At 46.3% G+C, this 144,179-nt stretch overlaps 1 protein-coding gene across 2 annotated transcripts; it reads right to left on the reverse strand.

The window, feature by feature from the left end:
• Positions 1–18,692: 18,692 nt before the first annotated feature.
• LOC143172094 (creatine kinase S-type, mitochondrial-like) lies at positions 18,693–81,487 on the reverse strand. Of its 2 annotated transcripts, none has more exons than XM_076361343.1 (10): positions 81,400–81,487; positions 52,297–52,470; positions 49,680–49,878; positions 48,117–48,212; positions 46,419–46,640; positions 32,097–32,182; positions 26,774–26,897; positions 24,240–24,374; positions 23,773–23,898; positions 18,693–18,927 (listed from the first exon to the last, which is right to left on the reverse strand). In XM_076361343.1, exons 2-10 carry the CDS (start codon positions 52,446–52,448, stop codon positions 18,808–18,810), a joined length of 1,260 nt encoding a protein of 419 aa, XP_076217458.1. In that variant the 5' UTR covers positions 52,449–52,470; positions 81,400–81,487; the 3' UTR covers positions 18,693–18,807. The 2 variants fall into 2 exon arrangements, with proteins under 2 accessions (XP_076217458.1, XP_076217459.1); XM_076361344.1 differs by lacking the exon at positions 81,400–81,487 and adding an exon at positions 56,810–56,825.
• Between the last annotated feature and the right edge of the window lie 62,692 nt (positions 81,488–144,179).

Here is a 144,179-nt window from a genome sequence, read left to right on the forward strand (position 1 = left end):
CTCGTGCCCAAGAGGCACCACCATATAATGAGTTATCAGAAGATGAAAGGCATTATGCTTTGTTTACTGATGGATGCTGTAATGCTGTAGGAAACCATCAGAAGTGGAAAGCTGCTGTGTGGAGTCCCACACGACAAGTCGTTGAAGCCATTGAAGGAGAAGGAGAGTCAAGTCAGTTTGCAGAAGTGAAAGGCATCCAACTAGCCCTAGAGATTGCTGACCGAGAAAAGTGGCCAGTACTCTATCTCTCTACTGACCCATGGATGGTGGCAAATGCCCTGTGGCTACAGCAATGGTAGCAGCGCAGAGGTAAACCCATCTGGGCTGCTACATTGCGGCAAGACATTGCTGCGCAAGTAGAAAACATTGCTGTAAAGGTACGTCATGTAGATGCTCACCTGCCCAAAAGCCACGCCACTGAAGAACATCGAAAGAACGAACAGGTAGACCAGGCTGTCAAAATTGAAGTGGCTCAGGTGGACCTGGACTGGGATTGTAAGTGTGAGCTATTTGTAGCTCGATGGGCCCACGAAACATCAGGACATCTAGAGAGAGATGCAACATACAGATGGGCTCGTGATCAAGGGGTGGACCTGACCATGGAGGCCACCACACAGGTCACCCATGAATGTGAAACATGTGCTGTAATCAAACGAGCCACATGAGTAAAATCTCCCTGGAAGAGAGGGTGGTGGCTGGGTTTTCGATATGGCGAAGCCTGGCAAATTGACTATATTGGACCACTGCCATGAACCCGCAAAGGCAAGCGCTACATACTCACCATGGTGGAAGCTACTACCGGGTGGCTAGAAACATACCCTGTAAACCATGTGTCCTGGTTTCAGCAGGAATAGAGTTAATTTCCTTCCTAGTAGCTGGTACAGTGCTGTGGTTTGGATTTAGGGTGAGAACAATGTTGATAACACACGGATGTTGTAGTTGTTGCTAGGTAGTGCTTACACTAGTCAAGGACTTTTTAGTTTCCCATGCTCTACCGCCTGAGAAGGCTGGAGGTGCACAAGAAGCTGGGAGGGGGCACAGCCAGGACAGCTGACCCAAACTGGCCAAAGGGATATCCCATACCATGTGACGTCATGCTCAGTATATAAAACTGGGGGAAGAAGAAGGAAGGGGGGGACGTTTGGAGTGATGGCGTTTGTCTTCCCAAGTAACCATTACGCGTGATGGAGCCCTGCTTTCCTGGAGATGGCTGAACACCTGCCTGCTCATGTTCACTACTTCCCATGGGATTGTCTTCGCTCAAGGACTTGGGTGTACTTGGTAGGTAATGCAGAAGGATGGGGAGACACGGTGTGTACCTCAAGGAGGTTTAACCTTGGGGGAAAAATAATCTGTGATGTGAGTTGTATGTTGTAGGAAGTAATGTAGCAGGAACTACGTGAACTGATGAAGAGTGAGCTTTGCAAGGAATCGGGCAAGTGCAGCGATGACTCAAACCAAGCTTGTGTCCTGGGAAAGAAGGAACCAGGCAATCTTTAGATCATGTCCTACTGTCTACCTGTATAAAATGGTGCATTTGTACACTTTTTGGATGTGTGCAACAGTTATACAGACCTTGGCAATTTCCAAATCGGACCTGCTGTACTTAAGTATTGTGGTAGTCATGGAAGAATGGATAAATGTGCAATTAGATGAACATTTTTTTTCTCTGAAGAGCAAGAGTGTAGATACTTCACTATCGATTTAAGAGAGAGTTTCATACAGAACATAAAAAGACTCTAAGAGAATCTATTAACAAGTTGTCCCTTAAGCAGCATAAGATGGGTCTCCTGCAGATTTATGTCCCTATGTCCTGTCTTTTCCTTTCCCAATGACATTAATTCCAGTGTCCATCCCTCCTCTCTGTTCCTTTATTGTTTTGTCACTGGGCAAGGACAAGTGCATTGCCTGACTAGTCTGAAACTATGCACATGCTGATTTGCCAGTCAGGTATTGCTAACCAGAATATTTTAAAAACTTAATTCTGCTGTAGAGAAACTGATTTGGGTCTTTCTCCTTTACCCAGATACTAACTTTCACAGAACTTCTAGGGATTTTATCATCTCTGGTATTTCAATCTCTGTTTCTAAATTAAATTTGAAATGCTAAAAGTATGTGTGAGGTGGCATGGTGATACCAACAGACACATGAACAGTGAAACAGCGTAAACTTTGTTTCTGTGGGAAATGAAGGTGAGAACATATATTCATTCCTAGACACACTGCATCAAATAGTACATGATTCTGGCTTGGACATGCTAGGCCATAGAATGTGCCTCTGTCATAAAATAAATAGTGATGAACCTGAACTTATTTGGATTTATATACACCCTAAATGTTGTTTCAATGTGGAATTTTTGTGGTTAAATTTTCATTGAAGTTAAGCTCTCAGTGGCTTTTAGACATTTTACTGCATCTTTTTCTATTACATCTAAAAGTATATAAATAATTGTTGGAGATTTATAATGCAGGAAGTGATTTGCTATTATGAGTGGCATCACCACGTGAACACAAAATGTCTTTTCTGCAAGACAATAAAAATAAATATGCATGTGTACTGGTTTTGGCTAGGGTAGAGTTAATTTTCTTCATAGTAGCTTGTATGAGGCTATGATTTGGATTTGTGACCAAAACAGTGTTGATAACACATCCATGTTTTAGCTATTGCTGAGCAGTGCTTACACAGCATCAAGGCCTTTCCTGCTCCTCAGACTGCCCCACCAGGCTGGGGGTGCACAAGAAGTTGGGAGGGGACACAGCCAGGACAGCTGACCCCAACTGACCAAAGGGATATTCCATACCATGTGACGTCATGCTCAGCAATAAAAACTAGGGGGAAGAAGAAGGAAGGGGGGGACATTCAGAGTGATGGCGTTTGTCTTCCCAAGTAACCATTATGCGTGATGGAGCCCTGCTTTCCTGGAGATGGCTGAACACCTGCCTGCCGATGGGAAGCAGTGAATTAATTCCTTGTTTTGCTTTGCTTGCACGCGCGGCTTTTGCTTTCCCTATTAAACTGTCTTTATCTCAACCCACGAGTTTTCTCACTTGTACCCTTCCAATTCTCTTCCCATCCTTCTGGGGGGGAAATGAGCGAGCAGCTGTGTGGTGCTTAGCTGCTGGCTTGGAATTAAACCATGACAGCACCCAATATTAAAAATGGATTACTTTATTTAATATTAAATTGAAATGTGTTATTAAAGACTTCTTAAACTGTATATTTTTTGTACAACTTTTAAATGAGAACTCCATCCACTGTAGTCAAGCATAAATAATAGGCATGTTTGCACTTTCTCTGCTCTGAGCCTTCTGTGTAAAGCAACTGCTATGATAGTCTGCAGCTTGATAGCAATGAAGAGGTTAATTTTCTAGTTGATTTTAATTAGTTATGAGGAAAATGGAAAAAGACATTAATTTAGTGGCCTCAGAGGTTACCTGTAGTGTCTCTCTGATGATCACAGTTTTCCTGCTCTGCTTTATAATCAGGGAAACCCAAATTAATAATTTGCTGTTATTTAATTAGGGTTGTTCTGCGATCAGTCATGTAAGCACATAATCTAGCTATTGAAAGCATTTAATTCAGAAACTACTGGACTGTGTTTACTAGAAGGGAAATACTTATGGAAAAATACACATTTGTTTGTGATTCAGGGGTAATGATAGAAAAAGAGATTCTCATTTCTGGGAAGTTTAGTAAAATGTATCTCTACCTCTTTGTTTTCAGCAATATATTTTATGTTTTAGGCATATTTGAGCTACAGCAATATAGCCACACTGACACACCCTGCAGCAAAACTTGGATGGGAAATAAACAGTACACTGGATGATTTAAGTGCATAATTGTGGAATAGTTGCATGGACATTTTAGTTATGTTTCACCATAAGAGCTGAGTGGAGGAAAACGGTGTTTTACATAAATACATTGTATTGGCAATGTTTTGGTTTTACTGTGGCTAGGACTGAAAAACAAAACTCCCAGAATTTCCCTGAGAGGTTGTAAAGTTCTTAGTCCAGAGTACTGTGCAACCATGAAGCCATGGAGACTTCTGAGACAGTTCAAACGGCTGGTGAATATAGGACCTGGGATCCCAGAAGAGCAGACTTCCTAGCAACTCGTTAGTTGGGCTTGTTGAGCAGGAGAGTTTAAAACACAAACAAACAAAAATTTTGCCTCATTTCTGTGAGGTGTTTTCTTTTGCAAAATTAAAATGCTTTTGTGTTTTTGCCAGATTGTTTTATTCCAATGAAACACCAAACTTGGACGTCTTTGCTTAGGCAGCCCTGTTGAGATCTGATGGGCTTTTCATGTCACTGTGCTAAGCAAAATGTGTGTGGCAGTCTGTAACATACTGCCTTTACCAGCTTTATAGCATGGGAGATGTTTCTAAGTACTAGGCATTATTTTGTGACAGTTCTGTGTGGATACTGCCAGTTGGCAGGTACCAGCAGTTCAAATACCATCTTTTTCAGTCTCTCTCTTCTCAAAAGATCATTTGGCTCTTTTTCTATACACATTTTTCCTTTCAGTTATCTTGATCTTTCTGTCCTTTTTGTATTTAAAAATTACAAAAACCTGCAAGCAAAACACCTCTCTATTCATAGATCAATGTTACAAGCTCAAAATCCCTGAGAAATTTTGCATGAGCCTGTTTTAAGAAATGAAGATGCTGCTATGAAAAACAGTAGCAAGAAAATTTTAACAGAAAAATAGATTTTAACCTAGTTTCAGTACATGTTTTCCAAACTTCAGGGAGAAACTGTACTGGGTCTTTCTGGGATGGAGTTAACTTTCTTCATAGCAGCCCCTATGGTGCTGTGTTTTAGATTCGTGACTAAAACAGTGTTGATAACACACCAGTGTTTTAGCTATTGCTGAACAGTGCTTGCACAGCATCAAAGCTTTCTCTTTTTCTCATGCTGCCCCCCCGCAAGCGAATAGGCTGGGGAGGTTAGGAGGGGACACAGCCAGGACAGCTGAGCTGACTTGACCAAAGGGATATTCCATACCATATAACATCATGCTCAGCAATAAAACTGGGGTAGAGGAAGAAGGGGATGGTGGTTTTGTCTTCCAATTGGCTGTTGCTTGGAGAGTGGCTGGGCATCAGTTTGCTTGTGGAAGGTGTGAATGACTGCTTTTGCATATTTTTTTTTTCCCTCTTTCCTTCACCTATTAAACTGTCTTTATATCAACCCATGAGTTTTCTCACTTTTGCTCTTCCTATTCTTGCCCCTGCTGTGCTGGCAGGGAGGAGGGATGGTGGGGAGCGAGCAAGTGGCTGTGTAGGTGTTTGTGTGACGGATGCACTTGACCCCTTAACCAAACTAGTGGTAGTTTGGTACAGGCTCCAAAGGACGTAAAGGCCTGAGCCATAGCCGGGCCAAGAACTCCTCTAGTTCCAATTTGTTCTCTGAAAACCCACAAAGGAGCAGAGTGACCCAGTGAGCATTGATGCATATGAGCTTGGAACACCAATCACGTGATTGACACAATGAATAGCGGGTGGCTTTTCCAAGACTCATTTATCAAGGAACAAAGAATGTTGTGGGTACAAGGAGTCTCATGCATACCTTTTCCATTACATGCAATTTGACTACGAGCCAACCACTTTATCCCATAAATATGACAGCCTAAGTGAGCCTTCTTTGAGCTCTCCCTGCTAGGCAGTATGGCTGCATGGCGGTGATCTCCCCTTGAGCTGGGACACCTCTCAAGGTTGCTCCTCAAGGCAGAGAGACCTTTTACAAACGACATATCTCTGGTAAGCAACCGATATCGCGCATAACCTTGTAGTATGGTAACTTTGATTTTGTCTCGGTAACTTTGATTGCATGCTGAAATGATGCTAATGAAACATTACATAAATTTTTGCATACATAATCCCTTAGACATAAACTGTTGACCAAGTCTGAGACTAGATTTGGACCTAACCGCACCTAGACTCCTCTCTGAGGAGGAGTTTAGAAAGCAAGGGGGACCACTCTGAACCTCGTCACTCAACAGGAGGGTCCTCCTTACCCTTTTGTGTCCCCGGTCTCTGTGAATCATTCTAACTCCAGTGTAACTCAATATTCCTTTGTATGTTTCTTCCATGTAGTAATTGAGTGAACCTTGCCATCGAACTTTGTTAAGTCGAACTTTTACAGCATCATATTAAAACCACTTTTGCTAGTACCTTTGACGGTGATTCTTTAAGCGATCTAAATTACTCATTTTGTGACAGGCTGTTGGCCAGGGTCAACCTACAAAAGAAATCTATTAAGGTTTGGGTTCTGAAATACATTTAGTGACTGGCAGATTACTTTAAGATCACACAGATTCAGAGATGTTTTGAGATGAGAAAAGGCTATTATGACCTTTTATTCTGACCTCCATGGCTGTAAAACTTCATCTGCTGATTCTTGCATCTAGTCAAACTATTTGAGTTAGAGCATATATAAATGTCCTGGTTTCGGCAGGGACAGAGTTAATTTCCTTCCTAGTAGCAGGTACAGTGCTGTGTTTTGGATTTAGGATGAGAACAAAGTTGATAACGCACCGATGTTTTAGTTGTTGCTAGGTAATGCTTACACTAGCCAGGGACTTTTTAGTTTTCCATGCTCTACCGACTGAGAAGGCTGGAGGTGCCCAAGAAGCTGGGAGGGGGCACAGCCAAACTGGCCAAAGGGACATTCCATACCGTGTGACGTCATGCTCAGTACATAAACTGGGGAAAGCTGGCCGGGGGGGCCGCTGCTCGGGGACTGGCTGGGCATCGGTCGGCGGGTGGTGAGCAAGTGCACTGTGCATCACTTGTTTTGTGTATTATTACTATTATATTATTATTATTATTTTATTCCAATTATTAAACTGTTTTTATCTCAACCCACGAGTTTTTCTAACTTGTGCTCTTCCAATTCTCTCCCCCATCCCACCGGGGGAGGGGGGGAGTGAGCGAGCGGCTGCGTGGTGCTCAGTTGCCGACTGAGGTTAAACCACGACAGTCCTTTTTGGCGCCCAACGTGGGGCACGAAGGGTTTGAGATAATAACAGATTAACCGGAGTGTATTAAGGAATTTATATCTGTTAATAGTTGTGGGTCACAATGTTGGTTTCTCTGTTCTCGATATTGATTTGTCTAATCTGCATCATGCTCTTTTTTTTGCTGTACATGTTAAAGATTGGTGTTGGGTTTTGCAGTTTGCTGTGGTCTGCAGTGATTAGTGATGTTTCGCTTGTGAGGTTTGTTTTTAGAACATTGACCTTGACCTTAGTGTGGTATGTAAGTTTCGCAATGAAGCCGTTACTGTACCACGGATACCATTTCGTGGAGACAACTAGCAATTACAGTAACTTTTCTGAGAGTTTTTTTACGGAGGAAATACAGCATGGCAGTGTCACTACCTTCTTCTATGATGTTTCCTCCTTCATTACAGTAACTTTCCAGTATTTTGAACATCCTTGGGCAGTTAAGATACTTCTATTAATACTTCTTGGGAATATTGTTTTGGTTTTGTCTAAAGTTGGTAAGCAATTTAAGAATATCATCCAGAGATCTGCCCCAAGGCTGGATAGTCATGAGTGGCAGGGTGTGTGGGATAGGATGGGCAAGTACCTAGGCCAATGGGCACCCCCAGTGTTTTGGAACTTCACCCCTGAGCAAGTGCAGAATCCTGAAAAGTTAGTAGAATATTTGGACAAAGTATGCTGTCACCCTGGCAACTCCACAGAGATGCAGATCATTGCAACGTGCTGGGGCCTGGCCCATGCCTACCGAGCCCTGTTCAACGCCATTCAGTACCCTCAAAGGGAAGAGAAGGTCTCTGGATCTGACGGTAAAACGACACGCACTGCGGCCACTCAGACCCCGGCGACAGGCCCTGCAGCCACTCCGACCCCGGCGACAGGCCCTGAAGCCACTCAGACCCCGGTGACATGCTCTGCGGCTATTCAGACTCCGGCAACAGGCCCTGTGGCCACTCAGACCCCGGCGACATGCCCTGTGGCTGAACCAAAGAACCAGCCTGTGCCGGTATCAGTCGCCCATGTACACAAGAAGAAATCTTGGAAGTGGAAGTCGGCTCGTTTAGTAAGGGAGGAAGAAGCTTCTTCTAAAAGGGAGCCGGAGGAAGAAGTGGATGAGGCAGACTACCCTGGAGAAGGGCCATCACGAGAATAGGAGGAGGAGGGCTGGCAACTGCTCGGGGAGGAAGAAGAGGAAGAACTCATAAACGAGGCAGTGACCACCCGATCTCTATCCCTGAGTGAGCTGTGAGATATACGAAAAGATTTCAGCCGCCGTCCAGGCGAGCATGTTGTCACCTGGCTGCTCCGATGCTGGGAGAATGGGGCCAGTAGCCTGGAATTAGAGGGTAGGGAAGCCAAGCAGCTGGGATCCCTTTCTAGGGAAGGGGGCATTGACAAAGCGATTGGAAAAGGGACACGAGTCCTCAGCCTTTGGAGGCGACTCTTGTCAAGCGTGAAGGAAAGGTATCCCTTCAAGGAAGATGTCATATGTCGTCCAAGCAAGTGGGCCACCATGGAGAAGGGTATCCAGTTCCTGAGGGTATTAGCTGTGCTGGAGGTGATTTATGGTGACCTGAGAAATGAACAACTATCCAAAGATCCAGATGAAGTCAAGTGCACACGACCAATGTGGCGGAAGATTATAAGGAGCTCACCATCGTCATATGCCAACTCATTGGCAGTGATGACCTGGAAAGACGGAGAGGAACAAACAGTGGATGAATTGGCTGGTCAACTCCGGCAATACGAGGAAAGTCACTCTTCCTCCCTCGTCTCGGCTGTGGAGAAACTGTCCCGGGAGATCCAGCAACTCAGAGAGGATAGGTCCTACTCCTCACCTGTACGGACCAGTATCTCGGCTATTAGGAGTCAGCGTTCTTTTGCTCAAGAGAGAGAATATAAAGGGTACACACCACGGGGCACCCTATGGTTTTATCTGCGTGACCACGGAGAGGACATGAGGAAGTGGGATGGGAAACCTACCTCAGCCCTAGGGGCACGGGTACGTGAGTTGCAAGGGAAAACAATCACAGAAAGAGGTTCTTCCAGGAAAATTGCTGCTCCAGTTTCCAGCGGGCAGTTCCCTAGAGAGAGTAGAAGGGCCGATCTTACTCCTGATCTTAACGAAGAAACTTCTGACTCGTACGTACAAGAAATGAGAAATGAGTACTGTGATGAGGACTAGAGGGGCCCTGCCTCCAGCCAGGGGGAGGAAAGGGACAACCGGGTTTACTGGACTGTGTGGATTCGATGGTCTGGCACATCAGACCCACAGGAGTATAAGGCTCTAGTGGACGCCGGTGCACAGTGTGCCCTAATGCCATCAAGCTATATAGGGGCAGAACCCATCTGTATTTCTGGGGTGACGGGGGGATCCCAACAGCTAACTGTATTGGAAGCCGAAGTGAGTCTAACTGGGAATGGGTGGCAGAAGCACCCCATTGTGACTGGCCCAGAGGCTCCGTGCATCCTTGGCATAGACTACCTCAGGAGAGGGTATTTCAAGGACCCAAAAGGGTACCGGTGGGCTTTTGGTATAGCTGCCTTGGAGATGGAAGAAATTAAACAGCTGTCCACCTTGCCTGGTCTCTCGGAGGACCCCTCTGTTGTGGGGTTGCTGAAGGTCGAAGACCAACAGGTGCCAATCGCCACCACCACAGTGCACCGGCGACAATATCGCACCAACCGAGACTCCTTGATTCCCATTCATGAGCTGATTCGTCGACTGGAGAGCCAAGGAGTGATCAGCAAGACTCGCTCACCCTTTAACAGTCCCATATGGCCAGTGCGGAAGTCTAATGGAGAGTGGAGACTGACAGTAGACTATCGTGGCCTGAATGAAGTCATGCCGCCGCTGAGTGCTGCTGTGCCGGACATGCTAGAACTTCAATACGAACTGGAGTCAAAGGCAGCCAAGTGGTATGCCACAACTGATATCGCTAATGTGTTTTTCTCAATCCCTTTGGCAGCGGACTGCAGGCCACAGTTTGCTTTCACTTGGAGGGGCGTCCAGTACACCTGGAACCGACTGCCCCAGGGGTGGAAACACAGCCCCACCATTTGCCATGGACTGATCCAGACTGCGCTGGAACAGGGTGAGGCTCCAGAACATCTGCAATGCATTGACGACATCATCGTGTGGGGCAACACAGCAGGAGAAGTTTTTGAAAAAGGGAAGGAAATAGTCCAAATCCTGCTGAAGGCTGGTTTTGCCATAAAACAAAGTAAGGTCAAGGGACCTGCACAGGAGATCCAATTTTTAGGAATAAAATGGCAAGATGGACGTCGTCAGATCCCAATGGATGTGATCAACAAAATAACAGCCATGTCTCCACCAACCAGCAAAAAGGAAACACAAGCTTTCTTAGGCGTCGTGGGTTTTTGGAGAATGCATATTCCAAATTACAGTCTGATCGGAAACCCTCTCTATCAAGTGACCCGGAAGAAGAACGATTTCAAATGGGGCCCTGAGCAACAACAAGCTTTTGAACAAATTAAGGAGGAGACAGTTCACGCAGTAGCCCTGGGGCCAGTCCAGGCAGGACAAGATGTAAAAATGTGTTCTACACCGCCGCCGGGGAGAACGGCCCTACCTGGAGCCTCTGGCAGAAAGCACCAGGGGAGACTCGAGGTCGACCCCTAGCGTTTTGGAGTCGGGGATACAGAGGGTCCGAGGCCCGCTATACTCCAACTGAAAGAGAGATGTTGGCAGCATATGAAGGGGTTCGAGCTGCTTCGGAAGTGATCAGCACTGAAGCACAGCTCCTCCTGGCACCCCGACTGCCGGTGCTGGGCTGGATGTTCAGAGGGAGGGTCCCCTGTACACATCATGCAACTGATGCTACGTGGAGTAAGTGGGTCGCACTGATCGCACAACGGGCTCGAATAGGAAACCTCAGTCGCCCAGGAATCCTGGAAGTGATCATGGATTGGCCAGAGGGCAAAGATTTTGGAATATCGCCAGAGGAGGAGGTGACGCGTGCTGAGGAGGCCCCGATGTATAATGAACTATCAGAAAATGAGAAGCAATATGCCCTGTTCACTGATGGGTCCTGTCGCCTTGTGGGAAAGCATCGGAGGTGGAAAGCTGCTGTATGGAGTCCTATGCAACAAGTTGTAGAAACTGCTGCAGGAGAAGGTGAATCGAGCCAATTTGCAGAAGTAAAGGCCATCCAGCTGGCTTTAGGCATTGCTGACCGAGAAAAGTAGCCAGTGCTCTATCTCTATACTGACTCCTGGATGGTGGCAAATGCCCCGTGGGGGTGGTTGCAGCAATGGAAGCAGAGCAATTGGCAGCGCAGAGGCAAACCCATCTGGGCTGCCACATTGTGGCAAGATGTTGCTGCCCGGGTGGAGAACCTGGTTGTAAAAGTCTGTCACGTAGATGCTCACGTACCCAAGAGTCGGGCCACTGAAGAACATCAAAACAACCAGCAGGTGGATCAGGCTGCTAAGATTGAAGTGGCTCAGGGGGATCTGGACTGGCAACATAAAGGTGAGTTAGTTATAGCTCGGTGGGCCCATGACACCTCAGGCCACCAAGGAAGAGATGCAACATACAGATGGGCTCGTGATCGAGGGGTGGACTTGACCATGGACACTATTGCGCAGGTTACCCATGAATGCGAAACATGCGCTGCGATCAAGCAAGCCAAGCGGTTAAAGCCTCTCTGGTATGGAGGACGATGGCTGAAATATAAATATGGGGAGGCCTGGCAGATCGATTATATCACACTCCCACAAACCCGCCAAGGCAAGCGGTGGGTGGAGGCAACCACCGGATGGCTGGAAACATATCCCATGCCCCATTCCACTGCCCGGAACACTATCCTGGGCCTTGAAAAGCAAGTCCTATGGCGACATGGCACCCCAGAAAGAATTGAGTCAGACAACGGGACTCATTTCCGAAACAACCTCATAGACACCTGGGCCAAAGAGCACAGCATTGAGTGGGTATATCACATCCCCTGTCATGCACCAGCCTCCGGGAAAAAATGAACGATACAATGGACTGTTAAAGACTACACTGAGAGCAATGGGTGGCGGGACATTCAAACATTGGGGGACACATTTAGCAAAGGCCACCTGGTTAATCAACACGAGGGGATCTGCCAATCGAGCAGGCCCTGCCCAGTCAGAACTTTTATGTACTGTAGATGGGAATAAAGTCCCTGTAGTGCACATAAAAAATATGTTGGGGAAAACAGTTTGGGTTATTCCTGCCTCGGGCAAAGGCAAACCCATCCATGGGATTGCTTTTGCTCAAGGACCTGGGTGCGCTTGGTGGATAATGCGGAAGGATGGGGAAGTCCGATGTGTACCTCAAGGGGATTGGATTTTGGGTGAGAATAGCCAATGATCTGAATTATGTGCTGTTATTTGCTACATAATATTATATGCCATACTAATGATATTACAGTAAGAATCACCCAGACTAATGAAGAATAACTTCAATGAAACCAAGCAAAGCACAGTGATGATGGTACCAGAACTGACTTCAACATGAAACAATCCAACCCCACATACCACCTCCATCTTTCCTGCCCTGGAAGATTATTACGACAGATGGAGCCCGAAGTCATGGACTAAATGAACTCACTGAACATTTTAGAGGGATGGCACATAGACTAAGGGAATTATATCTGTGTGTGTATATATATATATATTAAAAAAAAAAGGGGGTGGTGATTAATGAAAATGTACTGGAAAATATGAGACAAGCATGACGCAGATGGTATAGAATAAGGGGTGGATATTGCCCAGGATTTGGCAGGGACAGAGTTAATTTCCTTCCTAGTAGCTGGTACAGTGTTTTGGATTTAGGATGAGAACAAAGTTGATAACGCACCGATGTTTTAGTTGTTGCTAAGTAGTGCTTACACTAGCCAAGGACTTTTCAGCTTCCCATGCTCTACCGACTGAGAAGGCTGGAGGTGCCCAAGAAGCTGGGAGGGGGCACAGCCAAACTGGCCAAAGGGATATTCCATACCATGTGACGTCATGCTCAGTACATAAACTGGGGAAAGCTGGCCGGGGGGGCCGCTGCTCGGGGACTGGCTGGGCATCGGTCGGCAGGTGGTGAGCAATTGCACTGTGCATCACTTGCTTTGTGTATTATTATTATTATATTTTTATTATTATTTTATTTCAATTATTAAACTGTTTTTATCTCAACCCACGAGTTTTTCTCACTTGTGCTCTTCCAATTCTCTCCCCCATCCCACTGGGGCAGGGGGGAGTGAGCGAGTGGCTGCGTGGTGCTCAGTTGCCGACTGAGGTTAAACCACGACAATAAATCACTAAGGATTTTCGATGATGGTAAATATGCCAGTTCCATCTTTAGTTTTTTCCATTGGTTAATAACTTTCAGTAAACATTCTTTTGCCAAATAAATGACAGAGAGCACTTATGGTGGAAAAATGAAGCTTAAACAGTTGGACTGAAACATTAAATGCTTTCTTTAAGCCCCTGCTAAGGCTTTGTTATTGTCCATGTGAAACTTCCTTTCTATTTTCACTGAATTGCCATAATCACAATTTCTTTCTTAATCTTAAATGCTTGAAACCTGTAATAGAACCAGCACCAAATGTTGTGAGTAAATTGCTTCATAAAAAAAAAAAGCACATTCTGGATGACTTTCTAAACAGCATGATGCAATTTCTCTCTCTCAGGAAGCCACCAGTTATCTTCTTCCATTACTAGAGTGTCCTGGTTTCGGCTGGGATAGAGTTAATTTTCTTCCTAGTACCTAGCATAGTGCTGTGTTTTGGATTTAAGATGAGAATAATGTTGATAACACACCGATGTTTGAGTTGTCGCTAAGTAGTGCTTACACTAGTCAAGGACTGTTCAGCTTCTCACACTGCCCTGCCAGTGAGAAGGCTGGAGGTGCACAAGAAGCTGTGAGGGGGCACAGCCAGGACAGCTGACCCAAACTGGCCAAAGGGCTATTACATACCATGTGGCGTCATACTCAATATATAAACTGGGGAAAGCTGTCTGGGGGAGGGGTGACTGCTGCTCGGGGACTGGCTGGGCCTCGGTCAGCAGGTGGTAAGCGATTGCATTGTACATCACTTATTTTGTATATTCTTTTATCATTTTTATTATTATTATTATTTTCCTTTCCTTTTCTGTCCTATTAAACTGTCTTTATCTCAACTGATGAATTTTACTTTTTTTTTTTTTTTCCTTTTCTTTCCCCCATCCCACTGTGGGGCGGGGGGAGTGAGCAAACGGCCCCTGGTAATATGGTTAGCATTACTAACGCCATTTGACCCTAGCTTTCTCAGGAGCTGACTAGAAATGGGAGATGTTTTTCAAAAGACTTAGTAATAAGACCATTTCTCTGGCATGATCTGACATTCACCCCTAAGGGCAAAATGTCACCATGACTGCTAGAGAACTGTGGACAACTTGGTATGTTTTAGTTCAAATTAATGATGGAAGAACCCAGGGATAGGGGAGAGTAGGATTTTTAATGGACAAAAGCATGTCTGAATGCTGTATATGGCACTTCAGGTATATATACACAGTGAAACCCTGCCATGTTAGAGATCTCTGAATAAATATGTGCGTAGCCGTGCACACTAAGCTGAGGTTCCGAAAGCAGTATGAACACATTAGCTCAGGGCTGCACGTGGTCTGCTTAGCCCAGCTACTCAGTCCTGGTGCATGGCTATAGTGATGAAGTTACATTGCATGAGGTGTGGGAATGAGCTCCAAGTACTAGTTTGGGGATTATTGGACTGCATGCCCTAGACATATCCGTACCTACAGTAGCAATGGGCACCTTGGTAGTGTCCTTTGTCTGCCCTTGTAGATGTGAAACGTGTTCTGCTGATACTGTTGAGATGTTTTAAGTGGCTGCTGCCTCCAGCAGCTCTGGGCCAAGAAATTCCTCCTGCCCAGATGCTGGAGCCCAGCACGGTGCACCCGGGGGCCTCCATCCCGGGCTGATGGATGTAGCTGCTGCTTTCCTGTTTGCAGGTTCAACCAATAGCGAAGCTGAGCACGTATCCCAGAGACACACACACACAGAGACATACAAACACACAGAGGACACTGACACAGCCGGCTGCACAGCCTGCCATGGACAAGGCACTGCATTCAACAGCACCTACATATAGAACTCACATAAAACCTAAACATAGACAGCCAAGTCCCCTTCCTCCTCTTGGGCTGGTAAGGATTGAAGTTCACTAGTGAAAGCACACACGCCCCTACTCTCTAGATTTACAAACACATGCACAACCCTCAAGTACCAGCATGGCCCCTCTGTCCGTCTGATACCCCTGCCCAGATCCTGAGCCCTCTTACCTGCTCCATGGGTCTCCTACTCACTGGCTAGTCCAGTTTGGTGCTTGCTAGCAAACAGACACATGCATTCACACAGTTGTCTCGCAGGCACTCCACACTCACAGATCCCCCTGAATATCAGCACAGACCCTCTGCCCGCCTGATACCTCGGCCCAGACCTGGGGCCTCCTACTTGCCAGCTAGTCCAGCTTGAAGCTTGCTAGTGAATTAGAAATGCACACACCCATGCACACCTGGTTTGGGGAAAATAAAAGCACTCACCCCACCCCCGCCCCAGCAGCCAGCACCAGGCACACAGGCTGTAACCTGTGGTCCCACTCCAGCCACACATGCTGAGCCCCTCACTCTCCTCACTCACACCGGTCCCCCCAGTAGCTGCACCCAGGACACACACTGGTCCTGCCTCAGTGACTGGAACTGAGACCCCCACTCATTCCAGTTAATGGCACCACAGGCCCGGGGCACCTACACCCCCAATCTGACTCCAGTTGCTGGCCCCATATCCACCCACACAGGTCTCGCCACTAGCTGGCACTTAGTTCTTACAGCACTCACACATGGGACAGAGAGTGAGATTACACAGATAGTCAAGAGAAGATTTAATGAGAAGATAGGACAGACTGCGGTGATCAGGCGCAGGGCTGGGTCAGACAAGCAGACGTTTTGCACACAACTGGCCCCTTTTATACCCCTTTCTATCTGATCCCCCCTTTGTTCCTCCCTGATCCCGTTCCCCTGCACATTCCTTCATCATTTTATATAGTTCCACCTTCCCACCCCTTCCCCCATCCCCTGCAATATCCTGGACCCTCAGGTTTGCATCCTTATCAGTTGCAAAGTCCCCATTTGCCTGCAGTTTCTTGATAGCCCCTCAATTAGTGTGACTTCTGGCCATTGTCTCTGTTATTGTTTGTTTGTCACGTCTGTGCCTCTGGATGTTTTGTTTATTGCCTCCCCCTTTTTGTTATCCCATTTTGACAAGGTCCTTGATCAGATAATCTTACTGAAATAAATGTTCTCACCTTCCACATACCCTTATCTATTAGTGTGACTGACCAGGTTTGGTTCTTGCTACTGCCTCCTTTATCATCTGTTGGTCAAGTTTGTATCTCTATGTTTTGTTCCTTGCTTCCCTCCTTTCTTTTTATCCCCTTTCGCATTGAAAAAGTCCTTTACCAGATGCCCTTAAGGGAGCTATGGTGGGTTGACCTTGGCTGGATGCCAGGTGCCTACCAAGCCGCTCTATCACTCCCCCTCCTCAAATGGACAGGGGGAGAAAAAAAAAAATGACAAAAGGCTCGTGGGTCGAGATAAGGACAGGGAGATCACTCAGCAATTACCGTCATGGGCAAAACAGACTCAACTCAGGGAAATTAATTTAAATTTATTGCCAATCAAAGGTCAGAGTAGGATAATGAGAAATAGAAACAAATCTTAAAACACTTTCCCCCCACCCCTCCCTTCTTCCTGGGCTTAACTTCACTCTGGATTTCTCTACCTCCTCCCCCCAAGTGGCTCAGGGGGACATGGAATGGGGGTTGTGATCAGTTCATCACACGTTGTCTCTGCTGCTTCTTGCTCCTCACACTCTTCCCCTGCTCCAGCGTGGGGTCCCTCCCACGGGAGACAGTCCTCCACAAACTTCTCCAATGTGAGTCTTCCCCCAGGCTGCAGTTCTTCATGAACTGTTCCAGCATGGGTCCTTTCCACGGGGTGCAGTCCTTCAGGAATAGACTGCTCCAGCGTGGGTCCCCTGTGGGGTCACAGGTCCTGCCAGAAGACCTGCTCCAGCGTGGGCTCCTCTCTCTCCATGGGGTCACAGGTCCTGCCAGGAGCCTGTTCCAGCACGGGCTCTCCACGGGGTCACAGCTTGCTTCAGGACACATCCACCTGCTCCGGTGTGGGGTCCTCCATGGGCTGCAGGTGGATATCTGCTCCACTGTGGACCTCTATGGGCTGCAGGGGGACAGCCTGCCTCACCATGGTCTTTACCACGGGCTGCAGGGGAATCTCTGCTCCGGTGCCTGGAGCACCTCCTCCCCCTCCTTCCCCGACCTTGGTGTCTGCAGAGTTGTTTCTCTCACATATTCTCTCACTCCTCTCTTCCGGCTGCTGTTGTGCAGCAGTTTTTCCCCCTTCTTAAATACGTTATCACAGAGGTGCTACCACCATCGCTGATTGGCTCAGCCTTGGCCAGCAGCGGGTCCGTCTTGGAGCTGGCTAGAACTGGCTCTGTGCAACATGGGGGCAGCTTCTGGGATCTTCTCACAGAAGCCACCCCTGTACCCCCCCCCACTAACAAAACCTTGCCACGCAAACCCAATACATGAGCAGATACTCTCTTCTTTTACATACCCTTACAGATACTACTCCCAGCTCAACAGCAACACAGACAGCACATTCACCAGAGCCTGTTTTGTTTTTTTTCTTTGGAGAAAAACTGGTGTTTTGAAAGGTTACTGTGAAACACTGAATATGTTTCAATATGCAAAAGAGAAGCAAAGGGACCGTAACTGTCTGCTATTTTTCCAAGCTGCTCAACACATGGAATAGCGGTGAGCACTGAGAAGATTTTACTCAGGGTGGCAATACATCCTAGACACTTGGATGACTAGTGCTGGAGCCTGGTCCCCATTACCTGGGACCTGAAAGCTGCAGGAAAAGACTGGAATAGGCCATGCTGGGCAGGTTTCTGTTGGATACAGAATATCAGCAAACATATTTGTTACTGCTGATTTTTGGTCCAGCTTGCTGCAGCCTAAGGCAACAGGCCAGAGGTGGTGCCTGAGGAAAACACCTGAGAAGTGACCTGGTGAACTCTCCAGGGCTAAGAAAGTCTGAGGTTTGGGATGACATAGTAAAGAAGTTTGCAAACCAGTCCTGGACAGAGAAGAGACAGCTCCCATACAGAGACACCAATGAGTTCCAGATGACAGGTCAAGTGGTGGACTTCAGAGACTGAAGCCATTTGCAGCTGCCTACTCTAGTTAACTATTGAACTTACCATGGTGTTGAATGCTGAAAAAGTAATGAGCACTTTGCAGCACCTGCCCTTCAGACTGACAGATTTTGGCTGTCTGGAAAGTCACTTGAGAGAAGTGCTTCTGTAAATAAAAATCAGGTGCTCATAGAAGACTGCGTAAATATGGCCATAAGTGTACATACAGGCTAGAATTAAGGATTTGTGCTTTTTGCATTATTCAAGTAATACTTTCCTTATGACCAGCCAAGAAAGAAAGGTTCAAAGCCTGGGTAAAGCTTGATGAGATGACAAAGGGAAAAGGGAAGCAGTCCCCACAAAGTGGTTGTCCTACTAAAGCTGCACTAAGACTAGATTCTGTCAGTGCAACCAGGCATCTAGAGAGACATTAGGTATCAGGCAGTGTTTTATTACACAAGGTATTTATACAGAGACATACAGAGGCGCCTTTCTGTCAAAATGGCAGCCATATTTACCATCATTAACAGTCATCAGCTGCAAGATCACTTCCTGCCAAACTGAGGTAACGGTGGTGGTACTTTAATGTCTTGACCTCTTTCCAGTTTCTTCTCACAGTCAACTAGATAGTTGACTCCATCAATGACAATCTGAACTAGTTCTACCTACAACAACAAGAAAAACAATAATAATAAAAGATTTAGGTAATGCTGTTAATAGAGGAAGGAAAAAAATGGTTTGTATGGCAAAGACAGCAAGTAAAGCCAGACCCAAGGATGGCCATAGAGACCTTGGCATAGAGATCACATATGCTGTGGCACAGGGAGTATGGGTCATGCACTGGTCCAGTGGAAGCCCATAGTAATTCCCTTCTCCCTACCCCTTCTCCTGTTCGTGCTGAGTTTGGCCTTCTGACAATAGAAATTTTCAAATAGGCCCCTAAAGGTATTTCCACCAAATTCTGCTCCTACACATATCCCTATATAAACAAACAGAAGTGCTTAAACAAAATGTTTAGGCATGAGTTGAGAGACCTATTTCAAATGTGACAACTCTGAGGGTACAAGATCCTCCCCAGACATTTGCTGAGAATTACAGCCTGGCACAGCCATGGGTTCCTATCTGCTGCGTTCTCAGCATTCACATATTAGGACAAAGAAACTGAAAAGGCGGTGCCATGGATGTTCAGAATCACCAGGCAGTTCTCTGAAGCAACAAATGCCAGTGTAAGTAAAGAGACTCTGGTATTTTGCCAACAGTATCTTGTGAGGTTTGGATTAATGCCTTTATCCAAATGCCTTTGGGCTTAAAAGCTATTGAACATTGGTCTGACATTTGGCAAATGACTGCAGAGACTATGTTTTGTCTTTGTCTTTCTTCTGGAGAAAGGAGGGGAGTTGTATTTTCTTGATGAATAGGAATGAGAGATATGAGTAGTACTAAAATGATTTGAAGAATCATGCAGAGCCCTCCCTTACTGTTTAGCATGCCTAAAGCATCTGTACATATGTGCTTACTTCTTGATGTTTTAGATTGTTGTTTTCCTATATTCTGTGAAACACAACAGCTTTATTCAATATACAGTCAGTACTGTAGAAGAAAGAATGCACTGCATCCAAATGGACACCAGTGAATCGCAGAGGATAATCCATTCTTACGTGTTCTGTACATCATCAACTGTAGAAACTAAAACTTATTCTATGATATTAAGATACTAGTGTAGTTTTGTGCTATTTAAGTTTAAAGCCATATAGTTATTTGTGTGTTTCTGAAAAAGCAAAAATTATGTTCTCCTATGAGAAAACAATGTTTTCTTAACAGGGACCATCAAAATTAACAAGAGGGAAAATTCTTTTGCTAGCGTGATAGTGTGTCTAATAATCCTACTTCACCTGAACCATGTTTTTCAGATTTTCATTTTGATACAGAAATATTAAAGAGCATTGTTTGCTCACTATGTAAAGTAACTAATAAAATAGGCAACCATGGGCTAACCTTTAAAGGCCTCAGTTCATCCAGGCATTTAAACACTTGCCAAAATATAAACCTTTAAATATGTGAGTTGATCTAGCAACACATTTAAGCACTTGTTTAAATATCTTGAAGAATCAGAGCCACAGGCAACATAGCCTCATGAAAGTAATACAGGGATATGGTCAGCTGAGCAGGCTTACTGAAGACTGTGCATCCTTAGGCATAACAATTAAAACCCATGAATATTTGAGATTAGATATAGAATATGTAAGCATTTACTACAAAAAGACAAGGAAGCCAAAAAGAAAAGGGTCAGTAATCTGTTCAGTTTATGGTTAAAAAACCAAAATAGCCCCCTGTACAGGAACCCTCAGAATGCTACATATACAAAAGAATTTAAGCAAAAGCAGGCCTGCCTTGTTCCTTTCTCTCCCCAGGCTTAAATCAAAATTATAACAACCAGAAAAATGTCATCCTGACTCTCTGGCAATTAATATTAACCATCTGAAGATCATAGGCAAAAAAAGAGTGAACAAAGGTACCATCAATCATGCATAAGTACAACTAAAGACTCTGACACTTCTTCAGCAGACAAAACTTCTCTTTTGGGGGTTTGAGGATTATAAATATTATCAGCCAGAACAAAAACAAAGTGACTTTTCGAACTTTCTAAAGAACTTGACACTGTGACACATTCAGCTGCATGGTCTTGCCTGTATCAAATACCTGACTACATGGAATGTCTTTATATTCCTTTTCCAGTTTACTACAGTCTTTGTTTGGGCTCCACATATGCACCTACCTAATCTACCTCTTGTAAAGGAGTTGCAGCATATCTGTGAATCCCAGGGTTCTGATACAGAAGTTTCTCCCTCAGCATTCCTTCACAATTTCTTACTACTGCATCTTTTTTGCCCTTCTGCATTTTTATTATGCTGCCCTGTGCTCACTGAACCTAAACCATAGGCCCTGTTTGGCATTTAACCCCTCTCATTTTCTGTACCAGTCTTTCCAGATTGCCAGCACACCTCTCAATGGCCCTAGAGCACAAACTGGCCCTTGCTCTGCTTGCTGACATTCCACTGTCACCAGGAAGGCATATGCTCCTCTCCTGGCAAATACTGGAAGGAATCCCCCAAGAGCCGTGTTTCCAGCTGCAGCTTCAGGAATAGTCATTATTGTAACATTATTGTAACACCCTCAAACAAAAATAATTTCATATTAAGTTTGCATTGACCAGTAACTGAAACAAAGGAAAAATGCAAACAATTTTATCCTGCGCCTTTAGGAATACAGTTCAGTTCTGTAAACACATTTATCACATAATGGAATTTATTTTATTATATATGGAAAAAATAAATACAATAATAAACATTTCTATCCCTTTGAGTTTATCTTGTCCTATTTAGAATTTAAAAACTACAAGGTAGGGATTATATCTTATCTAATGGCTTAATTCTTTGAATCCTCACTATATGAGGCACCACTGTCTTCAGTGGAGGTCTTCATATAAGCAAAATTTATAGGTTCAAGTCATCTGTCAGTAGAACTCATTAATTAATCATGCCATGTAATCCTTTTTATATTATTAGTGTTATTTTAGTATAAAGCACACATGGTGATGTTTCAGATATTAATAAATGCCTATATATTTAGGGCTAGATACAAAGGAAGTTAGCTACCTACTTGCCAGCATAAGCATCAAAATCCAAAATTTAAATTCTCCAAACCCCTGTCCAAATACACCTTGGCTATGAAGACATTTAAGAGGATGTCCAAATAAGAAAGGACAAAAGACCTGAATTTGCTCTGTCCTATAGGCAGAAAATGCAAGGTGAGCAAAAAAGGGAATCCAACTGGATGGATGTGAACCAGTTTTAATCTAGTTGCAGTCTAAGTGCATTAACCCAGGGTTCTATTTGTGTTATGAAATCCTGGCAAGAATCAGTCTGAACTCAGGTGCTGTGCTGCAGTAATAGGATGAAACTGCATACATACCTAAGCTGCTAAAGCCTCTCAGTGCTATGCTGGTCTGTATAAATATACCTTGACAATACACTCTATTTTGCAATAGAGTTTTAACTTGCAGCAGTCCCCAAGGTAATTAAAATTTTGCTGCTATGCAGGCAGGCAGCCTTTCAAATCCTGACCTATACAAGCAGGTTGGCATCTGAGACCAAACCCTGTTTTGTGTTGTTAGTAGAGTCCAGTGGTGTAAGAGTCCTCAGGAGACATCTATCCCACTAGGGCCTGACCAATTGACCATAACTGAGAGGTTAGAGCACTCACGTGGGAAGTGAAAGACATGTTTGACAGAAGATTTGAACCTATATTTCCTATCTACTAGAAAAGTGCTCGAATCACTGGGCTTACAGGGTCTTGCAAGTTTAATTTTTATCTCAGTTGTTCTTGACATGTCCAAGGATGAATACAGCCCTGATCTCAGTGAGGAAAGGGAAGCTGTATAGCTGTGCTACAGGATTTAGCATATGACTTGGAGTAAGGATTTGGCTCAGGTAGAGCTAATGGAAGTGGGCTACAACTATTTCACACTGCTGTTTTTTTCCCCATTCACCTGTAGATTTGCTCTTTGGAGCTGTTCTGCTTTATAAAATACTTAAATATTATACTGGAAAGAGGTCTGGGACCTGAGTCTTCCAGGAGAGCAACTTCACCATCTGTCACCCAACACTAAGGGGACACTACCAGACTGTAGGGTCATTTCCACTCTCTTTCTGGCTCAGCGAATATGCATTCAAACTGAAATAGCTTCAAAAGAAGCGTCTTAGCCTACAGCCCAACAGGGAGGGCTCAGACATGACAATTCAAATCTCTGCTCTGCAGAATGCAGAGGACTGATTTAAACCCAGTTCTCTTGCATCCTGTGCTTAGTGTGACATTGGACATGGTAAGATGGCACCAACTCATCCTCCTCCATTATTTTGGTGTGAAAGTCTTGATTTCAGTGCCTGATTCCCTGTGTGGGTTAGTCCTCAAATTCTGCTTCTTTCCTCAGCGTTTTGCACTGGGTACAGCAGGTACTTGCCCAATGTACAGTACCTAGCTCTGTTCCCAGTGTACAACTTCAGTGAACCCCATTCTTAGATACCTAACTCACGTCCAGCACTGTAGAGAGAACCTGGACACCTAGCTCATAGCTGTGTAGTCTAGCAGGTATTCAGGTATAAGAGTTCGTGCTGTGATGCTGAGAAACATCGTCCCAAAGGAATTCTGTTACCACAGCCAAATGTTCCCAGTACCTGCACACTTTCAACAAAAAGCCTCAGCACATGGTGTAAACAAGTCACATTTATGGAACTTGCTTTTTTTTTCATTGTCATATTTGGCAAACACTGCATGTACAGTAGTAATTTTTCATTGTGTAAGCCTTTCCATTAGATCAAATTCACCATGAGAAAAAACTGCCATAGCTCTAAAAAGTGACTCTAAAATCAGAGTGAACCCAAATGGAGGGAAAATTACTTATATCAGTGCAGATCTGAGTTTAAAAGCAAGGAAAAAATGAAACAGGTTACCTCTGATCGACCCATGCGGTCCAGGTTGGAGATATCATACACATCTGCTACAGCTGCTGTATCCACTCCACCAGTGCCACGCTTCTGCAGCCTCAGGTTCTCCAGGATTTTTGGAAACCTGGGATCCTAACAGAAGAAATAGGTTTGTGCATATTGCCTTTTGCCTTGCTTATTGTTATTATCCATTATTTAATAGCATCTCCAGAAAGACAGGCAGACACAGTTTCCTCTGTCTTTGGATTATAGCCTGTCTTGATGGCTGTCTGCTGAGTAGATTAATTTCCATAACAAATACAATAATTTGCAGAATAAAAGTATGCTCAATTAGTCATGCATTATGCCTGGGACCTAGTTGTTGCACATCATGCAAACATCCAATTGCTGTAAACTGTCATTTTTTATTTGTTCCTTTATAAATCAGATGAAGACCTGATTTATATCACTGGCCTTTTAAACAACTTACGTACCTTGCTAAGCTTTGGCAGCTTAACATGGACTCCAGCACGTAAACCAGTTCCCAGGTTGGAAGGACAAGTCAGAACGTATCCAAGACGTTCATTCCACATGAACTCCCAGCCTCGTTCTTTAATTAATCTTTCAACCTATGAAGGCAAAAAAAAGAGAAAGGAAAAAGAAAGAGCTGCATACAAATGTCTCATCTTCTGACACTTGTTTATAGCTGAAATTCTTTTCACCTTGTATCTATGTTGATGATGAACTTCGCTATTCACCAATGGAGGTGCATAAATATATACACAAGTAGAGTCTGGTTTGGCTCTGGTGTGAACCTTTGCATTCATCAGGCACCAAGTTCCCCAGTGAATATTACAAGGATTTCTTCATCATTTTCTCACTACCACTAACTTGAAGGCTCTTTGGCACTTTATCACATGGCCTTAGCCCATGAAGCCATATGTTTACATAATAATTATGGCTTTTACCTAGAATATAAATGATTTTCTAGCCTTGGTGCTTTTAGAGCAAGGTTGCAAAGCACAAGCCCAAATATCTCAAACACTGTGGAGCAAACAAAAGGACCCAAAGCCTAGTTTTATATAATTTTCAAGGTGATTCCATGATGCTAGGTGAAGGACACTTGATTTCTAAATGCTTAAATTTCACAGCCCTGCTTCCACTATAAAAAGACTACATAGCTTCTATATAATGCTTTTCATTAGTAGTTCTAAAACCCAATTACAAAGGAGACTGAAATCATTATCCTCAGAAATATCACAAAGGTCTATTGACCTTTGAATAAGCCACTATTCTGCCCACTCAGCTACACTTCCAAAACTTATTTCTGTGATCCTAATACAATTTCAGTTCAGTAAATTCACTGCCAGAAGAGAATCAGATACATATGCCAGCTCAGGTTCACAAGACCTCTGCAATATAGGCAAATAATTCCATTCTGCAGAGGGATACAAAATAATGGACTCTCCTGACATCATTTCTATATTGTATGAGGACACCAAAATTGCTGGTAAGAAACTAGACCTGATTTCCTGCCTCAGACACCTGCTCTGGTCACAGTTCCCAAAGCTATCTGATCACTTATCATGGCAAGGTCCATAGGTCCACTTCTGTTGAACAAGAGCTAAGCACAGTAGCAGAGGCAAACCTGGAAACATCCACAAGCTATGTCACTTACGCCACAATCCTGTACATTATTCAATCTCATGGGTATGCCCGAGAAGCATACCAGATCCCAGTGAACCACCCAGATGCCAAAGAAGCATCCATTAGGCGCTTTTGTTTTTCCATGTTCCCAAACTCACTACATATTCAAAATTTCTTAGAGATGCTCTGAACTTACCTTCTTCTGGTTTTCAGGGACCACTTCCACAATCAGAGATTATAGTTCCCTGCTCTCCCTACTTTGCCTTGTTTTTTTTTTTCAGGCCAGGGCCTGTGCTGGTGGCTTTGAAGTGATATGGGAGTGCACAGTTGTATGAGCTCTACAGCAGTTGGGGATTCCCTGAGACAGGGGAGTCTCTAGAAAGCCAGAGAAGCTGGAGTGAAAGCTGTTTTGCCAGAGTGAGAGGAATGAAGCAAGTGGTCCAAGGAACAAAAGCAGTATGATGGATATAAATACTGTTCCTCTACAGTGCAGATGAATTGAGCATGTTAAGGACCCCAATGGGGAGAAATAATTGTTTTATGCAGCCTGAGTATTCTTATAGTCTTGGAGACAATTTGAACCCAGTTTCAACCTTACATAACTTATCCTCTGGGATATTGTGTACCATGGCAATCCATCCAGGAATGATGTGGACAAGAATAGTGGAGAATAAGAGTTCTGACACATCACCTATCCCGCTCTGCCTTTTTTGCTAGTATTGCTTGTGGGAATCCTTTTTTCTCTGTTAAAGCAACTTTTTCTTTGCCTGTACTGCTCTGTACGCAGGCCTGCATTGGGCCCAGAGCCAACTTGCCGTCATACCTGGATTGTCTAGACAAAACTGTTTTAACCCACATATCATTCTGAGGGCTTTTTTTTCTTTATGAATAGCTAGACCAGAATAAAATCCAGGAGCCCTGGCTATCAGTCCTTAGTATTCTAGTCACAAAACTCAGTATGTCCCCAAAGTTGGCAGTGAGCTCAGGAGTCCTATGTCCTGTGTACAACCTCAGCAACATCCAGTCCACTCCCAGAATCAGGGATGAGAACCAGTAAGCTAGTCTTCCAAAATAAAATGCTTTATTTATGAACTCCTACAGCCTGCAGACATGAAGTGGCAAAGAAGAAATATTTCTTTAGCCAGCCAGTGCTGAAGATTGTAATATAAAAGCTAAAATGACATTTTATCTATTTTCCCCTACAACTCAGCTAACAATTTGTTTCCTTTTTTAACTGCCATTAATGTGGGTTGCTATTTGAACTGGTGTTACTTTATTTTGTTGCTTCTGGAGATGTCAGTTCAGTGTTAATCACACTAAGTAGTGCTGACAACAGCCCAACAATAAACAAACAGGCATAATAAATTCATTGAGCTACTACCTCTTTCAAACCACGGCAAAATCTTTCAAACACCCGTTTCATGTTGCCACCCTTTTCCATGGAGATCACCCTGGTGTGGTCCTCTTCATTAATCCAGATAAGAAATGTCTTGTCATTGTTATGCCTGGTTGAGAGAAAAATGAGTAGCTTTAAAGCACAAGATAAGCCCTGAAAAATAACTCTGAGTATCCTTAGTTTTATCACAATCTTTCAGGACTTTCAGCCTATCAGTACTTAAAGGGGGCTTATAAAAAAGATGGCGGCAGACTTTTTAGCAGGGCCTGTTGCGACAGGACAAGGGGGAATGACTTTAAACTGAAAGAGGGTAGGTTTAGATTGGACATAAGGAAGAAATTTTTTACGCTGAGGGTGGTGAAACACTGGCACAGGTTGCCCAGAGAGGTGGTGGATGCCCCATCCCTGGAAACATTCCAGGTCAGGTTGGATGGGGCTCTGAGCAACCTGATCTAGTTGCAGATGTCCCTGCCCACGGCAGGGGGGTTGGACTAGATGACCTTTAGAGGTCCCTTCCAACCCAAACTATTCTATGATTCTATGATTCTATGACTGTGAAGAGGTTAAGCACTGCAAAATAACATTGCTCTGCACAGTTAAGGACATGAGCTACTTTCACAGCTTGATCCCCCATGCCAGTGGAATTATGCAGGTTTCTCAGGTCACAGTGAGAAGAGCATTTTTCTCTGATCACATCATGCTGCCCCGAAGCTGAGCTATGAAGAACATGTCTTCAAACATGAACACAGTTGGGAGGTACAGCTGCTAAGGGAACAGGCAAAGGGAGAAGCCAAATTCTGCATCTTCACTCCTCGGAGATGATTTTTATTGTTCTTAGAAAATTGTGCAGTTAGAAAAAAACTAACTGGGGGGCCCAGCCATATGACCTTACTTAATTGTATTGTCTTCTAAATCAAATCCCAGTGCCCTTCATATCACTTAGTAACACTGGATTGCCACATCAGTCAAATTATATGTCTGAGGAAAACAGCTACATGTTGCTTCCAGACACTGCATTAAAGATGCTGGCTTGTCAATCAAGAGAAAAATGCCTAAAGAGAAGTTATCTATTCTTGCTTCAGACAGATCAGTCATGACTAGATTTATAAAGTGCTAGGTCAAACCTGAGGTCACTTTTCCTTGCTTTTCTCCATTTTTTCTGTCTTTTACAACAGTCTTTCTACAGAATGTAGAAGGTGATTGATAAGATTAGACTTGTTCATACAAATAATGGAATATTACCAAGTTTGAAACACATGAAATTTGAAACTTCACTGAGAGCCTAACTTGCAGCTTGTCTTTTACTGCAACTCATTTTTCACACTTGGAGTTTGCCAATGCAAAACCAAACAGGTGCAGACATCCTGTGGCCTGACATTAGAGTTGCAGAGAGGTCAGGTTATCTCATTTTCAGTCACGTACAAATATTCAGGGTAGGATTTTCCAAAGAGATTGATGTTGGCCTGACTCAGCTCTCCCTTTAATTAAATGAGTCTTCCCATTGCTTTAAGGAATGCAGAGTGAGACAACACTGAGGAAAAAAATCTGTTCTATGGCAATACTGGATCGTGTTCAGAAGTATATCCAGTATTATTCTGATAAGTTAAACCTGCTTTGTCAGGGAGCAGGCACTGTGAAACCTGATCAAAAGCCTGTTGGAAATCTGTGAGGATTTTTTATTTCAGTGATCTTCCGATTAGTTCCCCAGTGCCTATTTAAATCTGAGGAAGAGATTTGTTCTAGGAAAATGAAAAATCTGAGGCATTCTGTTCATTGTCTCTACAACCAAACAGAAAAAGCACCAACAATGTAAATACTATCCAGGGATCTCCTGAATAAAACAGATCTGATTTTGGCTTGTCTTACATGTGAAATATCAGGCAGAAAGAAAAAAAAAGAGTTAGTGTGATTGGAAAATATTTCAGTGAGCCAGATTTGGAAAACCTACCCTTTTTTTACAAGAAATTGTTGTCTAAAAGAGTACAAATTATGACATCGTCTCTGAAAGACTGGAACCTGCCTAGGGCAAGGAGATAGGATAGAAGGCTTCTCAGAATCCCTTTTAGCCTAATTTTCCGGAATTATAACATCTGCTAATCCCTAGAAATATACCAGGATAGATGCAGATGCTAGGCACTGCACAGTTGCCTCCATCATGTGATAGGGGGTGTGTGCACTGTACTGGGGGCTATTATCCCTTTCTCTAAAAATATTCTATTTGAGCACAAAAAATATCAAGGTTATAAAAGAAGAAACAGACCTAAAACAAAAAGGAAATTCAACTGTTTCTGTATCTACTCTTTGTCCAGTTTATTTGGAAAGAAAGGATTACTTTCAGCTTGGGGAATTAAAATAACATTCTGTGTATCAAAAGTGTGTGTGGGGGAATTTACAGTGCAATATCTTGCAACTGTATTGCCAATGGTTCCTAGCTGATAGTGTTGCTATAACCCAGTTTTAGGCTGTATTTGTAACCTCACTCTGCTGATTTCATGGTGATTCACTGACTCTTTCTCAAATCAAATTTTTGTCTTGAAATAGGAAAAACAGATATAAAAAACCCATAGAAGGAGCCATGCTTATGATGCTACGTTGTGTTGATGATATTAATGACTGTTTATATAGAATCAGAGAATCACAGAATCATTTAAGTTGGAAAAGACCCTTAAGATCATCAAGTCATCCATTAACCTAACACTGCCAAGTCCACCACTAAACCATGTCCCTAAGCACCACATCTACACGTCTTCTAAATACCTCCAGGGATGGTGACTCAACCACTTCCCTGGGCAGCCTGTTCCAGTGCTTGATAACCCTTTCCGTGAAGACATTTTTCCTAATATCCAATCTAAACCTCCCCCGCCGCAACTTGAGGCCGTTTCCTCTCGTCCTATCGCTTGTTACTTGGGAGAAGAGACCGACACCCACCTCGCTACAGCCTCCTTTCAGGTAGTTGTAGAGCGCGATAAGGTCTCCCCTCAGCCTCCTGTTCTCCAGGCTAAACAACCCCAGTTCCCTCAGCCGCTCCTCATGAGACTTGTTCTCTAGACCCTTCACCAGCCTCGTTGCTCTTCTTTGGCTGCGCCCCAGCACCTCAATGTCTTTCCTGTAGTGCGGGGCCCAAAACTGAACACAGTAGTCGAGGTGCAGCCTCACCAGGGCCGAATACAAGGGGACGATCACTTCCCTAGTCCTGCTGGCCACAGGAGGACAATCAGAAATACTGATACAAGCCAGGATGCTATTGGCCTTCTTGGCCGCCCGGGCGCACTGCCGGCTCATGTTCAGCCGGCTGTCGACCAACACCCCCAGGTCCTTCTCTGCTGGGCAGCTTTCCAGCCACTCTTCCCCAAGCCTGTAGCGCTGCATGGGGTTGTTGTGGTCCAAGTGCAGGACCCGGCACTTGGCCTTGTTGAATCTCATACAGTTGGCCTCGGCCCATCGATCCAGCCTGTCCAGGTCCCTCTGCAGAGCCTTCCTACCCTCGAGCAGATCAACACTCCCACCCAACTTGGTGTCGTCTGCAAACTTACTGAGGGTGCACTCGATCCCCTCGTCCAGGTCATTGATAAAGATATTGAACAGAACTGGCCCCAAAACTGAGCCCTGGGGAACACCACTTGTGACCGGCCACCAAATGGATTTAACTCCATTCACCACAACTCTCTGGGCCCGGCCATCCAGCCAGTTTTTTACCCAGCGAAGAGTACGCCCATCCAAGCCATGAGCCGCCAGCTTCTCCAGGAGAATGCTGTGGGAAACGGTGTCAAAGGCTTTACTAAAGTCCAGGTAAACAACATCCACAGCCTTTCCCTCATCCACTAAGCAGGTCACCTGGTCATAGAAGGAGATCAGGTTGGTCAAGCAGGTCCTGCCTTTCATAAACCCATGCTGACTGGGCCTGATCACTCCTTAGCCCTTCTTTTATTGTTAATGTATTTATAGAAACATTTTTAATTGTCTTTTACGGCAGTAGCCAAATTAAGTTCTAGTTGGGCTTTGGCCCTTCTAATTTTCTCCCTGCATAACCTCACAACATCCTTGTAGTCCTCCTGAGTTGCCTGCCCCTTCTTCCAAAGGTCATAAATCCTCTTTTCTTTCCTGAGTTCCAGCCAAAGCTCTCTGTTCAGCCAGGCCAGTCTTCTTCCCCGCCGGCTCATCTTTCAGCACATGGGGATGGCCTGCTCCTGCGCCTTTAAGATTTCCTTCTTGAAGAATGTCTAGCCTTCCTGGACTCCTTTGCCCTTCAGGACTGCCTCCCAAGGGACTCTGTCAACCAGGCCCCTAAACAGACCAATGTCTGCCCTCCGGAAGTCCAAGGGAGCAGTTCTGCTGACCCCCCTCCTTACTTCTCCAAGAATCGAAAACTCTATCATTTCATAGTCGCTAAGCCCAAGACGGCCATCACATCACCCACAAGTCCTCTGTTTGCAAACAACAGGTCCAGCAGGGCGCCTTCCCTAGTTGGCTCCCTCACCAGCTGTGTCAGGAAGTTGTCTTCCACACACTCCAGGAACCTCCTAGACTGTTTCTTCTCCGCTGTATTGTATTTCCAGCAGACATCTGGGAAGTTGAAGTCCCCCACGAGAACAAGGGCTAGCGATCGTGAGACTTCTCCCAGCTGTTTATAAGAATACTTCGCCTGCCTCTTCATCCTGGTTGGGTGGTCTACAACAGACTCCCAGCAGGATATCTGCCTTGTTGGCCTTTCCCCTGATTCTTACCCATAAACACTCAACCCTATTGTCACCATCATTAAGGGCTAGCCAGTCAAAACACTCCCTAACATACAGGGCTACCCCACCGCCTCTCCTTCCTTGCCTATCCCTTCTGAAGTGTTTATAGCCATCCATTGCAGCACTCCAGTTGTGTGAGTCATCCCACCATGTTTCTGTGATGGCAACTATACCATAGTTTTCCAGCTGCACAATGGCTTCCAGCTCCTCCTGTTTCTTGCCCATGCTGCGTGCATTGGTGTAGATGCACCTGAGTTGGGCTATTGATCCTGCCACCTTTTTTGGGGGAGAAGCCTTAATTCCTATGTGACTGTTTTCAAGCGCTTCCATGGTTTCTAACACTTCAACAACCCTTGCATCTTTGCTGCGTCTTTGCCTATATGAATATAAAGGTCTTAAATTTTTTAAATTTTTTTTTTAATTAATCATTTAAAACTGAAAAAAAAATTAGAAAACAAACTGAACATGCTGTGAGTATCACTGCAGAATGACTGTGGGGTTAGGACAAGCAAGGAGACTTGTAATACAGTCTTTTAAACATGACACAAGCTTCTACGTGTCACACAACATACCAGATTCCTCTGGCATCTGGCCAGTCACGTGCCATCCCAGCACATGTTAGCAAAGGGGATACCGGCTTATCAAAGAGAAAATGATCCTGGATACCAAAATGGGACCACAGAGAGAGAGACAAACAGAGAAAGAGAAAAAACAAAACAAAATTGAAGTTTATTCAGGGAAGCAGTATAACACTGTCTTATGCATTTAATATGGAGGTAATCTATACAAGTAAATCACATAGCATGGCTTGTGAACCTGGTTCCTTCCTGACTGAAAACTAAAAGCACTTTACCCAGGTGAATTTCTTAGAGGGCAGGTTCTTGTAGATTCTCACTGACACTGGTAATATGACTTAAGTTTTGCCAAAAAACTTTTTTGAATTGTAGAGAGGAAGTGGAGGTGGGGACTTAAAAAAACATACACACAACAGAGGGGATTGTGGAGGGACTTAACCACTATAACCAGAGATGTGCATCTGCGTACAGACACATTTCAGGGTAGGAGAAGGCAATGAGTCCTTAAAGATAGCAAAATATCCAATGCTAGATCTGAAAAGAGATTTCTCCAGCATAGAGATTTAGCAGTTTGAGTATGAATCAAGGTAGGAATTAAATCGGTGCTAAGCTTGATCTTTTGGAATCACAGACTTGTTCTATTCCTCAATTCAGTGAGGAATCAGAGATTCAATTTCTGATTTAATAAATGTATCACTTGGTGTGCCACAGACTTGCCACATTCCAAATAATTTTGTTTTCACTTGGCTGTTTTTTTCCCAAGCAAATAAGTATTGATTTTCATGTGTGTGCTGAAAAAGTATTAGTTCTTAATTCTTTAAATGCTTTCATATCAAATGTTGTGGGTTTTTTCTTAGGATTTAATTGAGAATAGGGAGGCAAGCTATCCAGAATAAATATGACAAGGTAGACAAGTTGATAAGCTTTACCTTTTTTCCCCCTCAATTGAGAAATTTAAGCCTTCATCTTTGAATGCCCTGTGATGGGCATGATGCAGCCCGAACACCAACCATACAGAAAAAAAATGAGAGAGTTCTCTCTGCTCATCATAGGGACACAACATTTATTTCCTCAATTTGCTCCACTCTACATTTTTGTTTCAGAGAAAAAATCCTCCTTTTGCAAGAAATCAGCCAAGCACTATTAGTTTCCCTTACATGCCTATGGCCCAAATATGCAAAGTACTGAATGCCTCCTGTATTGAATGCTATTCAACTCTCACTGATTTGAGTTTACAGAAATCAAATGGTGCTTATTAATGGTTGGCAGAAAGCCTGACACCTTAGAGGTTCAAGATCCTAAAATACTGAAGGAAGTAAGCAATGATATGTTAAAGATGGAATCTGAGGTTGCAACATTCAATGCCCTGATTTTCGTAAATTTGCATTACTGTGAAAACAAACAAAACAAGGCAAAATGCTGAATCAGTGAAGCCTATTCCACTTCCCAAAGAACTTAACCGGTAAGCCATGAAGGAATTATGTTCTCAGTGCTCGTATTTTGACCTGTGCTTCATGAAGAGCTCTCTACTGCTGAAGAAGGCAATGAAATAAAACCTAAGATAGGTAATCAATACCTTGTCAATAATCATATTGCCAAGGACATTCAATGAAAAAAGTTACTGACCTTACATAAATTCTTAACTCCTGGTTAATCCAGAGTGTGACACCTAGTTGCAAGGTTATAAATAGTTATGTGGCGAAGCCACCGAGGCGAAGGGCTCCGGAGCGGAGGATCGCGACGGGGGACCCTTCCTGAAGCGGCAAAAAACCGCGGCCAAACCCGCGAAAGGCAAAAGCGCTGGGAGCGAGAGGGAGCCCCAGCCCCGCCATTCCCCGAGCCGGAGGAGGGCGTTCCTGACGAGCGGCAGCTCTGACTCAGCGTGGGCGGGGACAAGAGGGGCGGCAGCCAAACCCCCTCACTTACAAGAGCAGCTCCAGGGAGCACGAGCGACCCGGAGCGCGGCGAACAGGGCGGGCAAACAGGACGTGGCGCGTCAGAAGGGCGTGGCGCGGCAGTTTGCGCGGCAGTTTGTGCAGGCAGGGCGTGCAGGGAAGGCGAGCGGACAGGGCACAGCCCCGCTCCCGGCTCCAGAGGCCAACTCAACTGGTAATCGTCGGCTTCCGAGAAGAGGACCGGCTATGGTTTCCACTCGGCCGAAAGCCGTCGCCAGAAGGAATGTGGCGACCCAGACGGAGCTCACACGCAAGCATACAGCTGTCCAGGTCTCTGGCTGCAGGGAGTGCATGAGCCTGTCAGCTGTGCCGGAGGGCGGCAGAGACACCACCTGTGTGCGGTGTGACCAGGTGGATGATCTGCTCGGCCTGGTGGCAGAGCTGAAGGAGGAGGTGGAAAGGTTGAGGAGTATCCGGGAGTGTGAGAGGGAGATAGATTGGTGGAGCTGCACCCTACCGTCCCTGAGGCAGAGGCAGCAGAAGGAGGCTCCGCGAGAAGCAGAGGATCCCCTGCCTTCTTGCCACCAGGTAGAAAGAGGGGACCTAAGCGACGGGGGGGGATGGAAACGGGTCCCTGATCGGCGTGCCAGGCGAACCCCTGCCCGGCCTCCCTCACCTTCCCGGTTGCCTTTACACAACAGATATGGGGCCCTGGAACTTGAGGGCGAGGCAAGCGAGGATGTAGACGAAGGTCCATCCGGGGGGTCGCCTAGGGTGAGGCAGTCAGCCCCACGCATTACGACTGCCTCTGCTAAGAAAAAAAGGAGGGTAATTGTCATAGGCGATTCCCTTCTGAGGGGAACAGAGGGCCCGATATGCCGACCGGACCCGTCCCACAGGGAAGTCTGCTGCCTCCCTGGGGCCCGGGTCAGAGACATCACTAGGAAGCTCCCTGGTTTGGTACGGCCTTCTGATTACTACCCGCTGCTGGTTATACAGGCTGGCAGTGATGAGGTTGCGGAGAGAAGTCCTGCAGCGATCAAAAGGGACTTCAGGGCACTGGGGCGACTGGTTCAAGGATCGGGAGCACAGGTAGTGTTTTCCTCTATCCCTACAGTGGCAGGGAAGGATACTGAAAGGAGCAGGAAAACACACCTGATCAACGCGTGGCTCAGGGGCTGGTGCCGTCGGAGGAATTTTGGCTTTTTTGATCATGGGGAGGTTTACATGGCACCGGGCCTGCTGGTGACAGACGGAGTCCAGCTGTCTCACAGGGGAAAAAGGATCATGGCTCATGAATTGGCAGGGCTCATTGAGAGGGCTTTAAACTAGGTTCGAAGGGGGAAGGGGATAAAACCAGGCTCGCTAGAGATGAGCCGAGGGGTGGCGTGCCGATGCCGGGGGCGAAATCGATAGCCCAGCTCAAGTGCATATACACCAATGCACGCAGCATGGGCGGCAAGCAGGAGGAGCTGGAAGCCATTGTGCAGCGGGAGAGATATGACTTAGTCGCCCTCACAGAAACATGGTGGGGTGACTCTCACGACTGGAGTGCTGCAATGGATGGCTACAGACTCTTCAGAAGGGACAGGCAAGGAAGGAGAGGCGGTGGGGTGGCCCTGTATGTTAGGGAGTGTTTTGATTGTATAGAGCTCAACGATTGTGATGATGGTACGGTTGAGTGTCTATGGGTAAGGATGAGGGGGAAGGCCAACGAGGCAGATATCCTGCTGGGAGTCTGTTATAGACCACCCAACCAGGATGAAGAGGCAGATGAAGCGTTCTACAAGCGGCTGGCAGAAGTTTCTCAATCGCTAGCCCTTGTTCTCGTGGGGGATTTCAACTTCCCGGATGTCTGCTGGAAATACAACACGGCAGAGAGGAAGCAGTCTAGGAGATTCCTGGAGTGTGTGGAAGACAACTTCCTGACACAGCTGGTAAGTGAGCCTACCAGGGGAGGTGCCTCGCTCGACCTGCTGTTTACAAACAGAGAAGGACTGGTGGGAGATGTGGTGGTCGGAGGCCGTCTTGGGCTTAGCGACCATGAAATGATAGGATTCTCGCTTCTTGGTGAAGTAAGGAGGGGGGCCAGCAAAACCGCAACCATGGACTTCCGGAGGGCGGACATTGGCCTGTTCAGGACGCTGGTTGAGAGAGTTCCGTGGGAGACAGTCCTGAAGGGCAAAGGGGTCCAGGAAGGCTGGACGATCTTCAAGAAGGAAGTCTTAAAGGCGCAGGAGCAGGCTGTCCCTGTACGCCGTAAGAAGAACGGGCGGGGAAGACGACCGGCCTGGCTGAACGGGGAGCTCTTGCTGGGACTCAGGAAAAAAAGGAGAGTTTACCGCTTGTGGAAGAAGGGGCAGGCGACTCAAGAAGAGTACAGGGATCTTGTTAGGTCGTGCAGAGAAGAAATGAGAAAGGCAAAAGCCCAGCTAGAACGCAATCTGGCCGCTGTCGTTAAAGACAACAAAAAAAGTTTTTACAAATATATTAATGACAAGAAGAGAGCCAAGGAGAATCTCCATCCTTTAATGGATGCAGGGGGGAACATTGTCACCGAGGATGAGGAAAAGGCTGAGGTACTCAATGCCTTCTTTGCCTCAGTCTTTAACAGGCAGACCAGTTATCCTCAGGGTACTCGGCCCCCCGAGCTGGAAGACGGGGACGGCGAGCAGGATGAACCCCCCGTAATCCAGGAGGAAGCAGTCAATGACCTGCTACGCCACCTGGACACTCACAAGTCTATGGGGCCGGATGGGATCCACCCGAGAGTGCTGAGGGAGCTGGCGGAGGTGCTCGCCAAGCCGCTCTCCATCATTTATCAGCAGTCCTGGTTAACGGGGGAGGTCCCAGATGACTGGAGGCTTGCCAATGTGACGCCCATCCACAAGAAGGGCTGGAAGGAGGATCCGGGGAACTCCAGGCCTGTCAGCCTGACCTCGGTGCCGGGGAAGATGATGGAGCGGTTCATCTTGAGGGCGCTCACAAGGCATGAGCGGGACAACCAGGGGATCCGGCCTAGCCAGCACGGGTTCATGAGAGGCAGGTCCTGCTTGACCAACCTGATCTCCTTCTATGACCAGGTGACCCGCCTAGTGGATGAGGGAAAGGCTGTGGATGTGGTCTACCTGGACTTCAGCAAGGCCTTTGACACTGTCTCCCACAGCATTCTCCTCGAGAAGCTGGCGGCTCACGGCTTAGACAGGTGGACTCTGCGCTGGGTCAAAAACTGGCTGGATGGCCGGGCCCAGAGAGTTGTGGTGAATGGAGTTCAATCCAGTTGGCGGCCGGTCACGAGCGGTGTTCCCCAGGGCTCAGTACTGGGGCCGGTCTTGTTTAATATCTTTATTGATGATCTGGATGAGGGGATTGAGTGCACCCTCAGTAAGTTTGCAGACGACACCAAGTTGGGTGGGAGTGTTGATCTGCTCGAGGGTAGGAAGGCTCTGCAGAGGGACCTGGACAGGCTGGATCGATGGGCCCAGGCCAACTGTATGAGGTTCAACAAGGCCAAGTGCCGGGTCCTGCACTTCGGCCACAACAACCCCATGCAGCGCTACAGGCTTGGGGAAGAGTGGCTGGAAAGCTGCCTGGCGGAAAAGGACCTGGGGGTGTTGGTCGACAGCCGGCTGAACATGAGCCGGCAGTGTGCCCAGGTGGCCAAGAAGGCCAATGGCATCCTGGCCTGTATCAGAAATAGTGTGGCCAGTAGGAGTAGGGAAGTGATCGTGCCCCTGTACTCGGCCCTGGTGAGGCCGCACCTCGAATACTGTGTTCAGTTTTGGGCCCCTCACTACAAGAAGGACGTTGAGGTGCTGGAGCGTGTCCAGAGAAGGGCAACGAGGCTGGTGAGGGGTCTGGAGAACAAGTCTTATGAGGAGCGGCTGAGGGAACTGGGACTGTTCAGACTGGAGAAAAGGAGGCTGAGGGGAGACCTCATTGCTCTCTACAACTACCTGAAAGGAAGTTGTAGTGAGGTGGGTGTTGGTCTTTTCTCCGAAGTAACAAGCGATAGGACGAGAGGAAATGGCCTCAAGTTGCGGCAGGGGAGGTTTAGATTGGATGTAAGGAAAAATTTCTTTACTGAAAGAGTGGTGAAACATTGGAACAGGCTGCCCAGGGAAGTGGTGGAGTCCCCATCCCTGGAGGTTTTTAAAAGACGTGTAGATGAGGCGCTTAGGGACATGGTTTAGTGGGCCTGGTGGTGTTGGGTTGACGGTTGGACTCGATGATCTTAGAGGTCTTTTCCAACCTCAATGATTCTATGATTCTATGATTCTATGATTCATCAGCTCCCTTTTAGTTGATGTTATGGATTAATGCGTATGAATATAGCTAACGAGGTACAGCCATTCCTGTGGATATTTAAAATGCACACTCAAGCTTTGCTTTTTTTTAAACAATCTTCTAGATTTTTGCATTTTTAAAAGTCTCAATATGAATCCCTATTATGGATTTTCAAAATAATTGACTGTTGTCCAGTTTTGCCATGAAAACACTTGGAAACGTTGATCCTCTCAAACATGTCTCTGCAGGAACTGAATAATGAGATGATGCAACAAAATCCATGATGAAAATCCTTGTGTTCCTATCTGTGTGACAATGAAAACTATTGTTATGGACCCAATCCTTCAAGTCCTTAAACACAGTTACAGGACTGGGAAAAGTTGACCTGGATGCACTTTGCTACAACCATTTTGGAGAAATTAAAATTAGTGTAGTTTTGACATAAAAAAATTATAGCAAAAAAACCCCCACCCTGACAGTCTAGAATACAGAAAATATGTAATATTTATCTCAATGTAATATGTAATACTACTAGTTTAAATTGTTATTAATGTAGAAAATATGAATCTTTTCTCAAGGAAATAACCAAAAAAGAGTCCTGAATTTACTTTATAATTTGGCCAAAGAGGTGGCAATAGCCACATATATTTCATTTGATGGAGACCTTCCTATGTGGAACATAAATGAATTTTTTGGATCTGCACAGTATGATTTAGCCAAAATATAGACTCTGGACAATTTGCCATCATGCTAAAAATATCAACAGGCCATTAACTACTGGGCTTATGCTGTGATTATCTTCCTTAGATACACAGAAAAGCATGTACACCAAAGAAAGCCAAAGTTAAAAATAAATGAGAGCAAACGGAGATGGTGTCAGTACTGGATGTATCGCAGAGCTCCCAGCTTGCATCCAGGCAATCCATCAAGTCAGAGCCATGCTGGCTGAAGCAGAGGGTAATATCTGAAGCTGCAAGAGTAAAACAGTAAAGCTTGCCCAGCCATACCTAAGGGGGAGTCAGGCAGGAGCCGTTATCAATAAAGAAGAGTAAATTTCTGTTACCAATAAAGAGGCAAGGAAGACATGGAGGGGGGCCTGGGATGATGTGACAGAAAAGGATCACAAAACCAAAAAATGGGGCTTAAGCATGGTCACATCCAGCATTTGCATGTAAGCAAGGAAGTGTCTACAAGGCACTGTTATGGAGAAATCCCGAAAATCCTTTCTTTCATAGAACCTGATAATGTTCTATGATGAAATGACTGGCCTGGTAGATGAGGGGAGAGCAGTGGATATTGTCTGCCTAGCCTTCAGGAAGGCCTTTGGCACTGTCTCCCATAAGATCCTCATAGAGAAGCTGTTGAAGTACGGGCTGGATGAGCAGACAGTGAGGTGGGGTGAAAACTGGCTGAACGGCTGGGCACAGAGGGTGATGGTCAGTGGAACAAAGTCTAGTTGGAGGCCAGTAACTAGCGAGGTACCCCAGGGGCCAATACTGGGTCCAGGCCTGTTCAAAATCTTCATTAATGATCTGGATGATGGGGCAGAGTGTACCCTCAGCAAGTTTGCAGATGACACAAAACATGCTGCTGGCCGCCCAGCTGGAAAGCAGCTTGGCAGAAAAGGACCTGGTGGACACCAAGTTGAACATGAGCCAGCAGTGTGCCCTTGCCGCAAAGAAAGCTAATGGTATCCTGGGCTGCATTAGGCAAAGTATTGCCAGCAGGTCAAGGGAGGTGATCCTTCCCCTCTACTCAGCACTGGTAAGACCACAACTGGAGTCCTGTGGCCAGTTCCTGGGCTCCCCAGTACAAGAGAGACATGGACATGCTGGAGAGAGCCCAGCGAACAGCCACGAAGATGATGAAGGGACTGGAGCATCTCTCTCCCATCTCTCGGGGGCCCAACTTCAATGCCTCTATGCAAACGCACGTAGCACGGGGAATAAACAAGAGGAGTTCGAGATGTGCGCACGCCTGCAGGGCTACGACCTTATTGGCATCACAGAGACGTGGTGGGATGGCTCCTATGATTGGAGTGTTGGGATGGAGGGATACAGGCTCTTTAGGAAGGACAGGCAGGGGAGATGAGGAGGGGGTGTCGCCCTCTATGTCAATGACCAGCTGCAGTGCATGGAGCTCTGCCTGGGGATGGATGAGGAGCCAACCAAGAACTTGTGGGTCAGGATTAAAGGGAAGGCGGGGACAGGTGACATTACAGTGGGGGTCTGCTACAGGCCACCCGACCAGGAAGACCGAGCGGATGAGGCCCTCTATAGACAGATAGGAGCAGCCTCACGCTCACAAGCCCCAGTCCTCATGGGGGACTTCAGCCACCCCGACATCTCTTGGAGGGACAACACGGCAGGGCATAAGCAATCCAGAAGGTTCCTGGAATGCGTCGATGATAACTTCCTTCTCCAAGTGGTAGAGGAGCCAACGAGGAGAGGTGCTACGCTGGACCTTGTTCTCACCAACAAGGAGGGGCTGGTGGGGAATGTAAAGCTCAAGGGCAGCCTGGGCTGCAGTGACCACGAAATGGTGGAGTTCAAGATCCTTAGGGCACCGAGGAGGGCGCAGAGCAAGCTCACTACCCTGGACTTCAGGAGAGCGGACTTTGGCCTCTTCAGGGATCTGCTTGGTAGAGTGCCATGGGACAAAGCCCTGGAGGGAAGAGGGGTCCAAGAAAGCTGGGTAATAGTCAAGGATCACCTCCTCCAAGCTCAGGAGCGATGCATCCCAACAAAGAGGAAGTCAGGCAAAAACGCCAGGAGGCCTGCAGGGATGAACAAGGAGCTCCTGGACAAACTCCAACACAAAAAGGAAGCCTACAGAGGGTGGAAGCAAGGACAGGTAGCCTGGGAGGAAGACAGAGAAATTGTCCGAGCAGCCAGGGATCAGGTTAGGAAAGCTAAAGCCCCGATAGAATCACATATGGCCAGGGACGTCAAGGGCAACAAGAAAAGATTCTATAGGTACGTCGGGGATAAAAGGAAGACAAAGGAATATGTGGGCCCTCTCCGGAACGAAACGGGAGACCTGGTTACCCGGGATACGGAGAAGGCGGAGGTACTCAATGACTTTTTTGCCTCGGTCTTCACCGGCAAGTGCTCGAGCCTCACCGCCCAAGCCGCAGAAGGCAAAGGCGGGGACTGGGAGAATGAAGAGCCGCCCACTGTGGGAGAACATCAGGTTCGAGACCATCTAAGGCACCTGAAGGTGCACAAGTCCATGGGACCTGATGAGGTCCATCCGTGGGTCCTGAAGGACCTGGCGGATGAAGTTGCTAAGCCACCATCCATCGTATTTGAGAAGTTGTGGCAGTCTGGAGAAGTTCCCACTGACTGGAAAAGGGGAAACATATCCCCCATTTTTAAAAAGGGAAAAAAGGAAGACCCGGGGAACTACAGGCCAGTCAGTCTCACCTCTGTGCCTGGGAAGATCATGGAACAGATCCTCCTGGAAGCTCTGCTAAGGCCCATGGAGGACAGGGAGGTGATTCGAGACAGCCAGCATGGCTTTGCCAAGGGCAAGTCCTGCCTGACCAACATAGTGGCCTTCTATGATGGAGGGACTACATCAGTGGACACGGGAAGGGCTACAGATGTCGTCTGTCTGGACCTCTGTGAGGCCTTTGACACGGTCCCCCACAACATCCTTCTGTCTAAACTGGAGTGGTATGGATTTGATGGGTGGACTGTCCGGAGGGTGAGGAATTGGTTAGATGGTCGCATCCAGAGGGTAGTGGTCAACGGCTCAATGTCCAGATGGAGACTGGTGACGAGTGGCGTCCCGCAGGGGTCCGTATTGGGACCGGTACTGTTTAATATCTTCATCAATGACATAGACAGTGGGATCGAGTGCACCCTCAGCAAGTTTGCAGGTGACACCAAGCTGAGTGGTGCGGTCGACATGCCAGAGGGACGGGATGCCATCCAGAGGGACCTGGACAAGCTCGAGAAGTGGGCCCATGTGAACCTCATGAGGTTCAACAAGGCCAAGTGCAAGGTCCTGCCCCTGGGTCGGGGCAACCCCCGGTATCAATACAGGCTGGGGGATGAAGGGATTGAGAGCAGCCCTGCCGGAAGGACTTGGGGGTTCTGGTGGATGAGAAGCTGGACATGAGCCGGCAATGTGCGCTTGCAGCCCAGAAGGCCAATCATATCCTGGGCTGCATCAAAAGAAGCGCGGCCAGCAGGTCGAGGGAGGGGATTCTGCCCCTCTACTCTGCTCTGGGGAGACCCCACCTGGAGTCCTGCATCCAGCTGTGGAGCCCTCAGCATAAGAAAGACACGGACCTGTTGGAGCGGGTCCAGAAGAGGGCCACAAAAATGATCAGGGGGATGGAACCCCTCTCCTATGAAGAAAGGCTGAGAGAGTTGGGGTTGTTCAGCCTAGAGAAGAGAAGGCTTTGGGGAGACCTTATTGCAGCCTATCAGTACTTAAAGGGGGCTTATAAAAAAGATGGCGGCAGACTTTTTAGCAGGGCCTGTTGCGACAGGACAAGGGGGAATGACTTTAAATTGAAGGGGGGTAGGTTTAGATTGGACTTAAGGAAGAAATTTTTTACGCTGAGGGTGGTGAAACACTGGCACAGGTTGCCCAGAGAGGTGGTGGATGCCCCATCCCTGGAAACATTCCAGGTCAGGTTGGACGGGGCTCTGAGCAACCTGATCTGGTTGAAGATGTCCCTGCTCATTGCAGGGGGGTTGGACTAGATGACCTTTAGAGATCCCTTCCAACCCAAACTATTCTATGATTCTATGATTCCTATGCGGAAAGGCTGAGCGAGCAGGCACTGTTTAGTCTGGAGAAGAGAAGGCTCAGGGGGGATCTCATCAATGTGTATAAGTACCTGAAGGGAGGGTGTAAAGAAGACTGAGCCAGGCTCTTTTCAGTGGTGCCCAGTGACAGGACAAGAGGCAATGGGCACAAAATGAAACACAGGAGGTTCCGCCTGAACATCAGGAAACACTTTTTGACTGTGAGGGTGACTGAGCACTGGAACAGGTTGCCCAGGGACATTGTGGAATCTCCATCCTTGGAGATATTCAAAAAACATCCGGTCACGGTCCTGGGCAACTGGCTCTAGGTGGCCCTGCTTGAGCAGGGGGCTTGGACCAGATGACCTCCAGATGTCCCTTCCCACCTCAACCATTCTGTGATTCTGTGATTCTTTGATTCTGTACATGGGCTTGATCAGTAGTCCATCTCAAATGCTTCTGAATCAATTTCGCACTCTCCCGTGATAGCTCAGGCATCGCAATACCAATAACGGGCATGGGATGGGAATGCAGGATCATGTAATTCTCTTTAGCCAAGGAGAATCTCCATCCTTTATTGGATGCAAGGGGGAACATTGTCACCGAGGATGAGGAAAAGGCTGAGGTACTCAATGCCTTCTTTGCCTCAGTCTTTAACAGGCAGACCAGTTATCCTCAGGGTACTCGGCCCCCCGAGCTGGAAGACGGGGACGGCGAGCAGGATGAACCCCCCGTAATCCAGGAGGAAGCAGTCAATGACCTGCTACGCCACCTGGACGCTCACAAGTCTATGGGGCCGGATGGGATCCACCCGAGAGTGCTGAGGGAGCTGGCGGAGGTGCTCGCCAAGCCATTCTCCATCATTTATCAGCAGTCCTGGTTAACGGGGGAGGTCCCGGAAGACTGGAGGCTTGCCAATGTGACGCCCATCCACAAGAAGGGCCGGAAGAGGATCCGGGGAACTACAGGCCTGTCAGCCTGACCTCGGTGCCGGGGAAGATTATGGAGCGGCTCATCTTGAGGGCGCTCACAAGGCATGAGCGGGACAACCAGGGGATCCGGCCTAGCCAGCACGGGTTCATGAGAGGCAGGTCCTGCTTGACCAACCTGATCTTCTTCTATGACCAGGTGACCCGCCTAGTGGATGAGGGAAAGGCTGTGGATGTGGTCTACCTGGACTTCAGCAAGGCCTTTGACACTGTCTCCCACAGCATTCTCCTAGAGAAGCTGGCGGCTCACGGCTTAGACAGGTGGACTCTGCGCTGGGTCAAAAACTGGCTGGATGGCCGGGCCCAGAGAGTTGTGGTGAATGGAGTTCAATCCAGTTGGCGGCCAGTCACGAGCGGTGTTCCCCAGGGCTCAGTACTGGGGCCGGTCTTGTTTAATATCTTTATTGATGATCTGGATGAGGGGATTGAGTGCACCCTCAGTAAGTTTGCAGACGACACCAAGTTGGGTGGGAGTGTTGATCTGCTCGAGGGTAGGAAGGCTCTGCAGAGGGACCTGGACAGGCTGGATCGATGGGCCCAGGCCAACTGTATGAGCTTCAACAAGGCCAAGTGCCGGGTCCTGCACTTCGGCCACAACAACCCCATGCAGCGCTACAGGCTTGGGGAAGAGTGGCTGGAAAGCTGCCCAGCAGAGAAGGACCTGGGGGTGTTGGTTGACAGCCGGCTGAACATGAGCCGGCAGTGTGCCCAGGCGGCCAAGAAGGCCAATGGCATCCTGGCCTGTATCAGAAATAGTGTGGCCAGTAGGAGTAGGGAAGTGATCGTGCCCCTGTACTCGGCCCTGGTGAGGCCGCACCTCGAATACTGTGTTCAGTTTTGGGCCCCTCACTACAAGAAGGACGTTGAGGTGCTGGAGCGTGTCCAGAGAAGGGCAACGAGGCTGGTGAGGGGTCTGGAGAACAAGTCTTATGAGGAGCGGCTGAGGGAACTGGGACTGTTCAGCCTGGAGAAAAGGAGGCTGAGGGGAGACCTCATCGCTCTCTACAACTACCTGAAAGGAGGTTGTAGCGAGGTGGGTGTCGGTCTCTTCTCCCAAGTAACAAGCGATAGGACAAGAGGAAATGGCCTCAAGTTGCGGCAGGGGAGGTTTAGATTGGATGTAAGGAAAAATTTCTTTACTGAAAGAGTGGTGAAACATTGGAACAGGCTGCCCAGGGAAGTGGTGGAGTCCCCATCCCTGGAGGTTTTTAAAAGACGTGTAGATGAGGCGCTTAGGGACATGGTTTAGTGGGCATGGTGGTGTTGGGTTGACGGTTGGACTCGATGATCTTAGAGGTCTTTTCCAACCTCAATGATTCTATGATTCTATGATTCTATGATTCGAGGCATGATAATAGAGTCTCCTCCTGTGGACAACTCCCCGTACCTAGAGAGAGCTAGGAAGAGCTGTTAGCTCTTGATGGTCCTGCTTTGAGTGGGATTTCCAAGGTAATGGCTTTCTGGAACCTTCATTTTGTTCCCAGGAGAAGCAGCCATCTACTACTCCCCTGACTCAGCCCAGGATTAACAGCTATCTTTTATTTTGTGCCAGTACCACCCCCCAAGCAGACCTTCTAAGTTAAGAGCCCCTTTTTGTTAGCACATGTAAATCTAAAATGACTCCATAAGAATCATTTTCATATAAATATGGGGTCTAGACATAGCAAAACAGAGTAGAAGAAAAGAAGAAAGGAAGGCAAGCAAGGAAGTCCAAACTTAACACCAGGGACCTTATCTCCACTCACCGCAAAACTTAAGGAGAGGTATAAATCTCCCCACTTTACTCATACGAGAAGATGAAACTTTCTCTCTTTTACACATACACATGCTCTCTCACTCTTTCTTTCTCTTTTCCTAATGCTTTCAGAGACTTCTATCTTCAGTTAGTCATCCTTGCTGTAAGTTTCTTTAAATTGTAATTGGATAGTCTTCCAGATTCTGGAGGGCCCTTTTGTGAGAAGAATTTCTGGGGATATAGCCCCTATTTGATGAAATTGAGAGTTGCTAAATTAACAAAGGACTGACTAAAGATATGATTCCTTGCTTGTAGTAGAAATCCCGTTTTACCAGCAACTGTTTTTAAGGAACCCTAAAACAAAATACTTATGCTTGTACATTGATGTTCCCATGTTCCTGTATTTTATTTTCTGTCAAATTTTCTGTCAAATTCTGAATTTATGAATATCGTGATCTCTGTGTGTGTCGCATTGAGAATTTGGATCTTAGCCTGCACGCTTGCTACCCTCGACCTTAGAGATCCCAAATGTGTAGGCACCATTTGAACTAATTTCCCCAAATCAGTTTCATTTTTGCATTTTCTCTGAGTGTACATGTGGCTCTTATTCACATGCAAAAGCCCTACACGTAACATGGAGTTATACTTACATCAATAAGCTGCTGCTGATCCTTCTCAGACATATTGGTCAAACTATAGTACTTTCCAGAAAGGTCTCCTGTCAGCCCAGCTAGAGCAGTGACCACAACATTTTCCACTTCTCTTCTCTCTGCCCTGGTACAAGCTGGAGGAAGGCTGAGGCCCCGGATGCTACGACCAGTACGTACACGTGATGAGAGGACATAGTGCTCATCAAATTGACCATGGGTGATCTGAAGGAAGAATGTTTTTTAATTTACACACAGTCCCCCATTTTGTACATTACCATTTAAAAAACCCATCATACAAAAATGGGTCATCTTTCTGCCCAGGGATCATGACCTCTCCTAGATATCACAGAACATTAGGAACCCCTCAGTGTTTCAGATACTAAGGGTTTTTTAGGAACTCCAAAGTTCTTTTGCTGACTGAATGTGGCAAAGTAACCAGCTGATCTTTTTTAGCTCCAGAATGGAATATAAAAGGATCTGAGTGGCTTTTGGAAATATGGATATGAACATAGAAAGAAGGCCAGGTATGGAAGATCTTTTGAAAGAGGAAAGCCCAAGATGATGCTAATCTACACCGTTATTGACCTATGAAAGAAATACTAAGCAATGGGTAAGATTTGATTCGGGGGGGGGGGGGGGCGGGGAGAAATGCTTTCACTCTAATCCTTAAATACATGGTTATCTTTATCTTATTAACAGACTCACAGTGCCATTAGGCAGAGGCCCAAATGCTTAGTACCAGCTGGGATTGATCCTTCTGTTAAGAACAAGGTAGGGATGCAACTAGCTTGCTGTTAGGGCCATGAGTGCACCAAGGAGCTCTGCAAACCTCTTTCACCCTCGCTCCACTGGGTTTTAGCCAGCTCTGATATTGCATAGCTGTGTAACCATGGATCAGACAACTTTGAAAAGAGCTGTCTGGAAAAGATCTGTGAGAAGTTTCATCTGGGGTCTTTACACCTTGGTTTGAGCTGCATTTAATCTAAGGCCCTCACCCTCAGTCCTTGACTGAGCTACTTTGTAGGTATGCCTGTGCCTGGCCTTGTACCTTGTTTATCCTGACCCTGCCTCACTGACCTGACCTCAGACCTGCCTTGTCATTATGGGCTTCTCTGTCAATCACTGGGCTGTTGGCTGAACCTGGTTACTGTAACTAGACCTATTCTCTTCTTGCTTGGGTACTGTGGAACTGTGCCCTTGGTGAGCCCACTGCTCTGCCTGTCTTGCTATCACTCTTGGCTCCTGGCTTGCTCCTCTTGTAGAGCAGCACAGTCTCGCGCCTCTGACACTTCTGCATGATGTCAGGGTGTAATTGAATAGAGTAGTCAGGTGAACACTAGAGTAGTCAGGTGAAAGAGGTCCAGTAAAAAGAGGAAATTAGAAGAGAAGAATAAGGAAAAGAAAGAAAGGCCATGTAGATGCTAGCCTGGTTTGTCCTTTGTCAGATGCTGAAAACCCCAGAAAACCTAAGCTGTAAACTAACAGCCTTGCAAAAAGAAAGGACAGAACAAGGCCTCACTTCATTTAGACATACTCCCTGTGGGATGTGCCATTTCAGTCATTTGTGGCATTCTTTAGCCCTAAAATCATTTTCTTTGGAGTTGGATCAGGGGGAAAAAAGTACTATTACATACAATATCATCATTGTAAGAAGCAGCATTCAATCTTTATTTCCTCATTATTTTATTTAAATCCTACCTTGGATGCATCCAGGTCTGTGTGATGCTTCATTGTGCATGGATCATAGCCATTATGTCTCACTTTAATGACAGGGTCAAAAATCTCAGCAAATACCTATAGAGTCAAGAGAATCTACAAAGAGTCTTCAGAATCATAGAAACACTTTAATGCACTAACTTTAGTCACAAGGGAAATCCCTTGGTACAGGCTCCTGGATGGCAGCCGTAAAGGGGACTTTGCAAGTGCTGACAGGGGTAATTATGAAGGGAAGGGTCATATGTGGGATGTATCTTTGAAAATTGGTCTCTGAAAAAATTATCTCTCAAAATCTGATCTATTTTCAATAGATCTCTCTTTTATGTAGCAGAGGGTAACTGCCAGTAGTTTGCCATGAGTTTCTCAGTTGCTTTGAGTTTCTGCTGTACCTCTTAGAAGCAGAACATGGAATTTCACCCTCTGTCTCCTAACAATAAATTGGGAGATTATTGGTGGTGGATTTCAGTCATTTTGACCTAAACAGTGCTCTGTAGTGGTTGCTCATCTTCTCAACAAAAATTGCACCTTACCTTACAATTGCACCTTACTTTAGTTACAAGCTTATTCTAGTTACTACAGATAGGTACTGGATGTGGTGGCAACCAGATTAGATTTCAGGATTTATTAGCAACTAGAATACACGTTCAGTCCCCAGGCAGCTTGTGTCCTGTTCTTAGGTCATATGAGAATACCTATGTCTTCACTGCCATTGGATACTGGTGCTAGTTAGAGCCATTTAGCACAGGTATGTCAACACTAATCACAATCACACCTTCATTCTGTTGTGCAGCAATAACTCTGGCAGAGCTTTTCAAGGCAGTCACCATGTCTAATGAGTAAAACAAATCACAGAAGCTGGTAGTTCCAGAATATCAGATGTCTTCTTCCATCCTGAGCAGCCTAGTATTTGGGATATTATTAAGAGGTTGTATAATAATAGATACTGTTGTATGGTAGACTGAAGGAAGCAGACCACAGAGGTCAATAAAAATAAGGATTTTCTTCTTTTTCTATTCTCCTTGTTTCAGAATTACATAAACCTGTCTATCCTAATACTATCTTTGGCTTTTGTCGTGGTCCAATAGCTATGGCTTAAAGATGCCCAGCACTTCAAAGAAGCCATTTTCTTTTCAGTTCTGCCTCAACTGTTTTACAATGTAATTTCCATATTACCTTTATTTTGATGTGTCTCATTCTTTTTCCATAAACTATGTTTAGTAGTAGGAAAGAGAGCAGCTGTTAGAGGCAAATAGAGTATTACTCCCAAGCAGCCATATTTTATTAACTTTGACTGCAGTAGAGAGGGGTCCTTTAGCAATGCCTCATATTCACTGCATTTCCTAATGTAGAATAGCATTCAAATCCTCATAAAGAGTAGGGAAAAAACTGTCTTTATGCACATGGCCTGCCCTTTATATATTCTCTGGGATACAATTTCTCTTAGGAGTGCATATTCTACTAAGAATCTGTGTTCATATAACGAACTCTTGTGAACTATACCATACAAACTGAACCAAATATGATAGCATTGTGAAAATATTTTACCTCATAGGATTCTTCATCACCTGCAACCATGCCCACAGTTTTAATGAAAGGATGGCCAGGATTGTCCACCCCGGTTTGGATACACTGGTCTAGGGTGTAGCCATTGAGAGTCATCTTGTCCCTTAGCTTAGCATAAATTGCTGGTGTGAGGCATTCAGCCATGCAGTTGTTATGTTTGCGGAGATCAGGATAGTCTGCACTGAAGAGAAAAAAAATCACAAGCACTTAATGTGATATCTTTAAACAGTAATCTTTGCTAGTTTAAGAAACTACTTAAGCGATCGGGAGATATGGAGTACATAGCACAGTTGAAAAATATAATTAGTTCTTGGTTTATACATGTATTGGGTTTATGCGGCAAGGTTTTCGTAGTGGGGGGGGGGGCTGCAGGAGTGGCTTCTGTGAGAAGAGATCAGGGGTTGCCCCCATGTCGGACAGAGCCAGTTTCAGCTGGCTCCAAAATGGACCCACTGCTGGCCAAAGCTGAGCCAATCAGTGAAGCTGGTGGCGCCTCTGTGATAACATATTTAAGAAAGGGTAAAAAACACTACATAGCAGTTGTGAGAGAGAGAAATGAGAAAAAAATGTGATAAAAGCAATCCTGCAGACACCAAGGTCAGTGAAGAAGGAGGGGGAGGAGGTGCTCCAGGTGCTGGAGCAGAGATTCCCCTGCGGCCCATGGTAAAGACGATGGTGAGGCAGGCTGTCCCCCTGCAGCCTGTTGAGTACCCCACGCCAGAGGAGGTGGATATGCCCTGAAGTAAGCTGCAGCCCATGGCAAGCCCATGCTAGAGCAGGCTCCTGGCAGGAACTGTAGCCCATGGAGAAGACCCCATGCAGGAGTAGGTTTTCTGGCAGGAACTGTGGCCTGTGGAGGACCCATGCAGGAGCAGTCCATTCCTGAAGGACTGTACCCCATGGAAAGGACCCATGCTGGAGCAGTTCTTGAAGAACTGAAGCTTGTTCTTGGGTTCTTGGGAAGGATCCACATTGGAGAAGTTTGTGAAGGACTGTATCCCATGGGAGGAACCCCATGCTGGAACAGGGGAACAGTGTGAGAAGGAAGGAATGGCAGAGACAAAGCGTTATGGACTGACTGCAACCCCCATTCCCCATTCCCCCTGTGCCGCTCGGGGGGCAGGAGATAGAAGAGTTAGGAGTGAAGTTGAGCCTGGGAAGAAGGGGTGTGTGTGGGATAGGTGATTTTAGTTTTGTTTTTATTTCTCACTATCCTACTCTGTTACAATTAATTGGCAATAAATTAAATAAATCTTCCCCAAGTCGAGTCTGTTTTGCCCGTGACAGTAATTGGTGAGTGGTCTCCCTGTCCTTATCTCGACCCACGAGGTTTTTCATCTTTTTTTCTCCCCCTATCTTGCTGAGGAGGGTGAGTAAGAGAGATGCTGGGTGGGCATCTGGCAGCCAGCCAAGGATAACCCACCACAATACATTGCACTGAAATTTAGGAAGGGAAGAATACTGAAGTCACACAAAGTACTCCACACTGCACTGGTGGGCGACTACACTAACAGACAATAGTAGCTTTCTGTTACTTGGAGCAACCAGAAAAATGAATCCCAATGATCTTTGAAAGTGTATTAAACCCTATTAAATCTCTGCTGAGATTTCTCTTATTCAGAATTAAAAGAGCTCTAACATTGTTTTGTTCAAGTAGGAAATTAAATATATTTAACTGGATAAGAGCTCTCATCCTGAACCGTGATGTTCTTGCAGCTTTGTGGCCATCAGTGGAACTGTCTGATCTATATCAGCTGGGAATCTAACTCTTTTACAATATCTGGGGTTGTTTTAATGGTTTTATTTACAAAAAGCTGTACAGTATAATAAACCAGAGAAAATGAAGACATTATGTTTTAGTAAAGCATTTTTGCAAGTGAGTCAGATCACATTTACCTTGTTTTGATAACACTTTGCTTTATGCACAACCCCATTATTGTTATAAGAATTTATTTGAACTAAGATACTATTTGCCATGTAAAAAAAAAAGTCTGTCAAAGCCTGGTCCTTTTTTTTGGTGTTTTGTTTTTTCACAAATATGGCCAGCAAAGTCAACTTACATATCTGTAGTTAGTTTCTAATCATCAACCAACTAGTTTTAAAACAGAATTAGGAATATTTCAAGTACAGTAGTTATATAAGAGATTTTTTTACTACTTGTGTAATTAAAATTCTTTCATGGTTCATAATAGTAGAATCTATACAATCAGCCAGTCCCATAGGCGCTGAAAGCATTCAAGGGCTGATGAGATAAAATAAGGACTAATTTGGTGCTTTGCCTAAAAATTGAACCATTTTTCAGGTTTGTCATTGTTTGGCAATGTTTTTGTGAGTGTGTTGATATGATCTCACATCCCTATTTTCTGGTCTTGAAGGCCATTGTCAGTGCTATCTAAAACTGGGGTTATTAATAAAGGATGCTGGGTTTTAGGTTGTCAGTCAACAGCCCATATGCAGACACATAGATGGTGTGTTTGCATGAGGGAGTAGGTACTCTGCAGCTTTAATGGGGATCTTCCTCCCCAAAGAGTTAAATGCTATGCCTAGCCCAGTTAACTGGGCCCTATGCTCAGCTGACTACTTAACCCAAAGTGCTTACCTTGGAGGGAAGAGTTTTCGTTTTTCTTGAACAGCAGCCTTAACATTTTGCTTATTGAGGAGGTACCCAGTGGTTAGGACCCCTGTGCCTGTTGCTGCAAAGAGTGCAGCAGTTGCACGGCCAGCCAGGAGACGACAGAATGTGCTAGCCATTCGTCTTGGAAGGATACAATTTCTAGAAGATAAGACAATCTAAAATCAACCCATAAGACCTCATACAATGCAAATGAAAAATAAACCCTCACTTTTAACTGTAGTCCAATAAAAGAAGCAATTAATTTTTATTATTGGTTTGCATTGAAACAGTGTGTTAAGAAAAATGGTTAGCATTTACTGTATTTCTATATATGTACCTTTGGTAGACTTGGAAATCAATTGATTTTTAGTGCTGTATTGAGCGCACAATTCTAAACCCAACACCCAGAATATTTTAATTGTTTTAATGATTTAGGGCCATAATTGAATGCTTTAGCTTGCTTCATAGCAACAATGCATTACACAGAGACATCTTTCCACTGACCAAAAAGGTACAATATCAGAGTAAGAAACAGCAGACAAAAATATTTAAAGTGAAAGGAGTATTTTGGTATTTTGGTGAAAGGGGTAATAGGAAAGGAGGTTGAAATCTTGTGGAGGTTTTGAGTCTGAGGTTTTGAGTATTTCATGGTATAATCAATTATATAATGCTGACTGTAGATTGCAGGGATTTGTGGATAAGGTGGGATAAGGCATCTTGCAAAGTCAGAAGTGCGAGTTCTATATTTTTATTGAAAATGCTTCCAGGTGACTCTGCTGTAAGTGGCTTTCCAGTCAGAAAAGTCAAATGTGGCAGGATGTGGCATTAGGTAGGTCATTCCTTTCAGTGCTATCACCTATAGAAACTCATGTTCCTTTTCCATGCTAGCCTGACCTGTTAAACACTTTGTGCTTTTTTTCCATATGAATAAAGTTGAAGTATGCCAGAACTCATCAGCCTGAAAAAGAGACAGTTTGGAGGAGGAATATGGTAGAGACCTAAAAATCCTGAGTGGCATGGGAAACGTGGATTGAGATCAACTCTTTACTGCCTTTTCCAATATAAGAATACAGTCCATCAAATGCAACTAGTGGGAGCAACATTCAAAACAAACAAAGGTAGGTGAATCTTTACACAATCTGTCATAGACCTATGGAACTCCTTGTCAAAGGATGATGTAGGTGCAGGACATTTACATGGGTTCAACAGGAGACCGGACAAGTACATGGAAGCGATTCATTGTGGGCTTTAAGCAGACAAATGAAAACAGGCTAACAAAATTCCCTGATCTGAAAACAGCTGAAAGCTGTGAGAGTATCAAGGAGTATCACGTTTGTTCTGCTCTCTTCTCTGAGCATCAACTTATGGCCATTGTTGGACAGAGTACTGGTTTATGAAGACCCCGGTCTGGATCAGTACTGTTATTCTTGACATTTAGGATACTATGGAAGTATACAAACATCTTTCAGAACAAAAAATATGGCTAAAGAAAGCAAAGTAAAATGACTTCTTCAAGCCACAAGGTGTCACTTAGCAGAGGCACATTATAAGTAGCAGTTTCTGGCTCAGCCTTGAGGTACCAAACTAGGATTATGTTTGTCTCTCATGAAATTAAGACCTTTCCTTCTTCAAGACAAAGAGATAATCTCCTTTGCATTTATACCACGTGTACTGCACAAAACTTTAAAATAAGAATGAACATAATGGATACCAAATTTAGAGGCCTTGCTGCAATTCAAGAATGTTCTTACTGTGAGGAGCAGGGTGGGGGAGGGGGGGCTTTTTTAAAGATGAAAACGTGTAGAGCCTGCCTCATGACATGTTCCTATAAAATTCCTGTAGTATGGATTTTCAGAGAGCTAGGGAAGAAAAGAGCTAGGTGTTTGGAGAGAGGAAGTCATTGTGGGCAACATTGCTCCAGGAAGACAATCCAGGCTCTTTCCAGATTTGTGATGTGGAGGCATGGAGGCTCTGCTCTCTGCCAGCCAACCAGGCCAAGGTCAGGGACAGAAGGCAATGTATACTCTGCCCCTTCCCTTCTAACAGCAGCTACTCTGTGAGGGACAGGGATGAAGTCTGGGAAAGGATTTGGCCTCTAAAGTGAAGAGGCCTGTGGGACTCCTGAATAAAAGAGAAGAGTCAGTAGGATTGAAAAAGCCTCTACAACAGGGAAGAAATAAATATGTAGGGCTTTACAAAGCACAGGAACCTTATTTTTAATATTTCATCCTTAGCAAATATCACTATAATGAAAAAATGTGTCTTAGGACAATAGCATGTGAGGAAGTCCTCAACCCCCTTCCACATATCTACTAGGCTAGCTATATTTTGTGTGTGTTGGCCAATATATAATTGCTCTGTAATTTTGAGTCATATATATCATGCTTGCAGTCTCTTTGTGCATAGGAAATGATTCCTGAACAGTGGCCCAGAGAGAGACAGTAACACCAGCAAGATTATCCAGGCTTAAAATACTTCCCAGGAATTTGTGTGCTCTATTAATTATTCCCAGCAGTATGTTCAGAGTGCAGCTATGGTTTTGGGATTATGTCTAGAGTACAGGAGATCTCCGAGTCTAACAGAGAAAATGGCATGTTCTATGAAAGACTGAAGAAGAAAATGCATATTTTTTCTTCCTCAAAAGAGAATGCATTTTTTTCTTCCTCAGAATCAGAATTTGACTTGCAAAGCACGATCTACTTTGTACTTTAGTCACATGATATGTGAGATGAGAAACACAGATGTGTTTCAAATTTGAGTCATGTTTCATATCCTGTATCTTGTTTAAACAATTTTATACCTGAATTTTGTTATTCTTAACTGTGTCCTCCATGCCCTCAATATGCAATATACATCTGTCTAACTTTCTGTTCAGAGAAAAGTGTTGACTGATTAAAAGAAGTTTCAATATTCTTTCATTGAAAGAATTTCCCGAAAACAGAAATAGGGAGAGACCACACATAGAGGGCAATTTTTTTCTTTAGGAATACATTCTGACTTCCTCAGCTATTCCAAGTCCTTGAGAATTAGTTGCACAGCACTAGAATATAATGAAATATGTATTGATACATGAATGGGACAGGAGGCAGATCATTCCTTCTTGGCTCAGCAATATAGCCTTATCTTACCCTACGGGAATGGTTCCACTCCATTAATGAATTAGTTTAGGTAAGTGAGAGTTGCAGAACTGGCAACAGGATTTTTCCCTCCCAAAATGCAATGGGACAATGTTTGACTGTAAACCAAAACCAAGTATCAGGTTTGTGATAGAGGTTTTGTACTCCTTTCCTTTACTCCTTATTTAGAAGATGGTTCTTTTTTTGCTTTTTCACAATACAGCATCCCCATCCTACACTTTGGAAATATTTGCTTATGACTAATCTGTGGAAAACTACCATTATCATACCTAAGTGTCTCAGAAACAGTGGATGTATTTTCATAACAGCTCTATGTATTTATAGTTGTTTCACAGATCCTATTGTTACTGCAGGGAATTGGCTGACAGTCAAAATCCTGTTCTGAAAACCAGATTTGTCAAAATCCTCTTGCAGATGATGACATCATGATTTCAACCACCCCAGGCACTCATCAGTCTCCACCAGCTTGGATTCTTGGTAGCTTCTGAATCTGTGTCACTTTAAGGGACAAATCTGGTCCATATATCTGATTAAAGTAGAGGAATTGTGTGCAATATATGTTTAGAAAGCCATGTGAGGCACAATAGTATAATTATAATGCTTTAGAAATAACCAGAGCATTTTACATGTTGACCACAGAATGTACCACAGCATAACAGGTAGTTAGCAGCCTTAGGCCATTATATTTAATTATGTCATGTATCTGCTGGCAAGGTGTCCTGGTTTCGGACAGCGAGCGGCTGCGTGGTACTCAGTTGCCGACTGAGGTTAAACCACGACACAAGGATACACTTTGCTGATAGCTGTTTTTACATAACCTCCATTCCTTATATTAATGAGATGTGACATGGAAGTCCTATGCTTTGTAACAGCAGCTACTGATTGACTGCATATTTTTCTACCTTGGAGCCTTTTCCAATGATCAAATATGCACAACAGATAGAAGCGACATTCCAACAAGAAAATCACTATACATTTCAGTATGATGTTATGGTCTGTGACTGGAAGCTAATCACAGTGTGTTCTTAGCTATGTACTTGGAATTAATCTGTTCTTGAGGAGCTGAGAACTACACAGGAGTTCTGTGAGCGTGAAGTACGCTAGAAGTTGCTCTCTAATTTCGTTGGGGGACAAACTGTGCTCACTCAAGTTGTTAAAAGCTAAAGGCTCTATAGCTGCTGATTCAGTGCTTCTGTTCTTGTGTCTTTCATTTTATCCTTGTGACATTTATTAGATAAGAGAGCACCTGATCCCGAGAGCAGCAGAGCAGAGAGCAATTCTTTCACAGAATTTGATGTGCAAACAATATCCACTGTGGATAGCTGGCATCCTCAACTTTTATGTTGAACTACACTGTGTACCTGAGGTATATTGTAGTCACGGAAATCACAGTCTGTGAAAAGAAAGTAAAATAAACCACCTGGAAAAAGAAATGGATAAACCTGAGAGAAAAGAAGCTAGTTTAAAAAAGTAGAGAGACTTTTTCTGTAACTCAAATGGTGGAGGCTTTGTGCCATAGCTGATCTAGGAAATACAGAGAAGTTGTACCACTTGGTTGTACCTTACTTCTTCTGCAGAATGAGTATGAGGACCCCATCCTTGCTCTTCTTTATGCTTATGTTTGTCTAGATGTTCAATGCAAAGCTTTAACCCCTAAGGCAGACACTCTCAGTAGCGACAGTTCTTGTTCCCTTCCTCCCTTATTCAGGCAGCATTAGCAGTTTTCTTGCCTGTTGAGGGTTTGATGCATTAAATGGATCTGTAACTTTGGGAACAACATTTTGGACACCTGATCAAAGGCAGATTTTATACACATAAAATTATTTTCCTTTTTGAATTTAAAAAAAAGGTCAATAACCCAAGTATATTTCTTTTTGGCAATGTTCTCTTCCATTCTGGTTGCATGCCTTGTCCCCAGGATACTTTGCCTTCTTGAATCACAGAAAAGCCTTCCCTTACTGAAAGGCAGGCTCTACTTTACCTGACAGATCCTTGTCTAAGATCTCTTTAAAGCTTCCAACACTGGAGATTCCACAGCCTGTGTAGGTTAACTACCTTAAAAAAAATTCAGAGAGTAAGATGGGCTCCTTTTTTTAAAAAAAACTAATATCTAACTAAAGGTCTCTTGTTAGAACTTAAACCTAGCAGTCCTCATCCTAACATTTACTTCCCTAAACTTTATAGTTCTGTGAGCAGAAGTTCAGTTTCTGTCTTTACTAGTAAGTGCCTCAGCTTTTTAAACTAAATTGCTCCTGCAAAAAAGGTGAATCTGCTAAGAAAGTGATCTGACAAGCATCAATCATAGCATCACACAGTTGACACCTGCAGGAACTGGAAGATGGTAGCTGGCTTGATCTTGCACCTTAGGTAGGTAGGAACTTCTGACTGGAGCTTGGCATAGCAATTTTAGGAACAATCATTCTCAAAACTGTCAAATGCAAAGGGTCTAGGAGAACATGACAGATTTTTTTTATGGGAAGAAAAATATCATCTGGACTTCTGTGGAATGGAGTCTGTTATGTTTCTATCAAAATGGTGAAACTCCTAATTTAATTAACACCTTTTGCCACAAGGATGGGTTATAGTTCTGAATCTAAATGCATATAATACTGCAGCACAAACTAAGCCCATGTTATGCATTACACAGGTAGCCCACATACAATCAGAAAGTAGATTTGCACAAAAACATGACATTTTTAGTTCAGCAACCAAAACAAAGAACTTTTAAATAAATAGGGTGGGTAATGAACAAGACACGTTATTTAACAGGAAACAAGACTGTTTTGTTTTTCACATTTTTTTCTCCTTTAAAAAATAGATTGATTTCTAAACAACATATTGTATTGAAACAAAACTTCAAAAAGATTCATTCTGAAAGTGTCTAAACTGAATGTTTCTCCACCTATAAAGATTCTAATCAAAGCTATGTCAAATCTGACCACAAATCATGAACAGTTGGTAGGTTTTTTTTCCCACAGAACATGTCAATGTGCACTAACAATAAATTTGTACCATCACCACCAGTGTAAATTCAGAGAATGTTAATTATCCCAGTCAAAGGCATAGTTACAATATGCAAGGTTTTGTAAGAACACTTTACCAGAAATACCATGCTGTGGTTCATATTGCACTGCAGTATCACAGTATCACTAGGTCTTCACTAAAAGTATTTCACTTTCATCGGTGAACATTTACCACTGTACAGCCTTAAAAACAATAGAACATACTTTTTTTTTGGTATAGAAGTTTACTAAGGGTCTTCCCTAGTGCTCATGGTGATAGAAAAACCATTTTCTCATAGATGCTTATAATGCATCTATTGAAGGGGAAGGGGAAAGAGAAGATTTTTCAAGATCAGAACTTTCATGATTATCAGTTTTAGCCCTCTGAAAAATAATCCAGGGTTTTCCTAAACTAATCTGGTGTGTTGGAAGGAAAACACCTCCATTAGAAAAGCATCCATCTTGAATTGAAAGCTATCCAGAGAGAATATGGTCCTGAGAAGCTAAGGGACTTCCAAAGGTTAATCAATCTCTGAGTTAAAAATAAATAAAAATCATACCTTACTTCTTGTCTGCACTTGTTTGTCTTCAATTTTGAATCATTGGCCTTTGTTATGACTTTATCAGTTTATTGTTTAATGTCTACTAATTATCTGTTTTATATGTAGCTACTTAATTACTAGCGCTTTTTTTTAATGTCTCTCCATCAGTTCTTTTTCAAAAAATTATTTTTTCAAATATTTTCAAATTTCTTAATCACTCTTTGGCTCTTCCCTGAACTCTTTCCATTTTATTTTCATTCCCAACATCCTCCTGATACCAGAACAGTCACTGGATTCCAGTAATGGTTGTACTAAGTGTAGTGATCCGGACCGGGAGACCATTGTACATCGAGGAGTTAGTGATCCACATAACGGTTAACCTGGGTAGGCCCAGGCCTGTGCTGTGCTGTGCCGCACGTACAGAGTGGCCTTCAGGCCTGTGTTGGGCTGCACAAATCCTTGGCCGCAGGACAAACTCAGCCAGCTCACTGTACCAGAGGAGCCTGCAGGCAGCTCCCACTTGGTACCGGCGATTACGGCCACCTGCGTGGCCTTGCCTTTATCTACCAGTGCAGCAAGCAGTTCTCATGAGAACATCCTTTCTGTTTTGACGGTAAAAATGATGAATAGAGTTGTTTCCTTTTAAGAAAAGCCTATAATAGCTTGAATGACCAAAATGGGGAAACCCTTTCTATGGACAGGGTCTGCACGGCATGCTGTGTGTGGATCAGAGGCCCGTTAGATGCTGCATAACTCGGGGTTCCCAGCATCTAAAGGGATGTAAGATTATCTATATTATTCTTTCTTTCTTTATAGTGTTAGCTCTAATAAATAGCATTTTAAATGATACTTTACAGAGTGCTTTTCTTACTGGGATCATAACAAACCAGCACCACCTGGTGCAAAGCACCAAGTCCCCAAAGTAGAAGCAGCAGAACATCTCTACAGCTACTAAATAATTAATGCATTAAAATATCATATTAGCCCTTTGGGGCCAAAGCAGATCACTAGAAGTTCAAGCTCTGTTAATTGCCTAAAAAGTTTTGGCCCCTTTTAAGAATCACAGAATTCTCCGAACTGGAAATATGGAGGGATGACTACAGTCCTCAGCAAAGTATGATTCTGGAGTGACGACAGAGCTCTGGGGGTGTAGTCAAGGGCATGGGGGCCCAGGTGGTGCTCTCCTCAATTCTGCCAGTGAGGGTAAAAGGCATGAGGAGGATATTACAAGTCAATAATTGGCTGCTGAACTGGCCTTGGCAACAGGGTTTTGGTTTCTATGACCATGGGACCCTGTTTGAGGATCAGCATCTGCTTGGTAGAGATGGGATCCACCTCACTAAGTGGGGCAAACGTATCTTTGCCAGTAGGATGGCTGAGCTGGGACTGAGCTGGGGCTGACCTGGTAAGGAGGGTTTTAAACTAGGAATGATGGGGGACAGAGAGAGATACCAGGAGCCCTGTGAGGGAGTGATGGACAGGATAGATGAGCAAAGGGCCTGGGGTGATGTGACAGAAAAGGATCACAAAACCAAAAAAATGGGGCTTAAGCATGGTCACATCCAGCATTTGCATGTAAGCAAGGAAGTGTCTACAAGGCACTGTTATGGAGAAATCCCAAAAATCCTTTCTGGGAAAACAGCATGCTGGGGTGCCTCTCTAAAGTGCCTGTACGCTAATGCATGCAGCATGTGGAATAAACACGAGGAATTAGAAATCTGTGTACAGTTGCAGGGCTATGATCTTGTTGGGATCACGGAGACATGGTGGAATGGCTACCAAGACTGGAGTGTTGCAATGGATGGATACAGGCTCTTTAGGAAAGACAGTACGGGAAGACGAGGAGGGGGAGTTTCCCTTTATGTGAGAGAACAGCTGGAATGCATGGAGCTCTGCCTGGGGATGGCTGATGAGCTGACTGAGAGCTTATGGGTAAGGATTAAAGACAGGTAAGGGTGACATTGTAGTGGGTGTCTGCTGCCTGACCAGGAAGAACAAGTGGATGAGGCCTTCTACAGACAGCTAGGAGCAGCCTCACGTTTGCAGGCCCTCGTCCTCCTGCGGGACTTTAACCACTCCAATATCTGCTGGAGGGACAACACAGCAGGGCATAAGCAATCTGGGAGGTTCCTGGAGAGCATCAATGACAACTTCCTCACCCAAGTGACAGAGGAGCCAACGAGGAGAGGTGTTCTGCTGGACCTCCTACTGACCAACAAGGAGGGGCTCATTGGGGATGTGAAGATCAAAGGCAGCCTTGGCTGCAGTGACCATGAGATGGTGGAGTTCAGGATCCTGAGGGGAAGGAGGGAGGAGGGTGAAAAGCAAGCTCACAACCCTGGACTTCAGGAGAGCAGGATTTGGCCTTTTCAAGGATCTGCTTGGAAGAGTGCCATGGGATAAGGCCCTGGAGGGAAGAAGGGCCCAAGAAAGCTGGTTAATATTCAAGGGTCACCTCCTCCAAGCTCAAGACCGGTCCATCCCAACGAGCAGGAAGTCAGGCAAAGATCCCATGAGGCCTGCGTGGATGAACAAGGAGCTCCTGGCCAAACTCAAACACAAAAAGGAAGCATAAAGAGGGTGGAAGCAAGGATGGGTAACCTGGGAGAAATACAGAGATATTGTCCGAGCATACAGGGATGAGGCTATGGAAGCCAAAGCCCACCTGGAACTGAATCTGGGCAGGGATATCAAAGGCAACAAGAAGAGCTTCTAGAAGTACATAAGTGGAAAAAGGAAGGTTGGGGAAAATGTGGGCCCGCTGCTGAATGGAGTAGGGGACCTGGTGACACAGGACATGGAAAAGGCTGAGGTACCAAATGCCTCAGTCTTTACTAGCAAGACCGGCCTTTGGGAATCCCAGGCCCCAGAGACCAGGGGCAAAGGCTGGAGCAAGGAAGATGTACCCTTGGTGGAAGAGGATCAGTTCTGGGAATACTTAAGCAAACTGGACATACATAAGTCCATGGGCCCTGAAAGGATCCACCCACGAGTACTGAGGGAGCTGGCAGATGTCATTGCAAAGCCATTCTCAATTATCTTTGAATGATCATGGCGACTGGGAGAAGTGCCCAAAGACTGGAGGAAAGCAAATGTCACTCCTATCTTCAGGAAGGGCAAGAAGGAAGATCCAGGGAAATACAGGCCAGTCAGCCTCACCTCGATCCCTGGGAAGGTGATGGAGCAGCCAGTCCTGGGAACCGTTTCCAGGCACATGAAAGGCAAGAAGGTGATCGGGAGTAGTCAGCATGGATTCACCAAAGGGAAGTCATGCTTGACCAACCGGATAACCTTCTATGATGAAATGACTGGCCTGGTAGATGAGGGGAGAGCAGTGGATATTGTCTGCCTAGCCTTCAGGAAGGCTTTCGACACTGTCTCCCATAGCATCCTCATAGAGAAGCTGTTGAAGTATGGGCTGGATGAGCAGACAGTGAGGTGGATTGAAAACTGGCTGAATGGCCGGGCCCAGAGGGTGGTGATCAGGGGAAACAAAGTCTAGTTGGAGGCCAGTGACTAGCGGGGTACCCCAGGGGTCAATACTGGGACCAATAGTGTTCAATCTCTTCATTAATGATCTGGATGATGGGGCAGAGTGTACCCTCAGGAAGCTTGCTGGTGACACAAAAGTGGGAGCAGTGGCTGACAGGCCAGAGGGTCATGCTGCCATCCAGAGGGACCTTGACAGGCTGGAGAAATGGGCTGAGAGGAACCTCATGCAGTTCAACAAGGGGAAGGGCAAAGTCCTGCCCCTGGGGAGTAATAACCCCAGGCACCAGTACGTGCTGGGGCCCCCCCAGCTGGGAAGCAGCTTGGCAGAAAAGGCCCTGGGGTTCCTGGTGGACAACAAGTTGAACATGAGCCAGCAGTGTGCCCTTGCCGCAAAGGCGGCTAACGGTATCCTGGGCTGCATTGGGAGGAGTGTTGCCGCAGGTCGAGGGAGGTGATCCTTCCCCTCTACTCAGCGCTGGTGAGGCTGCACCTGGGGTCCTGTGGCCAGTTCCTGGGTTCCCCAGTACAAGAGAGACATGGACATGCTGGAGAGAGCCCAGCGAACAGCCGCTAAGATGATGAAGGGCCTGGAGCATCTCTCCTATGAGGAAAGGCTGAGAGAGCTGGGACTGTTCAGCCTGGAGAAGAGAAGGCTCAGGGGGGATCTCATCAATGTGTATAAGTACCTGAAGGGAGGGTGTAAAGAAGACTGAGCCAGGCTCTTTTCAGTGGTGCCCAGTGACAGGACAAGAGGCAATGGGCACAAAATGAAACACAGGAGGTTCCGCCTGAACATCAGGAAACACTTTTTGACTGTGAGGGTGACTGAGCACTGGAACAGGTTGCCCAGGGACATTGTGGAATCTCCATCCTTGGAGATATTCAAAAAACATCCGGTCACGGTCCTGGGCAACTGGCTCTAGGTGGCCCTGCTTGAGCAGGGGGCTTGGACCAGATGACCTCCAGATGTCCCTTCCCACCTCAACCATTCTGTGATTCTGTGATTCCATTTGTGGAAGGGGTGCTCGCCTGGCACAGGACATCTGTATTAGACCAGGAAAGTCTAACCAGGGTGACTACAGCATATTTCACAGGCAATTCAAAGAGATCCAGTAGGACAACTCAGCTGAACCTGACTGCATGTAATTGAATACAGTACAGGATCAGGTCTGACATAAGAAAAGACAGGTGAGTTTATGCAATATGCACCTGGAAGGACAAAGGGAACAGACGTATTAAGATTTGGATATACTACTTTGTCCTCATCTTTTGAAATTTGGCCAACAATTCTGGGTTTCTGAACTATTAAGTACTCAGTTCAACATCTTGCTGTCCCTTTGTATGTGCAAAGATGAGTTTCCAAGCTCAGCACCAGTAACTGCATGTAGCTTAGAAAACCAGACCAAATCAAAACAATAATATCTATGCATTTAGCAGTTTTATTGGTGGTCTTCTATTCTTATTTCACATAACACCACCAGAAAACATCTGATAAAGAGGCGGAAAAGTATCAATATTAAAAAGAATAGATTGACATTTCTTTGCTTGAACACTTTCTGGTGCTGAACTTTTCTGCTCAGGTTTCTTTAGTTGTTTAAAGGCTTTATGATCTGGCATTTTTACATACTGAGCAATATCCTACTCCCCATGCAGTCATACAGAAATTAATGAAACTCTGAGAAGTAAGTGGCTACTCTGTAGGTAAGGGATTCATGGTCTGGTTCCAAAAGAAGGTAATAACAAGCAGTGAGAATTAATTAGCCTTTACAAGACTATATATTTTACTCTGTGTCTCTTCTGCTTTCTTTTATGTTTAAATTCTGGGGACTGTCCATTGTGGGTAACCGCCTCGTCTTCAATGCAATCATGAACGATACATTTCACAATAGGTAAAGCTCCTCATATACTTGTCTTCCTTGACTTCTCCAGCACTGTGACTGACCAGTAAACCCCTACAATGGAAGAAGACTCAGAGGAGATGGGCAAGGGTGATGTGCCCATGAAACTCCGGGAATAATGCAGGGTGTGACTGCCCACAGCTGTTGCAAAGAAAGCTGACTTTATCTCAACACAAAGGGGACCAAAGGTTGGCCTTTTTTTTGGATAAACAGCTATATGTCAGTTGAGTGGATCAACTGGTGGTGTAAATGTTTCTCCCTGAGTTCATAAAAAGAGTGTAAATGTCTCCCTGAGTTAGCCAGACCACCATGAGGGAAGTGAATACATGGCTCAGCCCAACATAGAGTATAAAAACTTGACAACTAGCAAAAGAATTTCAAAGACAGCAACGGGCTTGAAGTGGCTTCAACCCATGGATTCCTTCCTGGCGACTGGGGATGCCCAGTGTTGTGACGGTGAGCATATTATAGAGACCGGTAATGGGAATAACACTGGTATTGTGATTAACTCTTTATTGCAATTGTTATATATATTTTTCTAAGTATAACTTACATTTGTATTGTGTTATGCAATATATTTTGTATCACTCTGCTAAATCAGAAATCCTGTGTAACATCAACTATCATTAAATAAGTAAATTTGATATTAAACATTACACTCTCCAAGTGTGGAATATCTAAAAAAAAACTGGTCAGAGAGTATTGGACTCTGACAAGCACCAACCTGATAATGTTCTATGATGAAATGACTGGCCTGGTAGATGAGGGGAGAGCAGTGGATATTGTCTGCCTAGCCTTCAGGAAGGCTTTTGGCACTGTCTCCCATAAGATCCTCATAGAGAAGCTGTTGAAGTACGGGCTCTATGAGGAGACAGTGAGGTGGGGTGAAAACTGTCTGAACGGCTGGGCACAGAGGGTGATGATCAGGGGAACAAAGTCTAGTTGGAGGCCAATAAGTAGCGGTGTACCCCAGGGGTCAATACTGGGTCCAGGCCTGTTCAACATCTTCATTGACTGGAGTGTGCTAGATTGAACTTTTAGCCCTTATACCTGTTTAGCTGAGTTAGAATCATAGAATCATAGAATCATTTAGGTTGGAAAAGACCCTTAAGATCATCGAGTCCAACCATTAACCTAACACTGCCAAGTCCACCACTAAACCATGTCCCTAAGCACCACATCTACACGTCTTCTAAATACCTCCAGGGATGGTGACTCAACCACTTCCCTGGGCAGCCTGTTCCAGTGCTTGATAACCCTTTCCGTGAAGACATTTTTCCTAATATCCAATCTAAACCTCCCCCGGTGCAACTTGAGGCCGTTTCCTCTTGTCCTATCGCTTGTTACTTGGGAGAAGAGACCGACACCCACCTCGCTACAGCCTCCTTTCAGGTAGTTGTAGAGCGCGATAAGGTCTCCCCTCAGCCTCCTGTTCTCCAGGCTAAACAACCCCAGTTCCCTCAGCCGCTCCTCATGAGACTTGTTCTCTAGACCCTTCACCAGCTTCGTTGCTCTTCTTTGGCTGCGCCCCAGCACCTCAATGTCCTTCTTGTAGTGCGGGGCCCAAAACTGAACACAGTAGTCGAGGTGCAGCCTCACCAGTGCCGAGTACAAAGGGACGATCACTTCCCTAGTCCTGCTGGCCACAGGAGGACAATCAGAAATACTGATACAAGCCAGGATGCTATTGGCCTTCTTGGCCGCCTGGGCACACTGCCGGCTCATATTCAGCCAACTGTGGACCAACACCCCCAGGTCCTTTCCCGCCAGGCAGCTTTCCAGCCACTCTTCCCCAAGTTGTTACTTGATAGGCTGTTACTTGCTGTTGCTGGTCGTGATGCCGACTTATTTACTCTGGATGCTGACTTATGTGTTCCCTCACCTGATCAGGTGCTTGATCCCTTTCTTTCTGTACATCAAACTCCAAGAATTGTTAACGGCTGTTTTCATTTTTTGCTGCTTGCTGTGCTGTTTATCACTTTGTTTTGCTTTGCGTGGGAGAGCTGTGCTAAAAGTACTTGCCTTGAGCCTAATCTGGTAGTTGGGCCCTACATTGCTGTTTCAGTACTCCGAGAACCATCTCATGAAGACAATCAGCAATTACACCTTTCCCCTTTTCTCCTCAGAGAGACAACTTGAGGAGGTATACTGTGGAGCTTAGCTGCCTACCGGGGTTAACCCCCAATACTCCTTTTTGGCACCCAACTTGGAGCACAAAGGGTTTGAGATAACAACAGATTTGACCGGAGCGTGCCAGAGGGAACTTATAGTTATTATACCTGTTTAGCTGTTGCTGGTCACGATGATGACTTATTTTGCTCTCAACACTGGTTTATTTGTTCCCTTACCTGCTCTGTGCCATGGTTCCTCTCTTGCTGTACATCAAATCTGAGGCTTGTTAAAAGGCTAGTTTTGGCTTTTGCAGTTCGCTGTGCTGTGTAGCACTTGCTTGTGTTTTGCCTGGGACAACTATGATAAAAGCACTGGCCTTGAGCCTAATCTGGTATTTGGGCCCTGCATTGCTGTCATCCCAGTATTTTGGGATCCATCTTGTGGAGACAATTAACAGTTACACTTTTTCCCTCTTCTCTGATAGCCAATTTGTGGAAGAAATAAACAATGGCACCTTCCCCTTCTTCTTCTGCGAGGTAGATGTTTTCTGCCTTGTTGCAATGACTCTTCAGTATCTTGAACATCTTTGGGTAATCCGAATCATAGAATCATAGAATCACAGAATAGCCCAGGTTGGAAGGGACCTCGAAAGTTCATCTGGTCCAACCTTTCGTGGGAAAGGGAGCCTAGATGAGACTATCTAGCACCCCATCCAATCGCATCTTGAAAACCTCCAGCGATTGGGAATCTACCACGTCCCTGGGGAGGTTTTTCCAGTGAATGATTGTTCTCACTGTAAAAAATTTCTTTCTTATATCGAGATGAAACCTCTCCTGGTGCAACTTGTACCCATTGCCCCTTGTCTTCTCAATGTGGCTTCTTGTGAAGAGAGAGCCTCCATCCTATTTGTAGCTGCCCTTTAAGTACTGGAATACTGTCATGAGGTCTCCCCTGAGCCTTCTCTTCTCCAGGGAGAAAAGACCCACCTCCTTCAGTCTTTTCTCATAGGGCAGGTTCTCCAGCTCTCTGATCGTCCTCGTGGTCCTCCTTTGGACCCTCTCCAGTCTGTCTGCATCTTTTTTTTGAATTGTGGGGACCAGAACTGGACACAGTACTCCAGGTGCGGCCTGACAAGTGCTGAGTAGAGTAGGATGATCACATCTTTATCTCTGCTAGTAATGCCCCTATGGATGCAGCCCAGGATCTGATTTCCCTTTGTTGCTGCAGCAGAGCACTGCTGACTCATGTTCAGCTTGTTGTCCACCAGGACCCCCAGGTCCCTTTCAAAAAGGCTGCTCCCCAGCCACACAGATCCTAGCCTGTACTGGGTTCTTTGGTTACTCCGTCCCAGGTGCAGGACTTTGCACTCGTCTTTGTTAAACTTCATACTGTTCTTGATAGCCCACTCTTCCAACCTGTCCGGGTCCCTCTGTAAGATGGCTTTCCTTTCAGAGATGTCCACCTCACCACCCAGTTTGGTGTCATCAGCAGACTTTGTGAGGATGCTTTCAATCCCATAAATCAGATCATTTATAGAATCATAGAATCATAGAATGGTTTGGGTTGGAAGGGACCTCTAAAGGTCATCTAGTCCAACCCCCTGCCATGGGTAGGGACATCTTTCACTAGATCAGGTTACTCAAAGCCCCATCCAACCTGACCTTGAACACTTCCAACGATGGGGCATCCACAACTTCTTTGGGCAACCTGCTCCAGTGTCTCACTACCCTCATCGTAAAAAATTTCTTCCTTATGTCCAATCTAAACCTACCCTCTTTCAGTTTAAAACCATTGCCCCTTGTCCTGTCACTGCAGGCCCTGGTAAAAAGTCTCTCTTCATCTTTCTTATAAGCCCCCTTTAAGTATTGAAAGGCCACAATAAGGTCTCCCCAGAGCCTTCTCTTCTCCAGGCTGAACAACCCCAACTCTCTCAGCCTTTCCTCATAAGAGAGGTGTTCCAGCCCTCCGATCATTTTCATGGCCCTCCTCTGGACCCGTTCCAACAGGTCCATGTCTTTCTTGTACTGGGGACTCCAGAGCTGGACGCAGTACTCCAGGTGGGTTCTCACCAGAGCAGAGCGGAGTAGAGGGGCAGAATCCCCTCCCTCGACCTGCTGGCCACGCTTCTTTTGATGCAGCCCAGGATATGGTTGGCTTTCTGGGCTGTGAGCGCACATTGCCGGGTCATGTCCAATTTTTTATCCACCAGTATCCCCAAGTCCTTCTCCACAGGGCTGCTCTCAATCCTTTCATCCTCCAGCCTGTATTGATATTGGGGATTGCCCCGACCCAGGGGCAGGACCTTGCACTTGGCCTTGTTGAACCTCATGAGGTTCACATGGGCCCACTCCTCAAGCCTGTCCAGGTCCCTCTGGATGGCATCCCTTCCCTCAAGCTAATCAACTGCACCCCTCAGCATGGTGTCGTCTGCAAACTTCCTGAGGGTGCACTCGATCCCACTCTCTATGTCATTGATGAAGTTGTTAAGTAATATTGTTCCCAGTATGGACCCTTGAGGGACACCATTTGTTACTGGTTTCCACTTGGACATTGAACTGTTGACTGTAACTTTTTGAACATGGCCATCCTGCCAATTCCTTATCCATCTAACAGTCGATCCCTCAAATCCATATCTCTCCAGTTCAGAAGCAAGAATGTTGTCGGAGACTGTATCAAAGGCCTTACAGAAGTCCAGGTAGATGACATCCGTAGCTCTTCCCTTGTCCGCTGATGCAGTCCCTCCATCGTAGAAGGCCACTAGATTAGTCAGGCATGATTTGCCCTTGGTGAAGCCATGTAGGCTGTCTCTCATCACCTCCCTGACTTCCATATGGCTTCAGCATAACTTCCAGGAGGATCTGCTCCATGATCTTACCGGGCATAGAGGTGAGGCTGACAGGTCGGTAGTTCCCAGGGTCCTCCTTGCTACCCTTTTTAAAAATGGATGCAATGTTTCCCTTTTTCCAGTCACTGGGGACTTCACCTGACTGCCATGACTTTTCAAATATGATGGAGGGTGGCTTGGCAACTACATCTGCCAGTTCCCTCAGGACCCTGGGATGCATCTCATCGGGTCCCATGGACTTGTGCATGTTCAGGTTCCTCAGGTGGTCTCGAACCTGATCTTCTCCTACGATGGGAGGGACTTCATTCCCCCAGTCCATGCCTTGAGGTTCAGGGGCTTGAGAGATGTGGGAAGAGAGATTACCATTAAAAAATGAGGCAAAAAAATGTTGAGTAAATTGTTGTGGCGTTGTTGAACAGCGTGGGGCCCAATATCCATCCCTGGGGGACCCCACTTGTGACAGGCTGCCAGGCTGAGTAAAAACTATTGATCACCACCCTCTGAGTGGCCTGTTAGCCAATTTCCTACCCATCTCTCAGACCACCCATCCACTCTAACCTCAGTTCCTGGAAAAACTATGGAGAAGATCATACTGGGTACTACTGAAAGGCATTTAAAGAACAATGCAATCCTCAGGCACAGTCAACATGGGTTCACAAAGGGAAAGCCCTGTCTAACTAATTTGATCTCCTTCAATGATAAGGTCACCCGCCTAGTGGATGAAGGGAAGGCGGTGGATGGAGTTTTTCTGGATTTTAGTAAGGCTTTTTTTGATACTGCCCCTCACAGCATCCTTCTGGACAAGTTGTCCAACTGTGGGATGAGCAGGTTCACAGTGCGCTGGGTGAAGAACTGGCTGAAGGGCAGGGCTCAAAGGGTCGTAGTGAATGGGGCTACATCTGGCTGGCGGTCAGTCACCAGCGGTGTTCCTCAGGGCTCAATCCTAGGGCCAGTTCTGTTCAATACTTTTATCAATGATCTGGATGCAGGAGTTGAATGCACCATTAGCAAGTTTGCTGACGATACCAAGCTGGGAGGTGCTGTTGACTGTCTCGAGGGACAAGAGGCCTTGCAGAGGGATCGAGATAGATTGGAGCATTGGGCTATGATTAATGGGATGAAATTGAACAAGTCCGAATGCCAAATTCTGCACCTGGGACGGAGTAACGCTGGGCACAAGTATAGACTGGGAGAGGAGTGGCTGGAGAGCAGCCCTGCAGAAAGGGATCTGGGGGTGCTGGTCGACAGCAGGCTCAATAGGAGTCAGCAGTGTGCCCTGGCAGCCAAGAGGGCAAACCGCATCCTGGGGGGCATCAAACACAGCATAACCAGCCGGTCAAAAGAGGTGATTATCCCGCTGTATTCAGCGTTGGTGCGGCCTCACCTTGAGTATTGTGCGCAGTTCTGGGCCCCACAATTTAAGAAGAATGTGAAGGTACTCAAATGCGTCCAGAGGAGGGCAACAAAGCTGGTGACAGGGCTGGAAGGCATGTCCTATGAGGAGCGGCTGAGGACTCTGGTTTTGTCTAGTTTGGAGAAAAGGAGGCTGAGGGGCGACCTCATTGCTCGTATCTACAGCTTCCTGAGGAGGGGAAGTGGAGAGGGAGGTGCCGATCTCTTCTCCCGGGTATCCAGTGACAGGACACGTGGGAATGGCTCAAAGCTGCGTCAGGGGAGGTTCGGACTTGACATTAGGAAGCATTTCTTTACCGAGAGGGTGGTCAAACACTGGAACAGGCTTCCTAGAAGGTGGTCGATGCCCCAAGCCTGTCAGCGTTTAAGAGGCATTTGGACAATGCCCTTAATAACATGCTTTAACTTTTGGTCAGCCCTGAAGTGGTCAGGCAGTTGGACTAGATGATCGTTGTAGGTCCCTTCCAACTGAACTATTCTATTCCTTTCTATTCTATTCTATTCTGTTTTGTTCTGTTCTATTCCTTTTCTATCTGCATCTTGCCAGTTTGTCCAGGACAAGACTGTGGGAAACAGTGTTGAACGCTTTGCTGAAGTCCAGGTAAACAATATCCACTGCTCTCATGTCAACAGAAAGTGTTACTTTGCTGTAGAAGGTGATCAGGTTAGTCTGGCATGATTTGCCTTGTTAAGTCCATGCTGGCTTTTCCCAATCCCCTGCTTCATTTGGTTTGTGATAGTTCCATATAGTGACTTGTTCCATTACTTTCCCAGGGACTGAAGTAACAGTAATGGGCCTGTAGTTTCCTGGGTCTTCTTTTGGGCCCTTCTTGTTGATGGGTGCGACATTTGCCCTTTTCCAGTCATCAGTGACATCCCCTGATCTCCACGACTTTTCAAAGATTATAGACAGTGGCCTTGCAACAATGTCAGCCACTTAACACCCTGGGATGGATTCCATCCGGGCCCATAGATTTATATGGGTTGAGCCCTTGCAAGAGGCCGCGGACCAGCCCTTCTTCCACTACTGGTGGGTCGACACATGTGCTGTCGTAGCTACTTGATCCTATGATCTGGGGTGCAGCTATGCTGGTAAAGACAGAGGCAAAAAAGGTATTGAGAACCTCTGTCTTGTCAGCATTATTAGTAACTAGTTTCCCTGCACTGTTTAGCAATGAGCCTGTTTTCCCTGTGCTTCTGCTTACTGCTCATGTACCTGAAGAACCCTTTCTTGTTGTTCTTGACATCTCTGGCCAATTTCAGTTCTAGCTGAGCCTTAGCCTTCCTGACTGCATCTCTGCATGCGCTAGCAAGGTTCGTTGTCCTCGATGGCTATTTGGCTGCCTTTCCATAGCCAGTAAGCTTCTTTTTTGCTTTTAAGCACAGCCAAAAGCTCTTTGTTAAGCCAGGGTGGTCTCTTGTTCTGCCTTCTTCCTTTCCATTTATAGGGGATGGACTGTTCCTGTGCTTCCAGGAGGCTGTTCTTGAATAACTCCCAGCACTCGCAAGCTCCTTTGCCTTCCATGGATGCTTCCCATGGAATCCCTCGCAGCTGGGCTCTGAGCATATTGAAGTCGGCTCTTCTAAAATCCAGGGTCTTTGTCCTACTACTGGTCTTCAGTGTGCTCAGCAGGATCTTAAACTCCATAATGCTGTGGTCGCTGTATCCAAGGCTACCACTGGTAGTTTATGTTGTCAAGTAAGTCTTCTCAGTTTGTGAGCAGTAAATCCAGCAATGTGCTGCTCCTAGTCAGCATGTCCAGCATCTGTAGCAGGAAGCAGTCCTCAATGCATTCCAGGAACCTGGTGGATGATTTGTGCACTGCTGTGTTGTTTTCCCAACAAATGCAAATGTCTGGGTAATTGAAGTCACCCATGAGGACCAGGTTCTGTTGGCCCAAGACTTCCTTGAGCAGCCAAAGTAAGGTTTCGTCGGCCTCGTCATCCTGATTGGGAGGTCGGTAACAGATACCTAACATAAGATCCCCCCTTGGTGATGATCCCTCTAATCTTCATCCAAAGGCATTCAATAGAACTTTCGTGGTCTTCATAGCTCATCTCCATGCACTCAAATTTCTCTTTTACATAAAGTGCAACTCCACCTTCTCTTCTTCCCTTCCTATCTTTCCAAAAGATTTTGTAGCCATCCATTGTGTTCTTCTAGTCATGTGAGTTTTCCCACCAAGTTTCTGTAATTCCTATGACATCATAACTCTCAGACTGGGCACGGAGAGAATGCTCATATTGGTGTGTCTCGGGAATCTGTTTCCAGCTTTTCCTAAGGTTAACCGACTATTTAGGAATATCACACAGGGATATGTCCTGAGGTAGTGTGGTCATGGGTGGCAAGGTGTGTGGGAGAACATGGGCAGGTACCTAGAACGGTTTTCACCTCTGATGGTGTGGGACTTCACCCCCGAACAAGTGCGGGATCCTGATGAAGTAATAGAATGACTGAAAAAAGGATACCCTGGCTATGCCAAAGAGACACAACTTATCACACTGTGCTGGGGCCTGGTCTATGCCTACCGAGCACTATTCAGCACTATTCAGCATCCTTAGGTGGCCGAGAGGGTATCCGGATCTGAAGACATACAAATGGACACTGTGGCTAAGCCAGAGACCCAACCCTCAACTCTATCAGTCGCCCCTATAGTCAAGAAGAAACAATGGAAGTGGAAGTCAACTCGTTTAGTAAGGGAGGAAGAAGCTTCTCCTGAGGGGGAGCAGGAGGAAAAATCAGAAGACGCAGTCTGTTGTGCAACAAAGAAGTCACAAGAACAGGAGGAAGAAGAGACAGAAATCATAAGTCAGAAACCAGCCAGTCCCTATCCCTGAGCGAGCTGTGAGATATGCAGAAAGATTTCAGCTGTCATCCAGGAGAGCAAATTATCAGCTGGTTGCTCCAATGCTGGGATACTGGGGCCAACAGTGAAGAATTAGAGGGCAAGGAAGCCCAGCAGCTGGGAACCCTTGTTAGGGACCAGGGCATCGACAAAGGGATTGGAAAAGGGGCAACAATCTGCAGCCTCTGGAGGTGGCTCCTTTCAGTTGTGAAAGAAAGGCATCCCCTCAAGGAAGATCTTGTAAATTACTGAGGCAAGTGGACCACCATTGAGGGAGGTATCCAGTATCTGAGAGAATTAGCCATGGTGGAGGCGATCTGCAGCGACCTGGACAACAACCAGGCATCCAAAGGTCTGGATGACATCCAGTGCACGTGGTCTATGTGGTGGAAGTTTGTATGGTATGCACCAATGTCGTATGCCAACACCCTGGTGATAATGGACTGGGCAGACATAGAGGCACAAACTGTGGATAAACTGGCCTGTCAGCTCTGGCGATTGGAAGAGAATCTCTCTCCCCCCCTCCCCTTAATCCTATGGGCCTGCATCACAGCTGTGGGGAGACTGTCCCACCAGTTCCAGTGACTCAAAGAGAATGTGGAGAAGCTCTCTTCCTTCTTGCCCCTACAGGCCAGCATCTCGGCTACCAAGAGTGCCATAAGGATTCAGGCTTTCCCTGCTCAAAGGAAAGGGAACTGTGGGTGCACACTACATGCCACCCTGTGGTTCTATCTGTGTAATCATGGGGAGGAAATGAGGAAGTGGAACAGTGCACCTGCCTCAGACCTGGAAGCCCATGTACACGAATTGCAGGAAAAAAGAACAACTAAAAAGGGTCCATTCGGGAAGATTACTGCTCCAGTTGCTGTCGAGTAATTCCCCAGATGCAGCAGAAGGGCTGAGGACAGCTCTCTTCCATCTGATACTGATCCAATGGATGTATGGCTGTGTGGGTTCAAACGCCATTCCTGGTACCATGATGAAAGAATTTCTGGTTTGTAATTACAGGAGTCAGGTAATGGATGTTCCAACCAGGAATAGAGGGGCTCTGCCACCAGTCAGGTGGAAGAAAGGGACAACTGGATTTTCTGGACTGTATAGATTCAATGGCCTGGCACATCAGACCCATGGGAGTATAAGGCTTCAGTGGACACTGGTACACGGTGTAGCCTAATGCCATCAGAGTACAAGGGGACAGAACACACCTAGATTTCTGGAGTGACAGGGGGATCCCAACAATTGTCTGTGTTGGAGGCTGAGGGGAGGCCAATGGAACGAGTGGCAGAAGCATCTGTCCCAGAGGCTCCATGTATATTTGGCACTGACTATTTCAAAAGAGAGTATTTCAAAGACCCAAAAGGGCACTGGTGGGCCTTTGGTGTAGCCACAGTGGATACAGAGAAGATTTAACAGCTGTCTACCTTGCCTGGCCTCTCAGAAGATTCCTCTGTTGTGGGATTGCTGTGTGTCAAAGAACAGCAGGTGCAGGTTGCTACCATGATGATGCACTGGCAGCAATATCGCACCAACCAAGACTCCCTGGCTCCCATCCATAAGCTGATTCGTCGACTGGAGTGATCAGCAAAGTGATTGTCAAGGAGTGATCAGCAAAACTCGCTGACTCTTTAATAGTCCCATACGGCCAATGCAAAAGTCTGACGGAGAATAGAGGCTAACAGTGGACTATCATGGTCTGAATGAAGTCACGCCACCACTGAGTGCTGCTGTACCAGACATGCTAGAACTCCAATATGAACTGGATTTGAAGGCAGCCAAGTGGTATGCCACAACTGATATTGCCAATGCATTTTTCTCAGTTCCTTTGGCAGAAGAATGCAGGCCAGTTTGCTTTCATGTGGAGGGGTGTCCAATACACCTAGAACCAACTGCCCCAGGGGTGTAAACACAGCCCTACCATTTGCCATGGACTGATCCAGACTGCGCTGGAACAGGGTGAGGCTCCAGAACACCTGCAGTACATCGATGACATCATCATGTAGGGCAACACAGTGGAGGAAGTATTCGAGAAAAAGAGAAGAATAATCCAGATTCTTGATCCAGATCAAAGGACCTGAACGAGAGATCCAGTTCTTGGGAATAAAATGGCAAGATGGGTATTGTCACATCCCAATAGATGTGATCGCATCTATGTCCCTACCAGTTAACAAAAAGGAATCGCAAGCTTTCCTAGGCATTTGTGGGATTCTGGAGAATGCATATTCTGGGTTACAGTCTGATTGTGAATCCTCTCTATCGAGTGACCCAAAGAAGAACTATTTTGATTGGGGCTCTGAACAACACAAGCCTTTGAACAGATCAAACAGGAGGTAGTTCGAGCGGTAGCCCTTGGGACAGTCTGGACAGGACAGGATGCGAGAAACGTGCTCTACAATACAGCCAGGGAGCATGGCCTCACCTGGAGCCTCTGGCAGAAAGCACCCGGAGAAACTTGAGGTTGACCTCTAGGGTTTTGGAGCCAGGGGTATATAGGGTCTGAGGTACGTTACACCTTGACTGAAAGAAATACTAACAGCATATGAGGATGTATGAGCCACTTCAGAAATGGTACCGAAGCAAAGGCACCTTGATTGCCTGTGCTACACTGGATGTTCAAAGAGAGGGTCCCCTCTACACATCACGCAACTGATGCTACGTTCAATAAGTGGGTTGCATTGATCATGCAATAGGCTCGAATGGGGAACCCCAACCACCCAGGAATCCTGGAAGAGATCATGGACTGGCCAGAAGGCAGAGATTTCAGAGCATCACCAAAGGAGGTGACTCATGATGAAGAGGCGCCACATTACAATGAGTTATCAGAAGGTGGAAGGCACCATGTTCTGTTTACTGATGGGTCCTGTCATATTATGGGAAATCATCATAGAATCATAGAATGGTTTAGGTTGGAAGGGACCTTTAAAGGTCATTTAGTCCAACCCCCCCTGCAATGAGCAGGGACATCTTCAACTAGATCAGGTTGCTCAGAGCCCCGTCCAACCTGACTTGGAATGTTTCCAGGGATGGGGCATCCACCACCTCTCTGGGCAACCTGGGCCAGGGTTTCACCAAACAGGATTGGGTGTGCCACATTACCTATCATGCACCAGCCTCTGGAAAGATTGAAGGGTACAATGGCCTGTTAAAGACTGTACTGAAAGCGATGGGTGCTGGGACATAGGAGGACTTTTAGCAGAAGCCACTTGGCTGGTTAATAACAGAGGATCAGATAACTGACCTGGCCCTGCCCAAACAAAACTCCTATGTGATGTAGAAGGAGATAAGGTCCCTGTAGTGCGTGTAGGGAACTGGCTGAGAAAGACATGGGCAAATGCATTCGTAGGATTGCTTTCAGTCAAGGACCCAGGTATAATTGGTGGGTAATGCAGGAGGATGGGGAAATCTGTTGTGCACCTAAAGGAGATTTAACCCTAGGGGAAAATAACCCATGATTTGAGTTGTATATTATAGGAAGTACAACAGCAGGAATCACCTGAACCAACAGAGAATGAGCCTTGCAAGAAGCCAAGCAAGCGCAGCAGCAACCCAAGCTGAGCTGGCTTTGGCATCCTGTCCTGGTTTCAGCTGGGATAGAGTTAATTTTCTTTCTAGTACCTAGCATAGTGCTGTGTTTTGGATTTAGGATGAGAACAATGTTGATAACACACCAATGTTTTAGTTGTTGCTAGGCAATGCTTACACTAGCCAAGGACTTTTTAGTTTTCCATGCTCTACCAACTGAGAAGGCTGGAGGTGCACAAGAAGCTGGGAGGGGGCACAGCCAAACTGGCCAAAGGGACATTCCATACCATGTGACGTCATGCTCAGTATATAAACCTGGGGGAAGAAGGAGGAAGGGGGGGACGTTTGGAGTGATGGCGTTTGTCTTCCCAAGTAACCGTTATGCATGATGGAGCCCTGCTTTCCTGGAGATGGCTGAACACCTGCCTGCCGATGGGAAGGAGTGAATGAATTCCTTGTTTTGCTTTGCTTGCGTGCGTGGCTTTTGCTTTCCCTATTAAACTGTCTTTATCTCAACCCACGAGTTTTTCTCACTTTTCCCCTTCTGATTCTCTCCCCCATCCCACTGGGGGGAAGTGAGTGAGTGGCTGCGTGGTGCTTAGTTGCCGGCTGAGGTTAAACCACGACACTAGAGCACTGTATATATTCTACATGCAGATCAGCAAAAGTTAACACATCAGGAAACACAACAGTTCAAAGTGAATAAATGAGAACTGGTATTTCACAGTGTGGAAATATAAATCCGAACACTAACTCAGATCCACAGATTAAGACAGCATTGATGTTATTGCGGGCTGATGAAAAGAATAGCAGACAGAGAATATCAGCTAGAGAAAAGCAGGAGCTTCTCAAATACCATAGCAGGTCACAGATACAGAAATGCACCTTGTGCACTACTATACCAGTCTGTGCTGCAACTGGGAGGGTGCACCTGCATTTACTGCACATGGCATCACTGTTGGGTTTGGCTCGCCAACTCTCCAATGCAAGTGGCTTGCAATGGTTACTGGTCATAATGTGACGGTCTTATTCAAGTCATTTATCTCCTGCTTTTCCTTACCGCTGCCAGGGTGATTGGCCCATACCCCACACAGTTGTGCTCTGTTGTCAGCCAGCACCTATAATACTTCTGTCTTTCTCTCCATTGCAGATGGCATGGCCTTGGATACAAGCTTCAGCAGTACCCACAATTGCGTATCCATTAATTGCTGAAGGTGGAGTGTAAGATATACATGTATCAGCTGGTATCCAGCATCAGGTGGTTTTCCTGTGGGTAAGGTGGAGGGATTTTTCTCTTGTTAGCTAAGTGTGCTGCAAGACATTTTGATGACTCCTGGGGTTTGAATCTAACTTACAGCTTTACAAAATGCTTGGACAACTAGCCTTACACATTTTGCATTTATTATGCCATTCTGCTCACAATTTGGATGCTGTGTTTGCCTCATGATAACTAGTTAAGATATCTTTTGCAATCCCTCCAGGACTACACATGCCTTTGGCTCAAGGGCAGAGCCTGGAGTACAACTCAATAGTTCTGAGAGTGGAATTTGTCACTGGCAATAAGTCCTTTAGAGTTTTATGTCCAAAGCCATTTGTACTTGTACTATAACTTGAAGAAAGCAAAAATATTGTTCTACAGAAATGAAGAAATACAGATCAATTGGCTCAGCAACAGCTGCTATGTATTTTCCATGCAACAGGTTTACTCCTATAGTGAACAATTTTGATTAATTCCTTACAAGCCATCTTGTGGATCAAGTTAATAGGGAGCAATCACTTCATGTGTGAAGTGATTAATTGTGAGGGGAATAAATGCTACGTTGACTTAAAGTAACAGTCACTATGACATGCAACATATAGCATTGTGTCTGCAAAAACAAGTTTTCTTCATAGCTGAACACAATTATTCCTGATCTCCCACCACATCAGCACTATAAAGGGTAAGGAAATTCAGAGCCAAATTGGAATTGCCTTTTCTAGAGCAATATTCAGTAAGCTATGGCTTCCAGTGAATCAGCAAAAACAATCTGAAAGGTCATGATCTTGGAGGTCATAGCCTATCTCTTTTCTCTCCCCAAGATTTGCTCAGCTACCTGTAACCAGTCAGAACATTAGTGTTCTGACAGGAGTGTACTGTGTTTTTAAAATTCCATTTTAATACTATATATATATATATGAAACCTACCATGCACAGAATGCAGAGACAAAAGCCAGCTGCAAGATTCAGTAGAAGTCACTGCAGCAATTCTGGTGCTGGCTGAGAAACAGCCCAAAGGATTCCAAATATCATTTAAGGTGGAGCTGCTGTTAGTAGCCACAGTCTGAATCCCAGGATGGGGAAAAAAAAAGATAATGCCTCTTTTAGGGCATTAAACCAGTTTTCTCTCTTCACAATACACCTAGATTACAGCCTCTGTTAAAGGCCAATGTAGGCTCCAAAAGAAATACAATTTTTTTAGATCAGGTCCCTCACCAACACTAAAAAGATACCTTTTTTTAATTAATAACTTATGAAAATTCTATTGAACCAAGACATATCAAAACTCCCCTTGCCACTCTGACCAGAGGTTGCATAGAATTCTTCAGAACATTTGATTCACAGCTACAACCTTGTTCAGACTATTTCAGCAGTGTCATATTGCACACAGTGATCCTGTGATCTGCATGCAGGTGAAACCATTCCATCCATTTCAGAGACTGAAATGCAGAAACCACCTCTTTACCCTTTAAGGAACTTGCAATCTTTACTACTACTTTTAATATAAACAAGCTCTTTTGCAATTAACCCTTTATTTTCTTGAACTTCTTTTAAAGAGAAAGTTGTCAGCTCTATTTTCTTAGGTGGATATTCATGTAGTTGAACATAAATATTGATTATCCTTTATTTTACACTAGGAAGCACATGTGCTTTTAGCCAAGGATGGAAAGAAGGTACAAGGGTTATAGAATGAACAGTGACATTTCTAGAAATAGAACTAGATTAAATATTTGAATCATGTCATGGGTGATATTAAGTGCCACACCATGTGATCCTGAGTGACATTTTAGAGGAATGGCAGAGTCATAAAGTTCACACAGACACATAAACACCAATAACATATATGCACATTTTAAACTGTTAAGTTGTCTAATGGTGATACCGTACTGAGCAGAACTTTCCATGTGGTGGAGAAATGGGTTACAAAAGATGCTGGTCTTTTATATTTGAGAAATAATTCCTTTGAGTCATCCTTAGCTTGATCTAGAACCCATAGAAGCCAGTGGAAATTTTTCTCTACCCTTCTACAGCAGTTGTGGGCACCTTAGAAACATCTGCAAGAAATGTCATAAGTGACTAAATGCCTGATATACCATTTTTAGATGCCTAAAAAACAGTTTACATTGCTCTTGGTTTGCTATATCACTACAAGGTCAGAGGATAAGATCTAAATTAAAACATTAAATCTCATAAAGCAATATTGGTGGGGTTTTTTTCAGTTTCTCATAGCTCAGACTAAGCAAGACCTGAACCTTTCTGACTGATCTCTGTTTAAGATAAAAATCTCCAGAGTGCAGAAATAATGTTAGTGCAAACATCATTCTAATTATGTCTTAATCATAGCATGGAATGTCTCTAGGAAAAATAAACTAAAACTCAGTTTCTTTTCTCCTCATAATTCCAGAGGTCGGTGAACAGGTATAAAAATCTAATCCTCCTTTTAAAAAAATAAACCAGAAAACTCCAAACTCCTTGTTATGAAAGGAGGAGATATGGAAAAGACTATGACTCTTAACAGGTCAAACAACTACTCTTTAGTCACAACACTCTCTGATTTCTACCAGCTAAAGATCTAGTCCATTAGATTTGACCTGGTGAGATTTAGAACCCCAAATTCTCTTACTGAAGCCAGTCAAAGGTGTTGGGAGTGCTTGCCCTTTTGAATCAGTCAACCACTATTTTACAATATGAAAAACTCATCTCCACAGTGCAGAGAGCTACAAACTCTCTAACTTTCAAATAACTTCCCAAATTAAAGATGGTTTCTCTGAACTGTTATTACACCTCTGCAAAGGAACTTATTTTCCCCTTATTTAAACTGTTACTTAAGGGTTGACATTTGAAGCAGCTCACAGTGGGCTGACACATTTTCCTGCACCAAGTAGTTATGCAAATCAATAAATTATAACCGAGTTACATCACATCCTGTGGTGCTTTGAATTCATTTTTAATAAGCCTTGTATTTGAAATGCCACCATTTGAGTTACCTCAAATAAGATAAGCAATAGAGTTAGTTAAACTGACCTTGAAGCTGAAGGTAGACACGTCCTGCTACCTGCAGTGAGCCCAGAGTGTAAAGGGAATAACAAGTTGGTGTGCTCACAGGATTCCAGGTAATATGAGAGAGGGGAAGGAGGAGAGGGAAAGGAAAATAATTGATGCAGTGGCCAATCCTATTTCACTCAGTTATGTCAATGACATTTGCTCACACAAGGGTGCCCTTGAGGACTTAAGTAGGATGTGGCAAAAGGGGGCCATTTAACAGTTGGGTGATAGCAACATCATCTTTCAAACACCTCTCAAGGGGAAAGAGATTACATTAGCAAATGATTGGCCAGATGCTTAACTGCAATGAGATGCCTCTTCACTGCTTCACCCCAAGGGCCCATTTGGTAACAGCCAAAGGAGAAAGGTCATGAGTAGCTTCTGTGCTGATTTGCCTTGCCTGCCTGGACTACTCCTTAGATACACATAAGAGCAGGAGAAATCCACCTGTACTCACCCCAAATGGAAGCTGGTCAGAGCAGGAAAGTGGACCCAAGTTGTCAGGAGAATGAGATGAGATCACAGTGGGCCTATATGTTTTTTCTTACTTTTTAATTCACTACATTATTTTTTGACAGACTTCTGGCAGAGAAGTCCAGAAACATGAAATGTAAAATGTGCTAATAAAAAACAACTGTTAAGGATATCTGAAACCTCCCATTTAGAATTACTATAGCTGCATAGTGGTAAAGTACTAGAAGAAATAATACATGATGGGTGGAAGTGCAAACAAGAAAATGCAATTTCATTCACCAAACTCTGCTCCCACTGAAGCTGAACATTTATCAAGGCTGACAGAGGAACACAGAGGCCAATGCTGAACAGCTTTTAAAAAAATCCAAGACTTTAAAACCCCTTTTCCTTTGTACATTTAATATTTCTTGAATTATACTTGGCAATTTCCTAACCCCAATCCCAGCTTTATGAAACTTTATAAAACATAGACATCTTTCCCCGAAAGTGTTATGACTTCTTCAGATTAAGGAGGGAGCCATGCATATCCACCATAATTAAAAGCAAAGCAGCCACCTCAGATCAATGCATCTGGACTACCTAGTATTTGAAGCACCCCCTCTTTACCACACCTGCGCTTTTTATCAACCCAACACTATGTTTTTGGTATTGATACAAAGAAGCCATCTGAAGATCTCTTGATGTAACATGAGTATAGAAATATGACCACAGCAGGAGTATAAAACAAATCTGCCCTGTGCAGGAATCAGCAATGAAAACAGAAGCCAGCTTTTCCTTTCATACTTAGCAAAAACTACATTATGATTGTGTCATATCTTTTGCTCTGGCTATAAGGTCCCCAGTCTGCATTAAATGCAGAGTTTTGTGTACTAGCATTTCTTCTGTGCAGGCTGTCAGCTCTTTGTTCATAATGCAGTCCCCACCCACACTGTCAGACTCCAGTTCAGCAACTCATGACTGAGGCTTATATCTCATTTTAAATTTTTAACGGAAGACATCCTTTTTCATAAAGCCCCTGAACACAAAGACCTTTATCTCAAAGTTAATTGGATGGTGCCATGAACTTTAAGTGCCTTGCCAACTTAAGCAGATGTTTAAACTATTTGCCAGATCAAAGCCTAAAAGAACAAAGATGCACACAAAACTGATTGCAACGGACACCGGAGCAGTGCAACAAGCACCAGCAGCGGTGGCAGCAAGCAGTGGTAAGGGACACACGAGGGATACATGTGGACAAGTAGAGGCTTGTCTGAACAGGGGATGTTCCTGGAGCAACTGACCCTGGACTCGCCGATTGGAAAAGACAGCAAGGGGCGAAGCCTACACCTGGCAGCACGGGAGATTTAAACAGGCTAAAACAATCAGCCCAGCCGATGAGCATATATATTTCCCAGCAGGCAGGTGCACAGCAGTGGACAGCATGGTGACCACATGGCAAAAAGCAGTGTCCTCTGCTTCTTCTGAGCTTCTAGCACCCAGTAGAATCAATGTAGCCACACAGACAGAGCTCCTGTCAAAGCATGCGATCACCCAGGTTTCTGGCTGTGGGGATATGTGCAGCGATATTCCTAGAGGTGGAAAGTGATAGCAAGCAAGCCTGTGGAAGGTGTGACCAGATTGATGAACTGCTCTGCTTGGTGACCGAGCTGCAGGAAGAGGTGGGCAGACTGAGGAGTATTCGAGAGTCTGAGAGGGAGATTGATCAATGGAGCTGTACTCTGCCATCTATGATGCATGCAAGCCAACTCAGCATGGCCACTACAGAGGCAGGTCCTGGATCTGCTTTGTGCCAAGAGGAAGGCAGCGTTACAAGGGATAAGGAGGGGTGGAAGAAGGTTGGAGCGGTAAGAGAAACCCCTCCTTACCCTTTAAGATACCATTACAGAATAGGTATGAGGCCCTGGGTAAGGTAGATGAAGTGTGTAACGAGATAGAGGAGGAACCTGCGCAAGCAGTCTTGCCAAGGTCAGAGAGACCAACCCCTCGCAACAAAACCTGCATTAAGACCAGCGCCAAGAAGAAACAATGGTGAGTTATGATCATTGGTGATTCCCTCCTGTACAGGACGGAAGCACCCATTTGCAGACCAGACCCCCTTTTCAGAGAAGTTTGCTGCCTCCCTGGGGCCCGAATTAGGGACGTCACCACAAGACTGAAGAGCTTAGTACAACCTTCAGACTACTATCCATTCCTGCTCTTTCACGTGGGTACTAATGATGTCGCAACAAAAAGTCTGAGGTCAATCAAAGGAGATTTCAGAGCCCTGGGAAGAATGCTAAAAAGCTGGGGGCACAGGTAGTGTTTTCCTCAATCCTGCCAGTAATGGGGGCAGCCCAGGATATCAATACCTGGCTCCAGGACTGGTGCCTCCACCAAAACTTTGGGTTTTTAAACCATTGAAGAGCCTTTGAGACACAAGGTATGCTGGGGCCTGACGGGATCCACCTGTCCCAATGGGGAAAACGCATCTTTGGGCATAAGCTGGCGGGACTGATCGAGAGCGCTTTAAACTAGAATCGATGGGGGAAGGGGATACCAACAGGATTGCAGTAGGTAAGCCAAGGGTTGGCATGGCATCGCCTGAGAGTGGCAATGCTAGTGGGAACATTTACACTGCTCCTGGGAGCATGGAGGTCTCAGGAGTGTATCTGAAATGCTTGTACACCAACACACGCAGTATGAGAAACAAACAGGATGAACTGGAAGGCATCGGTCAGTTCCCAGAGCTATGATGTCATTGGTATTAGCGAGACTTGGTGGAATGAGTCCCACGACTGGAGTGCTGGGATGGAGGGCTACAGGCTGTTCAGGAAGGAGAGGCAGGGCAGGCGAGGTGGAGGTGTCGCACTATACGTAAGGGAGAGGTTTGACTGTACAGCCCTTACAGTTAGCGATGATGTGGTTGAGAGCCTCTGGGTGAGGATCAGGGGGATGGAAAACAAAGCAGATGTTGTAGTGGGTGTCTACTACCGATCACCCAGCCAGGATGTAAGCACTGATGAGATATTCTATAGGCAATTAGGAGAAATCTCTGGATCGGTAGCCCTTGTCCTTATGGGAGATTTCAACTTCCCAGACATCAGCTGGGAATATCATACTGCTGTGATGAACAGGTCTTGGAAATTCTTGAAGTTTGTGGGAGAGAACTTCTTGTCACAAGTACTCGGTGAGCCAACTAGGAAAGATGCCCTCCTAGACTTGCTATTTGGGAATAGAGAAGGACTCGTGGGAGATGTGATGGTAGGTGGCTGTCTTGGCCACAGTGATCATGAAACGGTCGAGTTTAAAATTTTCAGTGTAATGAGAAAAAAGGTCAGCAGAGTTGCTACCCTGGACTTCAGGAGAGCAAACTTTAAGCTATTCAGGGAGCTATTTAGCAGAGTCCCCTGGGAATCTGCCTTTGAGGGCTTAGGGGTCCATGAGAGCTGGTCAGTTTTTAAGAAGCACCTTTTAGAAGCACAGGAGCAGGCAATTCCACTGTGTTGTAAGTCAAGCAAGCGGGGCAGAAGACGAGCTTGGCTGAAGAGGGAACTCCTCGTGGAGCTCAAGAGGAAAAAGAAGTGGTATGATCTCTGGAAGCAAGGTCGGGCTTCGCAGGAAGATTACAGAGCTGTGGTCTGCATATGCAGGGAGAAGACATGAAAGGCCAAAGCTCGATTAGAGTTGAAACTGGCCAGTGTTGTGTCAGACAAGAAGTAGGGCTTTTTTAAGTACATTAATAGCAAGAGGAGGCCTAAAGAAAACATTGGACCGATACTTGTTGAAGATGGTCACCTGACTAATAGGGATGAAGAAAAAGCGGAGGCATTCAATGCTTTTTTTGCCTCAGTCTTTAATAATACTGATAGACCTTGGGCTGCCCGGTCCTCTGAGTCGGAGGACCACGATGGGAATAGTGACTTTCCATTTGTGGACACTGAAATTGTAAGGGACCAGCTGTATCAGCTGAATGTTCACAAGTCCATGGGGCCTGATGGGATTCATCCCAGCGTACTGAAGGAGCTAGCGGATGTTATGGCAGGACCCTTCTCGATCATCTACCAAAGGTCTTGGGAGTCGGGGGAGGTCCCTGCTGACTGGAAGCTAGCCGACGTTATTCCAATTTACAGGAAGGGCGTGAGGGAAGACCCAGGGAACTACAGACCTGTTAGTCTAACCTCAGTTCCTGGAAAAACTATGGAGAAGATCATACTGGGTACTACTGAAAGGCATTTAAAGAACAATGCAATCCTCAGGCACAGTCAACATGGGTTCACAAAGGGAAAGCCCTGTCTAACTAATTTGATCTCCTTCAATGATAAGGTCACCCGCCTAGTGGATGAAGGGAAGGCGGTGGATGGAGTTTTTCTGGATTTTAGTAAGGCTTTTTTTGATACTGCCCCTCACAGCATCCTTCTGGACAAGTTGTCCAACTGTGGGATGAGCAGGTTCACAGTGCGCTGGGTGAAGAACTGGCTGAAGGGCAGGGCTCAAAGGGTCGTAGTGAATGGGGCTACATCTGGCTGGCGGTCAGTCACCAGCGGTGTTCCTCAGGGCTCAATCCTAGGGCCAGTTCTGTTCAATACTTTTATCAATGATCTGGATGCAGGAGTTGAATGCACCATTAGCAAGTTTGCTGACGATACCAAGCTGGGAGGTGCTGTTGACTGTCTCGAGGGACAAGAGGCCTTGCAGAGGGATCGAGATAGATTGGAGCATTGGGCTATGATTAATGGGATGAAATTGAACAAGTCCGAATGCCAAATTCTGCACCTGGGACGGAGTAACGCCGGGCACAAGTATAGACTGGGAGAGGAGTGGCTGGAGAGCAGCCCTGCAGAAAGGGATCTGGGGGTGCTGGTCGACAGCAGGCTCAATAGGAGTCAGCAGTGTGCCCTGGCAGCCAAGAGGGCAAACCGCATCCTGGGGGGCATCAAACACAGCATAACCAGCCGGTCAAAAGAGGTGATTATCCCGCTGTATTCAGCGTTGGTGCGGCCTCACCTTGAGTATTGTGCACAGTTCTGGGCCCCACAATTTAAGAAGGATGTGAAGGTACTCAAATGCGTCCAGAGGAGGGCAACAAAGCTGGTGACAGGGCTGGAAGGCATGTCCTATGAGGAGCGGCTGAGGACTCTGGTTTTGTCTAGTTTGGAGAAAAGGAGGCTGAGGGGCGACCTCATTGCTCGTATCTACAGCTTCCTGAGGAGGGGAAGTGGAGAGGGAGGTGCCGATCTCTTCTCCCGGGTATCCAGTGACAGGACACGTGGGAATGGCTCAAAGCTGCGTCAGGGGAGGTTCGGACTTGACATTAGGAAGCATTTCTTTACCGAGAGGGTGGTCAAACACTGGAACAGGCTTCCTAGAAGGTGGTCGATGCCCCAAGCCTGTCAGCGTTTAAGAGGCATTTGGACAATGCCCTTAATAACATGCTTTAACTTTTGGTCAGCCCTGAAGTGGTCAGGCAGTTGGACTAGATGATCGTTGTAGGTCCCTTCCAACTGAACTATTCTATTCCTTTCTATTCTATTCTATTCTGTTTTGTTCTGTTCTATTCCTTTTCTATCTGCATCTTGCCAGTTTGTCCAGGACAAGACTGTGGGAAACAGTGTTGAACGCTTTGCTGAAGTCCAGGTAAACAATATCCACTGCTCTCATGTCAACAGAAAGTGTTACTTTGCTGTAGAAGGTGATCAGGTTAGTCTGGCATGATTTGCCTTGTTAAGTCCATGCTGGCTTTTCCCAATCCCCTGCTTCATTTGGTTTGTGATAGTTCCATATAGTGACTTGTTCCATTACTTTCCCAGGGACTGAAGTAACAGTAATGGGCCTGTAGTTTCCTGGGTCTTCTTTTGGGCCCTTCTTGTTGATGGGTGCGACATTTGCCCTTTTCCAGTCATCAGTGACATCCCCTGATCTCCACGACTTTTCAAAGATTATAGACAGTGGCCTTGCAACAATGTCAGCCACTTAACACCCTGGGATGGATTCCATCCGGGCCCATAGATTTATATGGGTTGAGCCCTTGCAAGAGGCCGCGGACCAGCCCTTCTTCCACTACTGGTGGGTCGACACATGTGCTGTCGTAGCTACTTGATCCTATGATCTGGGGTGCAGCTATGCTGGTAAAGACAGAGGCAAAAAAGGTATTGAGAACCTCTGTCTTGTCAGCATTATTAGTAACTAGTTTCCCTGCACTGTTTAGCAATGAGCCTGTTTTCCCTGTGCTTCTGCTTACTGCTCATGTACCTGAAGAACCCTTTCTTGTTGTTCTTGACATCTCTGGCCAATTTCAGTTCTAGCTGAGCCTTAGCCTTCCTGACTGCATCTCTGCATGCGCTAGCAAGGTTCGTTGTCCTCGATGGCTATTTGGCTGCCTTTCCATAGCCAGTAAGCTTCTTTTTTGCTTTTAAGCACAGCCAAAAGCTCTTTGTTAAGCCAGGGTGGTCTCTTGTTCTGCCTTCTTCCTTTCCATTTATAGGGGATGGACTGTTCCTGTGCTTCCAGGAGGCTGTTCTTGAATAACTCCCAGCACTCGCAAGCTCCTTTGCCTTCCATGGATGCTTCCCATGGAATCCCTCGCAGCTGGGCTCTGAGCATATTGAAGTCGGCTCTTCTAAAATCCAGGGTCTTTGTCCTACTACTGGTCTTCAGTGTGCTCAGCAGGATCTTAAACTCCATAATGCTGTGGTCGCTGTATCCAAGGCTACCACTGGTAGTTTATGTTGTCAAGTAAGTCTTCTCAGTTTGTGAGCAGTAAATCCAGCAATGTGCTGCTCCTAGTCAGCATGTCCAGCATCTGTAGCAGGAAGCAGTCCTCAATGCATTCCAGGAACCTGGTGGATGATTTGTGCACTGCTGTGTTGTTTTCCCAACAAATGCAAATGTCTGGGTAATTGAAGTCACCCATGAGGACCAGGTTCTGTTGGCCCAAGACTTCCTTGAGCAGCCAAAGTAAGGTTTCGTCGGCCTCGTCATCCTGATTGGGAGGTCGGTAACAGATACCTAACATAAGATCCCCCCTTGGTGATGATCCCTCTAATCTTCATCCAAAGGCATTCAATAGAACTTTCGTGGTCTTCATAGCTCATCTCCATGCACTCAAATTTCTCTTTTACATAAAGTGCAACTCCACCTTCTCTTCTTCCCTTCCTATCTTTCCAAAAGATTTTGTAGCCATCCATTGTGTTCTTCTAGTCATGTGAGTTTTCCCACCAAGTTTCTGTAATTCCTATGACATCATAACTCTCAGACTGGGCACGGAGAGAATGCTCATATTGGTGTGTCTCGGGAATCTGTTTCCAGCTTTTCCTAAGGTTAACCGACTATTTAGGAATATCACACAGGGATATGTCCTGAGGTAGTGTGGTCATGGGTGGCAAGGTGTGTGGGAGAACATGGGCAGGTACCTAGAACGGTTTTCACCTCTGATGGTGTGGGACTTCACCCCCGAACAAGTGCGGGATCCTGATGAAGTAATAGAATGACTGAAAAAAGGATACCCTGGCTATGCCAAAGAGACACAACTTATCACACTGTGCTGGGGCCTGGTCTATGCCTACCGAGCACTATTCAGCACTATTCAGCATCCTTAGGTGGCCGAGAGGGTATCCGGATCTGAAGACATACAAATGGACACTGTGGCTAAGCCAGAGACCCAACCCTCAACTCTATCAGTCGCCCCTATAGTCAAGAAGAAACAATGGAAGTGGAAGTCAACTCGTTTAGTAAGGGAGGAAGAAGCTTCTCCTGAGGGGGAGCAGGAGGAAAAATCAGAAGACGCAGTCTGTTGTGCAACAAAGAAGTCACAAGAACAGGAGGAAGAAGAGACAGAAATCATAAGTCAGAAACCAGCCAGTCCCTATCCCTGAGCGAGCTGTGAGATATGCAGAAAGATTTCAGCTGTCATCCAGGAGAGCAAATTATCAGCTGGTTGCTCCAATGCTGGGATACTGGGGCCAACAGTGAAGAATTAGAGGGCAAGGAAGCCCAGCAGCTGGGAACCCTTGTTAGGGACCAGGGCATCGACAAAGGGATTGGAAAAGGGGCAACAATCTGCAGCCTCTGGAGGTGGCTCCTTTCAGTTGTGAAAGAAAGGCATCCCCTCAAGGAAGATCTTGTAAATTACTGAGGCAAGTGGACCACCATTGAGGGAGGTATCCAGTATCTGAGAGAATTAGCCATGGTGGAGGCGATCTGCAGCGACCTGGACAACAACCAGGCATCCAAAGGTCTGGATGACATCCAGTGCACGTGGTCTATGTGGTGGAAGTTTGTATGGTATGCACCAATGTCGTATGCCAACACCCTGGTGATAATGGACTGGGCAGACATAGAGGCACAAACTGTGGATAAACTGGCCTGTCAGCTCTGGCGATTGGAAGAGAATCTCTCTCCCCCCCTCCCCTTAATCCTATGGGCCTGCATCACAGCTGTGGGGAGACTGTCCCACCAGTTCCAGTGACTCAAAGAGAATGTGGAGAAGCTCTCTTCCTTCTTGCCCCTACAGGCCAGCATCTCGGCTACCAAGAGTGCCATAAGGATTCAGGCTTTCCCTGCTCAAAGGAAAGGGAACTGTGGGTGCACACTACATGCCACCCTGTGGTTCTATCTATGCCCCAAGTCTGTCAGTGTTTAAGAGGCATTTGGGCAATGCCCCTAACAACATAGAATCATCATAGAACCATAGAATAGAATCATAGAATCATAGAATAGTTTGGGTTGGAAGGGACCTCTAAAGGTCATCTAGTCCAACCCCCCTGCCGTGGGCAGGGACATCTTCAACTCCATCAGGTTGCTCAGAGCCCCGTCCAACCTGACCTGGAATGTTTCCAGGGATGGGGCATCCACCACCTCTCTGGGCAACCTGTGCCAGTGTTTCACCACCCTCAGCGTAAAAAATTTCTTCCTTATATCTAGTCTAAATCTACCCCCCTTTACTTTAAAGCCATTCCCCCTCGTCCTGTCGCAACAGGCCCTGCTAAAAAGTCTGCCGCCATCTTTTTTATAAGCCCCCTTTAAGTACTGATAGGCTGCAATAAGGTCTCCCTGAAGCCTTCTCTTCTCTAGGCTGAACAACCCCAACTCTCTCAGCCTTTCTTCAGAGGAGAGGTGTTCCATCCTCCTGATCATTTTTGTGACCCTCCTCTGGACCCGCTCCAACAGGTCCAACATGCTCTAACTTTTGGTCAGCCCTGAAGTGGTCAGGCAGTTGGACTAGATGATCATTGTAGGTCCCTTCCAACTGAACTATTCTGTTGCTTTCTATTCTATCCTAGAAGTTCCCTTATGATTTCTGAAGAACATGTCATTAACATTAATGTTAAGTGATAAGAGCATGGCTGCCTCCTCCAGCTGCTCCGGCCCAGGACTTCCTCCTGCCCAGAGACAGACACACACAGGATACTGACACAGCTAGCTACACAGACTGCCACAGACATGGTGCTGCCTTCAACAGCACTTACATATAGGACTCACATAAACATAAGCATAGACAGCCAAGTTCCCTTCCTCTTCAGCTGGTAGAGATAGAAGTTCACTAGTGAAAGCACACATACAACACACTCTAGAATCACAAGCACACACACGTTTGCGGATCCCTGGAGTACGAGCACTGCCCCCTCTGTCTACCTGATAACCCTACCCAGATCCCAGGCCCTCTTACCCACTTTGTGGGTCCTCTACTCACTGGCTAGTCCAGCTTGATGCTCACCAGCAAACACGCACTCACTCACACACTTGTCCCACAGGCACTCCACACTCACAAGTTCCCTGGGCATACGAGCACGGGCCCTTACCTGCCTGATACCCTGGCCCGGACCCAAGGCCACCCCTGCTACTCACCAGCTAGTCCAGCTTGAAGTTTGCTAGTGAATATACATGTACACCCCCCACGCACACCAGGTTTGGGAAATATACAGACACTTGCCCCACCCCCCAGCAGCTGGCACCAGGCACACAGGCAGTCCCACTCCAGCTGAGCCTCTCACTTGCCTCACTCACACTGGTCCCCCCCCAGTAGCTGGTTTTCGGGACATGCACCGTTCCTGCCCCAGTAGCTGGCGGCCGAGACCCCACTCAGTCCAGGCCAGGCTGACATCACAGGCCAGAGGCACCTACACCCCAGGTCTGACTCCAGTAGCTGGCACCAATTTTCACTCACATACACAGAGGTCTCACCAGTAGCTGGCACTTAGTCCTCACGGCAAACATGAACATGGGATAGAGACTGAGATTACGCACAGAGATATTTAAGAAAAGATTTAATGAGAAGAAATAAGATAGGACAGACTGCGGTGATCAGGCGCAGGGCTCAGTCAGACAAGTGTACTGACCGGCCCTGTACCAGCCCTGTTTTACACAGGGCCCGGCCCCTTTTATACCCTTTTCTGTCTACCCCCCAAATAAGGCTGGTTATTGTTACTTATCACATGTATCAAATTAGGAATTAGATGACACCATGTTTTTTTCTGAAGAGCTTCCAAGCATAATTAATCGTTAGCTCTCCTGCTGTTGGAGTCAGAGCTCTGGTAATGTACAGCTACAAAAAGCCACTACACATACTATCCTTATAAGCTATCAGTTGACCTAGATTCAGTGGAAATCATTGCTTTTCGAGTTCAATGGATCTTTAATTCTTGAGATTCCTGAAGACAGACATACAATAATACAGTGAAGTATACCATCTTGGTCTGTTTTGGAAGAAATATCATTGTTTACCAAATGGAAAACAATAGCAGGAAAACCTTTTATTGAGGTTTCTCTGTGATTGTGGATGTTCAATATCCAGTTACATAAAGTATATGCAGTGACTGAGATCTCAAACCAGGAAAACATTCTGTTTTGAGATGACATTCAACCACTTACATCCCATTGAAGTTGATGGAATTTGGGCAAGTGTCACCACCTAAAGGGTTACCTGGCCTGCAGGTGTATAGAGATCGCAACCATGGGTTTGCAGGATTTCATAATACACAAGGACACAGAGGCTTTATTTCCTAAATTTCTCTACTTTATTACAGATTACTACAAATCGCCACTAGCAAGTATACCTATGATTAATAAAGCAAATATACATATCTCTCAAGCTATTGCAACTTATTATCAGCAATCATTAGTAGCAGTGACCTATAATATAGCATCAAACGTATTAATATTACAGGTTATGACAAACTCATCAATAATAACAGCAAATTTATCAATAATATAGCAGCAAATATACTTATGAAAATTACTTATATGCATATATATGTATGTTCATAATATTACCAGTACCAAGCGTGTCAAACCGATCCTAGAAGTGGGGCCAAACCGATCCCAGACATGGGACCAGAAAGGGAACCAATAAAATAACAGAGTCTCACTTCGAAGATGATCTGTGTCATGGAGTTCAAGTCAGCCAGGCGTCCCCAGCAAGTGTTCAATCTGACTAGGAGATCTTGTAGGAAAAGGGTGCGTACACGGGGAGTTCTCAGAGAAAGAGGTTCCATTTTTGGGCAAAAAGTAAATCAATTTTATATCGCAGAGACATAAGGGGGCATAGGACACCACTACCTGAAGCAGCCAATAGATGCTGCTAATTCCTATTTTTTCACCTGGTGCAGCCAATAGATTACGATGTTTTCTATTCTCTCAGACCAATTTTTATTTTTCCAGACTGTTTTCCTGTTCTTGCAGTTAGAACAGCCAATGGCAGTTACCAATTGTTATTTTCTCAGGATGTTTTCCCGTTTTCCAGACTATTTTTCACCTTTCCAGATGATAAGTTGCTGTTACAGTTCCTTAGTTTTGCACTTATCGATGGTATCTCAGGACGTCTCTGGTTTCTAGGTACCCAGCTGCACTTCAAAGATGCCAGCTGCACTTCCCAAGGATGTTTCTGTTTCCCAGGCCTAGTTCCTGGGCTGGCAGGCATTTTCTCTGTCAGTATTTCAGCATATATTCAGTATTTTTCCCCTTATAACCAGGTCACCTTTGTGGTGGGTTGACCTTGGCTAGCTGCCAGGTGCTCACCAAGCTGCTCTATCACTCCCCCTTCTCAACAGGATGAGGGGGAGAAAAATACAACAAAAAGCTCATGGGTCGAGATAAGGACAGGGATATCACTCAGCAATTACTGTCACAGGCAAAACAGACTCGACTTAGGGAAATGAATTTAATTTATTGCCAGTTAAACAGAGTAGGATAATGAGAAATAAGAACAAATCTTTAAAAACACCTTCCCCCCACCCCTCCCTTCTTCCCAGGCTCAACTTCACTCCACTCTTCTACCTCCTCCCCCCTAGGCAGCGCAGGAGGGTGAGGAATGGGGGTTGCAGTCAGTTCATAACGCTTTGTCTCTGCCGCTCCTTCCTCCTCATACTCTTCCCCTGCTCCAGCGTGGGGTCCCACCCACGGGAGACAGTCCTTCACAAACTTCTCCAACATGGGTCCTTCCCACAGACTGCAGTCCTTCAGGAATGGACTGTTCCAGCATGGGTCCCCCATGGGGTCACAGGCCCTGCCAGGAGCCTGCTCCAGCATGGGCTTCCCACGGGGTCACAGCCTCCTTTGGGCACATCCACCTGCTCTGGCATGGGGTCCTCCACGGGCTGCAGGTGAATATCTGCTCCACCGTGGACCTCCATGGGCTGCAGGGGGACAACCTGCCTCACCATGGTCTTCACCATGGGCTGCAGGGGAATCTCTACTCTGGTGTCTGGAACACCTCCTCCCCCTCCTTCTTCACTGACCTTGGTGTCTGCAGAGTTGTTTCTCTCACATATTCTCTCTCCACTCTTCCAGCTGCTGCTGTGCAGTGTTTTTCCCCCTTCTTAAATATGTTATCACAGAGGCACCACCAGCGTCACTGCTTGGCTCAGCTTTGGCCAGTGGCGGGTCTGTCTTGGAGCTGGCTGAAACTGGCTCTTTCCAACATGCAGGCAGCTCCTGGTGTCTTCTCACAGAAGCCCCCCCTGCAGCACCCCTGCTACCAAAACCTTGCCACGTAAACCGAATATGCCTTTATGGCTGCTCCCATCATCAAGTACTCAGTGCTTAGCATGTGCACAAGTTTTCCATTGACCAGGTGCACAGAACAGTCTTCCTACAGTTATGGGCATCAGGTGCAATGTAATGAGAGTCCATAAGAATTTCCCCAATATACTAACTCTAGTTATTTTAAGTTATTGCAGTTGCTCTTCACAGGACATCCACCACATTTCAAGGAAATGTTCTCTATAATTAGCAGTGTGCTTTCTGGCCAAAGGAAGGAGAAAGACCTTTCCTAAAAATGGAGTTGACCTAGACTCCCTATGGAAAAGCAGGAATATCCATAATCCTTATAATGCACAGTATTACAATGCATATGTTTTTAATTAGGGAAGCAAGACTGAAGGTAGGAATTGTCTAGTGTAGATTCATGTGCTTGAAAGTGGCAACAATTTTATTTCAGAAAATTTCAGCCCTCTGAAAAGTTGCTCCTGCATGGTGTTTTGATGAAGTTATTGTCTCATTAAAAAAAAAAAAAAAAGAAAACAGAGAATTTGTATTTCACTGGAATGCTTTTTTCCTCTCAAGAGGGTATGTTGAGAATATGATTACAAATAAATGTTACTACTTTACAAGAGAAAACTTTGACATCCTCTTCTCTCCAACCAAGAGAAGGATATTTGTTCTGTACCTTCTGTTGCTCCAATAGGGCCAGCCATTTCTGATGATGGAGTCTCAGATTCTAACAGACCATTGCTTTCTCCTCAACTATGCATTTGAATCTCTAATATCAGACTTTCCCCAGCTGGGATTCTTATTCCCCTCATAAAACAGTATTGTAAAAATGCTGCAACTTATTTAAAATTAACAATATTGCAAAACTGATCAGTTCTTAGATTCAAAAGAGGAATACCTAGAGAAGCACAGCCAACAAACATTTTACAGTATGGTAAAGTCCAGACACCTTCCCTCTTTCCATCATGCTGATTCAGCATTTTTGACCTAGATACTCCAGCAAGCATGGTTAGGAAAGAATAGGGTGCTCTTTTTCAGACAGCTCTCCCATTAGAAGATGAAATGTTAACAGTAAATAAACTGGAATAAATAAAACATTATTTTTAGATTTAGAACCGAATAGAAAGCATTGATAGGACTTTGCATCTTTTTTGTGGCTGAAATAGTTATTACTGTTGTTTATGTGAAGCATATCTAGGATCAAGAATGAAAAAGTGTTGTGGTTTAACCTGGCAGGCAGCTAAACACCACACAGCCGTTCACTCACTCCCCACCACCACCCCAGTGGGATGGGGGAGAGAATCAGAAAAAAAAAGTAAAATTCGTGGGTTGAGATAAAGACAGTTTAACAGGACAGAAAAGGAAGGGAAAATAATAATAATAATAATGATAAAAGAATATACAAAGCAAGTGATGCACAATGCAATTGCTCACCACCCGCCAACCGATGCTCAGCCAGTCCCCGAGCAGCGGCCCCCCGGCCAGCTTTCCCCAGTTTATGTACTGAGCATGACGTCACATGGTATGGAATGTCCCTTTGGCCAGTTTGGCTGTGCCCCCTCCCAGCTTCTTGTGCACCTCCAGCCTTCTCAGTCGGTAGAGCATGGGAAGCTGAAAAGTCCTTGGCTAGTGTAAGCACTACTTAGCAACAACTAAAACATCGGTGTGTTATCAACATTATTCTCATACTAAATCCAAAACACAGCACTATGCTAGCTACTAGAAAGAAAAATAACTCTCTCCCAGCCGAAACCAGGACAGTATCCACCCCTTATTCTGTACCATCTATGTCATGCCCAGGTCCCCACACTTTCCAATACATTCCAACTAAACACCACCACTTTTTCTGTCTTTTATATATATATACACACACAGATATCATTCCCTTAGTCTATGGGCCATCCCTCTAAAATGTCCGTTGAGCAAATTTAGTCCATGACTTTGGGCTCCATCTGTCATAACAGTCCTTCAGGGCAGGAGAGATGGTGTGTGGTGTTGGATTTTTTGCATGCTGAAGCCAGTTTTGTTCCCATCACCTCTGCACTTGTCCAGTTCCATCAACGCTGCACTTTGCTCGATTTCATCAAAGTTCATTGTTCATTAAGCTGGGTGATTCTTACTGTAATACCGTTGGTATGGCATATAGCCACCATGGAAGTGATGATATACACTATTACATAGTAATTAACCTCATACAATTTAATTCATTGGCTAATCTCACCCAAAATCAAATCCCCTTGAGGTACACATTGGACTTCCCCATCCTTCCGCATTATCCACCAAGTGCACCCAGGTCCTTGAGCAAAAGCAATCCCACGGATGGGTTTGCCTCTGCCCGAGGCAGGAATAACCCAAACTGTCTTCCCCAGCATATTTTTTATGTGCACTACAGGGACTTTATTCCCATCTACAGTACATAAAAGTTCTGACTGGGCAGGGCCTGCTCGATTGGCAGATCCCCTCGTGTTGACTAACCAGGTGGCCTTTGCTAAATGCGTATCCCAATGTTTGAACGTCCCGCCACCCATTGCTCTCAGCGTAGGCTTTAACAGTCCATTGTATCGTTCAATTTTCCCAGAGGCTGGTGCATGACAGGGGATGTGATACACCCACTCGATGCCGTGCTCTTTGGCCCAGGTGTCTATGAGGTTGTTTCGGAAATGAGTCCCGTTGTCTGACTCAATTCTTTCTGGGGTGCCATGTCGCCATAGGACTTGCTTTTCAAGGCCCAGGATAGTGTTCCGGGCGGTGGCATGGGGCACGGGATATGTTTCCAGCCATCCGGTTCTTGCCGCCACCATTGTAAGCATGTGGCGCTTGCCTTGGTGGGTTTGTGGGAGTGTGATATAATCGATCTGCCAGGCCTCCCCATATTTATATTTCAACCATCGTCCTCCATACCAGAGAGGCTTTAACCGCTTGGCTTGCTTGATTGCAGCACATGTTTCGCATTCATGGATAACCTGCGCAATAGTGTCCATGGTCAAGTCCACCCCTCGATCACGAGCCCATCTGTATGTTGCATCTCTTCCTTGGTGACCTGAGGTGTCATGGGCCCATCAAGCTATAAATAATTCACCCTTATTTTGCCAGTCCAGATCCACCTGAGCCACTTCAATCTTAGCAGCCTGATCCACCTGCTGGTTGTTTTGATGTTCTTCAGTGGCCCGACTCTTGGGTACATGAGCATCTACGTGATGGACTTACTTGAAATACCCTCTCCTGAGGTAGTCTATGCCAAGGATGCATGGAGCCTCTGGGCCAATCACAATGGGGTGCTTCTGCCACTCATTCCCAGTTAGTGCACTTGACTTCATCTGGATCTTTGGATAACTGTTCATTGCTCAGGTCACCATAAATCACCTCCAGCACAGCTAATTCTCTCAGGAACTGGATACCCTTCTCCATGGTGATCCTCTTGCCTGGGCAACATATGACACCTTCCTTGAAGGGATACCTTTCCTTCACGCCTCACAGGAGTCCCCTCCAGAGGCTGAGGGTTTGTGCCCCTTTTCCAATCGCTTTGTCAATGCCCCCTTCCCTGGACAGGGATCCCAGCTGCTTGGCTTCTTTACCCTCTAATTCCAGGCTACTGGTCCCATTATCCCAGCATCGGAGCAGCCAGGTGACAATATGCTCGCCTGGACGACGACTGAAATCTTTTCGCATACCTTGCAGCCCACTCAGGGATAGAGATCGTGTAGTTACCGCCTCATTTATGCGTTCTGCCTCTTCCTCCTCCTGTTCTCGTGATGGTCCCCGCCTGTCTCCCCCATAGATTGGTTCCCTGAGGAGAAAAGGTAAAAGGTGTAATTATTAATAGTTTCCGAAAAGTGACTCCCGAGGTATGGAGACGACAGCAATATTGAGTGCAAATACAGAAGTACAAATAGAAAAATTAGTCTCACGATCAAAAATTTCATCACATCATAAGCCAGTAGTGTTACACAGTGGGTAACACTGTTACACGTTGGGCACCAAAAGGACTGTTATGGTTTAACCTGGCAGGCAGCTAAACACCACACAGCCGTTCGCTCACTCCCCCACCCCACAGTGGGATAGGGGAGAGAATAGGAGAAAAAAAAGTTCTCATGCTGGCAGGGCATGAGAAGCTGAAAAATCCTTGACTAGTGTAAGCGCTACTTAGCAACAACTAAAACATCGGTGTGTTATCAACATTATTCTCATACTAAATCCAAAACACAGCACTGTACCAGCTACTGGGAAAGAAATTAACTCTATCCCAGCCGAAAGCAGGACAAATGGATTGTTCAAGACTATGCTATGTTAGCTGCTAGAGGAGCTTGCCAAGCCACTCTGCATCATTTATCAGCAGTCTTGGTTAACGGGGGAGTTAACTTGCACTCGATCCCCTCATCCAGATCATTGATAAAGATATTGAACAAGACCGGCCCCAAAACTGAGCCCTGGGGAACACCGCTCGTGACCGGCCGCCAACTGGATTGAACTCCATTCACCACAACTCTCTGGGCCCGGCCGTCCAGCCAGTTTTTGACCCAGCACAGAGTACACCTGTCTAAGCCGTGAGCCGCCAGCTTCTCTAGGAGAATGCTGTGGGAGGCAGTGTCAAAGGCCTTCCTGAAGTCCAGGTAGACCACATCCACAGCCTTTCCCTCATCCACTAGGCGGGTCACCTGGTCATAGAAGGAGATCAGGTTGGTCAAGCAGGACCTGCCTCTCATGAATCCGTGCTGGCTGGGCCTGATCCCCTGGTTGTCCCGCACATGCCTTGTGAGCGCCCTCAAGATGAACCGCTCCATCATCTTCCCCGGCACCGAGGTCAGGCTGACAGGCCTGGAGTTCCCCGGATCCTCCTTCCGGCCCTTCTTGTAGATGGGCGTCACATTGGCAAGCCTCCAGTCGTCCGGGACCTCCCCCGTTAACCAGGACTGCTGATAAATGATGGAGAGCGGCTTGGCGAACACCTCCGCCAGCTCCCTCAGCACTTTCTGGTGGATCCCATCCAGCCCCAACCAGCGGCCCCCACAGAGCCGCTGGCCAAGGCTGAGCCAATCAGCGATGGTGGTAGCTCCTCGCTGATAACATATTTAAGAAGGGGGATATCCTGGTTTCAGCTGGGATAGAGTTAATTTTCTTCCTAGTAGCTGGTACAGTGCTGTGTTTTGGATTTATCGTGAGAATAATGTTGATAACACACTGATGTTTTAGTTGTTGCTAAGCAGTGTTTATACTAAGTCAAGGACTTTTCAGCTTCACATACTCCGCAAGCGAGGAGGTACACAAGAAGCTGGGAGGGGGCACAGCCAGGACAGCTGACCCAAACTGGCCAAAGGGCTATTCCATACCATGTGACGTCATGCTCAGTATATGAGCTGGGGGGAGTTGTCAGGGGGGCAGCGATCACTGCTCGTGGACTGACTGTGCATCAGTTGGTGGGTAGCGAGCAGTTGCATCACTTGGTTTTTTTTTCATTCCCTGGGTTTTTGTTTCTCTCTCTCTTGTTGTTTTACTTTCCATTACAAATTATTATTATATTATTATATTATTATTTCTAGTATTAAACTGTTTTTATCTCAACCCATGGGTTTTCTTACTTTTACCCTTCCGATTCTCTCCCCCATCCCATGCATGGGTGAGCGAGCGGCTGTGTGGTGCTTCGTTGCCGACTGGGGTTAAACCATGACAGTCCTTTTTGGCACCCAACATGGGGCTCGAAGGATTAAGATAACGACAGACCTGACCAGAGCGTGTTAAAATAGATTTGTTATAAGCATTTAATAGTCGCTGGTCACAATGGTCCTTTATTTCTTTACATGGCTGTGTTATTGAAATCCTTGCTTGCAGTATGTATTCCCTGCGGTGCTGTTTATCAGTTGTGGGAGATGGGTCAGGATTACCATTTTGCTGTACTGTCTAACATTGGCTTCTGATACGATAATATTACTGGTAAAAAGACTAATTTGGTATTTGTAGTTGGTATTGATGTCATCTCCGTACCTCGGGTGCCATTTCTCAGAAATTACTAATGATGACACTCTTTACCTTTTCTCCTCAGAGAACAAATCTACAGAGATGACCGGGGATGACTTCCCCCATTCTTTCACCCTCCCTTTCTCCTTCAGGCTAGTTACACCAGCTCTCAAGAATTTTGAATATCCTTGAGATGTTCAAGCCAGCATGCTCCTATTGCTATGTCTCCTGAATGTGTTTCAGGTATTGTTTAGGGTTAAACAACTATTTAAAAAAAACCATCCAGAGATCTGCCCCAAGGCTGGATAGTCATGAGTGGCAGGGTGTGTGGGACAAGATGGGCAAGTACCTAGGCCAATGGGCACCCCCAGTGTTTTGGAACTTCACCCCTGAGCAAGTGCAGAATCCTGAAAAGTTAGTAGAATATTTGGACAAAGTATGCTGTCACCCTGGCAATTCCAGAGAGCTGCAGATCATTGCAACGTGCTGGGGCCTGGCCCATGCCTACTGAGCCCTGTTCAACACCACTCAGTACCCTCAAAGGGAAGAGAAGGTCTCTGGATCTGATGACAAAACGACAGACGATGAGGTTACTCCAATCCCAGCGACAGGCACTGCAGCTACTTCAACGCCCGTGACATGCACTGCAGTTACTCCAACCCTGGCAACAGGGTCTGCGGCCACTCTAACCCTGGAGGTAGGCACTGTGGCTGAAGCAAAGAACCATCCTGTGCGGGTATCAGTCGCCCCTGTACACAAGAAGAAATCTTGGAAGCGGAAGTCGTCTCGTTTAGTAAGGGAGGAAGAAGCTTCTTGTAAGAGGGAGCAGGAAGAAGAAGCGGACAAGGCAGACTACCCTGGAGAAGGGCCATCACGAGAACGGGAGGAGGAGGGCTGGCAACTGCTCGAGGAGGAGGAAGAGGAGAACTCATAAACGAGGCAGTGACCAGCTGATCCCTATCCCTGAGTGAGCTGCAAGATATACGAAAAGATTTCAGCCGCCGTCCAGGCGAGCATATTGTCACCTGGCTGCTCCGATGCTGGGATAATGGGGCCAGTAGCCTGGAATTAGAGGGTAGGGAAGCCAAGCAGCTGGGATCCCTTTCTAGGGAAGGGGGCATTGACAAAGCGATTGGAAAAGGGACACGAGTCCTCAGCCTTTGGAGGCGACTCTTGCCAAGCGTGAAGGAAAGGTATCCCTTCAAGGAAGATGTCATATGTCGCCCAAGGAAGTGGACCACCATGGAGAAGGGTATCCAGTTCCTGAGAGAATTAGCTGTGCTGGAGGTGATTTATGGTGACCTGAGCAATGAACAACTATCCAAAGATCCAGACGAAGTCAAGTGCACGCGACCCATGTGGCGGAAGTTTATAAGGAGCGCACCATCGTCATACGCCAATTCATTGGCAGTGATGACCTGGAAAGACGGAGAGGAACAAACAGTGGATGAATTGGCTGGTCAACTCCGGCAATATGAGGAAAGTCACTCTTCCTCCCTCGTCTCATCTGTGGAGAAACTGTCCCGGGAGGTCCAGCAACTCAGAGAGGATGGGTCCTACTCCTCACCTGTACGGACCAGTATCTCGGCTATTAGAAGTAAGCGTTCTTTTGCTCAAGAGAGAGAATATAAAGGGTACACACCACGGGGCACCCTATGGTTTTACCTGCGTGACCACGGAGAGGACATGAGGAAGTGGGATGGAAAACCTACCTCAGCCCTAGGGGCACGGGTACGTGAATTGCAAGGGAAAACAATCACAGAAAGGGGGTTCTTCCAGGAAAATTGCTGCTCCAGTTTCCAGCGGGCAGTTCCCCAGACAGAGTAGAAGGGCTGATCTTACTCTTGATCTTAATGAAGAAACTTCTGACTCGTATGTACAAGAAATGAGAAACGAATACTGTGATGAGGATTAGAGGGGCCCTGCCTCCAGCCAGGGGGAGGAAAGGGACAACCGGGTTTACTGGACTGTGTGGATTCGGTGGCCTGGCACATCAGACCCACAGGAGTATAAGGCTCTAGTGGACGCCGGTGCACGGTGTACCCTAATGCCATCAAGCTATATAGGGGCAGAACCCATCTGTATTTCTGGGGTGACGGGGGGATCCCAACAGCTAACTGTATTGGAGGCTGAAGTGAGTCTAACTGGGAATGGGTGGCAGAAGCACCCCATTGTGACTGGCCCAGAGGCTCCGTGCATCCTTGGCATAGACTACCTCAGGAGAGGGTATTTCAAGGACCCAAAAGGGTACCGGTGGGCTTTTGGTATAGCTGCCTTGGAGATGGAGGAAATTAAACAGCTGTCCACCTTGCCTGGTCTCTCGGAGGACCCCTCTGTTGTGGGGTTGCTGAAGGTCGAAGACCAACAAGTGCCAATCGCTACCACCACGGTGCACCGGTGGCAATATCGCACCAACCGAGACTCCCTGATTCCCATCCGTGAGGCTGATTCGTCGACTGGAGAGCCAAGGAGTGATCAGCAAGACTCGCTCACCCTTTAACAGTCCCATATGGCCAGTGCGGAAGTCTAATGGAGAGTGGAGACTGACAGTAGACTATCGTGGCCTAAATGAAGCCACGCCACCGCTGAGTGCTGCTGTGCCAGACATGCTAGAACTTCAGTACGAACTGGAGTCAAAGGCAGCCAAGTGGTATGCCACAGTTGATATTGCTAATGCTTTTTTCTCAATCCCTTTGGCAGCGGAGTGCAGGCCAGAGTTTGCTTTCAGTTGGAGGGGCGTCCAGTACACCTGGAACCGACTGCCCCAGGGGTGGAAACACAGCCCCACCATTTGCCATGGACTGATCCAGACTGCGCTGGAACAGGGTGAGGCTCCGGAACATCTGCAATATATTGACGACATCATCGTGTGGGGCAACACAGCAGGAGAAGTTTTTGAAAAAGGGAAGGAAATAGTCCAAATCCTGCTGAAGGCCGGGTCTGCCATAAAACAAAGTAAGGTCAAGGGGCCTGCACAGGAGATCCAGTTTTTAGGAATAAAATGGCAAGATGGACGTCGTCAGATCCCAATGGATGTGATCAACAAAATAACAGCCATGTCTCCACCAACCAGCAAAAAGGAAACACAAGCTTTCTTAGGCGTCGTGGGTTTTTGGAGAATGCATATTCCAAATTACAGTCTGACTGTAAACCCTCTCTATCAAGTGACCCGGAAGAAGAATGATTTCAAATGGGGCCCTGAGCAACGACAAGCTTTTGAACAAATTAAAGAGGAGATAGTTCATGCAGTAGCCCTGGGGCCAGTCCGGGCAGGGCAAGATGTAAAAAATGTGCTCTACACTGCAGCCGGGGAGAATGGCCCTACCTGGAGCCTCTGGCAGAAAGCACCAGGGGAGACTCGAGGTCGACCCCTGGGGTTTTGGAGTCGGGGATACAGAGGGTCCGAGGCCCGCTATACTCCAACTGAAAGAGAGATGTTGGCAGCATATGAAGGGGTTCGAGCTGCTTCGGAAGTGATCGGCACTGAAGCACAGCTCCTCCTGGCACCCCGACTGCCGGTGCTGGGCTGGATGTTCAGAGGGAGGGTCCCCTGTACACATCATGCAACTGATGCTACGTGGAGTAAGTGGGTCGCACTGATCACACAATGGGCTCGAATAGGAAACCTCAGTCGCCCAGGAATCCTGGAAGTGATCATGGATTGGCCAGAGGGCAAAGATTTTGGAATATCGCCAGAGGAGGAGGTGACGCGTGCTGAGGAGGCCCCGATGTATAATGAACTACCAGAAAATGAGAAGCAATATGCCCTGTTCACTGATGGGTCCTGTCGCTTTGTGGGAAAGCATCGGAGGTGGAAAGCTGCTGTATGGAGTCCTATGCGACAAGTTGTAGAAACTGCTGAAGGAGAAGGTGAATCGAGCCAATTTGCAGAAGTAAAGGCCATCCAGCTGGCTTTAGACATTGCTGACTGAGAAAAGTGGCCAGTGCTCTATCTCTATACTGACTCCTGGATGGTGGCAAATGCCCTGTGGGGGTGGTTGCAGCAATGGAAGCAGAGCAACTGGCAGCGCAGAGGCAAACCCATCTGGGCTGCCGCATTGTGGCAAGGTATTGCTGCCCGGGTGGAGAACCTGGTTGTAAAAGTCCGTCACGTAGATGCTCATGTACCCAAGAGTCGGGCCACTGAAGAACATCAGAACAACCAGCAGGTGGATCAGGCTGCTAAGATTGAAGTGGCTCAGGGGGATCTGGACTGGCAACATAAGAGTGAGTTATTTATAGCTTGGTGGGCCCATGACACCTCAGGTCACCAAGGAAGAGATGCAACATACAGATGGGCTCGTGATCGAGGGGTGGACTTGACCATGGACACTATAGCGCAGGTTATCCATGAATGCGAAACATGCGCTGCAATCAAGCAAGCCAAGCGGTTAAAGCCTCTCTGGTATGGAGGACGATGGCTGAAATATAACTATGGGGAGGCCTGGCAGATCGATTATATCACACTCCCACAAACCCACCAAGGCAAGCGGTGGGTGGAGGCAACCACTGGATGGCTGGAAAAATATCCCGTGCCCCATGCCACTGCCCGGAACACTATCCTGGGCCTTGAAAAGCAAGTCCTATGGCGACATGGCACCCCAGAAAGAATTGAGTCAGACAACGGGACTCATTTCCGAAACAACCTCATAGACACCTGGGCCAAAGAGCACGGCATTGAGTGGGTGTATCACATCCCCTGTCATGCACCAGCCTCTGGGAAAATTGAACGATACAATGGACTGTTAAAGACTACGCTGAGAGCAATGGGTGGCGGGACGTTCAAACATTGGGATACGCATTTAGCAAAGGCCACCTGGTTAGTCAACACGAGGGGATCTGCCAATCGAGCAGGCCCTGCCCAGTCAGAACTTTTATGTACTGTAGATGGGAATAAAGTCCCTGTAGTGCACATAAAAAATATGCTGGGGAAGACAGTTTGGGTTATTCCTGCCTCGGGCAGAGGCAAACCCATCCGTGGGATTGCTTTTGCTCAAGGACCTGGGTGCACTTGGTGGATAATGCGGAAGGATGGGGAAGTCCGATGTGTACCTCAAGGGGATTTGATTTTGGGTGAGAATAGCCAATGATCTGAATTATGTGCTGTTAATTGCTACATAATATTTTATGCCATACTAATGATATTACAGTAAGAATCACCCAGACTAATGAAGAGTAACTTCAGTGAAACCAAGCAAAGCACAGTGATGATGGTACCAGAACTGACTTCAACATGAAACAATTCAACACCACATAACATCTCCATCTTTCCTGCCCTGGAAGATTATTACGACAGATGGAGCCCAAAGTCACGGTCTAAATGAACTCACTGAACATTTTAGAGGGATGGCCCATAGACTAAGGGAATGATATCTCTGTGTGTGTATATATATATATAAAAAGAAACCCAGGAAAAGGGGTGGTGATTAATGGAAATGTACTGGAAAATATGAGACTTGAGCATGATGTAGATGGTATAGAATAAGGGGTGGATATTGTCTTGGTTTCGGCAGGGAGAGAGTTAATTTCCTTCCTAGTAGCTGGTACAGTGCTGTGTTTTGGGATTTAGGATGAGAACAAAGTTGATAATGCACTGATGTTTTAGTTGTTGCTAGGTAGTGTTTACACTAGCCAAGGACTTTTCAGCTTCCCATACTCTACCGACTGAGAAGGCTGGAGGTGCCCAAGAAGCTGGGAGGGGGCACAGCCAGGACAGCTGACCCAAACTGGCCAAAGGGACATTCCATACCATGTGACGTCATGCTCAGTACATAAACTGGGGAAAGCTGGCCGGGGGGGCTGCTGCTCGGGGACTGGCTGGGCATCGGTCGGCGGGTGGTGAGCAATTGCACTGTGCATCACTTGCTTTGTGTATTATTATTATTATCATATTATTATTATTTAATTTCAATTATTAAACTGTTTTTATCTCAACCCACGAGTTTTTCTCACTTGTGGTCTTCCAGTTCTCTCCCCCATCCCACTGGGGGTGGGGGGAGTGAGCGAGTGGCTGTGTGGTGCTCAGTTGCCAACTGAGGTTAAACCACGACAATATCTAAGAGTTGGGAACAAGAGAGTTCTACAATATGTTTTGCTTTGTTAACATATTTACCCTTTTTTTTTTTTTCTTCATTTTCTACCCAGCAAACATCTACTTATTCTTTTAGGTCTCCTGCAACCATTTTGCCACAAGTTACTTTAAAGTCCTTCTTGTCTCTCAATGCCTAAATAGGGTTTCCATTGTTTCTGGCGTTATTTGTACCATTAGTCCACCTAGAAGAAAAGTCAGTTAAAATTCTCACTTATCTACAGAAAAAGTAGCAGAACATTTTAGTAGAATCTTGGCTTAGATCCTACTGGGAGGGACCCTCTCCTACAGCTCCTCAGTAAACACACATGAAGTCTTAACTTGGACTCTGTCCTCCACTTACAGCATTAGATACTACATGAAATAGAAAGTTACAAAAGCTTTTCTAGTCAGACTAATAGATCTTAACAGTTTTTTGGTATTTATGTATCAAATATGCATTTCCATCAATATAGCAATGAAAATACTTCCAGATGTATGCATCCATAAAGGAAATACTTACATTGACTGAATTAAGTGGAGAGTTAAAACCCAATATATATCAAAACAGGTGATGACATGATTTGTTTGCAATAGGCTTTCTACAAAGTTAAAAATCCTGAAAAGAAAAAGCTTAACTTATTGTGGAATAAAGATCTCGTACAAGACTACTAATCAGATATGTATACACACACACACTTTAAAATTCTTTAAGAAACTACATAGCACACCATTCTTACCTTCAACTATACTGGGTTTAGCTAGAAATCCTGAACATGTTTTCAAGGCTCCATTAAACACCATAAAACTTGCACCTGTAACTAGAAAAGTAGAAAAAAGTGAGTACCACCACGTATCACTCAAGTTTGTAGTTAGGATGATATGAAACATAACTCTCTAAAGAGAAAAGAATGTTCCAATCAGACCTTGACAAAAAAGATCAGCTTTCATAACTTATTTTGTGAAGGCATACAACATTCCCATAAGATGTTGGCAGATGTACAACACAGGCAAGCTGAACAAGAACAATATACAAAGAGGAGAAATAGTTAAAGAAAGCGCTTGTTTTTAACATGAATTACATGCTACACAACTTCTTAATTTATTTACAGAAGTTATTCCTGAAGTTTAGATCAATTTCAGTGGTACTAAAAGCAATAGAAATTCACTTATGTCATCTTTTTTTCCAGTGCTACAAGCTTTTGCATAAATTTGTTAGTTCAGGATTAGTTAATCTGTATATAGTACTTCATTAAGCATATCTACTTAGCATGTTTTTGTTTGAAGCATAGAACCGAGTTTCAAATTCATACCAGGGCTGGTAAGAGTACAGCCATATCCATCTGGAATTCCTCCCCAACTAACAGGCCCTGTTGAGAAGCATGACTAATCGATCCTGATGCACTGCCATGCGACACAGCTGTATGCCTTTCAAAACCTCAAAGGTACCTCTGCACAGCTCTTTACTGTATATGTGGTTGTATCAGTTTACTAGGTGTTGTATGGTGATGCTCACTGTTATGTATTATATATTCAGTTACCAAGACTATTTGTCTACATCTATAAATATATTGCCCAATTAATACTAATTTAAATTTGGAAAAAGGTAAAAAACTGATTATGTCTGAAAACATAAGCATTTGGAAACAAAGAGAAAAGTATTAATCTCCATTTAATGTAACTTTTATAAAAGGTATCTAAGTGTTGATAAAAGTTACCAAAATTTTATTTTGCAGTTAAATTATTTAGCTGCGAGAATACCGAACTTTTGTCCAAACTATTGGGAATACATATTTTCCTTACAACCTGAACACTAATCTTTCATTTCTGCTCAAGAAATGAGAAAATAGAATCATAGAATCATAGAATCATAGAATCATTGAGGTTGGAAAAGACTTCTAAGATCATCGAGTCCAACCATCGACCCAACACCACCATGCCCACTAAACCATGTCCCTAAGCGCCTCATCTACTCGTCTTTTAAATACCTCCAGGGATGGGGACTCCACCACTTCCCTGGGCAGCCTGTTCCAATGTTTCACCACTCTTTCAGTAAAGAAATTTTTCCTCACGTCCAATCTAAACCTCCCCTGCCGCAACTTGAGGCCATTTCCTCTCGTCCTATCGCTAGTTACTTGGGAGAAGAGACCAACACCCACCTCGCTACAACCTCCTGTCAGGTAGTTGTAGAGAGCGATGAGGTCTCCCCTCAGCCTCCTTTTCTCCAGGCTAAACAACCCCAGTTCCCTCAGCCGCTCCTCATAAGACTTGTTCTCCAGACCCCTCACCAGCCTCGTTGCCCTTCTCTGGACATGCTCCAGCACCTCAACGTCCTTCTTGTAGTGAGGGGCCCAAAACTGAACACAGTATTCGAGGTGCGGCCTTACCAGTGCCGAGTAGAGGGGCACGATCACTTCCCTGCTCCTGCTGGCCACACTATTTCTGATACAGGCCAGGATGCCATTGGCCTTCTTGGCCACCTGGGCACACTGCCGGCTCATGTTCAGCCGGCTGTCGACCAACAACCCCAGGCCCTTTTCCGCCAGGCAGCTTTCCAGCCACTCTTCCCCAAGCCTGTAGCGCTGCATGGGGTTGTTTTGGCCCAAGTGCAGGACCCGGCACTTGGCCTTGTTGAACCTCATACAATTGGTCTGGGCCCATCGATCCAGCCTGTCCAGGTCCCTCTGCAGAGCCTTCCTACCCTCGAGCAGATCAACACTCCCGCCCAACTTGGTGTCGCCTGCAAACTTACTGAGGGTGCACTCGATCCCCTCATCCAGATCATTGATAAAGATATTGAACAAGACCGGCCCCAGTACTGAGCCCTGGGGAACACCGCTCGTGACCGGCCGCCAACTGGATTGAACTCCATTCACCACAACTCTCTGGGCCCGGCCGTCCAGCCAGTTTTTGACCCAGCGCAGAGTACACCTGTCTAAGCCGTGAGCCGCCAGCTTCTCTAGGAGAATGCTGTGGGAGACGGTGTCAAAGGCCTTCCTGAAGACCAGGTAGACCACATCCACAGCCTTTCCCTCATCCACTAGGCGGGTCACCTGGTCATAGAAGGAGATCAGGTTGGTCAAGCAGGACCTGCCTCTCATGAACCCGTGCTAGCTAGGCCGGATCCCCTGGTTGTCCCGCTCATGCCTTGTGAGCGCCCTCAAGATGAACCGCTCCATCATCTTCCCCGGCACCGAGGTCAGGCTGACAGGCCTGGAGTTCCCCGGATCCTCCTTCCGGCCCTTCTTGTAGATGGGCGTCACATTGGCAAGCCTCCAGTCGTCCGGGACCTCCCCCGTTAACCAGGACTGCTGATAAATGATGGAGAGCGGCTTGGCGAGCACCTCCGCCAGCTCCCTCAGCACCCTCGGGTGGATCCCATCCGGCCCCATAAACTTGTGAGCGTCCAGGTGGCGTAGCAGGTCATTGAGTATTTCCTCTTGGATTGTGGGGGGTTCATCCTGCTCGCCATCCCTGTCTTCCAGCTCGGGGGGCCGAGTACCCTGAGGATAACTGGTCTGCCTGTTAAAGACTGAGGCAAAGAAGGCATTGAGTACCTCAGCCTTTTCCTCATCCTCGGTGACAATGTTCCCCCCTGCATCCAATAAAGGATGGAGATTCTCCTTGGCTCTCTTCTTGTCATTAATATATTTGTAAAAGCATTTTTTGTTGTCTCTAACGACAGCGGCCAGATTGCGTTCTAGCTGGGCTTTTGCCTTTCTCATTTCCTCTCTGCACGACCTAACGAGATCCCTGTACTCTTCTTGAGTCGCCTGCCCCTTCTTCCACAAGCGGTAAACTCTCCTTTTTTTCCTGAGTCCCAGCAAGAGCTCCTTGTTCAGCCAGGCCGGTCGTCTTCCCCGCCCGTTCTTCTTACGGCGTACGGGGACAGCCTGCTCCTGCGCCTTTAAGACTTCCTTCTTGAAGATTGTCCAGCCTTCCTGGACCCCTTTGCCCTTCAGGACCGTCTCCCAAGGGACTCTCTCAACCAGCGTCCTGAACAGGCCAAAGTCCGACCTCCGGAAGTCCATGGTTGTGGTTTTGCTGCCCCCCCTCCTTACTTCACCAAGAATGGAGAATTCTATCATTTCATGGTCGCTAAGCCCAAGACGGCCTCCGACCACCACATCTCCCACCAGTCCTTCTCTGTTAGTAAACAGCAGGTCGATTGTTCCCCACAAGCCAAACTAGACTGCTTACCTTTCCTAGGATGTCTATTTGTTTGTATGTGATAGACACCATCCTTATTCTGCACATACACTGAGTATCTGCTTCAGTATTAAAACTGGCTCCTGTACTAAGTACATGTTCATTAGAAGAATTTATCACCTTCATTACCTGTCAATACAAAATTTGTCATGAAACTGACAAATCTATTTTGCAGAACTTGTGTTAAACAAGACATTTTTCAAAGAAGATCCTATGTTAAAAAAACAACTCAAAGCAAGAATTATTCCCTTTTAAACAATTCTAAAGAGTTTGTACAACAGAATTTGCCATGATTAGTTGAGGAAAACTTCTATGCATGATCAAAAATACTATTTCAATTGAGAGGAATGAGTAAGTCTGAATACCTCTGGACAAAGTAGACTCTCAGTTGTGGATTGGTTTTTTTGGTCTTCTAAGGTTAACATACGTATTAAGCTTAATGCAGCTTACTATTAAGTTGTTTTGTTAAAGCTCAAGTAAGCAAACTGTAATAAAAACTACACTTTGGCAAAAAAATTTTTTTTTTAAGTGTAAGCAAAGCACCACCTTTAGGAGATCACCCTTGAAAATATACGCTAAAAGATTTCAGAGAAACTGCTGATCTCTTTCATCATTTAACAGTTATCTTGAAGCCCAACTTTTCATTTGGTATCCATCTTCCAACATACCCAGAAAGAAGACGTGTTCCAGTAATTACACCCCACAGACACACCTGACTACACCAGATTAAATTTCAGAGAATCTATGTCCTGGTTTCGGCTGGGATAGAGTTAATTTTCTTCCTAGTAGCTGGTACAATGCTGTGTTTTGGATTTAGGATGAGAATAATGTTGATAACACACCAATGTTTTAGTTGTTGCTAAGTAGTGCTGACACTAGTCAAGGACTTTTCAGCTTCCCATGCTCTACCAACTGAGAAGGCTGGAGGTGCACAAGAAGCTGGGAGGGGGCACAGCCAGGACAGCTGACCCAAACTGGCCAAAGGGCTATTCCATACCATGGGACGTCATGCTCAGTACATAAACTGGGGGGAGTTGGCCGGGGGTGGCGACTGCTGCTTGGGAACTGGCTGGGCGTTGGTTGGTGCATGGTGAGCAATTGCATTGTGCATCACTTATTTTGTATATTCTTTTATCATTATTATTATTATTATTATTATTTTCCCTTCCTTTTCTGTCCTATTAAACTGTTTTTATCTCAACCCACGAATTTTACTCTTTTTTTTTTTCCCTATTCTCTCCCCCATCCCACTGGGGGGAGGGGGGAGTGAGCGAACGGCTGTGTGGTGTTTAGTTGCCTGCCGGGTTAAACCACAACAGTCTACTACATAGTAAATAGCAAAGTAATCTAGAGAGCTGTAATCAAGCAGAAAAATCACTCACAGAACAGCCTGGAAACTGATTACAGAATACAAAAGCTTTTCAGCCTCTAGTCAAGTTACCCTTCCCCCTTTTTAAAAAAAAAAAAAAGCTCATGTGAAAGATGTGACTGGTATTATATGAAAAGTAAATATTAAAGTAGTTTGGATTAGAAAGTTAATAATCAAGATAGTTTTACTCATCTCATTATATTTCCTTAGAGGTATTTTAATACAGCTTCTATCCATTTCCACATGAACAAAGAGGTTACGGTATATTCATAGTTTCAAAGTCCTTAGTTTATCAGATGGTTTTGCATCATTTTCTTGTCTCATCTAGACATGCAGTATTTTTACATTCATCTCTAAGCTTCTACAGAGCAATAACATCAAGTATGGCTAAAGACTTACTGATCACTTTTTTCCTACTGTGATGTACATGCAGGGTATCTTAGTCAATATATTAACACATTTATAGCACTGACAAAATAGATGTAAATACCATTTACCAATGCGCTATTTAGACTACAGCTACTTTATTCACATTAGGATCTTACCATGTTTTAGATGACAAAGTACTTCAATAACCTCCCTCTCTGATAGAAAAGCAAACTGTGGAAGCTTCTGTCCAGATGAGTTTATTTACATGTTCATACCCTTTCTCCTGCAGCTATAATCTCCTTGACACACTCAAGTACTGCATTGTTTATTATACCTTTCTCTGACAGAGGTTATCATCCATTATAGCAGCCATTTCTGAAATGAAACAGAATAGGGGGATTTTGCTGAAGAACTACGTTAGGTGTAAAATGGTTTCATTTGCCTTTAATAGCTCAGTTGAAGACAGGTTAGACAAGGCTCCTATCAGCAGCTGAGCCACGAATTCGAATCTTCTTGTTACAGCTGTGCTGGTTGAAGAAAGGCATTTACAAACAGATCTCATATTACAAGTTTCAGTTGAATTGGTATTGTTTTAGCATTATTACTGATATGCACCACAGACTCCCTTTGCCTTCATTATTTATCACCATCTCAGTCGCTTGTGTGGTACTGCATTTTACCATCTTTGAGAACTTGCACCCCATGTGGTCAAAATGCAACATCAAGAGAACATTTTGCAGTCATCGTAGAATGATTAACACTCCTACTGCATCAAAAGGGGTAGTCCTGCCAGGGAGCACATATTCCCACTGTCCCTTTTGTGCTGACACTACCAAACTCAGCTACTGTGGTGGGTTGACCCTGGCTGGATGCCAGGTGCCCAACAAAGCCGCTCTATCACTCCCCTCCTCAGCGGGACGGGGGAGAGAAAATATGACGAAAGGCTCATGGGTCAAGATAAGGACAGGGAGATCACTCAGCAATTACTATCACGGGCAAAACAGACTCGAATTGGGGAAATTGTCACACCAGGAGAAGCGCTGAAGCTGAGTAATTGTTGTGGTTTAACCTCAGCCGGCAACTAAGCACCACGCAGCTGCTCGCTCACTCCCCCAGAGTGGGATGGGGGAGAAAATCGGAAGGGGAAAAGCGAGAAAACTCGTGGGTTGAGATAAAGACAGTTTAATAGGGAAAGCAAAAGCCGCGCACACAAGCAAAGCAAAACAAGGAATTCATTCACTCCTTCCCATCGGCAGGCAGGTGTTCAGCCATCTCCAGGAAAGCAGGGCTCCATCACGCGTAACGGTTACTTGGGAAGACAAACGCCATCACTCCAAACGTCCCCCCCTTCCTTCTTCTTCCCCCAGCTTTATATACTGAGCATGGTGTCATATGGTATGGAATATCCCTTTGGCCAGTTTGGGTCAGCTGTCCTGGCTGTGCCCCCTCCCAGCTTCTTGTGCACCTCCTCAATGGCAGAGTATGGGAAGCTGAAGAGTCCTTGACTTAGTATAAACACTGCTTAGCAACAACTAAAACATTGGTGTGTTATCAACATTATTCTCACGCTAAATCCAAAACACAGCACTGTACCAGCTACTAGGAAGGAAATTAACTCTATCCCTGCCGAAACCAGGACAGTAACGCAGCCCGATCTGTCCCCCGTATAACAACCAGCGCAACTAAGAAAAGGCGACGGGTGATAGCAGTAGGCTACTCTCTTCTGAGAGGTATGGAGGCACCCATTTGCCGACCGGACGCACTCTCTAGAGAGGTGTGCTGCTTACTGGGGGCTTCCATCAGGGATGTCACCGAGAGGCTACCAAGCCTTGTACAGTCCACTGACTATTATCCACTGCTGCTGTTTCACGTGGGCACCAGTGACGCAGCCAGGAGCAGTCTGAGGACTATCAAGAAGGACTACAGAGCCCTGGGAGCAGCGGTAAGGGACTCGGGAGCACAGGTAGTTTTTCATCAATCCTGCCGGTCAAAGAGAAGGGGTTTGAAAGGGCCAGTCAAATCTGGTGAGTCAACAAATGATTACGGGACTGGTGCCACAGCCAGGGGTTCGGCTACTTAGACCATGGGACTTGCTTTGAGAAACCTGGTCTACTGGGGACTGACGGGGTCCATCTGTCAGAGAAGGGGAAGAGCATCTTCGGTCATAGGCTTGCCAAGCTGGTGAAGAGGGCTTTAAACTAGAGATGCCGGGGGAGGGGAACCTCAGTCCATCCCACTCCTACCACTTTGATGCCAGGGCCAGCAATAGATGCCCAGAACCTGGAGAAGGAACACAGGTCAGCAGGCGAGCGCCTGAAGAGCAGCACAAAGGAACTCCAGCCAATAAGACAGCTTCATCTGGGGCCCAGCTTCAATGCCTCTATGCAAACGCACGTAGCATGGGGAATAAACAAGAGGAGTTCGAGACGTGCGCACGCCTGCAGGGCTACGACCTTATTGGCATCACGGAGACGTGGTGGGATGGCTCCTATGATTGGAGTGTTGGGATGGAGGGATACAGGCTCTTTAGGAAGGACAGGCAGGGGAGATGAGGAGGGGGTGTCGCCCTCTATGTCAATGACCAGCTGCAGTGCATGGAGCTCTGCCTGGGGATGGATGAGGAGCCAACCAAGAACTTGTGGGTCAGGATTAAAGGGAAGGCAGGGACAGGTGACATTACAGTGGGGGTCTGCTACAGGCTACCCGACCAGGAAGACCGAGCGGATGAGGCCCTCTATAGACAGATAGGAGCAGCCTCACGCTCACAAGCCCCAGTCCTCATGGGGGACTTCAGCCACCCCGACATCTCTTGGAGGGACAACACGGCAGGGCATAAGCAATCCAGAAGGTTCCTGGAATGCGTCGATGATAACTTCCTTCTCCAAGTGGTAGAGGAGCCAACGAGGAGAGGTGCTACGCTGGACCTTGTTCTCACCAACAAGGAGGGGCTGGTGGGGAATGTAAAGCTCAAGGGCAGCCTGGGCTGCAGTGACCACGAAATGGTGGAGTTCAAGATCCTTAGGGCACCGAGGAGGGCGCACAGCAAGCTCACTACCCTGGACTTCAGGAGAGCGGACTTTGGCCTCTTCAGGGATCTGCTTGGTAGAGTGCCATGGGACAAAGCCCTGGAGGGAAGAGGGGTCCAAGAAAGCTGGGTAATAGTCAAGGATCACCTCCTCCAAGCTCAGGAGCGATGCATCCCAACAAAGAGGAAGTCAGGCAAAAACGCCAGGAGGCCTGCAGGGATGAACAAGGAGCTCCTGGACAAACTCCAACACAAAAAGGAAGCCTACAGAGGGTGGAAGCAAGGACAGGTAGCCTGGGAGGAATACAGAGAAATTGTCCGAGCAGCCAGGGATCAGGTTAGGAAAGCTAAAGCCCCGATAGAATCACATATGGCCAGGGACGTCAAGGGCAAAAAGAAAAGATTCTATAGGTACGTCGGGGATAAAAGGAAGACAAAGGAATATGTGGGCCCTCTCCGGAACGAAACGGGAGACCTGGTTACCCGGGACACGGAGAAGGCGGAGGTACTCAATGACTTTTTTGCCTTGGTCTTCACCGGCAAGTGCTCGAGCCTCACCGCCCAAGCCGCAGAAGGCAAAGGCGGGGACTGGGAGAATGAAGAGCCGCCCACTGTGGGAGAAGATCAGGTTCAAGACCATCTAAGGCACCTGAAGGTGCACAAGTCCATGGGACCCAATGAGATCCATCCACGGGTCCTGAAGGACCTGGCGGATGAAGTTGCGAAGCCACTATCCATCGTATTTGAGAAGTCGTGGCAGTCCGGAGAAGTTCCCACTGACTGGAAAAGGGGAAACATAACCCCCATTTTTAAAAAGGGAAAAAAGGAAGACCCGGGGAGCTACAGGCCAGTCAGTCTCACCTCTGTGCCTGGGAAGATCATGGAACAGATCCTCCTGGAAGCTCTGCTAAGGCCCATGGAGGACAGGGAGGTGATTCGAGACAGCCAGCATGGCTTCGCCAAGGGCAAGTCCTGCCTGACCAACCTAGTGGCCTTCTATGATGGAGGGACTACATCAGTGGACACGGGAAGGGCTACAGATGTCGTCTGTCTGGACCTCTGTGAGGCCTTTGACATGGTCCCCCACAACATCCTTCTCTCTAAACTGGAGAGGTATGGATTTGATGGGTGGACTGTCCGGAGGGTGAGGAATTGGTTGGATGGTCGCATCCAGAGGGTAGTGGTCAACAGCTCAATGTCCAGATGGAGACTGGTGACGAGTGGCATCCCGCAGGGGTCCATATTGGGACCGGTACTGTTTAATATCTTCATCAATGACATAGACAGTGGGATCGAGTGCACCCTCAGCAAGTTTGCAGGTGACACCAAGCTGAGTGGTGCGGTCGACACACCTGAGGGACGGGATGCCATCCAGAGGGACCTGGACAAGCTCGAGAAGTGGGCCCATGTGAACCTCATGAGGTTTAACAAGGCCAAGTGCAAGGTCCTGCCCCTGGGTCGGGGCAACCCCCGGTATCAATACAGGCTGGGGGATGAAGGGATTGAGAGCAGCCCTGCCGAGAAGGACTTGGGGGTTCTGGTGGATGAGAAGCTGGACATGAGCCAGCAATGTGCGCTCACAGCCCAGAAGAAGGCCAATCGTATTCTGGGCTGCATCAGAAGAAGCGCGGCCAGCAGGTCGAGGGAGGTGATTCTGCCCCTCTACTCTGCTCTGGTGAGACCCCACCTGGAGTACTGCATCCAGCTGTGGAGCCCTCAGCATAAGAAAGACATGGACCTGTTGGAGCGGGTCCAGAAGAGGGCCACAAAAATGATCAGGGGGATGGAACACCTCTCCTCTGAAGAAAGGCTGAGAGAGTTGGGGTTGTTCAGCCTGGAGAAGAGAAGGCTTCGGGGAGACCTTATTGCAGCCTATCAGTACTTAAAGGGGGCTTACAAAAAAGATGGCGGCAAACGTTTTAGCAGGGCCTGTTGTGACAGGACAAGGGGGAATGGCTTTAAACTAAAGGGGAGTAGATTTAGACTAGATATAAGGAAGAAATTTTTTACGCTGAGGGTGGTGAAACACTGGCACAGGTTGCCCAGAGAGGTGGTGGATGCCCCATCCCTGGAAACATTCCAGGTCAGGTTGGACGGGGCTCCGAGCAACCTGACCTAGTTGCAGATGTCCCTGCCCACGGCAGGGGGGTTGGACTAGATGACCTTTAGAGGTCCCTTCCAACCCAAACTATTCTATGATTCTATGATTCTATGATTCTAGATGGATGCCCATGACTGTCTTCGGGTCACGCTTCCCTGTCAATGCCTCGCCTGGCACCCCAGTCACACCACGGCTCCCCCTAGCCCCAACGGGGGCATCCTCACCCTGAGACAGCTGGGACCAAGCTGTTTCATTCCAGCGGAGGAAGGGCGGCGGGCAGGGTTTCCCTCCCCAGCTGCTGAAGGGGACACACAGCCCAGCCCAGCTGGCCTAGACACCCAGCAGAAAGACCCAGAGGGTGCTCACACATCCCACTACCACCAGCTTACCTCAGAGGCAACCCCTCCCTTGTCAGCAAGGCACCTCTTCTTTGTATTCTCCTGGAGGTGGCTGCTATAGCTCAGGTGCCGTGCCTGTGCAGGAGCATTTCTCCACCACCTGGGAGAGGGGACGGTTGGGCTGCAGCCATTGGGCATAAGCGCTAGCCTTGGGGCTGCCGAGCTGAAAAGGGGACTGTGTGTCTGTCTTGCTTGATGTCGTGTGTATGTATGCATGTATGTATGTATTACCTCTTTTCTCCACCACTACCACCCCACACACACCCTGCTGAGAGAGGTTTCTAGTGAAATAAGATGGCAGTTCCATGAAGAAGCAGCACCCTGGTGGCCCTACCATGTCTCCCTCTCCGTGCAGGACTGCCACATCAGCACTCAGCAGTGCTAAGGTCCCCTCCCTCAGCCAGGCCAACCGCTTCAGTGAACAGCGCCCTCATCCAGCAATGTCTTCCTCACCACAGCACCTGCCAAACTAGATCACCCTATGAAGGAGCTCATAAACATTAACACGGATGATCATTAAATTACAGAGCAGCACACTGCATGCAGGTAAAAGAGCAAATTACACACCTGAACTTTAGAATTTCCTATGTTTTGGCAACTTGAATTTTCCACCTGTACCTTTTTTTAACATAAGCCTACACATTAAGCAGTTATAAAGGAAAAGATGATTGAATTATCCGCAAAGAATTTAAGATGAGAGGTTTTGGCTGTGACAATCCCATATGATAATTAGAAATCCATCCTTTCAATTAGCTAAAGCTCTATATGTTCAAATAGCCCATATTCCCCCCCCAGTTGTACTTCAGTAAGGTTCACAGAAAAGTTACCATAATTCAAGCTAATTGCAAGTTGGCTGGAGGTGGAATAAGTCTAGATCAAATATAAATGGCCTCCATTGTGATAATTTAATTAAAACATGACAATACACATAACCATACAAATGAGTAAGGCAATATCTAGTTACTATGCCTTGTCTCTTTAAAGGAAGTTATATGGAGAAAAGCTTCCGAAATTTCTGGTCTTGAAAAACCTCTTATTCAATCAGTCTCATAATCAAATTATTGTCACCTACTGCTTCTAAGTATCTAAGGCCTATATGTTTACTGCCTATTTTTTTATATTTTACAGGTACCCACTACCATTATACTTTTACAGTTAATATGGACTAATGAGCAGAATTTTTAGTCCCTTGTCCTGGTTTTGGCTGGGATAGAGTTAATTTTCTTCCTAGTAGCTGGTACAGTGCTGTGTTTTGGATTTAGGATGAGAATAATGTTGATAACACACTGATGTTTTAGTTGTTGCTACGTAGTGCTTACACTAGTCAAGGACTTTTCAGCTCCTCATGCCCTGCCGGCGAGAAGCTGGGAGGGGGCACAGCCAGGACAGCTGACCCAAACTGGCCAAAGGGGTATTCCATACCATATGACGTCATGCTCAGCATATAAAGCTGGGGGAAGAAGGAGGAAGGGGGGGACGTTCGGAATTATGGAGTTTTACCTTCCCAAGTAACCATTATGCATGATGGAGCCCTGCTTTCCTGGAGATGGCTGAACACCTGCCTGCTGATGGGAAGGAGTGAATGAATTCCTTGTTTTGCTTTGCTTGCGTGCACGGCTTTTGCTTTCCCTATTAAACTGTCTTTATCTCAACCCACGAGTTTTCTCGCTTTTCCCCTTCTGATTCTCTCCCCCATCCCACTGGGGGGAAGTGAGCGAGCGGCTGTGTGGGGCTTAGTTGCCAGCTGGGGTGAAACCACAATATCCCTTTAGTGTCAGCAAATTAGTAGATGTCACCTGACACTAAGGGGACAGACAGGTTCTTTTATGGATCCTTGGCAGAATGACGACAGCACTAAATCGTAGTTACAATTAAAGCTTTATTTTCTTAACAGGATATTATGATTTGTATAGCATAGAATTTATGATTAGAATAGCACAGGATTTCTACAAGCAGAATCAATGTAGCACAATTTATAAGTAACGTAATATAGAATTTATAATACAACTTAACTTATAATTTCTAGTCACCTGGATCCTAACTTTACTTATGGTTTCTAATCACCTGGACCCTCTGCAGATCGGGTCAAATCTTAATACATGGTTTGCTGTATCAGTATAACAATCATAATCTAGACTAAAAAATCATATAAAAGAATACAAGTCACTCAATCCTCAGAGGAAGCAGACAACGGTGCAGGTGTCCCCAGCCACCAGGAGGTCGTGGGTCTCACTGTCCAGCAGCAGTTCAGGCCCAAGTTCCCTACTTAGGACTTGTAACTGCTTGATTTTATAGACAGTGCTCTGTGTGCTGTTATGCTGCCCTGTTCCGTGATGGGGTCAACACCACCACCTGGTTGGCTGGGTGCCTGGGACCTTCAAGGCCGGCAAGGAAGGGAGTAATCGGCCTGGTGCCCAGGAATCTTGAAGCCGGTAGGGAGGGGACAAAGAAATCTGTTTGGTTTGTCTACTTGGTTCACAGAACCTTCAGGTCACGAATACGTGACTGTCATCGTTTAACCTCAGTCGGCAACTAAGCACCACGCAGCCGCTCGCTCACTCCCCCCCGACCCCGGTGGGATGGGGGAGAGAATTGGAAGAGCACAAGTGAGAAAAACTCGTGGGTTGAGATAAAAACAGTTTAATAATTGAAATAAATTGATGATAAATATATATAATAATAATAATAATAATAATAATACACAAAGCAAGTGATGCACAGTGCAATTGCTCACCACCCGCCGACCGATGCCCAGCCAGTCCCCAAGCAGCGGCCCCCCCAGCCAGCTTTCCCCAGTTTATGTACTGAGCATGACGTCACATGGTATGGAATGTCCCTTTGGCCAGTTTGGCTGTGCCCCCTCCCAGCTTCTTGTGCACCTCCAGCCTTCTCAGTTGGTAGAGCATGGGAAGCTGAAAAGTCCTTGGCTAGTGTAAGCACTACCTAGCAACAACTAAAACATCGGTGTGTTATCAACTTTGTTCTCATCCTAAATCCAAAACACAGCACTGTACCAGCTACTAGGAAGAAAATTAACCCTATCCCTGATGAAACCTGGACAGTGACCCGCTCGGTCAGAGAATGGCTGCTTGCCTCATAAAATGGCGTTAGTTATGCTAACCATATTACCAGGGGTCGGGAGCAGGGGGTACCAGTCACATAGGTAAAAGCAAAGGTTCAAGCAACTGAAACTTAAGTAACCACTACTCTGCTTTATCTTGCTTTGAAGTGACTGTTCCATTAAATAAGACTGTTTCTCCAAAGGAATAGTTATTGTGCTATTAGAGTAAGTACTAAAGACAGCATCAACTAATGTTTTGTAGGATGGTCATTTGGCCATTAATGATTTAATCACAAAACACTCACTACACATCCTATCCTCAGCGTGACAATTTTCACCAACTATATACCTATGATTAATATGAAATTGTAATTCAGAGCAAGGTATAAGCCTGTATCAAATTGTTTCTTCCCCCCACATAAAGCATTATCTGATCTTTGCTTTCACCCCACATTGCTTATTTATTCGTTCCACTATTTGTATTTTGCCAGTTTGTTCTGGAATGCAAATTATCAAGGGAAAGGACTGCTTTATTTCAGTGTTTTAAATAGCTTCTGGGACAATGGACTGTTATACTCAGTCAGGGCCTCTGACATTGCTGTTGTAATAATGTTGACTTCTGTTCTGTCAGATGATTCATAAGAAAAAGTTCTCAGTGGAGAATTCTTTTTGCAATATCTCCCCCTTCCTTACAGGTCCCCTTTCCCATCCCTCTTCTCTTGCAGCTCTATGGTTTATCTCTCCCCAACCCCTAACCCTGGGTATCATCTGAGCTTTAGCCCAAGAGCTAAATGAATACTTAATACATTTGTGAAAAAGCAGGTTGACAGTATGTCGTGGTTTAATCTCAGTCGGCAACTAAGCACCATGCAGCCGCTCGCTCACTCCCCCCTGGTGGGATGGGGGAGAGAATCGGAAGGGGAAAAGTGAGAAAAACTCGTGGGTTGAGATAAAGACAGTTTAATAGGTAAAGCAAAAGCCACGCATGCAAGCAAAGCAAAACAAAACAAGGAATTCATTCACTCCTTCCCGTCGGCAGGCAGGTGTTCAGCCATCTCCAGGAAAGCAGGGCTCCATCACGCGTAACGGTTACTTGGGAAGACAAACGCCATCACTCCAAACGTCCCCCCCTTCCTTCTTCTTCCCCCAGCTTTATATACTGAGCATGACGTCCCATGGTATGGAATGTCCCTTTGGCCAGTTGGGGTCACCTGTCCTGGCTGTGCCCCCTCCCAGCTTCTTGTGCACCTCCAGCCTTCTCAGTTGGTAGAGCATGGGAAGCTGAAAAGTCCTTGACTAGTGTAAGCACTACCTAGCAACAACTAAAACATCGGTGTGTTATCAACATTGTTCTCACCCTAAATCCAAAACACAGCACTGTACCAGCTACTAGGAAGGAAATTAACTCTATCCCTGCCGAAACCAGGACACAGTATTACAACAGCAACATCAGAGCCCCCAACGGAGCATAACAATCCTTTGCCATAGAAGTTATTTAAAACATCAATATAAAGTAGTCCTTTCTTCTGAATATTTACAGTCCAAGATAACCACTCAAAATTAATGAATAAATAAACAAAATGTGGTGCAAACAAAGATAATATAATAGAAAAAAAAAGAACATATTCTGTTCAGTAAGTCTCCAAGAGTCATTCATGTTGCTGAAATGAAAAATAAGGCCATTAAAAATCTTTTGAGAGGTTTTCCTCTTTTATAAGTCAGTGCTTTTCTTTCCACTGCTCTATCATACGCTCCAGCAGATGGTGTCTGAATGATGGAGATTTTCACTGTTCTTTGTCCATTCCACTGAAATCAAAATTAATGCTACTCGATCTGCAATAATTTCTGTTGTTTAACACATCTTCCCTTTAATGTGACTGCACATGGATATGAAAAAAATGTTTTGACTGTATTTTATAGGAACTAGACTTTCTGAAAAAGAAACTGTGCATACAACAGAAATGTTTATTCCTTCTCCAACCTCTTCCTTATTCCAGTATAGAGGGGAAAATGGAGTATAGTTCAAGGCTTCAAGAATAGGTATATTGAAAATAACAGCCACAGATGAAGTTTCTTTGTCCAGTTCAACTCCTCACTTCAGGCTCATGTCTATTCTGTCAATAAATTGGCTCAAAATAGACTGACATTTTCATCTAAATGGCAGAACTCCCTATATTCTGATTTAATGCACATAGAACTTGCCACATGCCACATTCTGCAGTTCAGGATTAATATCCAAAACAACCATTTAAAAATAAAGAAAACAAGACTATTTCCAGATAAGAGTGTAAACCAACACAGTTTTGTATCTGCAGCCAGCCTGTAACCAACACTATCAACTATTGGAAACACAGGGGAAACAGTAAAGAGACAGGAGCTCAGATCATTCCCCATGTCTGAGAACTATTTCTGGAGAAAGAGAGAAGGTCAAGAAAGTTCTGTTCTTCAAGGCTTTGTATCAATGCTATGGTATTACAGTAGTATAGGGACAACTTTTATCCAACATAAGAAGTGACAGGTACCCCACCCCCAGCTTCTGGTGGATGTCTCCTCCCCCTGCAGGGAGCCACGTGTTCCATTTGACCTGTAAGTCACTCCCCTTTTCTGGTCATATGGTCTGTTGTGACAGGCCAACAGGACCAGCCACCCCTTCTAGTTTATCCAGAAGTACATCAAACCTGGAAGTCCTTTCCCCCTACATGCACGTACAGCCACCATTTTGTTTCAGCCAACATTTTATGGCAGAGAGCTGACATTTTGTTAAATGTCATAACCCATGTGTTTTCATACTGCTCTGTGATTAGCTGACAGCCATTTCTTGACATCATCATGCCCATGTGCTCCCCAGTTGCCCTGTGATTGGCAGGCAGGACTAGCCACCCCTATCAGTATCATAGAATCATAAAATCATTTAGGTTGGAAAAGACCCTTAAGATCATCACGTCCAACTGTAAACCTAACACTGCCAAGTCCACCACTAAACCATGTCCCTAAGCACCATGTCTACACGTCTTTTAAATACCTCCAGGGATGGGGACTCAACCACTTCCCTGGGCAGCCTGTTCCAATGTTTAACCACTCTTTCAGGAAAGAAATTTTTCCTCACGTCCAATCTAAACCTCCCCTGGCGCAACTTGAGGCCGTTTCCTCTTGTCCTATCGCTTGTTACTTGGGAGAAGAGACCGACACCCACCTTGCTACAACCTCCTTTCAGGTAGGTGGCCACAGGATACCCAGAAACACATCAGAAAAGGAAGCCCACGCTCACTATATACAGGGAGATGGCACAGGGTTCTTTCTGGATCTCAATAACAAAAGCCCAACAACAAATGGCTTAATAAGATAACTGCTTTAATAAGACAGAATAAGAAGAGGAATACAGATAGCGATTAAATCTTACATCCCTTCAGATGCTGGGAACCCCACTTTCATGCAGCATCAGACAGACCCCGGATGGATTTTCCCATGGCACGCTGCACAGATCCCATCCATGGAGAGAAGCTCCTCCTTTTTGGTCATTCAAGCTATTATATAATTTTCTTACAAGAAAACAACTCTATTCATAAAGGATGTTCTCATGAGAACTGCTTGCTGCACTGTTAGATAAAGGCAAGGCCACGCAGGTGGCCGTAATCGCCGGTACCAAGTGGGAGCTGCCTGCAGGCTCCTCTGGTACAGTGAGCTGGCTGAGTTTGTCCTGCGGCCAAGGATTTGTGCAGCCCAACACAGGCCTGAAGGCCACTCTGTACGTGCGGCACAGCACAGCACAGGCCTGGGCCTACCCAGGTTAACCGTTATGTGGATCACTAACTCCTCGATGTACAATGGTCTCCCGGTCCGGATCACTACAGGAGTATCATGCTCGCAGGCTCTGATCCTGCTGGGGGGACTTCAATCACCCTGACATCTGCTACAAAAGCTGCACAGCAAGCTGTAAGCAGTCCAGGGGACTCTTGGCGTATGTGGAGGATAATTTTTTTAATCCAGGTGATAGACAGCCCAACCAGATGAGAAACATTATTGGACCTGTTGCTTACCAACACAGGTGAACTAATTGGAGATGTTAAGATTGGAGGCAGCCTGGGCTGCAGTGATCATGCCCTGGTGGAATTCACAATCTTGAGGGATATGGGCCAGGTGAAGAGTAAAGTCAGGACCCTGAATTTTAGGAGAGTAAACTTTCAGTTCTTTAAGGAATTAGTGGACGGGACCCCGAGGGAAACTGCCCTCAGGGATAAAGAAGCAGAACAGAGCTGGCAGCTCTTTAAGGACATTTTTCTCAGAGCGCAAGAGCTCTCGATTCCCACATGTAAGAAATCAGGCAATGAAGGCAGCGTGGCTGAGTAAGGACCTCCTGGTCAAACTAAAATGTAAGAAAGAAATGCACAGGCAGTGGAACCAGGGAAATGTATCCTGGGAAGAATAGAGGGACGCTACCCAGATGTGTAGGGATGGGCTCAGGAAAGCTAAGGCACAGCTGGAGCTGAATTTGACAAGGAATGTGAAGAATCATAAGAATGGCTTCTACAAGTACGTTGGTCAGAAAAGGAAAACTAAAGAAAACGTACCCCCCCGATAAATAAGACAGGAGACCTAGTGACAACCGACACGGAGAAGGCTGAGTTACTCAACAACTTTTTTTGCCTCAGTTTTTAATGGTAATCTCTCTTCCCACATCTCTCAAGCCCCTGAACCTCAAGGCAGGGATTAGGGGAATGAAGTCCCTCCCATCGTAGGAGAAGATCAGGTTCGAGACCACCTGAGGAACCTGAACATGCACAAGTCCATGGGACCCAACAAGATGCATCCCAGGGTCCTGAGGGAACTGGCAGATGTAGTTGCCAAGCCACTCTCCATCATATTTGAAAAGTCATGGCAGTCAGGTGAAGTCCCCGGTGACTGGAGAAAAGGAAAAATTACACGCATTTTTAAAAAGGTTAAAAAGGAAGACCCTGGGAGCTACTGACCAGTAAGCCTTACCTCCGTGCCTGGTAAGATCATGGAGCAGATCCTCCTGGAAGTTATGCTGAAGCCATATGGAAGTCAGGGAGGTGATGAGAGACAGCCTACATGGCTTCACCAAGGGCAAATCATGCCTGACTAATCTAGTGGCCTTCTATGATGGAGGGACTGCATCAGCGGACAAGGGAAGAGCTACGGATGTCATCTACCTGGACTTCTGTAAGGCCTTTGATACAGATTCCCACAACATTCTGGCCACTAAATTGGAGAGATATGGATTTGACTGATGGACTGTCAAATGCATAAAGAATTGGCTGGATGGCCGCATCCAAAGAGTTACAGTCAACGGCTCAATGTCCAAGTGAAAACCAGTAATGAGTGGTGTCCCTCAACGGTCCATACTGGGACCAATACTATTTAATATCTTCATCAACGACATGGACAGTGGGATTGAGTGCACCCTCAGGAAGTTTGCAGACGACACCATGCTGAGGGGTGCAGTTGATTAGCTTGAGGGAAGGGATGCCATCCAGAGGGACCTTGACAGGCTTGAGAAGTGGGCCCGTGTGAACCCCATGAGGTTCAACAAGGCCAAGTGCAAGGTCCTGCCCCTGGGTCGGGGCAATCCCCAATATCAATACAGGCTGGAGGATGAAAGGATTGAGAGCAGCCCTGTGGAGAAGGACTTGGGGATACTGGTGGATAAAAAATTGGACATGACCCGGCAATGTGCGCTTGCAGCCCAGAATGCCAACCATATCCTGGGCTGCATAAAAAGAAGTGTGGCCAGCAGGTCGAGGGAGGGGATTCTCCCGCTCTGCTCTGGTGAGACCCCACCTGGAGTTCTGCATCCAACTCTATGACCCCCAGTACAAGAAAGACACGGACCTGTTGGAGCAGGTCCAGAGGAGGGCCACGAAAATGATCAGGGGTCTGGAACACCTCTCATGAAGAAAGGCTGAGAGAGTTGGGGCTGTTCAGCCTAGAGAAGAGAAGGCTTCAGGGAGACCTTATTGCAGCCTATCAGTACTTAAAGGGGGCTTATAAAAAAGATGGGGACAGACTTTTTACCAGGGCCTGTAGTGACAGGACAAAGGGCAATGGTTTTAAACTGAAAGAGGGTAGGTTTAGATTGGACATAAGGAAGAAATTCTTTATGATGAGGGTAGTGAGACACTGGAGCAGGTTGCCCAAAGAAGTTGTGGATGCCCCATCATTGGAAGTGTTCAAGGTCAGGTTCAATGGGGCTTTTGTGGCGGTGTGCTCCCCTCCCCCCCGGCTTAAGACATAACCACCAGTGGGGGTCATGATGGCTCCATCCAGCTTACGCTGGACTTTGGGGATGGATGGCAACATAGTAGCCAAGGGCTGCCTGCAGCAGTGAGTCAAACGACTTGCTGATATGCAAATATGACTATAAGTCAATCATCTTACTCTATAAATAGTGGACAGCCCAGGGCCCGTTGAGCTCTCCTGCACGGCAGCGGGCTGCACGGTGGGATCTCCCCTTGAGTAGGGATGCCTCTCAAGGTTACTCCTTGAGGTTGAGAGATTCCTTGCCACAACAGATCCTCGGTAAGTGACTAATAGAATCATAGAATAGTTTGGGTTGGAAGGGACCTCTAAAGGTCATCTAGTCCAACCCCCCTGCCATGGGCAGGGACATCTTCAACTAGATCAGGTTGCTCAGAGCCCCATCCAACCTGACCTGGAATGTTTCCAGGGATGGGGCATCCACCACCTCTCTGGGCAACCTGTGCCAGTGTTTCACCACCCTCAGCGTAAAAAATTTCTTCCTTATATCTAGTCTGAATCTACCCCCCTTTCAGTTTAAAGCCATTCCCCCTCGTCCTGTCGCAACAGGCCCTGCTAAAAAGTCTGCTGCCATCTTTTTTATAAGCCCCCTTTAAGTACTGATAATAAGTAATAATAAGTTATAATAGCATGCTAAACTTTGAAATCTTAGCTAAGTGATATAAAGGATTGATTGTGCATATATATAATCCTTTAGACATAAACCGTTGACCAAGTCTGAGACTAGGTTTTGGATCCAGCCGCACCTAGACTCCTCTCTGAGAAGTGTCGCGGATGGAGTGAGACTGCAGGATTCGGTGGCCTGGCACATCAGCCCCACGGGAGTATAAAGCTCTAGTAGACACCGGTGCACAGTGTACCCTAATGCCATCAAGCTATAAGGGGCAGAACCCATCTGTATTTCTGGAGTGACGGGGGGATCCCAACAGGTAACTGTATTGGAAGCCGAAGTAAGTCTAGAAGGGAAGGGAAGGATACCATTAGCCTTCTTTGCGGCAAGGCCCCACTGCTGGCTCATGTTCAACTTGGTGTCCACCAGGAGCCCCAGGGCCTTTTCTGCCAAGCTGCTTCCCAGCTGGGTGGCTCCCAGCATATATTGGTGCCGGGGTGGTTCCTCCCCAGGTGCAGGACTTTGCCCTTCCCCTTGTTAAACTTCATGAGGTTCCTGTCAGCCCATTTCTCCAGCCTGTCGAGGTCCCTCTGGATGGCAGCACGACCCTCTGGCCTATCAGCCACTCCTCCTACTTTTGTGTGATCTGTGAACTTCCTGAGGGTACACTCTGCCCTCTTATCCAGATCATTAATGAAGATTTTGAACAGGCCTGGACCCAGTATTGGCCCCTGGGGTACCCCGCTAGTTACTGGCCTCCAACTAGACTTTGTTCCACTGACCATCACCCTCTGTGCCCAGCCGTTCAGCCAGTTTTCACCCCACCTCACTGTCTGCTCATCCAGCCCATACTTCAACAGCTTCTCTATGAGGATCTTATGGGAGACAGTGCCAAAAGCCTTCCTGAAGGCTAGGCAGACAATATCCACTGCTCTCCCCTCATCTACCAGGCCAGTCATTTCATCACAGGAGTTCATCAAGTTGGTCAAGCATGACTTCCCCTTCGTTAATCCAAGCGGTTAATCAGGGGTTCAGGCAACACTCAGCTCTGACTCTAACGGCCCAGAGTAGGAGGATTGAACTATTAGGACCCCTCCACAGTGATCTGTTCTTTCAAGACAAGTGTAGTGGTTTAACCCCAGCTGGCAACTAAGCACCACACAGCCACTTGCTCACTCCCCGCACAGTGGGACGGGGGAGAGAATCGGAAGGGTAAAAGTGAGAAAACTCGTGGGTTGAGATAAGAACAGTTTAATAGGGAAAGCAAAAGCTGCATGCGCAAGCAAAGCAAAATAAGGAATTCATTCACTCCTTCCCATCAGCAGGCAGGTGTTCAGCCATCTCCAGGAAAGCAGGGCTCCATCACGCATAATGGTTACTTGGGAAGACAAACACCATCACTCCGAGCATCCCCCCTTCCTCCTTCTTCCCCCAGGTTTATATACTGAGCATGACGTCATATGGTCTGGAATATCCCTTTGCTCAGTTTGGGTCAGCTGTCCCAGCTGTGTCCCCTCCCAACTTCTTGTGCACCCCCAGCCTGCTCGCTGGTGGGGTGGGGTGAGAAGCAGAAAAGGCCTTGACTCTGTGTAAGCACTGCTCAGCAGTAACGAAAACATCCCTGTGTTATCAACACTGTTTCCAGCACAAATCCAAAACAGAGCCCCATACTAGCTACTATGAAGAAAATTAACTCTATCCCAACCAAAACCAGCACAACAAGTTTTTGTTGAATGGCATGGTTATAAAAATTAAGCTCATGCGCAGCAAAGACAGCTTCTATTTGATGAGCTCCCCGGCGGCAGCCAACTTCAGGCTGGTTATTGCCTATGCCTCGTTGTTTGTGAAGGAAGGGCAGGTGGTGCCTGGAGTGTGCTTGGGGCAAGCTGAGGCATTACTTATGGCCAATGCTAAATACTTAGTAGACCAGGTGGGCATGAAAGTGTTCAGCATACCGGCTGGCAGTCGTGTGAGCAACTGGGAAAATTTGTTTCTGGGATAGCTGCCCAAGCTTGTTGTTATTGGACTCGTAGATAACACTTTTAGTGGCAATTATGCTAAGAACCCTTTCAACTTTAAACATGACAATGTAAATTTTGTGGCCATATATGTGGATGGTGAACAAACATCAGCAAAACTGCTCCAGCCTGATTTTGAGAATGGCTGCTGTGTGGGAGAACGCATGCAGCTCTGTATTTGGTTTATGTGGCAAGGTTTTGGTAGTGGGAGGGCTGCAGGGGTGGCCTCTGTAAGAAGACACCAGGGCTGCCTGCCACGTTTGACAGAGCCAGTTTCAGCCAGCTCCAAAATGGACCTACCACTTGCCAAAGCTGAGCCAGTGAAGCTGGTGGTGCTTCTGTGATAAAATGCTTAAGAAAGTGTAAAAACACTGCACAGCAGCTGTGAGAGAGGTCTGTGGAAAAATGTGAGAGAAACAACTCTGCAGACACCAAGGTCAGTGAAGAAGGAGGGGGAGGAGGTGCTCCAGGCGCTGGAGCAGAGATTCCCCTGCAGCCTGTGGAGAAGACCATGGTGAGGCAGGTTGTCCCCCTGCAGCCCATGGAGGACCACGTCAGAGCAGATATCCACCCTGCAGCCCGTACAGGACCCCATGTTGCAGTAGGTGGATATGCCCTGAAGGAAGCTGCAGCCCATGGAGAGCCCATGCTGGAGAAGGCCCCTTGAAGGACCTGCAGCCCGTGCGAAGGACCCATGATGCAGCAGTTTGTGCAGAACTGTATCCTGTGGGTGGGACCCCCGCTCTGGAGCAGGGGAAAAATGTGAGGAAGGAGTGGCAGAGATAAAGCATTATGAACTCACTGCATCCTTCCCCATCCCCCTGTGTAGCTTGCCAGGGGGAGGAGCTAGAAGAGTCAGGAATGAAGGAGTGATGTTGAGCCTGGGAAGAAGGGAGGGGTGGGGGGAAAGTGGTGTTGTTTTGTCTTTGTTTCTCACTATCCTACTCTATTTTTAATTGGCAATAAAGTAAATTAATCTTCCCCAGGTCTAGTCTATTTTGCCCATGAAGGTAATTGGTAAGTGATCTCCCTGTCTTCATCTCAACTCACAAGCTTTTTTCATCTTATTTTGTCCCCTTGTCCTGCTGCGGAGGGGGACTGAGAGAGCGGCTTGGCAGCCAGCCAAGCTTAACCCACTACAAGCTCATTCAGATGCTCGCAGCTATATCAAAGACCATTCCCTGATGGTTAACAGGGACGAGTTTGCCCATGGCTATATCCTGTTCGCCTTTGACCTGTCTCCAGACCAAGAATGTGCTGATCACTATTTCCTGATTAAAACAGGAAACCTGAGAGCAGAAGCATGCTTTGCAGGGGCCTTGACCACCACCGTTAATATGATCGTGTACAGTGTATTTGACAATGAAATAAACCAGAGGAGACGTGCTCTTTGACTACATGTGAGAATGGACACCAAACAGCTCTCTTGGTTTTTTTCAGCAGACCCCTATGCCAGAGAAACATTTCTAGGTGTGTACCCAAGTGACTGGCTCCCTAGGGCCTGTGTTTCTCCAAGACTGGTGAGCATTCACATAACCAACCTGGAGAGCACTGGTTAGCAATTTTCCTGGCAGATCAGAACTGTGCAGAGTTTTTTTGACTCGTATGGCTACCCCCCAAACAGCGCTCTCTTTCCTGAAAGCATCATGTCCTTTTTAAAGCACAACACTACGGATATTACTTTCCAGAAGAAGCAGTTGCAGCATCCCCTCTCCACGGCCTGCAGATACCACTGTGTCTTTTTCCTACATTCACTGTAACAAGGGACTGCCTTTTGAATAGCTTTTAAAACTGTATTCTAACCATCTAGTACAAAATGTTTGATGGTTATATATTCTGCAGAATATTAATATGGAGCTTTCCCTGTGACCAGTGCTACTCAAAATATGTTTCAAAAGATCCAGACCTGCATCTCTTGTAATCATTTTCATAAATGTATTCTGTAAATAAAACTTACAACCCAACTAAAAGGCTATGTGTGTGTTCTTTAACCATCCCTTCCCCCAAGATGTTTTTTTAAATGGACAATACAGACAACAAAGTTTAAAGATTTTATGAGTATTTATTTTCAACGGTAAACTTTACAGGGTGAGCCACTGGGCTTTAGGTATTTTTCTCTTCTTAGCTGGAGTGTGTGGTGCTTCTCAGTCCTCCTCAGTCACTTGTAGTTGTTCCAAGAGATCCCAGTTTGTTGTATAACCCATGACAGAGGATGGGATGTTTGCTACAGCCATGGCATTCATAAAAACATTCCAGCCTTTAGGCTGGAATGTTTAGGAATGTTCTCAGGCTAGAAGGGGCACAAATCTGAAGGACTCATTGGACTAAATCAAGCCTCCTTTGTATACAACACTTGCCTAGTTGTCCCAAGAAGAAATATGCTTGTGTTGCCCTAGTTTACCTAGGAGCACTTGTGCATTCTTCCAATACTGTGGATGCACATTATCCACCACTTTCTGAACAACAGGGTTGGGGACCTCAGGAGTCTCCAGGGGCTTTTCTGCTTCTGTCTTGTTATTTTCCCCCTTTCCTGATCGCTCTGCTTCACGTGTGCCAAGTACTTTTGAAGAGTGGTGGTATATACCTTAGCTTTTTCATAGGCCATCAAGCCTGGTTTCTGGAGAATGTCCCTCGTGTCAGCATCCAAAGAATGGACTGCATCAGCCCTCATGTCTTCCCTGGGTAATGGTGGCACCCTTAGCTGCTCCAGCTGGTTTGCAGGCACCAGACCTGCACACTCCATCACTGCTTTACCAAAAGCCCCGTGATGAGTGGAAGAGCAAAACTTAGAAGAGGACTGATAAATCCACTGGCTTGCTTCACCAGTAGCTTCTTTCTTTTGAAGGACACACTTTTACTACACAGGCATTTAATGAATTTGCAGCCCTTTTTCAGTATGCCTGTCTGGTGGGATGTTAATGGAATGTTCCCCTTCAGGGAAATTTCAGAAATGGCCTTTATCAGGTCATGAGAAGCAGAGCAGAGTATTGCTTTTCTCTGCCAGGGGAGGACCAGATCAACAGCTCCAGGAGGAACAGGTTGCTCTTCAGACACTAGGGCATCATGCTCCTGAGTCTGCACTGTGGGGGTGAAAAGCGGCACGGACTCCGGCAGACACAGCAACCAAAGACCTTTATTGGTTTTTGTTAGCATCTTTTATAGCAAGCAGAAGTGTACACGCGCTACCTGCAGCTTGCAGATAGGTTATAGCCTTGTGTTCACGTGCATCTATGCTCTAGCAGATTGGCCCGTTCTTCCTGATCATGCGAAATGCCTTCATGGTCTTTATCTTGTTTTTCTCCTTCCAGCTGCACATTCCTTTCTCCGTTGTTTTCTGCTTAAGTGCCTTGTCATGCCAGGTGGTACAGTGTTTGCTCGTTAAAATCAAACTCAGGAATGTCCGTTAGTGAGATTTCCATCCCCACATCTCCCCCTTTTTGTTTTACTAGAAACACTGCTGAAACCGATCTTTCAATCATTTTTCACATACCTTGTAACAGACACGGCACACAAACCAGGATGCAAAGGAACATTACTAAGCATAGCCCTCCTAGCTTGGCTAGTCCTTTTAACCAGCTGCTTAGACCCCATTTCCCGAATAATTTATCCAACCAGTCCCAGGGGTCTTCCACTCTTAGCTTCTGTACTCCTTCCTTCAACATCTGAATGCTGCGGTGAATTGATTCCGAATGATCAGATAGGTTCATACAACACATTCCCTCCAACTCTTCACACCCATGGCCTTGCGCTAAAATCAAAAAATCTATCGCTGCTCTGTTTTGCAAAGTAGCATGTCGTATAGAATCTACATCCATTAGTAATCCTGTTAGTGCTTCAGAGGTTGCATTTGATTGTTTCGCTAGCCAACATCCTAATTTATTTAATGTGACCAAACTCTTTGCTGCTGCGACACCTGGAGCCAAGATTGCAACCGCAGCTATAGTGTTCCGGTTCCATAGGTCGACAGCATCATCACATTGTGAAGTGTAGGCATGTGCTCTGCGCTTACTGCGCGTCTTAGGGGTGCCCCTTCTGTGGTCTAGGATCATAGATGTGTTTGGCATTAGTAGAGTTAATCTTCCCAACGAACACGGCCCACCTTTAATATGAGAGGGAATGCCAGGCCAGGCCCGGTCTCCACATATTAAAAAGACCCCCCTGGGTAATCCTATAGGTGCATTGGATGATTTAGTTATATTGCTGCTTGTGTGGTTACACCACAGTGATTCATTTTTATAGATTCCCAGGGTAGCGTTAACTGACCAGGCGCGGGAAACATTGGCCCCTGAATAATTGAAATACAAACACCAATCCATTTTTATGGACCCTAATAGCTCGAGTTCCTGAGGTTCTATTGGCAAGTGATTAAGATGTGGTAGGCATCCATCCCAATTGTCAGTGGCGTGTCGTCCCCCCTGCAGGCCTCCTTGAAAGGACTAATCAGGCCCAAGTCCCAATTATCTAAAGGAAGCCCCACTAGGCAGGTAGAAAAGGGGTTGCCGGGGGAAGATATCGACAGGCAGATGGAATCTTGTCCTGTCTGATTGGCCAGAGTTACCCAAACATTTTCCTTCGGCTGTGAGGGTGCCCATAACGCAGCAACCGCACACAGTGATACTAGCCACAAGACACGCCCCCATACTGGCGTCATGGTTTACGTTCTCTTTTTGTTCCGTTTCCACCCAAATCATTTGTCACACTGTCGTTTGGTACTTTCCCAGTCCGTTTCCCACACAGTCCACAGCTGGGGGACACAATGTGATCTCCCACACACTAGCTGTAGAATCTGTGGTTCGGCGCTCCCGGTGGTATGCCCTTTACACCTTGTGCACCTTCCCGCCCGGAACTGAGAGTGACAATACCAGTTTCTTTCGCAATTATCACATTTGCACAAAGTCCATGCGTGATGTGTTGATCCGGGACACTGGAGGCAGGGAATTCCTGTCACCTCTCGATTATCCAGTTGACTGTTCGCCGCCGCCTGGTGTTCCCAGTCCACGGCTAATGGCAACCCACTTGGTCCCCTATATACCCCGGCACGGCCTGGCCCACTAGGTGGTTCCCCGAATATCGAATGAGATACTTTGTGTAAGTCCCAGTAATCTACTTCAAACCATTGATGCATCTGTGGGCTCCTTGGGCTCCTTGTCCAGATACGGTCGAACGCAGCGGGCAGGTATCCACTGGGGTCCACGATCTGTGGAAACACAAGCATATCCTCTCCCCCATGTTATAAGATCATAAGGGCCTTCCCATTGGCTATTTTCCAATGACTTGACCCACACCCGAGCCCTTTCTCCTACCGGAGAAGCTGAGTTACAAGATGTAAAGTGTCTCGCTATTACCGTGTTAGGGCTGCCAACTGCTGTCCTGTCTTTCCTTATTGTAAGATGATTTAACACATATATTGCTTTATGGAGGTGGGCTTGCGGTGATTCCCCTAGCATTCCCCCTTTTTGTTTTTGTAGTAACTGCTTGAGAGTGAGATGAGCCCGCTCAACGATACCCTGGCTCTGAGGGGAATAAGGGATACCAGTGATATGTCGAATGCCCCACTGTGCCAAAAAGGCCTGCGTTTTTGCACTTATGTACCCGGGCCCATTGTCCGTTTTGATCTGGTGTGGAACCCCTAGAGCAGCAAAGGCCCCTTTCCAGTGCCGTAAAATATCTTTGCTTTTTTCTCCAGTCTCTGCGGTCGCCCATAGAGCTCCGGAGAACGTATCGATGGAAACATGCACATATTTTTGTTTGCCAAATTCTCTGATATGAGTAACATAGGATTGCCAAATCTGTAGGGCCTTTTCTCCTCGGGGATTTACCCCTGTTTGGGGTATGGGAACTAATTGCTGACAGTCAGGACACATTTGTACGATACTCCGTGCCGTGTCCCAAGTCAACCCAAATTGTCGACGCAGCATTCGGGCAGATTGATGGAAAAACTCGTGCGACAATCGGGCTTGTGTAGAAACGTCTGGTACAGGGATTGTCCATATGGGGGCAGCGAGACGATCAGCTCGCGCATTCTCTTCTGATATAAACCCTGGGAGAGAGGTATGACTCCTCACGTGGAGCACGTAATACGGGTTTACGCGGCGATTCAACAAGTCCCATACCTGTTTGAACATTAAAAACACTGGTTCGTTATCAACTTCTTTGAGCCAAGCTTTTTCCAAGCGCCTGACAACGTTGGCGACGTACTGAGAATCAGTAACCAAATTTAATGGCATCTCCCATTGGCGAAAGACCTGAATTACTGCATATATTTCCACCAGCTGAGGACTTCCTACAACATGGTGAACTTGATGTTTCCATTCCCCTTTTTCACACCACACTATAACTGCCTTACCTGTTCGTCCTGATCCATCGGTGAATAAGGTGGGTCCTTCGACAGGTACCTCCTTACTCAACGATTCAGGAATTATACTAATTTCCTCATTAAGGGAGAATAATTTGTGAGATGGATAGTGAATTAGAATTTGTCCCTTAAAGTTTTCCAGCGCTATCTGTAGTTCTAGGCTATTAGCCTCACACCAATTAAGGTGGTCTTTAGTCAGTGGGAGATAAATTGTTTTAAGATCTGTGCCCGTTAATTCCAAACATCGCGCGCGTCCCTTTCGCACAAGCATCGAAAACATTTCCACCCTCGTCACTATCGTTTTTGGTGCTTGATGCGGCAGGAATACCCACTCAATGATGACTAAGGGGTCCTGGGCACCCTTGGTGTCCCATTGGCCTAAGAGGCCCACTGCTTGTCGGGACTGATTTAGGACATACAAGTTAACTCCCAATCCTTCAATTACGCGTTGTGCTTGCCTTTCGGTAAGCACCTGTGATATTTTTTGTAGCGCTTGTTTGGCCTCTGTCGTTAATTCTCGTGGAGATGTCAACTCAGGATTACCCTTTAACAACTTGAACAGTGGGTTTAACATGTCATTATCTATTCCCAGCAATGGGCGTACCCAATTGATAGTCCCTACTAGTTTTTGCAAGTCATTCAGTGTTTTAATGTTAGATTGCAAGGTTATGGGTTGGGGCTGTATTGTATGTTCTAAAATCTTCCACCCCAAGTACTTCCACAGGGCTTGCACTTGCACCTTTTCAGGAGCTATTTGCAAGCCGTGTGTCTTTAACCCCTGCAACATATCTTTCATAACTGTGACCAGTTCCTTTGGGTCTCGTCCGGCGATTAAAATACCATCCATGTAGTGATAACAAATTAAGTCCGGATATTTGTTTCTTATGGGCGACAACGCACGTGCAACATACATTTGACATATTGTGGGACTGTTTTTCATGCCCTGGGGCAACACCGTCCAATGATATCGCAACCTAGGCCCTTGATGGTTTACAACTGGGAGAGAGAAGGCAAATCTGGGAGCATCTTCCGGTGCTAAGGGAATCGTGAAGAAGCAGTCTTTCAAATCGATAATCACAATGTCCCATTGACGAGGTATCAATGTCGGTGAAGGCATACCTGGTTGCAATGTCCCCATATCTTGAATCACGGCATTTACTTGCCGTAAATCATGTAGAAGTCTCCATTTTCCACTTTTCTTTTTTATAACAAACATTGGGGTGTTCCAGGCGCTGGTGGTGGGAACCAGATGTCCTTGACTCACTTGCTCGTCCACTAACGTTCGCAACGCGTCAGCCTTTTCCTGTGATAGGGGCCACTGATCCACCCACACTGGCTGATCAGTGAGTCATGTGAGTCGAACGGTGGGCCGAGCGCCAGTGACCCCCGCTAAAAATGTTGATGTGAATCAGCAGTGCCAATCACTAGTCCCCAAGTGCTCAAGACATCTCGTCCCCACAGGTTTAATGGCGCAGGAACCACAAAAGGTCGAATAGTTGCAACCTGTCCTTCCGGGCTTACAATCTGTATTAAGTTGGCACTCTGCCTGGACGTCGACAGGCCTCCAATTCCCACTAGCCCCGTGTTGACCGGGATGGTTTCCCATGATCCAGGCCATTTTGCAGTACTGATGATAGTAACGTCTGCCCCTGTATCTATCATTCCCTTCACTACCAGTTGTTCCGGTTTGCTGCCTTTATTCTTTAGAGTGCAGGTCAAAGTGGGCTGAGTTCTTTGGACAAGCTGAGTCCAAAAAATATTTGGTTCACCTGTGGACCCAAATCCACCAAGTCCCCAGGAAATAGGATACCGATTACGAACCATACTCTTAAAAGGAACTAGCTGTGCAATCCTGCTTCCAGCTGGAATAAATACTGGAGGAGATGGGGTCCATAGCAACGCTTGCAGCTGTCCCGTATAATCAGAGTCGATAACCCCAGGTAACACAAACAAACCCTGCATAGTAGCACTGGACCTCCCCACCAATAGGGCACTCAGCCCCTGGCCAAGGGGGCCTCTCACATTGAGGGGCACCCTGTGCACAGTCTGATCGTTTACAGAGAGGTTGGTGGCTGTGGAGACATCCACTCCGGCACTGCCGATGGTTCTGGCCTTGAGGTGACCCAGGCCTGCTGAGACAGCGGTCTCATGGGGTTTTGGGGTTGGGGATTTTGGGGTGGCATTTGTGTCGGTGCGCGCCCCCGCCTCGCGCTCGACTTCCCGTTTCCCGACAAGGGTCGACCACGGAGATCGTATTTCGACCGGCATTAATTAACATAGTGCCTCCCCTTGCGGCAGCGTGGGCAAATACCAGGGGGCTGCTGAATTCCTTCCGATCCTCCCTTCTGTACAGGATTCTCAGGACATTGCCGTTTAAAATGCCCCGAGTTTCCACAGCGGAAACACGCTTTGTTACCGGGACGCAAGGCAGCGGCTAAATAGGCTGCAAAAACCTCATTCTTATGTGTAATTGAACCCACACGATTGCACGCGTCAAGCATGTCTATTATGGTCGGATTTCGCAATGTCTGTAAGACTCTTTTACAGTCCTCATTGGCATTCTCTATAGCCAATTTCATAAGCAATGCCTCTTTGGCTTCAGGATTTTGTATTTGTTTTTTGATAGCTTCTTGGAGCTTGTTGATAAAATCATAGAATCATAGAATCATAGAATCATTGAGGTTGGAAAAGACCTCTAAGATCATCGAGTCCAACCGTCGACCCAACACCACCACCCACTAAACCATGTCCCTAAGTGCCTCATCTACTCGTCTTTTAAATACCTCCAGGGATGGGGACTCCACCACTTCCCTGGGCAGCCTGTTCCAATGTTTAACCACTCTTTCAGTAAAGAAATTTTTCCTTACATCCAATCTAAACCTCCCCTGGCGCAACTTGAGGCCATTTCCTCTTGTCCTATCGCTTGTTACTTGGGAGAAGAGACCGACACCCATATAAGGTTCGTTGGTCCCTTGCTTAATGCTAGTAAAAGATTTTACCGGTCGTCCTGTATCAGGGACCTTTACCATTGCTTGAAACGCAAGGTCTGCTGATTGTCTTAAAATTTCAGGTGCCAGCCGTGCCTGCAGTTGCGGCGTATTGATAGGGTCCTCCCCCATTAACTGAGCGAGTCCCGCAGCCCGTAGCGGGTCTCCCGCTCGCCGCTCCAAGTTCTGTAAAGCTGCCCGATCACAGAGCTCTCGCCAGTAGGCTTGCCAGAGCACTCTTTGTGTAGGGGAAAATATTAAATCAGCTAACGCTTTGGTATCGAAAGGGGTTAACAAGTGTCCCTTCACAATATTTTGCAATAGGCTCTGTGTAAAAGGCGCTCCCAATCCACATTGCATGATGGTCCGCCTTAACTCCTTAACCAAATCCCATTGAAGGGGCTGCCAACTGTTAGGACCTTGTTCACTAATTATGACAGGGTATGCCACAGTAGAAAGGTCTCCTTCTGCCAAGGCTTGTTGTCGAACGGCCTGCCAGTGAGCAGCCGGATCATAGTTTAAGGGTTCATTGTCGTGGCTTGAGACCCCTCTGCTCTGTTGTTTAGGAGACTGTCCGAGATCACTTGATATCGTCAGGGCCGGAAGAGCCTCGGTCAGAAATTTTTCCCCTCCCTCAGGCTGATCTGTCCCACTCGGACCGGGCAAAGGTTCCGAGGGAGCCTGGTCTGGAGTGGCCGGAGTCGGTGGATCAGGAGCAGTGGCTGCCACCACAGCTTGATGGGCAGTACGATTACACTTCAATTGTTTTAACGTATCTGAGACTAAGCGCCATGTAGTAAGGACCGTTTTTGCAGTCTCATCTCCCCCGGTAGCTGCATCCCACAACAAGTTCCCTGCTTTATCCCAAGTTTCCTTCTGAAAAGCAGTAGCCGAATCAGGGGGAATTCCCTTTCGTTTTAGCCATGAAAGCAATAGGCGGAGGGTATGGTCATCATACTTAATTCTGCGCTTTTCTAACAGTTTCTTAATAATACATAGTATAGATTCCTCCTCCTTAGTTAATTGCGATCCCATTTTAAGTTTCCCAGCTGCTCACCTCTGCTCCGACGAGGCGATGATTCAAAGTTCCGGCTCCAGCTCTTTCCTGAGAACGCTCTGTCTCCCGCTGGCTGCGACTCGTTCAGCTGGCTCCCCACTGGTGCTCAGTTCCAGCATTTTCGCCCCACGTTGGGTGCCATTTGTGGGGGTGAAAAGCAGCACGGACTCCGGCAGACACGGCAACCAAAGACCTTTATTGCTTTTTGTTAGCATCTTTTATAGCAAGCAGAAGTGTACACGCGCTACCTGCAGCTTGCAGATAGGTTATAGCCTTGTGTTCACGCGCATCTATGCTCTAGCAGATTGGCCCGCTCTTCCTGATCATGCGAAATGCCTTCATGGTCTTTATCTTGTTTTTCTCCTTCCAGCTGCACATTCCTTTCTCCGTTATTTTCTGCTTAAGTGCCTTGTCATGCCAGGTGGTACAGTGTTTGCTCGTTAAAATCAAACTCAGGAATGTCCGTTAGTGAGATTTCCATCCCCACACTGCACCAATAGCAACACAGGGAGTCAGTCCAGCTCCTCTCTACTGACAAACACTGTTCTTTTTTTTTTTTTTTTTTTTCAATATGTAAATGGATGACTGCTAAAAGTCTCAGGGGTAGAAGCATTCAAACTGGTACTAGGTACCCATATCACGCCCTCGTAGCATGTTCAAATGCTTCTAAAAACAACAGGGCCTTGCCGGGATACATCTGCCTGGCTAGGGGCACAACCTGGAGGTAAACTCGGGTTCATAAATAACACCATATATTTCATATTGAGAGTGATGGTGCAGTTCTTTTTACCCTGGCAAAAAACATTCTGAACAATGTACAGGTTGCTAAGATTCCTGTGATGCACATACTTAGTCAAAGCTTTTGCAATTTCATTGCTTTCACAAGCAGAGTTCATCAAATCATCGATCACAACCATATTTACTTTATTAGGGACTGTCGTGGTTTAACCTCAGTCGGCAACTGAGCACCACGCAGCCGCTCGCTCACTCCCCCCGACCCCGGTGGGATGGGGGAGAGAATTGGAAGAGTAGAAGTGAGAAAAACTCGTGGGTTGAGATAAAAACAGTTGAATAATTGAAATAAAATAATAATAGCAATAATAATAATAATGTAATAATAATAATAATAATACACAAAGCAAGTGATGCACAGTGCAATTGCTCACCACCCGCCGACTGATGCCCAACCAGTCCCCGAGCAGCGGCACCCCCGGCCAGCTTTCCCCGAGTTTATGTACTGAGCATGACGTCACATGGTATGGAATGTCCCTTTGGTCAGTTTGGCTGTGCCCCCTCCCAGCTTCTTGTGCACCTCCAGCCTTCTCAGTCGGTAGAGCATGGGAAATGAAAAAGTCCCTGGCTAGTGTAAGCATTACCTAGCAACAACTAAAACATCGGTGTGTTATCAACATTCTTCTCATCCTAAATCCAAAACACAGCACTATGCTAGCTACTAGGAAGGAAATTAACTCTATCCCTGCCGAAACCAGGACAGGGGGAAAAAATGGTTATCACTAAGACTTTCAGGTAAGTCCTCCACAAATTTTATAAAAGGATATTTACAGAGCAGCTCCTGATACAATGGTTGCCAACAACTGTAACACCACACAATATTCTCAGACATAACAGAAAGCAAACTTCTGTGAGACAGTGGCCACATCCTCATCAATAAAATCATAAGAGGACACATCATAAGCCAGAGAAAAGAGGTAACCATATAATTCATCTGGTTCTCTTACTATGGTGGTGGTACGTAGGTTGGATCTCTGACCAAATTTTTCCCAGAGAATTTAAAAATAGCTTGGCAATTTGGCATTTGGCGGGGGTTTTTCTTAATATTTTCAGGCCGCAAAATGACATCTTTCTGCTAATAGTTTTCAACATATTTAGTTTTTTGTCATCATCTGTGCACTAGGCTGGGTAGCCTGAAGCTTCCTGCTTCTGGAGGAGGTGGTTTTACATAATCTGAGAAAAAACTGATAGCCCTCTGTTCAAAATGCCAAACCTCATAGATTTCATAAACCCTGTAGCCCTTCTCCAGAGCCATGTTCAGTTCCAGGGAACACCAGGTACCCACAAGGGCTCTTTCTTCATCATTGTGGGTGCAGAGGGCCTGGCACTTTTCAAGACAAGTGCGGCACAAGGGAAACAATAGCTTGCCATTTACCCTCACAGGAAGCACAGGGGAAAAGAGCCCACGAGATGGGTACACATTCACGTTGACCATCCCAAAGCAGGCTGTCAGTGTATCGAAATTCTCAAAAACAACTTTGGGGTGTCAAAGATGTTATTATTTTGTTTGGTTGATGAAGGAATCATAGAATCATAGAATCATAGAATCATTGAGGTTGGAAAAGACCTCTAAGATCATCGAGTCCAACCGTCAACCCAACACCACCAGGCCCACTAAACCATGTCCCTAAGCGCCTCATCTACACGTCTTTTAAAAACCTCCAGGGATGGGGACTCCACCACTTCCCTGGGCAGCCTGTTCCAATGTTTCACCACTCTTTCAGTAAAGAAATTTTTCCTTACATCCAATCTAAACCTCCCCTGCCGCAACTTGAGGCCGTTTCCTCTCGTCCTATCGCTTGTTACTTCGGAGAAAAGACCAACACCCACCTCGCTACAACCTCCTTTCAGGTAGTTGTAGAGAGCGATGAGGTCTCCCCTCAGCCTCCTTTTCTCCAGGCTAAACAGTCCCAGTTCCCTCAGCCGCTCCTCATAAGACTTGTTCTCCAGACCACTCACCAGCCTCGTTGCCCTTCTCTGGACACGCTCCAGCACCTCAACGTCCTTCTTGTAGTGAGGGGCCCAAAACTGAACACAGTATTCAAGGTGCGGCCTCACCAGTGCCGAGTAGAGGGGCACGATCACTTCCCTACTCCTACTGGCCACACTATTTCTGATACAGGCCAGGATGTCATTGGCCTTCTTGGCCGCCTGGGCACACTGCCGGCTCATGTTCAGCCGGCTGTCGACCAACACCCCCAGGTCCTTTTCCGCCAGGCAGCTTTCCAGCCACTCTTCCCCAAGCCTGTAGCATTGCATGGGGTTGTTGTGGCCGAAGTGCAGGACCCGGCACTTGGCCTTGTTGAACCTCATACAGTTGGCCTGGGCCCATCGATCCAGCCTGTCCAGGTCCCTCTGCAGAGCCTTCCTACCCTCGAGCAGATCAACACTCCCGCCCAACTTGGTGTCGTCTGCAAACTTACTGAGGGTGCACTCGATCCCCTCATCCAGATCATCAATAAAGATATTAAACAAGACCGGCCCCAGTACTGAGCCCTGGGGAACACCGCTCGTGACTGGCCACCAACTGGATGTAACTCCATTCACCACAACTCTCTGGGCCCGGCCGTCCAGCCAGTTTTTGACCCAGCGCAGAGTCCACCTGTCTAAGCCATGAGCCGCCAGCTTCTCGAGGAGAATGCTGTGGGAGACAGTGTCAAAGGCCTTGCTGAAGTC

Source organism: Aptenodytes patagonicus, chromosome W, assembly GCF_965638725.1.
Source record: "Aptenodytes patagonicus chromosome W, bAptPat1.pri.cur, whole genome shotgun sequence".
Lineage (NCBI taxonomy): Eukaryota > Metazoa > Chordata > Aves > Sphenisciformes > Spheniscidae > Aptenodytes > Aptenodytes patagonicus.

Bases quoted from the DNA above. Each gene is read 5' to 3' on its own strand.
- LOC143172094 (XM_076361343.1), bottom strand. From the start codon at position 52,448: ATGGCTAGCACATTCTGTCGTCTCCTGGCTGGCCGTGCAACTGCTGCA. The intron at 48,213-49,679 runs GTAAAATATTTT...TTGACTCTATAG, and splicing joins GTGATGAAGAATCCTATGAG to GTATTTGCTGAGATTTTTGA. The intron at 32,183-46,418 runs GTAAGTATAACT...TTTGGTATCCAG, and splicing joins ATCAGCAGCAGCTTATTGAT to GATCATTTTCTCTTTGATAA.